At 43.7% G+C, this 144,179-nt stretch overlaps 1 protein-coding gene across 2 annotated transcripts; it reads right to left on the bottom strand.

The window, feature by feature from the left end:
• Nucleotides 1-26,862: 26,862 nt before the first annotated feature.
• Nucleotides 26,863-109,433, bottom strand: LOC126092314 (uncharacterized transmembrane protein DDB_G0289901-like). 2 transcript variants are annotated; one of them, XM_049907841.1, is made up of 3 exons: nt 109,310-109,433; nt 42,842-43,144; nt 26,863-27,293 (listed from the first exon to the last, which is right to left on the bottom strand). In XM_049907841.1, exons 2-3 carry the CDS (start codon nt 43,107-43,109, stop codon nt 27,178-27,180), a joined length of 384 nt encoding a protein of 127 aa, XP_049763798.1. In that variant the 5' UTR covers nt 43,110-43,144; nt 109,310-109,433; the 3' UTR covers nt 26,863-27,177. The 2 variants fall into 2 exon arrangements, with proteins under 2 accessions (XP_049763798.1, XP_049763800.1); XM_049907843.1 differs by lacking the exon at nt 109,310-109,433 and adding an exon at nt 53,776-53,900.
• Between the last annotated feature and the right edge of the window lie 34,746 nt (nt 109,434-144,179).

The raw sequence follows: 144,179 nt of genomic DNA, 5'->3' as shown, positions 1-144,179 counted from the left end.
TTCCTGTGCCTCTGGGATAGCTGCGGCAAAAAAGAAAGATTAGCTTAAGCGTCAATCGCTTGAACCAGGGTCTCACACTGTTATGCACGACGCACTTTCTGAAACCAAGAACATAATTCTCCTTCCTCTTCATATAAAACTATGCCTAATGAGAAACCTCGTTAAGACAATGGACACAACTGGGGAAACATTTCTCTACTTGCGCGAGAAATGTTCACGTGTTAGTGAGGCGAAAATAAACGAGGAGATTTTCGTCGATCCCCTGATACGCAAATTGTAAACAGATAAGCATTTCAACATCATCCTGACGGACGACGAAAAGTTAGTTGGGATGCCTTTGTTCAAGTGTCAACAAACTTTCTAGGAAAGAAGAGGGCAGAAAACTATAAGGATCTTGTGGCAAATCTTCTGCACTGCTACAATAACAGGGGTGCAACGTGTTCTAAAAGTTACATTACCTAGTTTGCAATTGGACTTCTTTCGTGACAACTGTGGTTCTGTAACCGACGAACTCGGAGAACGCTTCCACTATCAAATTTCGCACATTGAAATGAGATACCAAGGAAAGTGGCATGCATCATTGTTAGCTGATTACTGCTGGACTCTAGTTAGGAGATCACCAGCAGAAAACTACAAACACCACGCAAAGCGGTTGCGCTTTCAGAGACCTTCCTCGGAGGGATAACACCAAGATAGATACACGCGTAAGCCGATGTAGGCAATAACGTAAAGTTATCATAACTTCAAAACGAGAGCTAATCTTGCATTTTCATTAACATTTTAATTATCAGCACACCCGAAAACATATAGATTAGCTGCTTTCATGCCAGTTACAGGAAAAAAGTACTATTTTGCTGGCTTGTGTTAGTGACCAAAATTCTACAAGACGAGTGAGCAGTCTGTGGCAGAAAACGCCAATATGTTTAATCGTTGATGTCAATGATGACGAAGCAGTTTTCAGTAGAAGGCACAATTCTTTGTCCTTATGGGCACAACTCAAATTAAAGGTGCCAATCCTATTGGATTTTTTTTTCTGCTGGAGACAAGGCAGTGCGAAAGGTGAAAACGAGATTCTGCAGTAGGCCTTGTTTCGTAAGAACAGATAAACGTCTCGATTTATAAGGAAAGAGAGTTTCGCAATACTACGAGAAAATGTTACTCGTTTTCTGGCATTCACTTTGTGCTACAGAGCAGAATATTGCGAAACTCGAGTGGCAATTTTCTCCTTGACCGGAACGCCAAATTAAAATCCGCGGAATGTGATTTTGTCTGCATCCGCTAACGTCGATTTTTATTTAGAGCTTGTCTTTGATGTTACATTCAAGCGGAATTAAAAACATATTTTTTAAAAGAAACTGTTGTTGAAAAGAAGAAAATTTTGGGTTTGTTTACATCAATAAGGAATAATTGCACTTAGTAATTTAAAAAGAATTCTATCTAACGAAACATTGGAAACGCTGAAAGAAACAAAACATCTCAAATTCGTCTCTTTAGTCCGCGACAACCATCGACTTCTGTTATCTTAGACGTACTCTGCTACAATATCATAAACATATGTTGATAAAACTATACTACAATCTACCCAGCAACGTAGGAAGCCGGACAGATTAAGAAAACATTTGTGAGTTAAATGTACTTGTGAACGTTTTATCTGTATCACGACTGAAATCTACAGCATAGCGCATCACAATCGTTTTGCTATATTGTGACGGAATGGCGACTTTATTTACAACATATTACAAGGTGCATTCGAGTTCTAAGGCCTCCGGTTTTTTTTCTCCGGACTGGAAAGAGATAGAAACATGCGCATTGTTTTAAAATGAGGCCGCGTTCATTGTCAATACGTCCCAGAGATGGCAGCACCGTACGGCAGATGGAATTTTACCGCCAGCGGCGAGAATGAGAACTGTTTTAAATACTTAAAATGGCGACGTTTTCCTTACTTGAACAGCGTGCAATCATTCGTTTTCTGAATTTGTGTGGTGTGAAACCAATTGAAATTCATCGACAGTTGAAGGAGACATGTGGTGATGGAGTTATGGATGTGTCGAAAGTGCGTTCGTGGGTGCAACAGTTTAATGAAGGCAGAACATCGTGTGACAACAAACCGAAACAACCTCGGGCTCGCACAAGCCGGTCTGACGACATGATGGAGAAAGTGGAGAGAATTGTTTTGGGGGATCGCTGAATGACTGTTGAACACATCGCCTCCAGAGTTGGCATTTCTGTGGGTTCTGTGCACACAATCCTGCATGACGACCTGAAAATGCGAAAAGTGTCATCCAGGTGGGTGCAACGAATGCTGACGGACGACCACACGGCTGCCCGTGTGGCATGTTGCCAAGCAATGTTGACGTGCAATGACAGCATGAATGGGACTTTCTTTTCGTCGGTTGTGACAATGGATGAGACGTGGATGCCATTTTTCAATCCAGAAACAAAGCGCCAGTCAGCTCAATGGAAGCACACAGATTCACCGCCACCAAAAAAATTTCGGGTAACCGCCAGTGCTGAGAAAATGATGGTGTCCATGTTCTGGGACAGCGAGGGCGTAATCCTTACCCATTGCATTCCAAAGGGCACTACGGTAACAGGTGCATCTTACGAAAATGTTTTGAAGAACAAATTCCTTCCTGCACTGCAGCAAAAACGTCCGGGAAGGGCAGCGCGTGTGCTGTTTCACTAAGACAACGCACCCGCACATCGAGCTAACGTTACGCAACAGTTTCTTCGTGATAACAACTTTGAAGTGATTCCTCATGCTCCCTACTCACCTGACCTGGCTCCTAGTGACTTTTGGCTTTTTCCAACAATGAGAGACACTCTCCGTGGCCGCACATTCACCAGCCGTGCTGCTATTGCCTGAGCGATTTTCCAGTGGTCAAAACAGACTCCTAAAGAAGCCTTCGCCGCTGCCATGGAATCATGGAGTCAGCGTTGTGAAAAATGTGTACGTCTGCAGGGCGATTACGTCGAGAAGTAACGCCAGTTTCATCGATTTCGGGTGAGTAGTTAATTAGAAAAAAAATCGGAGGCCTTAGAACTTGAATGCACCTCGTACAACTAAGCGTCTGTTATCTGAAGCTTGTTTGATGTGGACACCGTTCGAAACAGGGAAACATCCGCCCGTAGTAGTGACCTTGTAGCTCGAATGAGTGTTGCCAGCTACGACAGGCCACCGCTGCAGGGCGCTAGCGTATGTTGGTATGTAGCGTCGAGTCATCTGATGTTTAGAGTAGTACACTAAACTCTCGCTAATCCCACCCTCAGCAGTCCGGCCTCTTAGTAATCCGGCCCACATCCAGCCTCTAGTCGTTCAAGCAGAAATGACGCACGCAATAACGAATCCTCACGTGGACCATTGTAGTTAACTATAATGTTAAACAATGCTATACATGTTTGAAATTGTGGATTTCTTTAGGTTCGGTATCATGGCTTCTAAAAGGAAACACCTTATGCTGGACTTCAAGCAGAAAGTCGAAAATAAAGATAAGCTGAACTAAGGTTCTTCACAGAAAGCCATTGCTGCTGAGCGCAATGATGGACGAGCATCAGTTTATGACCAAACTTTAACAGACGAAGGGATAATCGAAAGTATACAGGAAAGTTACGATAAAAGTGATGAAGAAGAGTACGTAGGAGGGGAGAACATGAAGGTATCTCACGTTGCTGGTGCTAAAGCTGCAGACATCTTCCTGGAGTACATTATGCAACAATCATAAGCATGCAGTACCAATACAAAGAACGTAAAGCCGTTGTGTGATGACGCAAACTGTCGTCGCCTACCGTCATTCCGACAACTAAAAATTTGGGAAGTCTTCCATACTGAGTGATACTACTGTATATGTACTCACTCAAGGACTAAGTTTGTCATGAAAATTAATGTTCTTGGGATTCAATGAAATGTAATCCTTACGTGTTTACACAAAATTTAAGACACTCTTCATAATCCGGCGCTTTCGCTAGTCCGGCACCCATATGCACAAGAAATGGACGGATTAGCAAGAATCTAGTGTATTAGTCGACCACAATCTACATCAACATCTACATCTACGGCGTGGTCCATTGTCGTGACCGGGCCAAATATCTCACGAAATATGCGTCAAACGAAAAAAACTACAAAGAAAGAAACTCCTCTAGCTTGAAGGGGAAAATCAGATGGCACTATGGTTGGCTTGCTAGGTGGCGCTGACATACGTCAAACGGATACCAACTGCGTTTCTTTAAATAGGAACCCCATTTTTAATTACATATTCGTTTAGTACGTAAAGAAATATGAATCTTTTAGTTGGACCACTTTTCGCTTTGTGATAGATGGCGCTGTAATAGTCACAAACATATTGTTGTTGTTGTGGTCTTCAGTCCTGAGACTGGTTTGATGCAGATCTCCATGCTACTCTATCCTGTGCAAGCTTCTTCATCTCCCAGTACTTACTGCAACCTACATCCTTCTGACTCTGCTTAATGTATTCATCTCTTGGTCTCCCTCTACGATTTTTACCCTCCACGATGCCCTCCAATGCTAAATTTGTGATCCCTTGATGCCTCAGAACATGTCCTACCAACCAGTCCCTTCTTCTTGTCAAGTTGTGCCACAAACTTCTCTTCTCCCCAATTCTATTCAATACCTCCTCATTAGTTATGTGATCTATCCATCTAATTTTCAGCATTCTTCTGTAGCACCTCATTTCGAAAGCTTCTATTCTTTTCTTGTCCAAACTGTTTATCGTCCATGTTTCACTTCCATACATGGCTACACTCCATACAAATACTTTCAGAAACGACTTCCTGACACTTAAATCTATACTCGATGTTAACAAATTTCTCTTCTTCAGAAACGCTTTCCTTGCCATTGCCAGTCGACATTTTATATCCTCTCTACTTCGAACATCATCAGTTATTTTGCTCCCCAAATAACAAAACTCCTTTACTACTTTAAGTGTCTCATTCCCTAATCTAATTCCCTCAGCATCACGTGACTTAATTCGACTACGTTATCCTTGTTTTGCTTTTGTTGATGTTCATCTTATATCCTCCTTTCAAGACTCTGTCCATTCCGTTCAACTGCTCTTCCAAGTCCTTTGCTGTCTCTCACAGAATTACAATGTCATCGGCGAACCTCAAAGTTTTTATTTCTTCTCCATGGATTTTAATACCTACTCCGAACTTTTCTTTTGTTTCGTTTATTGCTTGCTCAATATACAGATTGAATAACATCGGGGATACGCTACAACCCTGTCTCACTCCCTTCCCAACCACCGCTTCCCTTTCATGTCCCTCGACTCTTATAACTGCCATCTGGTTTCCGTACAAATTGCAAATAGCGTTTCGCTCTCTGTATTTTACCCCTGCCACCTTTAGAATTTGAAAGAGAGTATTCCAGTCAACATTGTCAAAAGCTTTCTCTAAGTCTACAAATGCTAGAAACGTAGGTTTGCCTTTCCTTAATCTTTCTTCTATTATAAGTCGTAGGGTTAGTATTGCCTCACGTGTTCCAATATTTCTACGGAATCCAAACTGATCTTCCCAAAGGTTGGCTTCTACTAGCTTTTCCATTCGTCTGTAAAGAATTCGCGTTAGTAGTTTGCAGCTGTGGCTTATTCAACTGATTGTTCGGTAACTTTGACATCTGTCAACACCTGCTTTCTTTGGGATTGGAATTATTATGTTTTTCTTGAAGTGTGAGGGTATTTCGCCTGTCTCATACATCTTGCTCACCAGATGGTAGAGTCTTGTCAGGACTGGCTCTCCCAAGGCCGTCAGTAGTTCTAAAGGAATGTTGTCTACTCCCGGGGCCTTGTTTCGACTCAGGTCTTTCAGTGCTCTGTCAAACTCTTCACGCAGTATTATATCTCCCATTTCGTCTTCATCTACATTCTCTTCCATTTCCAGAATATTGTCCTCAAGTACGTCGCCCTTGTATAGACCCTCTACATACTTCTTCCACCTTTCTGCTTTCCCTTCTTTGCTTAGAACTGGGTTTCCATCTGAGCTCTTGATATTCATACAAGTGGTTCTCTTTCCTCGAAAGGTCTCTTTAATTTTCCTGTAGGCAGTATCTATCTTACCCCTAGTGAGATAAGCCTCTACATCCTTACATTTGTCCTCTAGCCATCCATGCTTAGTCATTTTGCACTTCCTGTCGATCACATTTTTGAGACGTTTGTATTCCTTTTTGCCTGCTTCATTTACTGCATTTTTATATTTTCTCCTTTCATCAATTAAATTCAATATTTCTTCTGTTACCCAAGGATTTCTACTAGCCATCGTCTTTTTACCTACTTGATCCTCTGCTGCCTTCACTACTTCATCCCTCAGAGCTACCCATTCTTCTTCTACTGTATTTTTTCCCCCCATTTCTGTCAATTGTTCCCTTATGCTCTCCCTGAAACTCTGTAAAATCTCTGGTTCTGTCAGTTTATCCAGGTACCATCTCCTTAAATTCCCACCTTTTTGCAGTTTCTTCAGTTTTAATCTACAGCTCATAACCAATAGATTGTGGTCAGAGTCCACAACTGCCCTGGGAAAGGTCTTACAATTTAATACCTGGTTCCTAAATCTCTGTCTTGCCATTATAGAATCTATCTGAAACCTGCCAGTATCTCCAGGGTTCTTCCATGTATACAATCTTCTTTTATGATTCTTTAACCAAGTGTTATCTATGATTAGGTTGTGCTCTGTGCAAAATTCTATCAGGCGACTTCCTCTTTCGTTTCTTACCCCCAATCCATATTCACCTACTACGTTTCCTTCTCTCCCTTTTCCTACTCCCGAATTCCAGTCACCCATGACTATTAAATTTTCGTCTCCCTTCACTACCTGAATAATTTCTTTTATTTCATCATACATTTCATCAATTTATTCATCATCTGCAGAGCTAGTTGGCATATAAACTTGTACTACTGTAGTAGGTGTGGGCTTCGTATCTATCTTGGCCACAATAATGCGTTCACTATGCTGTTTGTAGTAGCTTACCCGCACTCCTATTTTTTTATTCATTATTAAACCTACTCCTGCATTACCCCTATTTGATTTTGTATTTATAACCCTGTATTCACCTGACCAAAAGTCTTGTTCCTGCTGCCACCGAACTTCACTAATTCCCACTATATCTAACTTTAACCTATCCATTTCCATTTTTAAGTTTTCTAACCTCCCTGCCCGATTAAGGGATCTGACATTCCACGCTCCGATTCGCAGAAAGCCAGTTTTCTTTCTCCTGATAACGCCGTCCTCTTGAGTAGTCCCCGGCCGGAGATCCGAATGGGGGACTATTTTAGCTCCTGAATATTTTACCCAAGAGGACGCCATCATCATTTAACCATACAGTAAAGCTGCATGCCCTCGGGAAAAATTACGGCTGTAGTGTCCCTTTGCTTTCAGCCGTTGTCACAAACATATGGCTTACAGTTTTAGTCGAACAGTTGGTAACAGGTAGGTTTTTTAAATTAAAATACAAAACATAGGTATTATTGAACATTTTATTTAGGTTGTTTCAAGGTGATACATGTACCTTTGTGAACTTATCATTTCTGATAACTCATGCTGTTAAAGCGTGATTACCTGTAAATACCATATTAATGCAATAAATTCTCAAAATGAAACCGAGCAGAATACATAGCACACGTCTGTTGGGCATTTTGATCACAATAGCCATACATCAACACGATATCGACCTTTTCCGAAATTGGTAAACTGTCCATTTTAACACGGGTAATGTATCATGAAGCAAATACCGTCCGCACTGGCGGAATGTTACGTGATACCACGTACTTATACGTTTGCGACTATTACAGCGCCATGCTAAAGTGTCCCCATTCTACATCCAGAAAGGTTTAGATGGTGTTAAGAGTGCTCTGAAGACAGTTAAATGGCTTCATAATGGTACATTTTTGATTGAAATGGCCACTTCAGGGCAAGTACAGAGTCTTCTTAAAGCAATGGGATTGGGTGAATACCCTGTTACTGTCGAATTGCATAAAATCTGAAATTCCAACTGTAGGGTGGTAACATGTGACGATCTCATGGATGAGGACATCAGTGTCTTGCAGTGGGAATAGGCAGAGGACGGTGTTACACAAGTTAAAAATGTGAAGAAGAGAGTGAATGGGCAGATTGAATCATCACCGACATTCATTGTAATTTTCAACATGCAAGACCTGCTGAGTCACATTAAGGCTTACGCATACCGGTTCGCCCTTTTTTCCGAATCCCTTGCGATGTTTCAAGTGTCAAAGATTTGGTCACACATTTGCGTGTAATGGTCGTGCTGCCTGCGTGAACTGTGGTAAAGCAGCTCATGAACCAGGTGTGGAACGTTCGTCTCCTTCAGTGAGTCTTAATTGCTCTAACTCACATCCAGTCTGGAGTAGAGTGTGTCCCATCTATAGGGACGAAAGGAAAATTCTAGAACTTAAAGCTAATCGTCACATGTCACATGCTGAAGCAAAGAATCTGTTTAAATCAGTGCATCCATCATTCACTATCTCATTTGTATCATCTATGAACACGCCCGGGTTCCCGGGTTCGATTCCCTGCGGGGTCAGGAATTTTCTCTGCCTCGTGATGACTGGGTGTTGTGTGATGTACTTAGGTTAGTTAGGTTTAAGTAGTTCTAAGTTCTAGGGGACTGATGACCATAGATGTTTAGTCCCATAGTGCTCAGAGCCATTTTGAACCATCATCTATGAAACAACCCATAGTTAAAGTTAGTGGGACGACACAAACGGAAGTGGTGACTGCCACTACCAACACGTGTTCCTGTTGCTGCGCACGCCAACTGCCAGGCTCTGGTAACACTGCACTTGCCACAGACTGAAATACACAAACATGTCAGAGGGACAACGCAGAATCATTGCCCCCACCAGCAACTGTTCCACTGATGCCGACTGGTACACTTATTCAGGGACATTCTGCTGTTTCAGTTCAACAAGGGAAAGCTGCCACAAAGACCATGTCAAAGTTCAGTGGAACAGTCCTTAAAGCACCAGCAGTGAAACTGGCTGCTGCTGCTGCTATTGACGTTATGGCAATGGATGTGTTTCCAATTAGCGACCAACTTAGTCCTACTAGTCCACCACCAATGACCTCTCATTCCTCTCCAAGGTGGAAAGAGAAAGTGAAGACAAACGTTCCCAGTAGATAATGGACATCCTGCAATTTAAATGGCTTCAGAGCTCACATGGATAAACTAAGTTCCTCACACAGTCCAGGCCAGTATGTGTGCGTGTGTGTGTGTGTGTGTGTGTGTGTGTGTGTGTGTGTGTGTGTGTGCGTGTGTGTCTTCAGCAAACACATTTTAAAGAATCAGTGATACCACTCTGTATAGGGGTTATCGTCTACACTCCTGGAAATTGAAATAAGAACACCGTGAATTCATTGTCCCAGGAAGGGGAAACTTTATTGACACATTCCTGGGGTCAGATACATCACATGATCACACTGACAGAACCACAGGCACATAGACACAGGCAACAGAGCATGCACAATGTCGGCACTAGTACAGTGTATATCCACCTTTCGCAGCAATGCAGGCTGCTATTCTCCCATGGAGACGATCGTAGAGATGCTGGATGTAGTACTGTGGAACGGCTTGCCATGCCACTTCCACCTGGCGCCTCAGTTGGACAAGCGTTCGTGCTGGACGTGCAGACCGCGTGAGACGACGCTTCATCCAGTCCCAAACATGCTCAATGGGGGACAGATCCGGAGATCTTGTTGGCCAGGGTAGTTGACTTTCACCTTCTAGAGCACGTTGGGTGGCACGGGATACATGCGGACGTGCATTGTCCTGTTGGAACAGCAAGTTCCCTTGCCGGTCTAGGAATGGTTGAACGATGGGTTCGATGACGGTTTGGATGTACCGTGCACTATTCAGTGTCCCCTCGACGATCACCAGTGGTGTACGGCCAGTGTAGGAGATCGCTCCCCACACCATGATGTCGGGTGTTGGCCCTGTGTGCCTCGGTCGTATGCAGTCCCGATTGTAGCGCTCACCTGCACGGCGCCAAACACGCATACGACCATCATTGGCACCAAGGCAGAAGCGACTCTCATCGCTGAAGACGACACGTCTCCGTTCGTCCCTCCATTCACGCCTGTCGCGACACCACTGGAGGCGGGCTGCACGATGTTGGGGCGTGAGCGGAAGACGGCCTAACGGTGTGCGGGACCGTAGCCCAGCTTCATGGAGACGGTTGCGAATGGTCCTCGCCGATACTCCAGGAGCAACAGTGTCCCTAATTTGCTGGGAAGTGGCGGTGCGGTCCCCTACGGCACTGCGTAGGATCCTACGGTCTTGGCGTGCATCCGTGCGTCGCTGCGGTCCGGTCCCAGGTCGACGGGCACGTGCACCTTCCGCCGACCACTGGCGACAACATCGATGTACTGTGGAGACCTCACGCCCAACGTGTTGAGCAATTCGGCGGTACGTCCACCCGGCCTCCCGCATGCCCACTATACGCCCTCGCTCAAAGTCCGTCAACTACACATACGGTTCACGTCCACGCTGTCGCGGCATGCTACCAGTGTTAACGACTGCGATGGAGCTCCATATGCCACGGCAAACTGGCTGACACTGACGGCGGCGGTGCACAAATGCTGCGCGGCTAGTGCTATTCGACGGCCAACACCGCGGTTCCTGGTGTGTCCGCTGTGCCGTGCGTGTGATCATTGCTTGTACAGCCCTCTCCCAGTGTCCGGAGCAAGTATGGTGGGTCTGACACACCGGTGTCAATGTGTTCTTTTTTCCATTTCCAGGAGTGTATATCGGAAAGATTATCTTCAAGGTGACAGAGCTCAGGGAGGAGTAGCAATGTTCCATCCATGACACAATTTACTCCTCCCCTGTAACCCTAATCACCACATTACAGACCGAGCGAGATGGCGCAGTGGTTAACACACTGGACTCGAATTCGGGAGGACGACGGTTCAATCCCGCGTACGGCCATCCCGATTTCGTTTTTCCGTGATTACCCTAAATCGCTCCAAGCAAATGCCGGGAAAGGGCAAGGCCGACTTCCTTCTCTAATCCGATGAGACTGATGACCTCGCTGTCTGGTCTCCTCCCTCAAAAACAACAACAACCACATTAAAGGCAGTTGCTATCACTGTGCATTTTGTGTCATTTCAGGTAACCTTCTGTTGCCTCTACCTTCCGCCACAGGCACCTCTTGATGGCGAGGCACTTTCCGAACTGATCGACCGGCTTCCACCTCCGTTTGTGCTCTTAGGGGGTTTTAATGCCCATAATATTCTGTGGCGTAATCTCTCCACCTGCCTGAGGGGACGAGTGGTTGAAAGTACGAGGGCAGTTCAATAAGTAATGCAACACATTTTTTTTCTCGGCCAATTTTGGTTGAAAAAACCGGAAATTTCTTGTGGAATATTTTCAAACATTCCCGCTTCGTCTCGTATAGTTTCATTGACTTCCGACAGGTGGCAACGCTGTACGGAGCTGTTAAAATAGCGTCTGTAACGGATGTGCGTTGCAAACAACGGGCAGTGATCGAGTTTCTTTTGGCGGAAAACCAGGGCATCTCAGATATTCATAGGCGCTTGCAGAATGTCTACGATGATCTGGCAGTGGACAAAAGCACGGTGAGTCGTTGGGAAAAGCGTGTGTCATCATCGCCGCAAGGTCAAGCAAGACTGTCTGATGTCCCGCGTGCGGGCCGGCCGTGCACAGCTGTGACTCCTGCAATGGCGGAGCGTGCGAACACTCTCGTTCGAGATGTGTTCTGAAGTGTATTGTGCTACTCTTCAGAAATCGAAGAAACGACTTCAGCGTGTTCGTAGGCACAAAAATCTGAACGAACTTCTCCTTCTTCATGACAACGCAAGACCTCACAGAAGTCTTCGCACCCGAGAGGAGCTCACAAAACTTCAGTGGACTGTTCTTCCTCATGCACCCTACAGCCCCGATCTCGCACCGTCGGATTTCCATATGTTTGGCCCAATGAAGGACGCAATCCGTGGGAGGCACTACGCGGATGATGAAGAAGTTATTGATGCAGTACGACGTTGGCTCCGACATCGACCAGTGGAATGGTTCCGTGCAGGCATACAGGCCCTCATTTCAAGGTGGCGTAAGGCCGTAGCATTGAATGGAGATTACGTTGAAAAATAGTGTTGTGTAGCTAAAAGATTGGGGAGTAACCTGGTGTATTTCAATGCTGAATAAAACAACCCCTGTATCAGAAAAAAAATGTGTTGCATTACTTATTGAACTGCCCTCGTATATTACGATCTGACACCGCATGTCTCCTGAATATGGGCTCCATGACACATTTGTGCGCAGCAACAGGGATATTCTCCGCCACTGATTTGACAATTTGCCCTCCTGCTCTCACAGACTCTGTCGACTGGGAAGTGCCAGACGACCTCCACTCCAATGACCACATTCCTGTTGCTGTCTGTCTTTTACAACGAATAGATTCTGAGGGAACACCACCCAAGTGACTGTTATCCATGGCGAACTGGACGCTTTATAGCCAGCTTTCTGTGATTGAGCACAGCGACAGAGTCCACGACTGGGTGGGTCACTGATGTAATCCACGCTGCCGCTGATGCATCTATACCTAAATCGTCAGTCCGTCACAAAAGGCAATCTGTTCCTTGGTAGAATGATCAGAGTCGTTGCGCTATACTCGACAGGCGGGCAGCACTGCTCAGGTTCCGGCATAGTCCAACTGCAGAGAACCTTCGAGCCTTTTGCTTAGTGAGAACCAAAGCCCGAGCGACACCGATGGAGAGCAAGAAGCAATCATGTCACGAGTTTCTGAAGTCCAGTAATCGGTCAACTTCTGCCACTGCAGATTGGAATCTGTAAGGAAGATATTTGGGAAAAGGATGTCCTGTCCATTGGTTGTCATAAAGGACAATGGAGTCATGAAAGAAATGCTCATGGATATCACTAACACTATGGCGTGGTACTTCTATGATGTAATATCGTCCATTAGTCCAGTTCTAGGTTTCCACGGCTGTCGCAAAGTTGGGGAGAAGAGACATCTTGCTTTCAACTGCAGGAATGATGAGGCCTATAACCTCCTGTTCTTCATGTGGGAATTGCGCACAGCATTAGCTGCAGCTCGCGAGACAGCTCCCAGGCCAGACTTTGTAAATTATGGTATGTTACGGCACCTTAACGCTGCATCTAAAGAAATCTTACTTGCTTTCTTTAATAAGTTGTGGAGAGATAGGGAATATCCTGTCCCTTGGCGGGAATCAGTAATGGTCCCCATTCTTAAACCACGGAAGGATCGCACACTCCCAGACAGCTACTGGAATGTCACTCTTGCCAGCTGTGTAGGAATGACACTAGAGTGGGTGATCAACTCCCGCCTAGTCTGGACCCTGGAATCTCGAAATCTCCTCAGTCGTTTCCAGTGTGAATTTAGAAGAAATCATTCCACTCTTGATAACCTCACCCTACTGGAGGCGGCTATACAGGAGGTGTTCCTACAGAAACAGCATTTAATGTCCATATTTTTGACATTGAAATGACATGCAACACTACATGGAGACACAGTATACTTTATCAGCAACATGAATGGGGCTTTCGTGGCGACCTTCCCATTCTCCTGCCCCCTGTGGGTTCAGGAGTTAGAATAGGCCTGAGGTACTCCTGCCTGTCGTAAGAGGCGACTAAAAGGAGTCTCACACGGTTCGGCCTTTATGTGATGGTCCCCTGCGAGCCAGTTTGAGAAGGGTGCCTTACATGGTGCATCATGTCCATCATGTGCAGAGACCTCTTGCATCCTTGGTCGACGTGGATCTGCACTTCCGCTCATTCTCCACCTGTTGGGCGAGGTCACCCTCCTGGGTACGTTTTCCTCCATCCTCTGTGCAGTATCGCTTTCTGCGCTGTCGACGATAATGGACTTCCTGGCTCATTTGCGCCTGATATCCAGCACGGTAGCCAGTCTGTTGTGATGGGGCCGCCATGTACCCTGTTGGCTGTAGCTCCCTGACTACACAGGGATCACTCTGCTGCTGCCTGCGCCGTTATCTCCCCATGTATTCCAAGGAGTAGATGCCCGTAACCCTGGGGCATCAGGACTCCTGGAAATGGCCATCCTGCCAGGTGGCCTTGGTTGCCGCTAGGTGGCGCCCTTGGGGAGGGCCCCTGGTCGGTGTTGGTGGCATCAAGGCGGATGACACGCCATGAAGCATCGTTCATCATCCATGTCAAGCACCAGCAGTCTCTAAGCGTTCAAAGGCTGAATTTAATGCATGGAAGTATGGCCCCAAATCGTTCTGCCCCTCCCCCCCCCCTGGCTACACCTTGGGAGGAACGCCAGGCTAAGCATGGCAGCGAATATTATTTGCCTCGGTACCTAGTATGTACGAGAGCTGATGTGCAATCCTTTGTGTTGATGAAGCCTCAGTTTTTCGTAGAGCATTTAGAGGAAAAGTTTGGGGAGAGGAGAGATTGTGCAAATTGCTCTCAGGGTCAGCCTTGATAAAAGCAGCATCCTCTGCCCAGTCATGGGCATTACTCGCTTGTGACAAGCTGGGGTGTGTTTCTGTTGTCATCAAGGCACATAAGAGCTTAAATATGGTCCAGGGTATTATATTCCACAGGGACCTTCTTTTGCAGTCTGACGATGAGCTGCACGACTGTTTAGAGTGGCAAGGTGTTCATTTCGTCCGGAGTATCCATCGGGGTCCAAGGGATAATCAGGTTGCCACCAGTGCCTTACCCAAGAAGGTCAAGGTGATGGTCTACCACTGTGATGCCAAGACATATATCCCTCCCCCACTGCATTGCTTTAAGTGCTATAAGTAGAAGTTCAGGAACATCTTCCTACTGTACTTCCAGCGATATATGTTGTGATTGTGGACATCCATCCAATACCAATACTTCATGTGCCTCGCCTCTCATCTGTGTCAACTGCGGAGAACACCATTCACCTTGCTCACTGGACTATAGGATTCTTCAGAAAGGAAGGAAAATCATGGAATGCAAGGCCTTGACCGACTGACCTACACTGAGGCTAAGACGAAATTTGAATGCCTACATCCTGTGCCTATGACATCTTCCTATGCCGCTACTATGAGAACAATCATCGCCCCAACAGTTCCGCCAATTCCAGTCGGCTCTCAGAACCATAAAACTACACCTGCTCCCTGTTGCTCCTGCACCACCTATTTTGGGAGTAACACCTGCCATACCATCGGTGACATTAGTCCCACCTTCTCAGCCAGAGAAGCATACGTCTTCTTCAGCTTCTCTCGTAGGAAGGGGCCCCTTGGGTCATCCCTTCCCAGGTTCCTCCCAGTGGCAAAGCAGACACCCGGCAGTGGCTGAAACACCCACAGGTAGCTGGTCGTAGGACTTCGCGGTCCAACTCAGTCCCTGACACTCAATCAGTGAAGCCCTCCCAGCTGGAAAACCCTAAGGAGTAGGGGGAGAAACCAAAAAAGAAAAAGACCCCCAAGAATCAAGGCATAGTGGTGGCACCCACACCACCGCTATGTATTTTCCTTCGACGGGCTATCCCCGTATTGTGGGTAACCAGTGAAGGTATCTAACTTCTCTAAAAGCATGGGTATGTTTTCCGTCATATGTTGTTTTGGAATGTCAGTAGTTTTAGCAACACTGCCTCGTAACCTTTCCTCCGCTTCCTTTAAACCCGAATCCATTTTAGATAGAAGATGGCTGTCTTTCTCTTTTAGAGCTTCTTCTACAGTATCTACATAAATTTTGCACTCTGACACTACCTTTTCAGCAAGGGCACTGTCCTTATCCAACATCCCATCTTCAGCTTTTTCTGTTATTTCCTTTACATCTGGTCATAACTTATTTCTTTGTTTTAACTGCTGTATTCTTAGACTCAACTTGTATTTCTGTAGTTAGGTTTTTGCGTACGTCTTGCAGCTCGCTGACGGCGTTCATCACATTTTTTACCGACGCATCCACTTGGGATTGCGTTTTCTGAATTTGAGAATATGCTTCACTAAGGTTTTGTAACTCACCTGTAAGTTGTTCCAGTTTATAGTCTCCGGATGTTACTTTTCCGTTATCGCATTTATACCGCGGGACATGTCGGTAATTATTTCAGATAATTCAGTGCGTATAGTTTTGCTCACCTCACTGAACCGTTGACTAATACTATTCCTGAAATCATTGAATGCCTGATTTTGCTGTGTTAACTGTTGTGTTATTAGTTGCATGAGTTGTGTCAAATTGTGTGTCTTGCTAGTATTTGCATTGCTCTAATGAACCGTTTCCTGTTCTTGCGTTCGCGACGTCGTGAGCAAATAATCAAAGGAACTTTCGCTGTCGCGCGCTTCAGTTTCACTATTTGAAAAAAAATGTTTCCCGGTGAGAACTGAGAAACTGTCTCATCGATCGTCATTAAAGTGATATCATGATTAGTTATATTACCAGTGTCACAATTTTTTAATACACTCCTGGAAATGGAAAAAAGAACACATTGACACCGGTGTGTCAGACCCACCATACTTGCTCCGGACACTGCGAGAGGGCTGTACAAGCAATGATCACACGCACGGCACAGCGGACACACCAGGAACCGCGGTGTTGGCCGTCGAATGGCGCTAGCTGCGCAGCATTTGTGCACCGCCGCCGTCAGTGTCAGCCAGTTTGCCGTGGCATACGGAGCTCCATCGCAGTCTTTAACACTGGTAGCATGCCGCGACAGCGTGGACGTGAACCGTATGTGCAGTTGACGGACTTTGAGCGAGGGCGTATAGTGGGCATGCGGGAGGCTGGGTGGACGTACCGCCGAATTGCTCAACACGTGGGGCGTGAGGTCTCCACAGTACATCGATGTTGTCGCCAGTGGTCGGCGGAAGGTGCACGTGCCCGTCGACCTGGGACCGGACCGCAGCGACGCACGGATGCACGCCAAGACCGTAGGATCCTACGCAGTGCCGTAGGGGACCGCACCGCCACTTCCCAGCAAATTAGGGACACTGTTGCTCCTGGGGTATCGGCGAGGACCATTCGCAACCGTCTCCATGAAGCTGGGCTACGGTCCCGCACACCGTTAGGCCGTCTTCCGCTCACGCCCCAACATCGTGCAGCCCGCCTCCAGTGGTGTCGCGACAGGCGTGAATGGAGGGACGAATGGAGACGTGTCGTCTTCAGCGATGAGAGTCGCTTCTGCCTTGGTGCCAATGATGGTCATATGCGTGTTTGGCGCCGTGCAGGTGAGCGCCACAATCATGACTGCATACGACCAAGGCACACAGGGCCAACACCCGGCATCATGGTGTGGGGAGCGATCTCCTACACTGGCCGTACACCACTGGTGATCGTGGAGGGGACACTGAATAGTGCACGGTACATCCAAACCGTCATCGAACCCATCGTTCTACCATTCCTAGACCGGCAAGGGAACTTGCTGTTCCAACAGGACAATGCACGTCCGCATGTATCCCGTGCCACCCAACGTGCTCTAGAAGGTGTAAGTCAACTACCCTGTCCAGCAAGATCTCCGGATCTGTCCCCCATTGAGCATGTTTGGGACTGGATGAAGCGTCGTCTCACGCGGTCTGCACGTCCAGCACGAACGCTGGTCCAACTGAGGCGCCAGGTGGAAATGGCATGGCAAGCCGTTCCACAGGACTACATCCAGCATCTCTACGATCGTCTCCATGGGAGAATAGCAGCCTGCATTGCTGCGAAAGGTGGATATACACTGTACTAGTGCCGACATTGTGCATGCTCTGTTGCCTGTGTCTATTTGCCTGTGGTTCTGTCAGTGTGATCATGTGATGTATCTGAGCCCAGGAATGTGTCAATAAAGTTTCCCCTTCCTGGGACAATGAATTCACGGTGTTCTTATTTCAATTTCCAAGAGTGTAGTTCGACGCCGACCTGGTTGTTTTGGTAGCCATCAGCCAGTTCACGAATTGGTGCGTTACTTTCAACTGTTGCCAGGTTAGGACATCCGAAATCTTGGCATATTGCGTTCTGTAATGAGTTTTCAACAATGGCCATTTCCTTTGACTCCTTTGTGAACAGTGTTTAACAGAACTATGAAAAAAAATTTCAAACACGAAATTTTGTTTGTATCGGTACTTTTCAATTAAAGCAGTTTTATGTGCATGTTCATTAATGAACCTGGTTATTCCCTGACATAGTCTTAGTGACACAGTCTTAGTGAATTTGAATGAATTATTTTGCACTTTAATGTTGACTTTATACAAATTTTCGTCTTTCCTAAAGAAATGCACTTTCCGTGAAGGATATTAATTGGAAGGAAGGAAAAGATATTATTTAATGCGAGAGAGACGGACCCAAGCTGGCCATATAAGCATACAGTGTAGCAGCTTCCTACCTTAACCGCTGAAATCAGCATTACCGGCGCGTCTCGCATATAGGCAGAATCTGATTTTAGTTTGCTCCTTCAAGATTTTATTGGACCCACTCTCACGGACATGTCACAAATGTCTCATTAATTTATTGTAACGATAAAATGGATCATTAATCTCAAAAAGAATTTTATCTCTACAATTGGAAGGTCAGTTTATATTCCGCTCGGCGAAGTCCTTTAAACGGTCGCCATTGAATAGTGGCAAGAATAGGGGGACGAGGATAAAAATATAGTATATAATGGAAACTGATTAATAATTGCTACTTGAATAATTAAAATAATCAGAAAGAAATTGGAAGGTACACATATCCTGAGTGAACTTTAATATCAACAGACCTTTGAAGTCAAAACGTTTCTAGATTAACAACCGTAAATTTACGTCCTTCTTTTTCCTGTTATCGCTACTGTGCATAGAGAGTGGTACGACAATACTGGTTCCAGATAGCCCCTCCTCTACTCTCACAAATTCCTCTTGTCCGCTTCGATCCTCTTGATGCGGGGATCCAGGCGCGGGCGAAATGATGACCAGATGTGTTTATTAATAAATTTCGTCTCCCTAATAACTTTTATAACACTTCTTTAATGTGCGGTTAAAATACACATTTTTTTTAACAATGTTAATGCGGCGGAACTCATCATACGTCCGCCCGCTACCACTTATAGAGACAAAGAGGTGAAGATTCACAAGTTAACCAGTTGAAGAGCAGATCTCTAATTGTTTTGTTTGTATGGCAAGATTATCGCTGGTACAAAATAACTTATTATATATATATATATATATATATATATATATATACTCCTGGAAATTGAAATAAGAACACCGTGAATTCATTGTCCCAGGAAGGGGAAACTTTATTGACACATTCCTGGGGTCAGATACATCACATGATCACACTGACAGAACCACAGGCACATAGACACAGGCAACAGAGCATGCACAATGTCGGCACTAGTACAGTGTATATCCACCTCTCGCAGCAATGCAGGCTGCTATTCTCCCATGGAGACGATCGTAGAGATGCTGGATGTAGTCCTGTGGAACGGCTTGCCATGCCATTTCCACCTGGCGCCTCAGTTGGACCAGCGTTCGTGCTGGACGTGCGGACCGCGTGAGACGACGCTTCATCCAGTCCCAAACATGCTCAATGGGGGACAGATCCGGAGATCTTGCTGGCCAGGGTAGTTGACTTACACCTTCTAGAGCACGTTGGGTGGCACGGGATACATGCGGACGTGCATTGTCCTGTTGGAACAGCAAGTTCCCTTGCCGGTCTAGGAATGGTAGAACGATGGGTTCGATGACGGTTTGGATGTACCGTGCACTATTCAGTGTCCCCTCCACGATCACCAGTGGTGTACGGCCAGTGTAGGAGATCGCTCCCCACACCATGATGCCGGGTGTTGGCCCTGTGTGCCTTGGTCGTATGCAGTCATGATTGTGGCGCTCACCTGCACGGCGCCAAACACGCATACGACCATCATTGGCACCAAAGCAGAAGCGACTCTCATCGCTGAAGACGACACGTCTCCATTCGTCCCTCCATTCACGCCTGTCGCGACACCACTGGAGGCGGGCTGCACGATGTTGGGGCGTGAGCGGAAGACGGCCTAACGGTGTGCGGGACCGTAGCCCAGCTTCATGGAGACGGTTGCGAATGGTCCTCGCCGATACCCCAGGAGCAACAGTGTCCCTAATTTGCTGGGAAGTGGCGGTGCGGTCCCCTACGGCACTGCGTAGGATCCTACGGTCTTGGCGTGCATCCGTGCGTCGCTGCGGTCCGGTCCCAGGTCGACGGGCACGTGCACCTTCCGCCGACCACTGGCGACAACATCGATGTACTGTGGAGACCTCACGCCCCACGTGTTGAGCAATTCGGCGGTACGTCCACCCGGCCTCCCGCATGCCCACTATACGCCCTCGCTCAAAGTCCGTCAACTGCACATACGGTTCACGTCCACGCTGTCGCGGCATGCTACCAGTGTTAAAGACTGCGATGGAGCTCCGTATGCCACGGCAAACTGGCTGACACTGACGGCGGCGGTGCACAAATGCTGCGCAGCTAGCGCCATTCGACGGCCAACACCGCGGTTCCTGGTGTGTCCGCTGTGCCGTGCGTGTGATCATTGCTTGTACAGCCCTCTCGCAGTGTCCGGAGCAAGTATGGTGGGTCTGACACACCGGTGTCAATGTGTTCTTTTTTCCATTTCCAGGAGTATATATATATATATGTATGTCGTATCGACCGCCGCAGAGCAGCCGTCAACTCGGCGCGGCGTGCTACAACACGCGGGGCACACAGCGAGTACCGCTGGCGCCGCAACGCGGCCCTTGCCACCAGAGTGAGCAACCGTATAAGGGCGCCATCTACCAACACTCTGATTGGCCGGACCTGCAGATTTAAGCGAGCTCCCTGAGTCCGTTTAACCAGTTCAATCGTCGCCGATGACTGTGTTACTACCCAGCTGCTGGATTCACGACGAACGAACCGTACTGTGGCCTCCCTGGCTGGAAACTTGCGACGCGTCGGTATCGACTGGTTGACAGTGGTTTGGACTTGTATTTCCTACTAGTGACTCTGATTTCTCCTTGGCGCTACAGCCAGCAAAGTGTTGTGTAGTCGAACTTAAGTTTTGTTTTGAGTGACAGAAGGTCAAATAAATTTGGTTATCACGGAATATTTGTTGTGTTATAGTGCGGACATAACAATATATATATCCGTGCGGGTTCAGCCGAGCGGTCCAAGGCGCTGCAGTCATGGACTGTGCTGCTGGTCCCGGCGTAGGTTCGACTCCTCCCTCGGGCATGGGTGTGTGTGTTTGTCCTTAGGATAATTTAGCTTAGGTAGTGTGTAAGCTTAGGGACTGATGACCTTAGCAGTTAAGTTCCATAAGATTTCACATACATTTGAACACACACACACACACACACACACACACACACACACATATATATATATATATATATATATATATATATATATATAATTATATATAATTATATTATATATATAAAAAATTATAATAATATGATCCAGTTCAGTGGTTTTTAAATATCTTATTTGATAGCTAATTCACTTGGCTGCTACATCTCAAGGAGCTCAAAACACCAGCCCTTAAAGTGCTGATGTCATGAATTGCTTGACTGGGAAGAGCTGTGGTGCAGATAGCTTCTGCTTTCTCCAGTTCTGTAAGTGTTTCGTGCAATCGCGTCTTGATTATCGTTGTATTATGGTTGTATCCCTTATCGAGCAGGTAGGTTAGAAAATTTAAAAAGGGAAATGGATAGGTTAAAGTTAGATATAGTGGGAATTAGTGAAGTTCGGTGGCAGCAGGAACAAGACTTTTGGTCAGGCGAATACAGGGTTATAAATACAAAATCAAATATGGGTAATGCAGGAGTCGGTTTAATAACGAATAAAAAAATAGGAATGCGGATAAGCTACTACAAACAGCATAGTGAACGCCTTATTGTGGCCAAGATAGACACGAAGCCCACGTCTACTACACTAGTACAAGTTGATATGCCAACTACCTCTGCAGATGATGAAGAAATCGAAGAAATGTATGATTAAATAAAAGAAACTATTCAGATAGTGAAAGGAGACGAAAATTTAATAGTCATGGGTGACTGGAATTCGGGAGTAGGAAAAGGAAGAGAAGGAAACGTAGTAGGTGAATATGGATTGGGGGTAAGAAACGAAAGAGGAAGTCGCCTGATAGAATTTTGCACAGAGCATAACTTAATCATAGCTAACACTTGGTTCAAGAATCATGAAAGAAGGTTGTATATATGGAAGAACCCTGGAGATACTAGAAGGTTTCAGATAGATTGTATAATGGTAAGACAGAGATTTAGGAACCAGGTATTAAATTGTAAGACATTTCCAGGTACAGATGTGGACTCTGACCACAATCTATTGGTTATGAAATGTAGATTAAAACTGAAGAAACTGCAAAAAGGTGGGAATTTAAGGAGATGGGACTTGGATAAACTGACTAAACCAGAGGTTGTACAGAGTTTCAGGGAGAGCATAAGGGAACAATTGACAGGAATGGGGGAAAGAAATACAGTAGAAGAAGAATGGGTAGCTCTGAGGGATGAAGTAGTGAAGGCAGCAGAGGATCAAGTAGGTAAAAAGACGAGGGCTAGTAGAAATCCTTGGGTAACTAAAGAAATATTGAATTTAATTGACGAAAGGCGAAAATATAAAAATGCAGTAAATGAAGCAGGCAAGAAGGAATACAAACGTCTCAAAAATGAGATCGACAGGAAGTGCAAAATGGCTAAGCAGACATGGCTAGAAGACAAATGTAGGGATGTAGAGGCTGATCTCACTGGGGGTAAGATAGATACTGCCTACAGGAAAATTAAAGAGACCTTTGGAGAAAAGAGAACCACTTGCATGAATATCAAGAGCTCATATGGAAACCTAGTTCTAAGCAAAGAAGGGAAAGCAGAAAGGTGGAAGAAGTATACAGAGGGTCTAACAAAGTGTGATGTACTTGAGGACAGTATTATGTACATGGAAGAGGATGTAGATGAAGATTAAATGGGAGATATGATACTGCGTGAAGAGTTTGACAGAGCACTGAAAGACCTGAGTCGAAACAAGGCCCCAGGAGTAGACAACATTCCATTAGAACTACTGACAGCCTTGGGAGAGCCAGCCCTGACAAACCTCTACCATCTGGTGAGCAAGATATATGAGACCGCGCGACTAACCGTCAGATTTCAGGAATAATATAATAATTGCAATCCCAAATGAAAGCAGGCGTTGTCAGATGTGAAAATTACCGAACTATCAGTTTAATAAGTCACAGCTACAAAGTACTAAAGCGGATTCTTTACAGACGAATGGAAGAACTGGTAGATGCCGACCACAGGGAAGATCAGTTTGGATGCCTTAGAAATGTTGGAACACGTGAGGCAATACTGACCATACGATTTACCTTAGAAGAAAGATTGTAGACTAAGAGAAAGCTTTTGACAATGTTGACTGGAATAGTCTCTTTCAAATTCTGAAGGTGACAGGGATAAAATACAGAGAGCGAAAGGCTATTTACAATTTGTACAGAAAGCAGATGGCAGGCATAATAGTTGAGGGGCATGAAAGGGAAGCAGTGGTTGGGAAGGGAGTGAGACAGGGTTGTAGCCTATCCCCAATGTTATTCAATCTGTATAATGAGCGGTCAGTAAAGGAAACAAAAGAAAAATTCGGAGTAGATATTAAAATCCATGGAGAAGAAATAAAAACTTTGAGGTTCGCCGATGACATTGTAATTCTGTCAGAGACAGCAAAGGACTTGGAAGAGAAGTTGAACGGAATGGACAGTGTCTTTAAAGGAGGAAATAGATGAACATCAACAAAAGCAAAACGAGGATAATGGAATGTAGTCGAATTAAGTCGGGTGATTCTGAGGGAATGAGATTAGGAAATGAGACACTTAAAGTAGTAAAGGAGTTTTGCTATTTGGGGAGCAAAATAACTGATGATGGTCGAAGTAGAGAGGATATAAAATGTAGACTGGCAATGGCAAGGAAAGCGTTTCTGAAGAAGAGAAATTTGTAAACTTCGAGTATTGATTTTAAATGTCAGGAAGTCGTTTCTGAAAGTATTTGTATGGAGTGTAGCCATGTATGGAAGTGAAACATGGACGATAAAGAGTTTAGACAAGAAGAGAATAGAAGATTTACAATGTGATGCTACAGAAGAATGCTGAAGATTAGATGGGTAGATCACATAACTAATGAGGAGGTATTGAATAGAATTGGGGAGAAGAGGAGTTTGTGGCACAACTTGACTAGAAGAAGGGATCGGTTGGTAGGACATGTTCTAAGGCATCAAGGGATCACCAATTTAGTAGTGGAGGGCAGCGTGGAGGGTAAAAATCGTAGAGGGTGACCAAGAGATGAATACACCAAGCAGATTCAGAAGGATGTAGGCTGCAGTACATACTGGGAGATGAAGAAGGTTGCACAGGATAGAGTAGCATGGAGAGCTGCATCAAACCAGTCTCAGGACTGAAGACCACAACAACAACATAGCTTCTTTGATCTGTCAGTTCCATGTTTACATTATATGATACTTATGTTACACGTGATCAGGAATTACCACTGTAAGATTTGACTGCATTAGCATACATGATAATCTGTGTACTGTGAGGTACGATGAAATTCATAACCTATCGAATTAACACTTGTATTCTTGTAACTGGGTTCTAGGTATAAATGTGGTCGTTAGGTTTCTAGATGCACATCAAGCTGAACATCCTAAAATTTATAACTGGCACGTATGCCACTGCTATACAGATACATGATGTAAGTAGACTTGCATTTCTGCTATTATGTGTACAGTTGTCACGTTGTAGAAATTAATGTACATAGAGTTGTCTGTCACTCTGTATCAGACTCCACTGATGATGGGTTACACCCAAATACTGATTTGGCATGTAAATATTTCAAATGCAGCTCATGCTGTTCAGTACAAATCGTTTAATAAACAGTAAGAGCCGCCTTTCATTATCTTTTGAAGTCTAATTCAGAGAACAATATTTCAGATGGTAGTTTGATAGTTGCATCAATTTATTTCGTTAAAGCACATAAAGTGTAAACCAGAGTATATGCTTTAAAATAATGCACATTCTGTGGTAGTATATTAACCAAAATAAGTGAAATGCAAGTAATAACAAGCATAGGCACTGACAGACGTTGGCTTATACTGGTTACCTCTTTTTCCAAACTCCCGACAGCAGGATGAAGGTAAATTCAGCAGGGTATAAAGACAGTGCAGAACCTAACTTTGATTCAGAATAAAAATCACTTGTATATTCTTTTATTTTGACATTGCCAATTAGAACACTTATAATAAATCATTGCAAATTCATACATTGAAGGTGCATTGGGTTGAACAATTCAGTCAAACACTGATACTGATATACATGTTCCAGCTACAAGCGAGTGACATACTGCGTACATTCGCTCAGCTGCTGATGCAAATTGACACATTACATGAATTTAGTGTATGAAAGATGAGCATTCACGAAGAATTCATGTAGTACATGTAAAAGAATATTGTTAGATACACAAAAATACATAAATACAAAGACCATAATACATGAAGAAACAATAACATATGGAAGAAGACTCGTAGCCAGCATTCCAAGAAAAAATTGCACTTTTTCTTGTCTTACATCATTACATTCACAGTGATTAGATCAAATATCTATCGCTAATCTATGACAATAAAAGCAAAAGTGTTTGCTGAGGTTATGAAAAGCGACAGGTACCACGACAACTAATGATAAACTTCCTGAAATAAGTGTACAGTCACCTGGAGCTTCCACAACATTATCATACTCACTTTCTTGTTCTGGTACTTCGGCAAGAATTACATGATTTCATACAAATCACATTATAGCTACATAGTAAAGTAAAAACAATCTAATTATGAGAAAAATATTGCCGGTGGCATGCTTCAGAAATATTGTGTCCTAATTAGTTCATATTGCTGTTGAGTGAAAGGGTCAAAATTTTCCTATACTGATGATCCCAGACAACTTTCTTGTTCAAAAGGAATGAAACACTTTGGTCGTTAAAATAATTGTATAACTACAGCTAATTTTCTCACAAAAATTAATATTTCAGAGTGGACCACAGCAGGATCAAAGCGCATTTTTTTAGTTTCATACAAGGAATTCAACTTCCAAATTTCGTAATTATCATGTCTGGTCTAGTTCCTTCGAAATGATAATATCTGACAAGCTACTAGGAAACTTGGAATAATTACATATGGTGATGACAGAAAGGATTGTTCTTTCTTTGAGACTGATCACAGTAGACAGTAGACACACATCTCTGTGCAAAGACGAAGCACAAAAACGCCAGACGAAAACTGAAACAGACTAATTGTTCTGTCTTGACGTTCCCAGCAGCAGATTTACCAGCATGTGAACAGTGCACAGACTGACGTACAGCATCGACTGTTAATACTGATGCTCTGCGCTTAAATCAACTTTTGTTTTGTTCTGAATGAATCAAAGAGCCAAACTACAGTTCTTTTTAAAGGATAAATCAACTGTTCGGATGTTTTGAGACAAAAGTGCAGAAAACTTTGACAGCGGAGATTACCACTAAAAGCTAGCAACACGACCACAACTACCGTTATTTGAGCATGAAATATGGCTTACTTTATAACTTCCACAAATCACTGTATATATTTTGGTTGGTTACAGCTTAATGAACACAGCACTTACCCTCACGAAGAAACAGAAGTATAGAGTAGGTTACTTGGTAGCCACTTAGCTAACTTTGCAACCACAGACACAAATCTTAATCAGCACAGGTACAGAGCAAGTCTTCACAGACTGAGGAAGTCAGTCTGAGCTGACCAAGCATGGTGATTAGTGCCTGGACTGCAGCAAGTTGAACTATTTGCTTGTAGAAAGTGACATTGATACTGATGAAATCTAATAGCAGAATGGAATGGATAAGTGATTCTGGATACAAAACAACTCATTTCAATTAATCTGGTGACCACCAGTTCTTTTTGTATTAAAATAATTTGGTCCTTCGTTTTTGCTGTAGTTAATTTGAATTCCCAAGCCTAGACAAATGCTACGCATGTTCTATGTTAATTCGACAGTCCACAGACGAAATATTTGTATAAAATTGTTCTGTCTCCGTAATCGGAGACGAAAGTTTATAAACGGTCCCAGCCACATATTCCATGTCTCGATGTCGCAAAATCAAAACTCCCAAGAACAGGAGTTAGTTAGCGCTGATGACATCCTTCGGCGCTGCTGACCAATGGGGTTGAGACTGCTGCTGGTGCTATAACAGGTTGCAGCAGTCACCGCCTCCCCCTCCCCTACGATTATCACGCTTGCGTTGGCTGCTGTCATCGTTGTAATTGGTGGTGCTCGACCAGTTCGCGTTGTCGGCAGTTCCTGACAACAGAAGAACATATGTTCAAGTGCTGCTACTTAGATATACACTCGAGCCACTCATTAGCACTGGAAACTTGTCAATACAACAAGCTTCAAGCGTCTAATAATGCACAGAATGGTCACACGGTGGTTATAATTAGACTGTCGCCACCTAAGAGGGCCGATGAGCCATGGCGCTTGAATCGATATATTGCTCGCGAGCTGGTTCGCAATCTTGGGTATAATTCAGCTGGCCATGAGTTGGGAGTAGTTCGAGAGAGGGCGCGAGGTAGTCCAGTCAACAAGAGTAAAAAAGGGCGGATACGACTCAAAATCGTGTACTCGTAAATTTTTTACAGCGGTAGGGGGAGTGTCACGAACAACATACTAAAAATCCCACTTGGGAGGGGGGGGGGGGGGCGTTTAAAGATCACTGCTTCATGTTTTTCTTAAATATTTCAAAACAGTGACTTCTATCGAAAATATTTCCTAGTACAAAATTAAACTACATTAAATTATCTACAAGAAAGGCCTTACTCAATTTTTTTCCTAGGACTAATAGTTTCTACATTGCAGGGAATGGAAAAATCGCATATTATTGAAATTTGTCATTTAATGGTACAAATTAATGTTTACAGTTAAATGAAGTGTTAAGACTAAATATTAACCATCCTGTAGTCAAGTGAATTTCTGCTAAATTATTGGTTGTGTGGGTGTCACCCACCACTGTCTACAACGTTACTTTAACAACTAAGAAAACAAAATTGAATATATAAATCCATAATTCAATTAATTACTCAACTCCACACATGAATGTGCTATATGTATCATAATATCCACAAATAACCTATTTTAATGAAAACAGGCAATAATGAACTTACATTGCAGTAAAAATGAATAAGAAGTGTAGTTACAGAACCTTTATACGAGCTCACTAATACAACAGTTTAATCAGTATTCCGAAAATTAGTTTTTGACACATATATTATACCAGTCCACAATGTCCAAACATTTGAAGCAAACACCCTTCAACTGATCAGGGCATGTCCATTTATCACACCTAACACACCACTTCCTGATTTATTTACCCCATGCCCGACCACACTCGTAACACCTTCCTCTTTTGCCCTTTCTTTCCTCTTGTGGCTTTTGTTTTTGGTTTTTCTTTTGCTTTAGGGCGCAAAAAACCACTGGAGTCATACACGGCCAAGTCAAGACTATAGAATATGAAGACAGCGAGTAGTTGAAAACCGACTATACTTCGGTCCCAACTGACATAAATAGAAGACAGCTAAAAATAGGCTCGTGGAAAAGGGCTAACAAAAGACACCATACAGGAACGGAGGTCCAAGACTAAAAATGAAATGGCCCTCACCATATTGCTGTGGCGGATAAAAAGTAAAACGTGGTTGACAGCCCGCGCGAAATTTGCTAAAACGGCTGATAACTCAGACGGCAAACCCAAGCGGGAACGTAAACGGTTAAAAAATGGGTAGTCCACCAGGAAGTGGCGGACGGTTAAAACTTGGGCGCAATGTGTACAAAGTTGCGCTGTAGCGCCACTTATCAAATGACAATGGCTAAAAAGGCAGCGCCCAATATGCAGCCTACTTAAAATGATTTCCTCATGGCGGGAGGGCCGAGAGGAGGTCGTAGTAGCCACTGGGAGAGGCTTAATAAGCCAGAGTTTATTCACGTGAAGCGAGGACCATTGGCAATGCCAAAGGGACACCACCTCCTGACAGATGGCAACACAAAGATCGTCAGAGGGAATATAGGAACTCGTGGGCTGAGGTAAGTGGACTACAGACTTGGCAGCAACGTCAGCAGCGTCGTTTCCTGGCAGACTGACATGACCACCCACAGAAAAATCACACAGGCTCCACCAAGAGTGAGCAAGTGCAATTTTCCTGGACCCGCTGCACTAAGGGATGGGCGATGTACAGCGCACATAGTCTATGAAGGGCACTGAATGAGTCTAAGCAGAGGACACAATGGAAAAGTCTGTGTCGCCAGATGTACTCCGTGGCCTGATACAGGGCGAAGAGCTCAGCGGTAGATACTGAGCAGCGTGCCGGGAGCCAATATAGAAAGACACGGGTGCCAATGACGAAGGCACACCCGAACCCATGTCAGTATGAGAGCCATCAGTGTATGCAAAGGTACTGTCGCGAAGTTCCATGTGAAGGTCATGAAACTGAAGGCGATAGACTGAGGCTGGAGTGGTGTCCTTGGGAAGCGAATGAAGGCCAAGGTTAACATGGGCCGCTTCACGAAGCCAAGGTGATGAAGGGTTCACACCCACCAGGAAAGGTGCAGGTAGTGTGAAGTTAAGCTGCTGTAACAAGTGTCGAAAACGGGCTCCAAGAGGTAACAGAGAAGCGGGACGCACCCGATACTGGCTATCAAAGGAATCATCAAAGGAGCCATAGGATGGGTGGCAATGCATGACAGACAAACAGCATGTATACCTGCTGAGAAGAAAGCCACAGCAGTAGGACAGTGGTTGTTCAGCAGCTTCAGCAAACAGACTCTCAACCAGGCTAGTGTAAAAGGTGCCCATGGCCAAACAGATGCCATGATGGTGGTAGTGTTGAGACAGTAAAAGATGGATGGACATGCAGACACATAAACAAAGTACTCATAGTCGAGTTTCGAATTGACAAGGGACCGGTACAAACGGAGGAGGGTGGTTCGATAGGCACCCAATTAAGTACCATTGAGGACACGTAGGACATTGAGGAACTGCGTACAGTGGGCTGCCAGGTAAGACACATGGGAGCACCAACAAAGTTTGCTGTCGAGTATGAACCCCAGGAATTTTTTAGTTTCAACGAGTGGAAGGGCAACGGCACAAGATGTAAAGATGGTGCGAGAAACCAATTACGTCGCCAGAAATTCATACAGACGGTTGTGTCAGTGGAAAAGCGAAAGCCATTGTCGGTGCTCCAGGAGTGAAGACGATCAATACATCGCTGAAGACGCCGCTCAGTGAGACAAGTCCGTGGAGAACTGCAATAGATGGCAAAATTGTCAACAAAAAGGGAGCTGGAGACGCCCAACGGGAGACAGGTTGTTATAGGGTTTATGGTGATAGCAAAGAGGACGACGCTCAGGACGGAACCCTGACGTTCACCGTTTTCCTGGATAAAGGTGTCCGACAAGGCAGAACCCACGCGCACCTTGAAAACTCGGTCTTTTAAAAATGCCTGAAGGAAACACGGCAGGCGCCCAGAGAAGCTCCATGTGTAGAGAGTATGGAGATACCAGTTCTCCAGCAGGTGTTGTAGGTTTTCTCCAAATCGAAAACATGGCTACAGTCTGGGATTTCCGCAGGAAACCATTCATGACATGGGTGGAAAAAGTAACGAGATGGTCAACTGCAGAACGCTGCACTCGACATCCACACTGTGCATTCGTCAGTAAATTGCGAGACTCGAGCCACCATACCAGCTGGGCATGAATCATACGTTCCATCACCTTGCAAACGCAGCTGGTAAGAGAGATGGGGCGATAGCTAGAAGGAACGTTTTTATCGTTACCGGGCTTAGCTATGGGTATGACGGTGGAGTGTCCGGGAAATGTGCCCTCTGTCCAGATGTGGTTGTATGTATTAAACACAAAGTGCTTGCCCACAAGAGAAAAATGCTGCAACATTTGAATGTGGATGGCATCTGGCCCTGGGGCGGAGGATTGGGATGGACTGAGAGCATGATATAGCTCCCTCATAGTAAAGGCGGCATTGTAGCACTCACGATTCAGAGAAGAGAAGGGTATTGCCTGAGCCTCGTCCGCTCGTTTCCGATGGAGGAAGACAGGGTGGTAGTGGGAAGAGCTCGAAACTTCCGCAAAATGTCGGCCCAATGTATTGGAGATAGTAATAGGGTACACGACGACATCACCACTACTGTCAGGCCGGAAATTGGCGAACGGATCTTGGTCCCAGAGAGCCGTCGGAGGTTGACCCATACGACAGAGGAAGGGGTGGAACTGTTAAAAAAACGAGTGAATGAAATCCAGCTAGCTTTTTTGCTGTCCCGTGGAACGTGATGACGCTTTGCACGCATCTGTTTATAATGAATGCAGTTCGCCATCATAGGAGGGCGGTTAAAAACGTGGATGGCATGTCTCCATGAGCGAACTGTGTCGTGGCATGCGTCAGTCCACAAAGGGACTGGGACACGACGTGGTAAAGAGGAAGTGTGAGGAATGGAACGTTCTGCAGCAGTAAGAACAAGGTTTGTGAGATATTCCACCTGGGCATCACAAGTGGGGAAATCTTGTTCGTCAAAGGTAGCCAGGGAGGAGCAAAGCTGCCAGTGCGCCTTAGTAAGCTGCCATTTGGGCGTGCCCACAGATGGGGTAGGAGTCAGCAAACGGTTAGCACATGGGAAATCGTGGCTTGAGTATGTGTCAGAAAGAACGGACCACTCAAGATGATGGGCAAGCTGGGCAGCCCAGAAGGATAAGTCCAAATGGGAATAGATGTGCAAGGAGTCGGAAAGGAAAGTAGGGGCCCCAGTGTTAAGGCAGAAGAGGTCAGGTTGGTTAAGAAGGTTAACCAAGAGGGCACCTCTCTGACAGGTCCTGGGAAACTGCAAAGGGGATGATGCATATTAAAGTCACCGAGCAGTAAAATTGGGGGGCGGGGCGGGGGGCAGATACCCAATAAGCTGAAAGAAGTCCGCCCTGGTGACATTGAATGATGGACATAGATGGTACACAGGGAAAAAGTCAGGTGAGGAAGAAACAGGCGAATTGCAACAGCTAGAAAACGGGTAGTCAGGGAGATGGATTGACTATGATTGTCATCCCGTATGAGCAGCATGATGCCCCCATGAGACGGAAAGCCGACCTCAGGGGGACGGTCAAAACTATTCAGTAGGAAATGTGAAAGTGCAAAGTGGTCGTGAGGGCGCAATTTCGTTTCCTGAAGGCAGAGTACAAGGGGATGGCAGTGCGGGGTAGACGTGCGGTCTCAGACATCTCCCATCAGAGATTCGAGTCCTCCCTCGAGCATGGGTGAGTGTGTTGTCCTTAGCATAAGTTAGTTTAAGTTAGATTAAGTAGTGCATAAGCCTACGGACCAACGACCTCAAATTTCCTGTTTACAAGGGGACGCTGCAATGCTAAAAGCAGCCATGAACCCCGTTTGTGGGACCGAAGGTCATGAACGTTCCATTGGAGGAGAGTCATGATGTGGAAGAGGTGTAGGGGTATCACATCAGCGGCTGCTGAGTGACAGCCGGTGAAGAGTCGCTACTACAGGGCACAGAAGCAGGAAGATCCTGCTCCATGGGGTGCACGGACACATTGGCTTGCTTGTGCTGTTGTTCTATAGAATCCAAAGCTGAAAAACGGTTGGTGGTACGAACAGACGACAGGGAGGCCGGCCGGGCTAAGGTATCATGTGGCTACACTGTCAAAGGGGATCTTCGAGTTGGCGAATGAGAAGACCGTTTGCCTTTGGTGGACTTCTTCGAGCCTTACCGGTTAGGGGATGACTCGGGTGTTGTTTGGCTGGAGGGACAAAGGAAGTCTTCAAGGGAGTACTACTCCTGTCCTTACCGGCCTACTGGTTGTGTAGCTGGTGGTTTCGGCCCTTGAGGCCAGAGTTTGACGGCTTGTTGCACAGCTGGACGGTGGATGAAGATGCTACCTTGCCACTGGGCGACTTCACAACCTCAGAGATGAATTTGAGGTGGCATGTCTGTGTGGCCATGTCCTTCATGGAGCGAGAGATAACAAGAAAAGAACTATATGTGCCAGATCGGAGAATGCATGGTTTGCAACTAGCCAGTAACTTACGAGCTACTGGGTAGGGCACTTTTTCCTTTACCCGGATTTCTTGTACAGCTCGCTCATAAAGATACAAGGGACAATCCCGTGAGGAGGTGGCACGGCCGCCATTTCAGTTGATACAGTGGGGAGAAGGAGGCGGACAATCGCCCTCGTGTGCATCCCTACCACAGGTGACACATTTGGCTGGGTGACGATGCTAGTAGCAGTGCATTGGGTTCAGAATACACAGCCGGACTGTGATAATTTCATATCCTGCTTTGATCTTGGACGGAAGCACTATTATATCAAACTCTTGTGTCATGTTTACAGTCTTCTCCGTTCCATGCAATGCAAGGCCATGCCTCCTGATCTCCTTAGGTACCTGTGGTGCTTGATATCTCCTTTATATCAGGGGCTTTGTAAGTTCCTATGCATTATTGGTTAGGAAAGTAGTTATTTTCATGGCTTTATCTCCATTTTTACTGAATAAAAATCTGAAAAATATATAACTTAGCTATTGACATAGAAGCGGAAGTGGTAACACCAATTGTTGTGTTAGTGATAATTGACAACAATAGCACACAATGTGGATAAACGTATTTTTACACTCCCTAACAACAGCCACGTTCAAACATCAATAGTGAAATACTGACCTTTAAAGTGGAACTCGAAGCTTTACAAATTCACATCTGTGGAAAACCCGTACAGGCAACAACATAACAGAAAGATAATCGCTGGGTGACACCCGCACGACTATTCAAGACTTAAGTGTATGTACAATATCCCTCCCACTGAGGTATAAATTGTGTTCTTGGGATGTGACTGCTAGTGTTGGAAAGGAGTGGCGGTGGAGGGTAGAAATGTGAGGGTGGGGAGATCACCAGAATGAGGTGACTAACTTCTCTTATTTGTGTCTGCAAAATGAAGAGTGAGAAACTATGTCCCTATTCTCTCTACTTCGCTATGTCATAGGAAACTACTACATGCTATTTCAAAATCATAACGACTCTTCCGTAGCACGCCTTACAAATCATTAGTGTTTCACTGTGCAGACACACCTCGAGAGTGTTTATTTTCCACAACATGCGTTGTACACAGACGCATCTAGGAAGTATTTATTTTCCACAAAATGTGTTAACCCTAATTGGAATACAGAAATTAGTTACTAATGAGATTACATATATGTATGAAGAGAGTCTACGTAAATCTCCGCACACTGCCTTGCTCTGCTAGTCATCCTGTATGACTGTTTTGACTTTCTCCTGGGTAAAGGTCGGTTACGCCACCTCCAGAACTGCTCGCTCGTCAGTTTACATACACAATAATCGGCGAATCTCTCCCCAGCACCTGGCCGCTGCGGCCGAGTGGTTCTAGGTGCTTCAGTCCGGAACCGCGCTGTTGCTCCTTAGGTTAGTTAGGTTTAAGTAGTTCTAAGTCTAGGGGACTGATGACCTCAGATGTTAAGTCCCATAGTGCTTAGAGTCATCTGAGCCAATGGGAACGCTAGACGGTAGAATTCGATTCTGTCCTGTCATGCTATTCTGCTCGTCGTCCGGTGCAGCACGCTGTAGCGAGTAGCTTCGCAGACATTTATCTAGAGAACAAATGAAGACTTTCGACCACCAAGGATCGGTATTAAGTGACGTAATAGTATTTTTCCACTCATTGCCAAGGTTCCACGCGCTTTGTGACATTATGTCTTTGGTAATCAGAGATGTTGTTAGAAAAGATGTTAACTATTCTTAGTCGATAATTATTCGTCGCCACCATGACGAAGTTGAATTATTGATATACTGGTATATTATAATGTTTATTTATTGCAATTAGATTTCACAAATTTATTAATTCATGCCTTTTCCTCGTATTACCAATTTCAGACCAATTTCAGCCACATATAGTTGGCTCCATGTTAGGATTCTCATATACTTTCAAGAGGTGGTGTGCTTTAGTTGGCTGTTAAGTTAGGATTCTCATGCACTTTGAAGGAGTGGTGTGCTTATTGCCTTTGCTTGGAGCTGAACTGAAGATTACAATGTACATGCGTTTCCCGTTAGAGTTTCTCGTTTTATAAAATTTTGTAAAGTTAAAGAGGATGCAGTTATTCAGAGATTTCTTGCTGCTAAGACAACGTGGACCATTGGGTTCACCACACAGACTAAATATTTATGGTTTATTAGGCAAATTATTTTACAGATGGCAAAGGCTTTTCTCTCTAGAGAAATCTGACTTATAAGGTGCGATTTATAACACTCGGAGCTCCGATTTATAGCACTTGGTGGTCGTGTTGTATATACACTCCTGGAAATGGAAAAAAGAACACATTGACACCGGTGTGTCAGACCCACCATACTTGCTCCGGACACTGCGAGAGGGCTGTACAAGCAATGATCACACGCACGGCACAGCGGGCACACCAGGAACCGCGGTGTTGGCCGTCGAATGGCGCTAGCTGCGCAGCATTTGTGCACCGCCGCCGTCAGTGTCAGCCAGTTTGCCGTGGCATACGGAGCTCCATCGCAGTCTTTAACACTGGTAGCATGCCGCGACAGCGTGGACGTGAACCGTATGTGCAGTTGACGGACTTTGAGCGAGGACGTATAGTGGGCATGCGGGAGGCCGGGTGGACGTGCCGCCGAATTGCTCAACACGTGGGGCGTGAGGTCTCCACAGTACATCGATGTTGTCGCCAGTGGTCGGCGGAAGGTGCACGTGCCCGTCGACCTGGGACCGGACCGCAGCGACGCACGGATGCACGCCAAGACCGTAGGATCCTACGCAGTGCCGTAGGGGACCGCACCGCCACTTTCCAGCAAATTAGGGACACTGTTGCTCCTGGGGTATCGGCGAGGACCATTCGCAACCGTCTCCATGAAGCTGGGCTACGGTCCCGCACACCGTTAGGCCGTCTTCCGCTCACGCCCCAACATCGTGCAGCCCGCCTCCAGTGGTGTCGCGACAGGCGTGAATGAAGGGACGAATGGAGACGTGTCGTCTTCAGCGATGAGAGTCGCTTCTGCCTTGGTGCCAATGATGGTCGTATGCGTGTTTGGCGCCGTGCAGGTGAGCGCCACAATCAGGACTGCATACGACCGAGGCACACAGGGCCAACACCCGGCATCATGGTGTGGGGAGCGATCTCCTACACTGGCCGTACACCACTGGTGATCGTCGAGGGGACACTGAATAGTGCACGGTACATCCAAACCGTCATCGAACCCATCGTTCTACCATTCCTAGACCGGCAAGGGAACTTGCTGTTCCAACAGGACAATGCACGTCCGCATGTATCCCGTGCCACCCAACGTGCTCAAGAAGGTGTAAGTCAACTACCCTGGCCAGCAAGATCTCCGGATCTGTCCCCCATTGAGCATGTTTGGGACTGGATGAAGCGTCGTCTCACGCGGTCTGCACGTCCAGCACGAACGCTGGTCCAACTGAGGCGCCAGGTGGAAATGGCATGGCAAGCCGTTCCACAGGACTACATCCAGCATCTCTACGATCGTCTCCATGGGAGAATAGCAGCCTGCATTGCTGCGAAAGGTGGATATACACTGTACTAGTGCTGACATTGTGCATGCTCTGTTGCCTGTGCCTATGTGCCTGTGGTTCTGTCAGTGTGATCATGTGATGTATCTGACCCCAGGAATGTGTCAACAAAGTTTCCCCTTCCTGGGACAATGAATTCACGGTGTTCTTATTTCAATTTCCAGGAGTGTAGTTAACTGTGTCACGAACGTGTGCAAATTTAATTGTGTCACTTTCAAGTAATTTTCCCCTTTTGTTGCGCCTTGAGTAAGTTTGCCATCTCCTATAGTTAGTGAAATCGTCAGTTTCTGGGCTCACATTCACTTTCTGGTGGCAAATTTCAGGGCATGAAGTGTATTCGTCACTTTATATGTACACTCATATTTAGTCACAATAGGATAGTGTGTGTAGTGTTACGTTGCGAAATAACTCATTTCATGTTATTATATGGGCTTGGATGTAGTCGTAACACCCTTTCTTACCATATTTTTTTAAGGGGATGTGAATGGTAATTCTTATTTGGAAATGCAAATGTGGTTAATGCCTTAGCTCAAAGACAAGGAAGTCACGGATCACATATGATTACAAGACTGAGCTTCAGTAAACTTCACAAAACATGTGCGTGAGTTCCTTAATGGACAATTTTTAGGCTGCGGGACGGAGCGTGTTCATAAGAGCCTCTACACCCACTGAGACGACCAACACAATGTTTAGACCTTACCTCACCAGACAGCTCAATCTGGGGAATGATTTAGTTCCATGTGACTTAACCTCGGTACAAGACTAATGAAGAATTGTACAAAAGATCTATAATTCTTCGCAACCAGGTGCTCAAAATAAGAGAGGACGCTTCACCTGCAACCTGTATGTGAAACTTAACAAATTTAAGTGTTCAGAAAAGGCTATCCAGTCTAAAGTCGGTTTGTAATTAGGTCGCTGCTTTCTTGACAACTGAGAAATCCTAACATCTGAAGATAATCCTAGCGGCGTACAATTCGCCAGGAAGCTGCAGACCACAGAGTATGAGGGGCGTTTGAAAAGTCCGTGCAAAAATAAAAACTACTTACGTGTTTGGGATAAACCATTTTTATTTTTCGACATAGTCTCCTTTTAGACTCTTACACTTCGTCCAACGCTGTTCTAATTTGTTGATCCCTTCCAAATAATAGGAATTGCCCAAGTCTGCAAAATAGCTATTAGTTGCCGCAATCACCTCCTTTTTTGAATAAAATCTTTGTCCCGCCAGCCATTTCTTCAAATTGGGGAACAAAGACTAGTCCTAGGGAGCCAAGTCTGGAGACTAGGGGGATATGAAACGAGTTGGAATCCTATTTCCATTAAGTTTGCGATCACAACTGCTGAGGAGTGTGCTGGTGCATTTTCTTGATGGAAAAGGACTTCTTGCGGTCCAATCACCGGCGTTTTTCTTGCAGCTCGGTTTTCAAGCCGTCCAATAACAATGAATAATTTGCACCCGTAACAGTTTTACCCTTTTCCAGATAGTAATGAAGATTATCGCTTGCGAATCCCAAAAGACAGTCGCCATAACCTTTCCGGGCGAAGGACTGGTCTTCGCCTTTTTTGGTGCAGATTCTCCCTTGGTAACCCATTATTTAGATTGTTGTTTGGTCTGAGGAGTATAGAAATGTATCCATGTTCCATCCACAGTGACGAAACGACGCTTAAAGTCCTGCGAATTCTTCCTGAACAGCTACGAACCATCCTTGCAACACTTCACACGATTCCGTTTTTGGTCAAGCGCGAGCAATCGCGGAACCCATCTTGCGGATAGCTTTCTCATGTCCAAATGTTTGTGCTAAATATTATGTACCCGTTGAATCGAGATGCCCACAGCACTAGCAACCTCATACACCTTAACTCTTTCGTCATCCATCACCATATCATGGATTTTATCAATGACTTCTGGAGTCGTATCCTCCACAGGGCGTCCAGAACGTTCAGCATCACTTGTGCCCATATGGCCACTCCGAAAATTTTGAAACCACTTATAAACTGTTCTAATCGAAGGTGCAGAGTCATCGTAATGTTTATCAAGCTTCTCTTTAGTCTCCTGAGGCGTTTTGCCTTTCATATAGTAATGTTTAATCACCACACAAAAATCTTCTTCGTCCATTTTTTGGCAATCACTCGACTTCCTTGATTCACACGAATGCCAAACACAAAGAAATAGACCAATATGGATGAAACTTGGTGTGCGTTCTTTCCAACGATGCTATACCAGGTAGTGAAGGGGGAGTTTCCAAGTTACACGTCAGCCGCTGCAAGTTCGTAAATTTTCGCCCTGTACGAAGACTTGGAAGCGAGATTACACAACGTGATTGGGTGGGGTAACAAATTGAGCTCGCTAATAGAAAGATGATATGACGGGAATTTCATCGCCCTGGAGGATAGTGTAAGGTACAGTTTAACTTCCATGTCGAATAGACCTTCCTCGCGGTCCGATGCTCGAATGTTTAAGCACCCTCTGCACTTCTCTTTCCGATCGCCAAATATTAAACAGACCGCACCTCTGCAAGACAATTAGCACAGGCAACAGGGAGCGTCAGGAAAATAGACTACATCAGGCACCGAGTCTGATGAGGATTAGGCTGAGAGCATAGAAGGAGAGCCTCATTTTCAGTCATTCGTATGTTTCAGATTCCTATATTTTGGGGCCAGTATGAGACGACACCATTTGCATATCAAATTTCTGAAGCATCGAAAAAGCCTTTGGAATCGTAAATCCTCAATGCTCCGCAAAATGTCATGGAGGACACGGAGATGAATAGGTCTGCAAGAAACGCACGTTGGTGAACACACAGGTATGCTGGATCTGTGATTTTCTCATGTAAATACTTCAATACACAATACACTGTTTTGAATTATGCATTGTTCATTATAAGAATCAACATAACATAAACAAACACAAACGTGATGATTGATCAGCAACCGTAGTACAGGTACACTGGTATTGTTACGCTGTTGTAAGTAGGTCCTACTTATGTATTAGACATCTTATTACTGAGTAAAGCTAAATGAAACTTAAGATATTATAATGTATTAACAGCCATTAAAGTTTTTCTCGATCATGCGTTAGCTACGTGGTTTTTATTTCAAGAATCGTTTACAGTCACAGTCTCTGTTCTGTTGTGTTCTGAGTGTCGCGCTGTGTGAAAATGGTTGCCGCTGCTTCGTGCTCCGTAGTGAAAAACATGCGTGGAAGTTCTCATTGTTTTTCTCAAGTTTACAGAAGATATCGGCTTTGAAGCTTCCAAAGCAACTGCATTTACTACAGTTAAGGATTCGTAGCTGAACCAGTAGCGTTATGATACATTCTGTGGATCGATGGTTCAAATCTCACTTCGATCGTTCTTTTTTTCGTTCCCTTTGGAACAGCTTCATCTTTTAACTGTAAAATTCATCAAATTTATGCTAACTGTCACATATATAAGCATTATTGTTATGAAAAATTCACGTGACCTTGTTTATAATTACGTGCTGCACGCAGAATTCCAGTATTCATTGCAAATATAAATTCTTAATAATCGACTGCAAGTAAAGGTTGTTTAAGTTAAGAAAACATAACGAATTAAATTATTAGGACAAAAATGAGTTTCAAACACCCTTTATTTGGAATATGGGGTATTTTATGCCAAAGATGTGGTCTCACACTAGCCAGAGTGATAAACGTCATAGAAACATGGAAACCAATCATTTTCATAGCATCCAGCACACCATATGAATGTTCCTTTTTTACACATTCCACGGCACCTCATCAATATGAACACGATTGATCTGGCCAAGTTAAAGGATTTGTCGCACCTTCATCTACATTTGCATCTGCCATGTAGTCTGCAAACCACCGTGAGGTGCATGGCAGAGGCCATTGTACGAGTTATTAGGGTTTCTTCCTGGTCCATTCATGTATGGACCGCGGGAAGAATGATTGTTTGAATACCTCTGTGCGTGCAATAATTATTCTACATCTACATCCATACTCCGCAAGCCACCTGACGGTGTGTGGCGGAGGGTACCTTCAGTACCTCTATCGGTTCTCCCTTCTATTCCAGTCTCGTATTGTTCGTGGAAAGAAGGATTGTCGGTATGCCTCTGTGTGGGCTCTAATCTCTCTGATTTTATCCTCATGGTCTCTTCGCGAGATATACGTAGGAGGGAGCAATATACTGCTTGACTCTTCGGTGAAGGTATGTTCTCGAAACTTTGGCAAAAGCCCGTACCGAGCTACTGAGCGTCTCTCCTGCAGTCTTCCACTGGAGTTTATCTATCATCTCCGTAACGCTTTCGCGATTACTAAATGATCGTGTAACGAAGCGCGCTGCTTTCCGTTGGATCTTCTCTATATCTTCTATCAACCCTATCTGGTACGGATCCCACACTGCTGAGCAGTATTCAAGCAGTGGGCGAACAAGTGTACTGTAACCCACTTCCTTTGTTTTCGGATCTTATCCTCATGATCCCTGTGTGAGCGACACATAGGGGGTTGTAGTATATCCCCTGAGCGTGGAGTGTACAGGAACTTTTAACTCTACAGGTAATACAGAGGGGTCCACAAAAATGTAGCCACTGTTTAAAAGTCCATAACTTGCAAACTAATTGACTCATTTTTGGTGAAAGTGTAGCTTAAAGTCCAACTTAAAGATATCACTGTAGGTGTTCCAAATGGTCACCATTAACATCCACACACAAACATTGTCGCTGAACTGCATAACGAACTACTGACTGCAACATGTTCAGTTGGATATTTGCACATGAATATACGATGGCTTCTCGAAATTCATCCAATGTGCGCGGCTTTTGTCGACAAACAACGTCCTTTAGTGGTCCCCACAGGTAAAAGTCCAGAGGAGTTAGGTCTGGGGAACGTGGTGGACACTCCACAGCACCTCTACAGCCTATCCATCTCCCTGGACGATTTTCGTCGAGATACGCCCTAACACGTTTTTGGTAGTGGGCTGGGGCACCATCTTGTGTAAAGTAAACACTTCCGTCTCCATACAAGTCTTGGATGGCAGGTAAAATGGATGTCTGAACCTTCGGAAGGTACACCTCACCGGTAACTGTGCCGTCAAAGAAGAATGGCCCAATCAAGCCCCGGTAAGATAACCCACACCACACATTTACTCCTGGCAAATTCATGGCTTTGTCTACATGGATGTTCGGATTTTCGGCGGCCCAGTTGATGCAATTGTGGCGGTTTACTGTACCACTGAGTTTGAACTGTGCCTCATCAGACCACACAATCATCTCTGCAAACTCTTCATCGTTGCGCACCATGTTAGTAAACCACTCGCAGTACTCCATTCTACGATCTGGGTCGTCCTCGTTGATTGCGTATAGCAATCGTGGGATGTAGCACTTCCACTTTGCTGTCTTCAAAATTCGCCGAACACTTGAGCGACTCACTCCAGTTTCACGGGCACACTGTCTCACAGACTTCCGTGGTGAGCGAGTGGATTGTTGTAACACACGACGGGAGTTAGCTGGACTTGTTACTGTTACGGGTCGTCCAGATCGTTGTTTGTGTACATCTTTAACACAGCCTTCGGCTTCAAATTTGTCTCAAATGCGACGAATCGTTAAACGTGTCGGTGACTCTGTTTGATACTCATTTCGCCATTGCCGTTGAACCTTATTAATGTTTCCGTACTTAAAATACCACTTCAAAACTGACTTCCTTTCATCGAATGTAAGCCTTGCGCCAGCGATGTTTACTCGAGTAACTAGGTGCAAAAAATGGTTCAAATGGCTCTGAGCACTATGGGAGTTAACATCTGAGGTCATCAGTCCCCTAGAACTTAGAACTACTGAAACCTAACTAACCTAAGGACAACACACACATCCATACCCGTGGCAGGATTCGAAGCTGCGACCGTAGCGGTCGCGCGTTTCCAGGCTGAAGCGCCTAGAACCGCTCGGCCGCACCGGGCGGCCGGTTAGGTGCAACTAAGAACAAAACACTGACTATCTGGCGTGTGTCATCTGACAAAACAAAACAACGCAATACAACGCTTGTGTGGTTATTACCGGAACTACAAACTATTACACTACCAAAGATGAGACAACTTCGTCAATTAGTTTGCCAGTTACGGACTTTTAAACAGTGAATACATTTTTTTGGGCTCCTCTGTATTTAGCAGCCGCAGTCTAGTGGAGCAGCGACCACAGGTCACGTGGGATGCGCTCGCTTTCCACGTGACTCCCGCCCCGCCCTGCCCGTGGTTCCATTAGACAGCTCAGTTCACCTGTGTCAGCTCCGGCCCCAGCCCCATACGACTTCCACCAGTCGTTGTTGTCAGTGCTGGACTCGGTCTTGTTGTCGCTGCCCCAGTGGCTGGACGTGTGGTTGCCACTGTCCCAGTGGCTGGATGAGTGGTGGTGGCTGTCGCTGCTGCCGTGGTCTCCACCGCCGCCCCCGCCGCTCCAGGAGGAGTCTCCGCCTCCGGAGAAGCCACCCCCACTGTCGCAACCTCCACCGGTGTCCCCACCGCCACTGTCACAACCGTCACTCATCGAGCTGCTGACTGCAAAGTGATCTCAGCAATAACCTGAAAAAGGCAGAAAACATAGTCTAAGAGACCAAGAGATGAATACACTAAGCAGCTTCTGAAGGATGTATGCTGCAGTAAGTACTGGGAGATGAAGAAGCTTGCACAGAATAGAATAGCATGGAGAGCTGCATCAAACCAGTCTCAGGACTGAAGACAACAACAACAACAACAACAACAAAGTGTTTTTCTTTTTTTTTGTGTGGAAAGGATGCACAACGCCATAAAATGATTCTACGACTACATTCAGAAGCAAAGAAAAGTGTGCTGTCGATGGCATTTCGTGTACGAGTACAATTTACCTTCCCATTCAAAATTCGCAAACAGAATGCAGAAAAAGCAAACTTTGTTTTTAAGTCTCTGATTCCCGATACATGAGAGCTGGCCGGGACGTTGTAGAACTTTGTTTCAATCAAGCCTGGAAGTGGGGTTCCCGAGTGGAGGTATTTCTGAGGGTATTTCCAGTTCCAGAGTCACCTGATAAACAGAAAACCCTCCTGAAGATCTTCGTCGAATCCGGAGAAATATACCTATTGGTTCAAATGGCTCTGAGCACTATGTCACTTAACATCTGAGGTCATCAGTCCGCTAGAACTTAGAACTACTTCAACCTAACTGACCTGAGGACACCACACATATCCATGTCTGAGTCAGAATTCGAACCTGCGACCGTAGCGGTCGCGCGGTTCCAGACTGAAGCGCCTACAACCGCACGGCCATAACGGCCGGCACTATACTTATTTTAATACATTTCTGCGGCAATGCTGTCCATTATCCCAGAAAAAATTAAACTTTCGTTTGTCTGTATGTACGTACATTGATGGAAAAAAGAACAACACCAAGGAGGAATTGTGCAACGCAAACGAAAATTGGTAGGCATGTTTCTACATCGGGAAGATGATGTCTGTTCAAATTTCTCACCAGTCGCATAAGAGTGGCGCTAGTAGCACCACCTTCAGTCTTCTGACTGTCGACCTTCATCGGTTATTTTACTCCCTAGATAGCAAACCTCCTTTACTACTTTAAGTGTCTCATTTCCTAATCTAATTCCCTCAGCATCACCCGACTTAATTTGACTACATTCCATTATCCTCGTTTTGCTTTTGTTGATGTTCATCGTATATCCTCCTTTCAAGACACTGTCCATTCCGTTCAACTGCTCTTCCAAGTCCTTTGCTGTCTCTGACAGAATTACAATGTCATCGGCGAACCTCAAAGTTTTTACTTCTTCTCCATGAATTTTAATACCTACTCCGAATTTTTCTTTTGTTTCCTTTACTGCTTGCTCAATATACAGATTGAATAACATCGGGGAGAGGCTACAACCCTGTCTTACTCCTTTCCCAACCACTGCTTCCCTTTCATGCCCCTCGACTCTTATAACTGCCATCTGGTTTCTGTACAAATTGTAAATAGCCTTTCGCTCCCTGTATTTTACCCCTGCCACCTTCAGAATTTGAAAGAGAGTATTCCAGTTAACATTGTCAAAAGCTTTCTCTAAGTCTACAAATGCTAGAAACGTAGGTTTGCCTTTTCTTAATCTTTCTTCTAAGATAAGTCGTAAGGTCAGTATTGCCTCACGTGTTCCAACATTTCTACGGAATCCAAACTGATCTTCCCCGAGGTCGGCTTCTACCAGTTTTTCCATTCGTCTGTAAAGAATTCGCGTTAGTATTTTGCAGCTGTGACTTATTAAACTGATAGTTCTGTAATTTTCACATCTGTCAACACCTGCTTTCTTTGGGATTGGGATTATTATATTCTTCTTGAAGTCTGAGGGTATTTCGCCTGTCTCATACATCGTGCTCACCAGATGGTAGAGTTTTTTCATGACTGGCTCTCCCGAGACCATCAGTAGTTCAAATGGAATGTTGTCTACTCCCGGGGCCTTGTTTCGACTCAGGTCTTTCAGTGCTCTATCAAACTCTTCACGCAGTATCTTATCTCCCATTTCGTCTTCATCTACATCCTCTTCCATTTCCATAACATTGTCCTCAAGTACATCGCCCTTGTATAAACCCTCTATATACTCCTTCCACCTTTCTGCCTTCCCTTCTTTGCTTAGAACTGGGTTGCCATCTGAGCTCTTGATATTCATACAAGTGGTTCTCTTCTCTCCAAAGGTCTCTTTAATTTCCCTGTAGGCAGTATCTATCTTACCCCTAGTGAGACAAGCCTCTACATCCTTACATTTGTCCTCTAGCCATCCCTGCTTAGCCATTTTGCACTTCCTGTCGATCTCATTTTTGAGACGTTTGTATTCCTTTTTCCTGCTTCATTTACTGCATTTTTATATTTTCTCCTTTCATCAATTAAATTCAATATTTACCCAAGGGTTTCTACTAGCCCTCATCTTTTTACCTATTTGATCCTCTGCTGTCTTCACTATTTCATCTCTCAAAGCTACCCATTCTTCTTCTACTGTATTTCTTTCCCCCATTCCTGTCAATTGTTCCCTTAAGCTCTCCCTGAAACTCTCTACAACCTCTGGTTCTTTCAGTTTATCCAGGTCCCATCTCCTTAAATTCCCACCTTTTTGCAGTTTCTTCAGTTTCAATCTGCAGTTCATAACCAATAGATTGTGGTCAGAATCCACATCTGCCCCAGGAAATGTCTTACAATTTAAAACCTGGTTCCTAAATCTCTGTCTTACCATTATATAATCTATCTGATACCTTTTAGTATCTCCAGGATTCTTCCAGGTATACAACCTTCTTTTATGATTCTTGAACCAAGTGTTGGCTATGATTAAGTTATGCTCTGTGCAAAATTCTACAAGGCGGCTTCCTCTTTCATTCCTTCACCTACTATGTTTCCTTCTCTCCCTTTTCCTACTGTCGAATTCCAGTCACCCATGACTATTAAATTTTCGTCTCCCTTCACTACCTGAATAATTTCTTTTATCTCGTCATACATTTCATCTATTTCTTCATCATCTGCAGAGGTAGTTGGCATATAAACTTGTACTACTGTAGTAGGCATGGGCTTTGTGTCTATCTTGGCCACAATAATGTGTTCACTATGCTGTTTGTAGTAGCTAACCCGCACTCCTATTTTTTTATTCATTATTAAACCTACTCCTGCATTACCCCTATTTGATTTTGTATTTATAACCCTGTATTCGCCTGACCAAAAGTCTTGTTCCTGCTGCCACCGAACTTCACTAATTCCCACTATATCTAACTTTAACCTATCCATTTCCCTTTTTAAATTTTCTAACCTACCTGCCCGATTAAGGGATCTGACATTCCACGCTCCGATCCGTAGAACGCCAGTTTTCTTTCTCCTGATAACGACGTCCTCCTGAGTAGTCCCCACCCGGAGATCCGAATGGGGGACTATTTTACCTCCGGAATATTTTACCCAAGAGGACGCCATCATCATTTAATCATACAGTAGAGCTGCATGTCCTCGGCAAAAAATTACGGCCGTAGTTTCCCCTTGCTTTCAGCCGTTCGCAGTACCAGCACAGCAAGGCCGTTTTGGTTAATGTTACAAGGCCAGATCAGTCAATCATCCAGACTGTTGCCCCTGCAACTACTGAAAAGGCTGCTGCTCCTCTTCAGGAACCACATGTTTGTCTGGCCTCTCAACAGATACCCCTCCGTTGTGGTTGCACCTACGGTACGGCCATCTGTATCGCTGAGGCACGCAAGCCTCCCCACCAACGGCAAGGTCCATGGTTCATGGGGGGGGGGGGGTCCTATGGTTAGTTAGGCTTAAGTAGTTCTAAGTCTAGGGGACTGATGACCTCAGATGTTAAGTTCCATAGTGCTTAGAGCCATTTGAACCATCAAGAGTAGCACTTGCAACATACGCCCTCAATGAGGACGCAAATCAGGTCTGCTTTAAATACCTTTGAGATTGGACATGATGAGTCGATGTTAGTCAAGAATGCCTTTAAGGCGACAAAGACGCAATTCTCAACATCTGAGTTTGAACCAGGTCGTGTAATAGGGCTGCGATATTGCACAAAGAATTGGCAAGAATGTAGAACTGTACATGATTGGTTGCAGCGGTGGTCCCGGAAATGTACGGTCGCAATATGACTGGACCAAAACGGTCACGTGGCACTACCGTGAGGGAAGATCATCGGGTTCGGCGTATGGCTCTAGCACAACGTACTGCATCCAAAACAGCAATCTGAGCAGCAGTTGACACTATAGTGACACAAAGAAATGTTAAAAATCGGTTACTTCAAGGACAGCTCCGAGCCATACGCCCTGTAGCGTGCATTCCACTGACCTCAATACGCCGCCATCTGTGGTTACAGTGGTGTCAAACAGGGGCTCACTGGAGGGCAGGGTGGAGGGCTCTTGTCTTTTATGATGAAGGCTAGTTCTGCCTCGGTGCCAGTGATGGCTGTGTGTTGGTTAGGAGAGGGCCTGCAACCAACCTGTCTGGTTGGTCTGGTGGGTCTACCCATGGAATTGGTGTGATTTTGTATGACAGCAGCAGCAGTCTCGTGGTTATCCCGCGCACCCTGACTTCGTACATCAATTTGGTGATTCGACCTGTTGTGCTGGCATTCCAGGGGGTATTTCCCAACAAGATTGACCTCGCCCACATAACGCTGTTGTGAGCCAACATGCCTTGGCCTGCTCGATCACCAGATATGTCTCCAGTCCAGCATGTGTGCGACATCAACGGAACACACACCCTGCGTCATTCACAAAAAGTATTAACCGTCTCTGTATTGACCAACCAAGAGCAACAGGCATCGAACTCAGTTCTACAAAGTGGCACACGCCGCCTGAAAACACAATGCTTGCACGTTTGCATGTCTTCAGTCAACGTTCTGGCGGCTACACTGGTTATTAATGTGCCAGAATTACACATTTACAATGGCTTGTCGCACGCGAACTTTAACTTGTAATCTTACATGACTTTAATATGTTACCCAGATAAGTACATTCCAGAAATTTCATACCTCTGAATTAATTTTTTTTGGCGTTGATATTTTTCCGTCGTTGAATAAACAGAGAGGTCCATTGATAGTGACTGGGCCAAATATCTCACGAAATAAGCATCAAACGAAAAACTACAAAGAACGAAACTCGTCTAGCTTGAAGGGGGAAACGAGATGGCGCTATGGTTGGCCCGCCAGATCGCTCTGCCATAGGTCAAACGGATATAAACTGCGTTTTTTAAAATAGGAACCCCCATTTTTATTACATATTCGTGTAGTACGTAAGGAAATATGAATGCTGTAGTTGGATCACTTGTTTCGCTTTGTAATAGATGGCGCTGAAATAGTCACAAACGTATAAGTACGTGGTATCGTGTAACATTCCGCCAGTGCGGACGGTATTTGTTTCGAGATACATTGCCCGTGTTAAAATGGACCGTTTACCAATTGTGGAAAAAGTAGATATCGTGTGGATGTATGGCTATTGTGATCAAAATGCCCAACAGGCGTGTGCTATGTATGCTGCTCGGTATCCTGGATGACATCATCCAAGTGTCCGGACTGTTCGCCGGATAGTTACGTTATTTCAGGAAACAGGAAGTGTTTAGCCACATGTGAAACGTCAACCACGACCTGCAACAAATCACGATGCACAAGTAGGTGTTTTAGCTGCTGTCGCGACTAATCCGCACATCAGTAGCAGACAAATTGCGCGAGAATCGGGAATCTCAAAAACGTCGGTGTTGAGAACGCTACATCAACATCGATTGCATCCGTGCCATATTTCTATGCACCAGGAATTGCATGGCAACGACTTTGAACGTCGTCTACAGCTCTTCCACTGGGCACAAGAAAATGAGGGGACGATGACAGAGTTTTTGCACGCGTTCTATTTAGCGACGAAGCGTCATTCACCAACAGCGGTAACGTAAACCGGCATAATATGCACTATTGGGCAACGGAAAATCCACGATGGTTGCGACAAGTGGAACATCAGCGACCTTGACGGGTTAATGTATGGTGCGGCATTATGGGAGGAATGATAATTGGCCCTCATTTTATCGATGACACTCTAAATGGTGCAATGTATGCTGATTTCCTACGTAAAGTTGTACCGATGTTACTACAAGATGTTTCACTGCATGACGGAATGGCGATGTACTTCCAACATGATGCATGTCCGGCACATAGCCCGCGTGCGGTTGAAGCGGTATTGAATAGCATATTTCATGACAGGTGGATTTGTCGTCGAAGCACCATACCACGGCCCGCACGTTCACCGGATCTGACGTCCGCGGATGTCTTTCTGTGGGGAAAGTTGAAGGATATTTGCTATCGTGATCCACCGACAACGCCTGACAACATGCGTCAGCGCATTGTCAATGCACGTGCGAACATTACGGAAGGCGAACTACTCGCTGTTGAGACGAATGTCGGTACACGTATTGCCAAATGCATTGAGGTTGAGGGACATCATTTTGAGCATTTATTGCATTAATGTGGTATTTAGAGGTAATCACGCTGTAACAGCATGCGTTCTCAGAAAAATTGTGACCCATATGTTTGTGACTATTACAGCGCCATCTATCACAAAGCTAACTACACGAATATGTAATTAAAAATGGGGGTTCCTATTTAAAAAAAGAAACGCAGTTAATATCCGTTTGACCCATGGCAGCGCCATCTAGCGGGCCAACCATAGCGCCATCTGGTTTCCCCCTTCAAGCTAGACAAGTTTCGTTCTTTGTAGTTTTTTCGTTTGACGCTTATTTCATGAGATATCTGGCGCGGTCGCGATCAATGGATTACCCTGTATGTATGTATGTATGTATGTGTGTATGAGTGTTGATGTGTCTATGTGTGTCACTGTATTTCGTGTGAACTTCTGTTAAGCATTCGAAGTAACTCAATTCATCTCATTTATCGTCATGATCATTCTGCAGGGCGTATGTTGGAGGACGTAATGTACTGTGTGACCTCGGAACTTATGCTGTTGGAATTTTAACAGCAGAACTTCTCGAAATATACAGTTCCTCTCTTCTTGTCTCTAAGAGCTGGATGGATATCTCCGTGATGCTCTGATGACGAACCAGATCCCAGAGTGACGACCAAGACTCAAGAATCCATCGAACGATGGTTTTATTTGCTACGTACTTCGTAGGTGAAATACATTACCTTAATAAGCTATTAATCAATCACGGACTGTAAACTACCTTTACTGCACCTCGATTTATGTTGTCGTACAACTTCAGGCCGTTCCTGCTGGAAGCTCCTAGATATTTAACGAATGTGATTGCCAGTGATTTATCACTAATCGAGTACTCAAACAGTAATCGACCTTTCTGCTATATATGCAAGACATGTTATATTCGTTTTTGTTGAGGACCAACTGCCAGTTCCTCCAAGCTTCGTTTCTCTGCAGGTATGCTAAGTTTCGCTACTATTTTTCGGCGTTACGATAGCATTTTATGCAACAGCATCATTCGCGAATACTATCAGAAAACGTCATAGGTCATGCAAATCAGCACCAACGATTCAGAACTAGAATTATAAATACTGAATGCTGTGAAGAAAGGAAGTAACTGTCGGAAATGAATATTTAGGTTTTTATCCACATAAACAATAAACAACTTAAATCTGCCACAAGAATTTATGTTTATAGCTGTTCAAAGTATCTGCCACCACCACAATGTCTGGGTGACATTACATGAAATTTATCCACAGCTACAAAGCCACTTTAAGCGATGCACAAATGAACACGAGTCTGCACAGGCAAATACGCGCTGCAGTAGTAAGTTTTGTAGAACTAGCTCATTCGATATTTTTTTCTCAATCGTCAGTGATCCATACTCCCTGTACTCATCACATTTTCTTCATACCGAGCTTCGTATCTACGAATGGGAGGTTTCGACAGTGTGGTCTTAACTGGCGTTGAGTTTTTGGATCACATATCGGATTACAGTTTGAAAGAAAAACATTCAGATGTTAATTTTGATCTGCCATCAAGTGCATGTAGTAGTGTTAATGAATTAAAAATAACAACAACTGAAGTCACAAGTGCCTATGAACAAAGCAACATCTCGGAGTCCTTTCAAACAGAAACTGCAGCGAAGACTTGGTAGGTCGTCCAAAAAGACAAGTGTAGAGCTCGTACTCAAAATGTTACTGGTGCAACACTCAGCAATTTTAATATTAAGTTACATGAGAATAAGTATTTGGTATTAAGACTGAAGACGATAACCCATTTTGTTGATATACGATTGAGATAACATTAGTAAAACCTTAGATTTTGTGAAATCCGATGGCATTTGTGAAGTAACAAATAATCCATTGTGTAAGTTTAATAATAACCATAATAACCTTAATAAGAATGTGAAAGAGTCTCATTTCTTATTTGAATCAGAATTCAGTAAGAAAAGGCTTAATGTGACGAATCCAAATAGGCCTACCCAACACTCCCAAATTAAATTTCGTAAAGTTAACTAGCCCATTAGACCCACCTACTGTAAATGGTTTTTAAAGTCCTAATTACAAAGTCGGTAGTTTCTGCTGTGCTAAACTGTTGATGGAGGAACTACTGTTACGCTTATTATACTTTCCTTGTAAAATGTCTTCAGTAGCCGGCCGGAGTGGCCGGCGGTTCTAGGCACTACAGTCTGGGAACGCGCGACCGCTACAGTCGCAGGTTCGAATCCTGCGTCGAGAATGGGTGTGTGTGATGTCCTTAGGTTAGTTAGGTTTAAGTAGTTCTAAGTTCTAGGGGACTGATTACCTCAGAAGTTAAGTCCCATAGTGCTCAGAGCCATTTGAACCATTTGTCTTCAGTATCTGACGAAGCACAGTCAAAATCAACTGCTAGTTAAAATAGAATTCCGACAATATACTGATATGTTTAGAAATTTAGGTAAACTATCAACTATTATGGAACATACGTAATTATGATTATGGCAAGAAGGCGAAGTGGGAAAGTTCTGTGATGAATTTAAAATTCAAATGGCTCTAAGCACTATGGGACTTAACATCTAAGGTCATCAGTCCCCTAGACTTAGCACTAACTAACACACATCCATGCCCGAGGCAGGATTCGAACCTGCGACGTAGCAGCAGCGCGGTTCCGGACTGAAGTGCCTAGAACCGCTCGGCCACCGCGGCCGGCGATGAATTTAAAGAGTAACTCTATGGGACTAGGGGCCACGGTTCTCAGCGTGTACTTTTTTTGGAGCTCCTATAAAGGCTATAAACGCAACGTACACTAGTGACCTCTTGAATGTGAGTTTCGTAACTGTCTCCACTGACTAAATATCATAAGGCCCCGTATTGTTTTGAACGGGCAGAACTTGATTTTCTCATCCGCGTATCTGGTTTTGATATTTTGTGTTCAGGTAAGTTATACAGTTCGCTGAATTGCCACACAACTCATTCTCATACAGGTTCTCTAGGGGGTCCTCCTCAACAAGTTCTCGAAGTACTGCAGACAAAGCTCCTGGTGAAATCTAAGACACACCTAGTCGTTAACGCAGCACCACCAATTTTTGGTTAATGTTTCCTGAAGCTCTTAAGGGGCTCCGGAAAGGCTCAAAATCATGAAAAGTTCAATTTTTACTTTTTTGCGTTTTATGAATCTGCAGACTATTACCTTTTAATAGATATATAATTTATTCAATTCCGAAGACTACAACTATTTTAAATTTTTTTTTTTGAAATGTGTTCTACATGGGCGTGACCCACTGTGGCGCTGTTAAACTGCTGTCAAATGGTGTTATTATTAACGTCCGTGTTCATCAGGTACATTTTAGTGATGTGAGATAAAGTATGTGTTGTAGCTAACCTGTGATGGTTCAATATATATCGCTGCTGTGATTGTCGATTGTTTCATGTTTATTTACTCTGTCGTTATCTCGAAAATATTCGTAATTAATTCTGTTTCTTGAGTCTCTGTTTTGTTGAAGTATAATAATGAGTAAAAGTAAAGTTGCTGTTGCGACTTTCAATGATGGCAACATTGTAAGGTGCAAGGTATTTAGAAATATGGGAATGAAGATAGGTTCTAACATGGTACGAGCGATGCTTGCTTTAGACAAGGAACGCCTTCGGGCTGCAGACAGGGCTGTAAAGAGTCTAGAAATACAAGCAAGAGTAAACAGGAGGAGGAACAAGAGGAAGCTGGAGGAGGAGTTTGCAGAGGATGAAGATAATCCATCCTATGGACCTGGAATGCACTAAAAAGTTAATCCAATCTTTGTCGCTCGATTCCCAAAACTTTTATTTTCTCATACTAATTACATGTTTTCTAAGGATCTTCCAAACATATTTGTTTCAAACTTTCAGTAAATGTTACACAGTACCTTCTGCATAATTTAACACAGCCTTTTTCCAAAAAACTGTATATTTTTGAATATATAAATAAAAAATGGCAAAAAAATGTTGTGAATTTTCATTACAATTGAAAAAAAGTCATCTTTAATAACTGAACTAAAATTTTGTAAAATCCCTGTGTTAAGTTGTAGCCCATATTCCAATAAATAATCTGTAAAAAGTTCAACTTCCTACCTCAAATACTTTGTGAGGAAAGATGTAATTTATAAGCGTTATTTTAACATTGCAAGTATAGGGCGTTCCGGAGCCCCTTAACCAATGTACAATTGCACTCACAGCCTCAGTAACAGATTCTTCATCAACCTCCTCCACGATCTCACACATCGTGGAACAATGTTGCACTCACCTCGTCCTCACACACACTAGCTACTGGCTGCCACTGGAACAATTTGACTGGAAGCCATACTGTCTTCGTGTGTAAGCCTACAGCCCCAGCCCCTGCAGTGGCTACAGGCACTGGCCGCCGCTACTGTTCCTGTGTGCAGGGAAATGATGCATGTGTTTCAACCCTACGTCTCCGTTCCAGTGCTGGCGCCTAACGGCAAGTAATAACATTAAAATTACTAACGACGCAAATCCTGCAGCGCACACTCTGAAAACCATCCGTATAAAGTTGGGTACCCACTGTATTACATTATCTTTTTTTTATTTTTCTTAGATATTTGCATTATGTAAATTATCATCAACTAGACAGCAACAAATTATATAGAACCACTTTAACAATTGTTGAGCATTCAATTCGCTGTAACCTTAGAGAAATATTTATATATTATGTTCTTTATACACTAATGGCCATAAAAATTGCTACACCAAATAGAATTGCAGATGATAAACGACTATTCATTGGACAAATATATTATACTAGAACTGACATGTGATTACACTTTCACGTAATTTGGGTGCATACATCCTGAGAATTCAGTACCCAGAACAACCACCTCTGGCCGTAATAACGGCCTTCATACGCCTGGGCATTGAGTCAAATAGAGCTTGGATGGCGTGTCAGGTACAGCTGCCCATGCAGCTTCAACACGATACCACAGTTCATCGAGAGTAGTGACTGGCGTATTGTGACGAGCCAGTTGCTCGGCCACCATTGACAAGACGTTTTCAGTTGGTGAGAGATCTGAGATCTGGAGAATGTGCTGGCCAGGGCAGCAGTCGACCACTTTTTGTATCCAGAAAGGCCAGTACAGTACTTGCAAAATGCGGTCGTGCATTATCCTGCAGAAATGTAGGGTTTCGCAGGGATCGAACGAAGAGTAGAGCCACGGGTCGTAACACATCTGAAATGTAACGTCCACTCTTCAAAGTGCCGTCAATGTGAACAAGAGGTGACGGAGACGTGTAACGAAAGGCACCCCATACCATCACGCCGGGTGATACGCCAGTATGGCGATGACGAATACACGCTTCCAATGTGCGTTCATCGCGATGTCGCCAAACACGCATGCAACCATCATGATGCTTTAAACAGAACCTGGATTCATCCGAAAAAATGACGTTTCGCCATTCGTGAACCCAGGTTCGTCGTTGAGTACACCATCGCAGGCGCTCCTGACTGTGATGCAGCGTCAAGGGGAACCGCAGCCACGGTCTCCGAGCTGATAGTCCATGCTGCTGCAAACGTCGTCGAACTGTTCGTGCAAATGGTTGTTGTCTTGCAAACGTCCCCATCTGTTGACTCAGGGTTCGAGACGTGGCTGCACGATCCGTTACAGCCAAGCGGATAAGATGCCTGTCATCTCGACTGCTAGTGATACGAGGCCGTTGGGATCCAGCACGGCGTTCCGTATTACCCTCCTGAACCCACCGATTCCATATCCTGCTAACAGTCATTGGATCTCGACCAAGGTGAGCAGGAATGTCGCGATACGATAAACAGCAATCGCGATAGGCTTCAACCTGACCTTTTTCAGAGTCGTAACGTAATGGTACGCATTTCTCCTCCTTACACGAGGCATCACAACAACGTTTCACCAGGCAACGTCGGTCAACTGCTGTTTGTGTATGAGAAATCGGTTGGAAACTTTCCTCATGTCAGCACGTTGTAGGTGTCGTCACCGGCGCCAACCTTGTGTGAATGCTCTGAAAAGCTAATCATTTGCATATCACAGCATCTTCTTCGTGTCGGTTAAATTTCGCGTCTGTAGCACGTCATCTTCGTGGTGTAGCAATTTTAATGGCCGGTAGCGTAAATTATATTCTCATCTACTACACAGAAACAAATTACATAGAACCTCTTTAACAATTGTTGAGCATTCACTTCGCTGTAACCTTAGAGAAATATTTATATATTATGTTCTTTATATTATTTTTTAAAAAAATGCATTAACAACTGCATACCAATAAGATTGTAACAATGAGAAGTCTTTGCTGTTAGATTTAGAAGCATCTGACACACCTTACATTTCAAGGCGGTGGGTTACTCTGTACTGGCCGGCCGGTGTGGCCTAGCGGTTCTGGGCGCTACAGTCTGGAACCGCGAGACCGCTACGGTCGCAGGTTCGAATCCTGCCTCTGGCATGGATGTGTGTAATGTCCTTAGGTTAGCTAGGTTTAAATATTTCTAAGTTCTAGGGGACTGATGACCTCAGATGTTAAGTCCCATAGTGTTCAGAGCCATTTGAACGATTTTTACTCTGTACTGTTAATGAAATAAATAAATATCCATGCGGTAAATAGTTCCCCGACTGCACTGGCTCAAGTGGCAACAGTTTAATTATAGCCACCTTGTTGTTTGCATTCGGAGAAATAAGTCTTGTAGCAGGTCAGACAAAAGAGAATCTCAGCGAAATATACCTTCATACTGATAAGAACTTCGCTGGATAGGGCGTGACTTCAAGAGTGTTAATCATTTATCACATTCGAGAAGTCCCATCCAAAGAGGGACTGATGTCTGCATCGATCAGTTGAAAATGCCTTCCTGTCACAGAACTGAATGGAATTTCGGAAAGCGATGAAAGTAATTCTAGATAGTACATCAGACATGTCAGCCGGAATTTTGTTATCCCAGCACCACGCGCGGGCCGTGGCAGTCGTGTGTGGCCACTTATCTGGAAACGGTTCGTGGTGCCGCGTGTGACGGCTGACGACAGTCAAGCAGCCGAGTGGGGTCGCGGGAGATGGAATTGGTGGCGATAGAGGAGGGGGGAAGTGGGGGGCATCACAGCAGCTCCTACGCGGGGTCCATACAGCAGACGGCACTGTGTTACAAGAGGTGAGGAGAGGTGTCGGAAACTGGCAGCTGCTGCGCTACACGGGAACCCACTCCCTAGTCCGCAGCCGATCCTGTCCTTCTCTCCACAGAGCTTATCGATCGCCTCTCGTCGCCTTTGAGGTCTGCCTCCAGACCCTTTACGTGTCTCAGACGCCCATCGGCTGGGCACAAAGGGCTCAGGGAGAGATCTGCAGCCGGGATTGCTTACCGTGCTGGAAGAAAAAAAATACTCTTCCGCTTTTGATGTTAACTCTGTCTTCTCTGATATGTTACCTGCCTTACTCTTCAGCTACTCTCTGTTACCCCATAAAAGAGCGATACCGTGGTAATTATTGACCAAGATAGTTCAGGACATCTATCCCTAAACTCTTAAGTGAAAACCAAAAGATACTAACACTCCGCTAGTATACCAAAGCTTCAGAAGTGTCTCAGTAATGCGCTGTAATCTGAAGTAATGTTCGGTAGACAGCAGACACAATAACCAATCATTTAATTTGCTACAATACAGAAAAAATTGCTCAACCATTCCGCAATTTCTTTAATTACTTTATGCAGATGAATCACAATGGCGGATAGATATCAATGAAAACATTGAGATTACGGAAAAAGTGACAGATGAGGGTATAAAACTACTATACGGACGAAGAAAATGCGCCTATAGATGAAGGGTGTCTCAGTACAAATAATTACTAGGGGCGTTCAATAAGTAATGCAACACATTTTTCCCCGGCCAGTGTCGGATGAAAAAATACTGAATTTGCTGTGGCACATCGTGGACATTTCCTGCTTCATTCTCTGTAGTTTCATAAATTTCCGACAGGTGCCGATGCAATACATAGTCTTCAAAATGCATCGGTAACGAAAGTGCATGCCAAACAGAGACGTGCCATTGTGTTTCTTTTGGTGGAAGACCAGAGCACGGCAGGCATTCATGGGAGCTTGCAGAACGTTTACGGAAACCTAGCAGGGAACAAAAGCACGTAGAGTCGTTGGGCGTGGCGTCTGTCATAATAGCAAGAAGGTCACGAAAACCTAACTGAAACCCCAAGTGCCGGATGGCCGCCCACAGCTGCGACTACTGCAATATTGGAACGGGTGCACGCTGTCGTTTGAGGTGATCGACGGATCACGATTAATACCTCTCTGCTCAACTGGACGTCTCTCTTGGTAGTGGTGACACTCTCGTAGCAAAGAAGGAATTGCTTGCGTGTTACGAGGCTGATTGAGACAATTTTTGGTCGAACATCGTCACAGGCGAAGAAACAAGGATTCATCACTTCATACTGGAAACAAAACCAACCATGCAGTGGCGCTACACCAACTCTCCTCCGAAGGAAAAGTTCAAAGCCGCACCTTCAGCCGGTGAAGTCATGGCGACAGTATCCTGGGACGCTGGAGGTGTTATCCTGTTTGATATGCTCCCATATGGTGGAATGATCAACTGTGGAGTGTACTGCACTACCCTCGGAAACTAAAGCCGTGGAGTGCAAACTCCTACTCCATGACAACGAAACGCCTCACAAAAATCTTCGCACCTGAGAGGGGCTCACGAAACTTCATTGGACTATCCTTCCTCATCCACTCTAAAGGCCTCGACCTCGCACTTTCCGATTCCACCTGTATGGCTCAAAGAACTCCGCGAGAAGCAGTAGGTCGATGATTGGGAGGTTGCTGAGGGCTCTGGCATCGACCAGTAGAGTTGTACCATAAGGGCATAAAGGCCCTCCCAGTAAGGTGGCGTTAGATCGTTGCAGTGAAAGGAGATTATGTTGAAAAATAGGGTTTTGTAACCAAAAGAGTGGGGCATAATAAGGTTATTGGAATTCTGAATAAAACCAACTTTCTTTCAGAAGAAAATATGCGTTGCATTACTTATTGAACACTCCTCTCCCCCTGCAGGTCCTGGGGTTAGAATAGACATGAGGTATTCCTGCCTGCCTGCCTGTCGTAAGAGGCGACTAAAAGGAGTCTCACACGTTTTGGACGGCCGCGGTGGCCGTGTGGTTCTGGCGCTGCAATCCGGAACCGCGGGACTGCTACGGTCGCAGGTTCGAATCCTGCCTCGGGCATGGGTGTGTGTGATGTCCTTAGGTTAGTTAGGTTTAAGTAGTTCTAAGTTCTAGGGGACTTATGACCTAAGATGTTGAGTCCCATAGTGCTCAGAGCCATTTGAACCATTTTGAACCACACGTTTTGGCCTTTATGTGATGGTCCCTTTAGGGTCTGACCTCCACACTTCCAAATTTTTCCAAAGAGCGAGCCAAATGGGGAAGGGCGCCTTACATGGTGCATCGTGTCCATCATGCACTGAGACCTCTCGCATCCTTCGTCGATGTGGATCTGCATTTTCGCTCATTCTCCAGCTGTTGAGTCAGGTCACCCTCCTGAGAGCGTTTTCTTCTTTCTAGTGAGCAGTATCACTTTCTGCGCTGACGACGATACTGGACTTCTTACCTCGTTTGCACCTGATATCCAGCGCAGTAGCCAGTCTGTTGTGGTGGGGCCGCCATGTACCCTGTTGATTCTAGCCCCCTGAACACACAAGGATTGCTCTGCTGATGACTGCACTATTAACTCCCTGACTATGTCAAGGAGTAGATTCCCCCCCCCCCCCTCCCTGCGGGTTCGGGGGTTAGAACTGACCTGCGGTATCCTTGCCTGTCATAAGAGGTGACTAAAAGGAGTCTCCAACATTTTGGATTTTCAGTGATGGTCCCCTCTCGGGTCTGACCTCCACCTTTTCCAAATTTCTGTTGATAGTTCGTGCCATTTGGGGAAGGACGCCTTACGTGGTGTTTTTGTTTGTCCATCGTGCACCAAGACCTTGCATGCTACTTATTGTTGTGTAGCGGGCTGTGCACCCAACGTCTTATGGGTTGCCATTTCTTGTGATCCACCGACAAACTTTAGGCACCAGTTTGGCACACACTTTTCGCATCATCAAATTCTCCGACACAATCCTCCACACCGTACTCTGACTGAGTCCCAGTTCATCGGCAATTAATCTAGTAGTAAGGCGACGGTCGTTGTTTAAAAGTTCCCGCACTGTCTCCACATTTTGATTCGTTCGGCTTGATGATGGCCTCCCAGAGTGGTCGTCGTCTTCAACATTCCCGCGGCCATGTTTGAAACGTTTGTGCCCCATGAAAATCATTGCACGGGACATGGCTTCTTCCTTAAAGGCCCCTTGAATCATACCGAGAGTCTCCGTGGCGGTTTTGTTCAGTCACAAGCAAAACTTAATCGCATAACGCTGCTCCAAGTGCTGGTCCATTTTCGCCTCTCCCACTTTTCGACCGAGGTCAATGACTCGCACTCAGGCTGCAAGCGATGCACACTCTCCAGGGTTCCGGAGGCAACTGGTGCAGCGTCAGTTCGTTCCCTGAGACCCCCCACTACTTCCCCCACCTGGCAGAACCGGTTCGCGCGCGCTCCCCTACTCAGAAATGAATCAGTCTTGAAACTTCTGAATCACACCTTGTATACAATTTGTACAGAAACGAAACGGTAATTAAGCTGAACATCAGATGGGTAGATTGCACAACTAATGAGAAAGTAGTGAATAGAAGTGGGTGAAACCAGATTTTTGCTATAGCTTGCCTAAAAGAAGAACTCAGTTAATAGTACACATTCTGAACTATTTTTCATCAACCTAATATTGGATGGAAGTGTGTATGGTAAAAACTGTAGTGGGAGCTGTGTAGCACTTGTCAGAAATTCAGTCGATCAACATTCATCCAGGGGAGCACTTTACTGTTTGTAGCTTGTAATTGGTATCTATTTGGAGAAGCTTGTCATGCGATGGAAACAAAAACATTAGAAAACTGGCGCAATTTCAAACTAAACCGACTATGAAATTATGGATAATCGGGAGTTAGTGGAAAGAGTAACTGATCACTGGTGAATATGTATGTCAAGTGTTTGTTTAATCTTGACATTGACGGTGCTGGGTTTGGACAAAATGTGGTACGGAAAGAAGTGTTGTTTCATCGAGGAGGGAGAGAGAAATTATGTTACGTGCCGGATTGCACGTACGTCCACAGCGAGAAAGCGGAGAAGGCGTATAAGTGGAAAAACAGACGAGTTTTCCACGTGAGTGGTTCCACGGGGACACAGCCGAGCACGTACGATTACATCTGTGACGTCACCGCCTCGCCTACTTCTGTGTAAGCCGGCAAAGGCCAACGAGGCTGGGGCCACACGGGCGTTGCGTTCTTGCAGACGGAGTTTCTGCAGCCACGCGGCTAGCTGCGGAATGGAATGCGGATGGCTAAACTTCGAGTCATCTGCTGTGCCTCTCAAAAAATTGTCTTATGTAAAATATCAACGCTGTATCAGACTGTGTAGTCAGTTGCTCATTAAAACCTTTATTTTACGCGTAAAAAATTATAAGGCAAGGTTCCTGGACTTGGGCGTGTTCTGCGTATGCAGTCTCCCTCGTTCCATTGTGAGGAAACTATGTTTCTATGAATCTTATAGTCTTACGTCGCAGCTTGATAATGAAATGGCTTTCTATTCGTTATTGCCCACACTTACTGTGATTCGTCGAAGAAAATAAGACACAGCGCTTACTTTGAAATTGTTGTCGCTGGCCAATTTACGTTTGGTGCTTTTTAGACTATATAATGCGGCGTACCAACGGTTTTTGGCCGCAACGGACTACGACGACGCACCACACTTGAGTCTACCGCCACTTACCGTGTGGTGTTGTGTCTCTTCTAAAACAAGTGCCAAGAACCCAGTTAGTAGCATACACCTACTTCAATCTTTTCACTGCTTCTGAAAAATATATCTTCACTTTCTTTGTGTATTTGCGCCAACAGTCCCTAATGTTTCGTCACTTTTGTTGAACCTCCTGGCCTACAGGATAAAAAAACGAAACGGAAAATCAACATCAACGTCAAAATCTGTAACATCATTAAATAATGATAAATGTTGACCACAAGTTTTACATATCTCTTTGGTTTATGGTTATTTGGCTACTTGTTGTTACTTTGTTGAACTGGACTGTACGTAAAGAATTGGCGAGTCAACAGCCAGTGATGGTTCAAATGGCTCTGAGAGGTATGGGACTTAACAGCTGAGGCCATCAGTCCCCTAGAACTTAGAACTTCTTAAACCCAGCTAACGTAATGACATCACACACATCCATGCCCGTGGCTGGATTCTAACCTGCGACTTTTAGCGGTCGCGCGGTTCCAGACTCAAGCGCCTAGAACCGCTCGGTCACACCGGGCGGCCACAGCCAGTGACATAGTGAGAAGCGAGTAATGTTCGATTTTGGGCTGCGTGAGTGAAAAGTGTCTGCCTCAGCCGACAGAGGATGACTGGAAGAGCATTGCAAACGGATTCCAAAACCTGTGGGTGTCCCGAACTGCATAGGGGCAATCGATGGTAAACACATACGACTGGTGAAACCAAATACGAGTGGGTTATTTTTTTACAATTAAAAGGTCTTCTTTTCCATTTTTTTCTAATAGTGACCAAGTTTACAGATTCGTTTTTGTCAACAATGGCTCGTTTGAAAAAGATTCAGACGGAACAGTGTTTAAAAAATGACTGTTTGTGGAAAACGTCTGAACGTAAATACACTTTACGTACTGAGACCTCTGACTTACGAAATACTAGTGAGATAATTACGCCGAATGTGTTTGTTGGTGAGGAAGGATTTTGGCTCTCAGAACACCTACTACTGTCACATGTAGGTAGAATGTTGCGCGTGACAAAAGAATTTTCACTACCGTTTGTCAGTGGCCAGTAGGTACGATGAATGTTCCTTCGGAATATTGTCAAATAAACGCGAAATTCCATTTTGCTGTTGGCATGAGAAAACCATGTCGTGTTCTGTATAACTGTGTATATTTAAGGGATGGTCATCAAATTCAGGACATTTACTGTTAAAGGATATGAGTCTGCCGGCCGCTGTTGCCGAGCGGTTCTAGGCGTCTCAGTCCGGAGCCGCGCTGTTGTTTCGGTCGCAGGTTCGAATCCTGCCTCGGTCTTCGATGTGTGTGATGTCCTTAGGTTAGTTAGGTTTAAGTAGTTCTAAGTCTAGGGGACTGATGACCTCAGATGCTAAGTCCCATAGTGCTTACAGCCATTTGAACCATTTTTGATGTGAGTCTGCCACAAACTTAGATGTAAGAACAACAAATGTGTCAACAATAATAAACAGAGATGTAATTGCTAATTTTTCAGTAAATGCTGGTAAAGTACTTGGCGAAACAGAAAAATTTGATGTTTTACGTGAAACTGAATAAGAGCATTCGTAATCATTTTCCTTTATACGTACAGTTTTATTAATTTGATTGCTATTGTCGGTAGCTGTACCTGTAAATTTACCTGAGAGATAATAAAAAACTAAGCTGTTACTGTTGGCTCTTTATCACTCTTTCCAGAAATCCGTTTTGGAGCATTGTTTACTAAAAGTTGAATGTTTCATGTTCTATTTTTAGTCATGTATCACTCTGTCCATTAACGTAATTTTCCAAGACAGTCATGTGACTTAATTCATAAGAGGCAAAGGAATCGATACCATTACTGCTGACCGAACCAAGAGTGGGAACAGTAGTCTTTGCCACACCTTCTAAGAAATTGTAATGCATACTGCCATCCATGCTTGATTATTAACGGTCATTCATTGCATTTATTGTGCATTTTTACTATAAAATAATTAACAAATTAGACTTGTATCTTCACGCTAACAATATGTATATTAGTCATGTTTCTCAGTATCCAGCCACCGATCAGTGCGTCAGAAATAACATTAATGTGAACTTTCTTGAATATTTTATCTGCATTGCCCTTAGTTTCATTTCTTTGCTTTTAAATCTCGTTACAGGATTCCATCATAACTGGTGCTGATTAGTATTTTTGCTAGATGGTGTCGGAAGCAGCAAGATGTAACATGCTAACATCAAGAAAAATTTAGTTTCTCAAAACCTGTCACTTTAACGAATTTCTAAATGAAAATGGGTAACACTTTTCGGGATACTATAACGCTAATTCTTTTGTGATTCCGGCTGATATTATAACCCAGAGTAACAATCAATAACCTCACTGCGCGATAACAACGGTGGCAGTGCCACTTCTTCACCAAAGAAGACGAAGTAAATATTCCTGAATTCTAAACAAGAACAACTGCGAAGATGAGAAACATAGAAGTAGATATCCTCGGTGTAACAAAGCAGCTTAAATCACTTAATAAAGGCAAGGCCTCCGGTCCAGATTGTATACCAGTCAGGTTCCTCTCAGAGTATGTTGATAAAATAGCTCCATATTTAGCAATTATATACGCCCAAAAAGGGAATTAGGAGTAATCCGCTGAATTACAGGCCTATATCACTAACGTCGATTTGCAGTAGGGTTTTGGAACATATACAGTATTCGAACATTATGAAGTACCTCGAAGAAAACGATTTATTGATACATAGTCAGCACGGATTCAGAAAATGTCGTTTGTGTGAAATACAACTAGCTCTTTATACTCATGAAGTAATAAGTGCTATCGACAGGGGATGTCAAATTGATGCCATATTTCTAGATTTCTAGACGGCTTTGGACACCGTTGCTCACAAGTGTCTTCTAACCAAACTGCCTGCCTACGGAGTGTCGCTTCAGTTGTGCGACTGGATTCGTGATTTCCTGTCAGAAAGGTCACAGTTCGTAGTAATAGTCGGAAAGTCATCGAGTAAAATAGAAGTAATATCCGGCGTTCCCCAAGGAAGTGTCATAGGCCCTTTATTGTTCATTATCTATATTAACGACATAGGAGACAATCTGAGTAGCCGTTTTAGATTGTTCGCAGATGATGCTGTCATTTACCTCTTGTAAAGTCATCAGATGATCAAAGCGACATGCAAAATGATGTGGATGAAAAGTCTGTATGGTGCTAATAGTGGCAATTGACCCTGAATAAAGAAAATTGTGATGTTATTCACAGGAGTACTAAAAGAAATCAGCTAAATTTCGATTACGCGATAAGTCACACAAATCTGAAGGTTGTAAATTCTGCTAAATACTTAGGGATTACAATTACAAATAACCTAAATTGGAACGATCACATAGATAATATTGCGGGTAGAGCAAACCAAAGACTGCGATTCATTGGCAGAACACTTAGAAGGTGCAACAGGTTTACTAATGAGACTGCTTACACCACGCTTGTCCCCCCTATTCTGGAGTATTGCTGTGCGGTATGGGATCCGCATCAAGTGGGACCGACGGATGACATCGAAAAAGTACAAGGAAGGGCAGCTCGTTTTGTATTATCGCGAAATAAAGGAGATAGTCTCACAGACATGATACGTGAATTGGAGTGGCAATCATTAAAATAAAGGCGTTTTTCTTTGCGACGGGACCTTGTCATGAAATTTCAGTCACCAGTTTTCTCCTCCGATTGCGAGAACATTCTGTTGGCACCCACCCACATAGGGAGAAATTATCATCACGATAAAATAAGAGAAATCAGGGCTCGCACAGAAAAATTTAAGTGCTCGTTTTTCCCGCGTGCCGTTCGAGAGTGGAACGGTAGAGAGACAGCTTGAAGGTGGTTCATTGAACCCTCTGCCAGGCACTTTATTGTGGATAGCAGAGTAGTCACGTAGATGTAGATGAACAGGACACGTTGTGGAAAACGCTTTGTAGCCCCCCCCCCCCGCCCCCCCCCCACACACACACATACAGAAGCCACGGAGAACACAGCACTGCCCTTTGTCTGTCAGCTGGCCACTCCGATCCGGTCCCAGCATTGACTGCCTGTTGTTCGCTGGCCACTCTTCGCACACTTGCCCCACCACCTGTTTGAACTGGTCAACTGATTCTCGTGGTCCACTGCACTGCGGCTGCCGCTGTGTGATTTCTGCCTCGCAACGGGCTATGGCGCTGACAAACGGCGGAATTCCGCAGCCGCAGACGTTCGGCCCTGTGTGGACTACCGCATCCTCCCCTTGCGCCATAGGAGTGCGTTCTAGAGATGGGCAAACTGAAACACGTAACTGTTTCGAAACAAATGAAACAGTACAATGTAATGTTTCGATACGCTGTTTCGAAACAGTGAAACAGTTTGTGTTTTGTAATCTAATAAACCTACACATTTTATCATCTTGAATGTCTACTGTATAAGTATGTCCACATAAACACAAATGAGTTGCGAGAGCGCTAATCATATCGCAGAAAGTATGAAATTATCACTTAGGCGTCTTGGCAGTTTCGTATTTCTGCAGAAAATGCGCTGCTTTCGTGTCGTGTGGCTTTCATACTTTTCAATTGGCAGAGGACAGCCATAGCTGAAGACAGAAAGGCCACCACGATCGGAACTGGAGGTGGGAGCAAACTGCAGAAACAACGGATATGCTACTGGAATTCCCACATTCCGTTAGTATGGGTAATATACCCATGCTGCTAATTGCCATGCACACAAAGGGAATCATTGAGGATAATAGGCACAGTGACTATAGACTCACAAATAACGCCAAATAATTCGAATAAATAACAAAATATAACAGAAAAAAAATTTGTCTTTCAAGCTGTTTCGATACCGAGCGAGGTGGCGCAGTGGTCAGCACACTGGACTCGCATTCGGGAGGACGACGGTTCAATCCCGTCTCCGGCCATCCTGATTTAGGTTTTCCGTGATTTCCCTAAATCGTTTCAGGCAAATGCCGGAATGGTTCCTTTGAAAGGGCACGGCCGATTTCCTTCCCAATCCTTCCCTAACCTGAGCTTGCGCTCCGTCTCTAATGACCTCGTTGTCGACGGGACGTTACACACTAACCACCACCACCACCACCACCACCACCACCAAGGTGTTTCGAACCGTTACTATAAATTCACCATGCTTCCTAGTCCTTCCCGTTCACCATTACACTGTCAGTGATATGTCAAACAGATTGCTTGCAATTATACCTACATCAGATTTATGTATATGTCTAATAACTGTCACTCTACGCCTTTTTTTATTCAAAATGTTGTAGGCTTACTTACGCTTCTTAATAAGATTACTGTACATGAACAGAGAAGCGTATGTTATCAAAAAGTGTAATTTAACTGAATGATTTTCACATATTTATTATTTTGAATGTGAATGGTATGCGTTGTTTTATTGCTTGGTTAGTGTTTATAAAGCAGATGTTACGCCATTTCGGAATATGACAGTCAGCTAGAAACGAAGCTTTATTTTCGGATATCTTAAGCTTCATGCTATTGCTTGTCAAAAAGATTTTGACACTCTTGAAAGTGTTTCATGAAGTGGTATGTTAAATGTGTTTCAGTACCTGTGCCGAGCCCGAATCTCGTCCGACACAGAGGGGAATGAAACATCACTGTTTCGATACAATTAGTCCGTTCCAAGCACTGATGGACTGAAACAGCCTTATTTTGAAACAACGATACAGTTTCTGTGTCTGGCTCGAGACCGAATCTGGCCCAGTTATCCGAGACAGGGGTGGAATGAAACACCACTGTTTCGAAACAGTGAACCGTAGCCGTTCCGAAACACTGAAACAGTTCCACGTATCGATACACTGTATCGAAACATAGAAACAGTGGCCAAGTCTAGTGCGTTCATTTACAGCGCAGCTCACGTTCTGAATGTATGCCACTCGCTTCACCCCAGCTGACGGTAGCTCTCCGCGTGAGCTCTACGATCAAGACAGAATTTGAAGTTGAAACGGATACACACACAGACCGTGCGCAGTGTAGATAAATGCTGACACAAGTTAAAAAAAATTAAGAACGGAATCGGCACGTGAGAGACTATAGGATTTAAATTTGACAGTGACAAAACCGAAACAGAAAGGAATCGAAGCATTTGAAATATGATGCTACCGAAAAACGTTGAAAACAAGGTAGTCTGATAAGATCGGGAATGAGGAGGTTCTCTGCAGGGTCAGTGAAAACATACGGAAAACACTGACAAGAATAAGGGACAAGATGATAGGACATTTGTTACGACATCAGTGAATAACGTTCTTGTTACGAGAGGGAGCTGTGGAAGGTAAAACTAGTAGTGAAAGACAGAAATTGAGGACGTAAGGTGTAAATGCTACTCTGAGCTGAATTTCATGGCGGACCGCATCAGATCATTCACAAGACTGATGACCAGAAACAAAAAAAAAGAAGAATAAAAGAAATATTATAAAACAGCACGAACATCGATACGAATGCGTTTCACACGGGAAAGAAAATATGGAAGGAGCGATTAAGGGGGAAGGGGCAAATGACACCACACACAGTTTTTCTTTTCCTGAAATTAAGATTAATCTTAATTTGACCACGCGAGGATATTGAAAGTAAAATGCACCTAATTTTTACTTGCATGTGCCTAATTCCAAAATAAAATTTTTATCCATCGAAGTAGCTTAGCACTCGCCATAGTACCATTTGATTAAATACACCAAAAAGATTGACTGTTACATCGTTTCCTTAGACGGATTTTTATGGACAAGTGCATTGTCACTCATACGGAAAGGGCCTGAAATAGTGTTGAAATTGTTGCATCATTTTTCAGCAAGACGGGATCAAATATCTGGAAGAACACAGTTAAATCGGAAGTGAAAATATGGTCACAGAAGCATCATATTAGTCGAAAACTTGATGGTTAATGAGACATAACTGAACTGATGTTTTAACCTTGTGAGGCGTAGGCCTGGTGTTGGCCTTTTACTCAATTTTTTTAATCAACAGAGAAGGACACCACGTGCAAATACTTCAATCTTGCAATCCAGTTTTAATGAGGACGTGAAACATGAGTGGTTATGAGATTCGGTAGGTGCTATACTTAGCTTTATCTTGCTTACATCCTTCTTTAACATGTTTTCAGTACTACATTCTTTCCTCTATCTAACATTTCTCCTTATGGAAACAGTTTTTGGTGCTCCGGGTGGGGACGTCTGAACTTGGAGTTCTGGTGTGTTCTGACATAGGTGGACCTTCATAACATCCTTTCGGCAGGTGATCTCCGGGGCAGACACAAGAGTCTGGCGCTCACCGGACAAAGGCCAAGCCGCTTAAAAGCGGAAACAAAGTGGACCTTTGATCGCAGTTTCGGTGAAATGCGGTCCGCGCAATAGTGAGGCAGGTCGAAACGAGCGATCCCCATTAATAAGAGCAAAAGTGGAGTAAGAGACAGCTGGCCTGAAGAGCAGACAGACATTCTGCTGGAAGGCAGCGATACAACACTCTCTAGTCAAAAGAATGTAGCCTCAACAATACTCCGCCATATTCCGACTGATAGTGTTCCTTGGAAACGAAGACCCTTAAAATTTTCCGTTCCTCTTTCCCGAAATCGTACGAGCAGGGCGAACCACCGTCACACCGTGGGAGCCGGATCAGAACTCGCTGATTGGTTGGTCCATTGGTTGGTCCTCTGGTGAGAGGCAAAAGTTCATTGTAATTCGCTGTAATTGGAAGAGCGTTTCGGAGCTGCCCTACGACTGACCGCGGTGGAAGAACGTGAGCACAGCCCCAAGTTGAGATGGGAAGCCAGAGAGGCGAATACTAACAGTCTTAATCCAAGACGGCAAGTGATTTGGCCATTCGTGTTGTGAGTCTAGAAGTTTTTCTTTTTGAACAGCTCCTTTCACGATGGAGCGCGGAGCTTGCAAGCACCGCCGCTATACAGGCAGTCCTGCGCACACCTAAGGCTGCGATCCCAGTGGCTCCGATGTCGGTGGATTCCGCCGACGACCGACATCGGCCGGAGACGGCCGATCTTTTCAAACCACTACGCCGCTACGTGCGCGGCCACACTAAAGCCGATCCTATCTCCAGAATGTGCAGACTTCGGACGACAATCTGTGAAATTCAAATCAGTTTCCTGTGGCATCCTGAGGACGAAAGTATCACAATCGGGATATAGTTCAGAATCTATGGACTGAAATCTCAAATAGACAAAATCTTTAATGGAAATTTTAGGCATAGGTTACAACCTCAAACAATAATTTGTTCAAGTGAATATTTTATATGCTTATAAATACTGTAATTGATCTTTTTTGTGGTAGGTTGCTATTGGTTGTCTACAAATTATTATTACTGCTTAGTGGCGTTTTTTGCCAGTAGAGTAGTGATTCACTTAATATGAAGTGGTTTCCAAATGTGGTGTTCTATATGTATTCTCACTTTTGAGTGTTGCAGGTTATCAGTATATCTAAAGGTTAATTAATATATTCATTCAAAGCATAGTGCACGCAGATGAATTCATTCTTTCTTACTCTTCACCTGCTTGTTCTGAGTAAATTCAATTCTTATGATATTAAAAATGTTCCCCAAAGACCAAATAAATTGCAGTCTTAAGTTGTTTCCTTATCAGAAAGTCGAAAGTCGGTTTGGAGAAAATATAAAACAAATACTATTGTTGAAGTCCAAACCTCATTGCTCTGCACGTATTTAAATCTCTCCCGCAGTGTCGATTCATGGTCACGTCACTATGAGTGATAGCTACACTGGGTATAAAATCAGAACCAATACATCAGTCGCAGCACTCATTGCTTTGTCCATCTGAAACTGAAGCTGCTTCTTGTGACAGGCGAACTTTCCACACAAAAACTGGTCTCTGACACGGCGCGCCGTGTGTCTGTAGTTTACACTGGACGTCACACAAGTAATGGGATAGCTTCCGTAACAGTGTGCAAAAATTTAACAGGACATAAAGGATGTTCCACTGAACAGATTAAGGTAGGGGATCTAGGGTCGGAGAAACCATCTCAAGGAGATGATGTGAATAAAATCACATTACTGTGTACTTCTTTATTTACATCATTTACAGTTAACTGAAAATACCATCTTTGACACAATGATCGAGAGAAATAAACATACGTCGTGACGGATGATGTCCGTTAGGAAATCTTTCCCTGTATAGCCTTCCAGCAGCGAGACCATTGCAACGTACTTCCTCATACACAAGGTGCACCGTGGTTCGCGCGGCAGGGAGAAATAAGTTTCTTGTCGTTCTCACGAGAGTGAAATAATCTGAAGTGTACACTTTTAAAGAATATTTTGTTTCACTTAATCGAGTGGCACTATCGACCCGCGCACGTCAGCACGTCGCTTCCGGGATTCGGGAGGTATACTGGCCGGATCGAATCCGTCCAGCGCATTAACGACGAGGGCCAGCTTTCTGGTTTTTAGGTGGTTTCCCACGTCGCGCTAGGCGAGTAAAGTGCTATTATCCACGTCCCGCCTCAGTTACACTATTCGCAAACATTTCAATAATGTTTCACACGTCTACGTGGGATGAGGACGCAGGCAGACGGGGTACACAAATTCCGTCCCTGAGAGGAAAGGTTGGTAACAAGATGGGAATCCGGCTACTCTCTGCTACAAACATGAACAACAGATTAACATGCTGACTCCTTGAAGATGCGTGATAAGGCCAGGAAAAAAAGAAAAATAAATGATTGAGTGCCGCTTTCGTACTCCTTGCTTTGCTAGCGAAACTTGTTCTAGACAAGCTAGTGTTCCTGGAGGGGTATTTCAGCAGTAGTGCTAGCACAGTGCCTTAACTACTGTACTATAGTACTTCATTTGGTAGTAACCTGCAGCGTAAAATTTATACAATTGTCGAAATATCCGCACAAGTCCGTAAAAAAATGGTTCAAATGGCTCTGCGCACTATGGACTCAACATCTGAGGTCATCAGTCCCCTAGAACTTAGAACTTCCTGAACCTAACTAATCTAAGGACGTCACACACAACCATGCCCGAGACAGCATTCGAACCTGCGACCGTAGCGGTCCCGCGGTTCCAGACTGAAGCGTCTAGAACCGCTCGACCACACTGGCCGGCTGCAAGTCCGTAACCCATAAATAACAGCTAACAGCTAATACCTACAGGCAGATTTTAATTGTGATTGTTGTGACTGTACTTCAGACCTCAAGTGGAATTATTGTCGGAAAGGGCCGAGCGAGGTTGAGAGAGATGCAGCTGACCTTGTATTCAGGACGACGACGAACCAATTAACTCTCTGGCCTGTGAGAGGGAACACCTATTAGGTCATTGAACTAGCCGTAATTAAAGTGCATGGGGAGCAGACGAAGAGGTAGAGTGGAGAGGATAAGTTGCAAAACGCTCCCTCGGTGTACTAGAGGCACGAGGGTTATGAGTGACCAAATTATTTAATAACTGCACCGCAGGAGCAAGGTTCCGCACTACTGTACGAACAGGTGCAAAGCTTTGGAACACAATGAGCTGGCCGGAAATGGCCATTCCGCATTCGGTGCCCAAAGCAACTCCCTCTACACACGCTGCGTTAACAGGATTGGTGTGAGGCACTACGGTATCGACCTTGCAGCACGATGTTCAATCCCCCTCCCCCATCCCACCCCCACGATGACACCATCCCTGATGTGTTAAGTAGCACATACGCAGTGATACCGCAGTGCCACGCACTGTTACCTCCGATCTATTACGAAGTGTCAAGTGTGCGTCTGTATTGTGTGAATGACTGCATGACTGTGACATGGGTGCTTGTACACTACTGGCCATTAAAATTGCTACACTAAGAAGAAATGCAGATGATAAACAGGTATTAATCGGACAAATATATTATATTACAACTGACATGTGATTACATTTTCACGCAATTTGGGTGCATAGATCCTGAGAAATCAGTACCCAGAACAACCACCTCTGGCTGTAATAACGACCTTGCTACGCCTGGGCATTGAGTCAAACAGAGCTTGGATGGTGTGTACAGGTACAGCTGCCCATGTAGCTTCAACACGATACCACAGTTCATCAAGAGTAGTGACTGGCGTATTGCGACGAGCCAGTTGCTCGGCCATCATTGACCAGACGTTTTCAGCTGGTGAGAGATCTGGAGAATTTGCTATCCAGGGCAGCAATCGATCATTTTCTGTATCCAGAAAGGCCCGTAGAGGACCTGCAACATGCGGTCGTGCATTATCCTGCTGAAATGTAGGGTTTCGCAGGGATCGAATGAAAGGTAGAGCCACGGGTCGTAGCACATCTGGAATGTAACGTCCACTGTTCAAAGTGCCTTCAATGCGAACAAGAGGTGACCGAGACGTGTAACCAATGGCACCCCATACCATCACGACGGATGATACGCCAGTATGGCGATGACGAATACACGCTTCCAACGTGCGTTCACCGCGATGTCGCCAAACACGGATGCGACCATCATGATGCTGTAAACAGAACCTGGATTCATCCGAAAAAATGACGTTTTGCCATTCGTGCACCCACGTTCGTCGTCGAGTACACCATCGCATGCGCTCCTGTCTGTGATGCAGCGTCAAGGGTAACCGCAGCCACGGTCTCCGAGCTGATAGTCCACGCTGCTGCAAACGTCGTCGAACTGTTCGTGCAGATGGTTGTTGTCTTGCAAACGTCCCCACCTGTTGACTCAGGGATCGAGACGTGGCTTCACGATCCGTTACAGCCATGCCGATAAGATGCCTGTCATCTCGACTGCTAGTGATACGAGGCCGTTGGGATCCAGCACGGCGTTACGTATTACACTCCTGAACCCACCGATTCCATATTCTGCTAACAGTCATTGGATCTCAACCAACGTGAGCAGCAATGTCGAGATACGATAAAGCGCAATCGTGATAGGCTACAATCCGACCTTTATCAAAGTCGGAAACGTGATGGTACGCATTCCTCCTCCTTACACGAGGCATCACAACAACGTTTCACCAGGCAACGTCGGTCAACTGCTGTTTGTGTATGAGAAATGGGTTGGAAACTTTCCTCATGTCAGCACGGTGTAGATGTCGCCACCGGCGCCAACCTTGTGTGAATGCTCTGAAAAGCTAATCATTTGCATATCACAGCATCTTCTTCCTGTCGGGTAAATTTTTCGTCTGTAGCACGTCGTCTTCATGGTGTAGCAATTTTAATGGCCAATAGTGTAGAATGTAGCGTCAGGTCTGCAGCACAACAGGCATACTCGCGGGCGCGAGGTACTGACCAAGCAGCACGGCCCACCTTCAGCCCTACTCTGCTCTTTAACGATTAGAGCACGCGAATTCTGAGCCAATCGCAAATTTCCTGACTTTAACTGTGATCGAACCATGGTACTCTATGTAGCAGTGGGAAACGAATCCTGCGCAAAATGCTGGGCATGCTGCGCCCACAGTTTCCTCACAGCGGCGACAGCGCCAACGGGCACACGACCTGCCGGCCTCGAGGACGCTCGCCCTACTTCCGTCGTGCTTACGTCATCCACCCAGCATTAGTCGCAGTGCTCTCGCGTTCGGATAGGGCCGAGGTCGGCAACCTGCGACTCGCGAGCCACACGCGGCTCTTCGGATGTGAAGCTGCGGCTCTTTAGTTCCATACGCATATTTTACAAGAAAAAAATTAAACCGTTCTGAATCCATTAACGAGGATTAGGCACCATTTCTGTCCCTCACAATCAGCCCATTGTTCTCGCTTTTCACCGCACCCCTCCCCCGAGACACTCGTGACTGTCGCACCGCGATAAGCACGTTATGAGTTCTGACAAGTCCGTTCATGCCGGTCGGCGATCACCGCAGACGGGAGGCGACCACAGAGTGAGACTAACAGTGTTTCGTGTCTGAATTATTCACTTTAAAAATTCAGTTATTGGAGAATTATTTATTCTATCGAGGTAAGTATTTTTAATTGGGAAGTATCGATCTAAAATGTTTTTTGATACATTACATTTTAAAGTCAAACTTTTCGTATGCATTTACATAGGTATACGTTGACATAGTAAGTAATTGCAAAACTTCTCATCTGCTGTTTTGGATACGTGAATAATGATTTTAAAAATTCCTTATCGCAGGTTCACCGCAAGCATGGCACCTAAAAAAAATAAAAAAAAGGAGGGAGAGAGAGAGAGAGAGAGAGAGAGAGAGAGAGAGAGAGAACTGAAGAAGAGCATCGAGAATTCAAACGGGATTGGAAGGAGTCTTTCGCTTTCATATGCAACTCAGATGGCCTTCCGACTTGTCTCATTTTCCACGAAAAACTCGCACACAATAAGAAATCAGATTTAGAGAGACACTTCATTGCATAACATACACAGTTTGCTAATAAGTACCCATCCGGCGAAGAACGAAAAAAAGCTGTCGACGAGCTCCAGAAACAAGTACAGCAATCAAATTCCATGTTAAGTAACTGGGCGCAATCTACAAGTAATGTTAATCTGGCAAGGTTCGTGGTATCACTAGACATTGCAAAAAAAAGGCAAACCATTCACAGATGGCGGGTATGTCAAAGATTGCTTCATACGTGCATCTGAAGCACTATTTCGTGATTTCAAAAACAAACCAGAAATCTTGAAAAAATCAAAGATCTGCCACTATCCGCTAAAACAGTACACGATAGAATAAGTAAAATGTCTTCAATAGTGTCACATTTGCATGTGGAAGACATTCAACTGGCTTCTGCCTTATCGCTTGCTATCGATGAGTCTTGCGATATAAAAGACACGGCACAAGTTGCTCTTTTTGTGAGGTATATGCCTTCCCAAGGTCCGAAAGAAGAACTTCTAGAACTGCTACCGCTCTTGGGACAAACAAGAGGGGAAGACATAGTGAGCGCCGTGCAGAAATGCCTCGACGATAATAAGATTGATTCAAATAAAATCATTTCAATAGCAACTGATGGAGCCAGAAGTAAGACAGAAAAAAATAAAGGTACAACAACGATTATTCAGTGCAAAATAAACCACCAAATTCTTACATTTCACTGCACAGTACACCAAGAAGCGCTTTGTGCGCAAACATTTCCGGCCGAAATAGTTGTCATGAATTTTGTAATCAAGATTCTTAACAGCATCTTATCAAAAGCACTCTACCATCGTCAGTTTAAAGAATTCGTAAACGAAATGGAGACTCAGTATTCCGACCTCCTCCTTCACAATAAAGTGCGTTGGCTTTCCAAGGGTAAGGTGTTGAAACGTTTTGCTTTGTGCTTGAATGAAGTAAATACATTCCTCAATGAAAAAGACATTAATCACTCTGAATTAGAGAACAGTGAATGGCTGCAAAAATTTTACTTTATGGTGGATATGACGGCGAAATTAAATGAGCTGAATCTAAAACTGAAAGGAAAGGGAAACCGAGTCTATATTTATGTAGAAGAACTGGTTTGTTTCGAAGAAAAATTAATTATTTTTGCAGACGATATTCAGAGCGGTAAATTACTTAATTTTCATTTTCTAAAGCAATATCGCGATAAAACCAGCGCAGCTGTTGACTCGAGTTACTTCAGCACAGTTATTAAAAAAATGAAAGATGAATTTGCTGTCAGATTTCAACAATTCAAAGCCAACAGATCCACTCTAGCAATCATAGTAAATCCTCTCAACAGAAATAGTAACGAAATCCACATTGAGCCATTTGGAGTTGATAGTGGATTTCTAGAAATGCAATTGATCGATTTAAAAAGTAATGCTTTGTGGAGTGGAAAATTCACAGAGTTGAAAAGCAAATAGGAAGAGTTAAAGTCCAGAAATGTATGTACGTAACGCAACAAAAGTGGACAGCTTCAAAATAAATGCCGCGAGTTGAGGCAGTTTTATTCGACGCGTGGAATAGTCTTCCAGATTGCTACAGTGAGCTGAAGAAGTTGGCATTTGGAGTGCTGACTATCTTCGGATCGACATATTCGTGCGAGCAAGCGTTCTCTTGCATGAATACGAGTTAAAAGTAAAGTAAGGGACCAACTAACGAATGAAAATTTAGAGTCGTGTTTGATACTTAAAACAAGTTATGAGCCAAATTTATCCAAACATTCTAAAACCATGCAAAGCCAACGCTCCCATTGAACCATTGAATTTGTTCGCTCGAATGTATGTTATCTTTTTTTTCATTTTTAAGTACATGTTACAGTGTTTAGTAAAGTTCAAATTTTCTACTAAAATAACCATGCAAAGCCATCGCTCCCACTGAATTTGTTTGATCAATTGTTTCTTATTGAAGTACAAGTTAGTGTTGTAAGTGAATGTTTAATTGGTTTAATACTTACTTGAATAATAAGTGATTATGTAATAATACCATATATATACACTCCTGGAAATTGAAATAAGAACACCGTGAATTCATTGTCCCAGGAAGGGGAAACTTTATTGACACATTCCTGGGGTCAGATACATCACATGATCACACTGACAGAACCACAGGCACATAGACACAGGCAACAGAGCATGCACAATGTCGGCACTAGTACAGTGTATATCCACCTTTCGCAGCAATGCAGGCTGCTATTCTCCCATGGAGACGATCGTAGAGATGCTGGATGTAGTCCTGTGGAACGGCTTGCCATGCCATTTCCACCTGGCGCCTCAGTTGGACCAGCGTTCGTGCTGGACGTGCAGACCGCGTGAGACGACGCTTCATCCAGTCCCAAACATGCTCAATGGGGGACAGATCCGGAGATCTTGCTGGCCAGGGTAGTTGACTTACACCTTCTAGAGCACGTTGGGTGGCACGGGATACATGCGGACGTGCATTGTCCTGTTGGAACAGCAAGTTCCCTTGCCGGTCTAGGAATGGTAGAACGATGGGTTCGATGACGGTTTGGATGTACCGTGCACTATTCAGTGTCCCCTCGACGATCACCAGTGGTGTACGGCCAGTGTAGGAGATCGCTCCCCACACCATGATGCCGGGTGTTGGCCCTGTGTGCCTCGGTCGTATGCAGTCCTGATTGTGGCGCTCACCTGCACGGCGCCAAACACGCATACGACCATCATTGGCACCAAGGCAGAAGCGACTCTCATCGCTGAAGACGACACGTCTCCATTCGTCCCTCCATTCACGCCTGTCGCGACACCACTGGAGGCGGGCTGCACGATGTTGGGGCGTGAGCGGAAGACGGCCTAACCGTGTGCGGGACCGTAGCCCAGCTTCATGGAGACGGTTGCGAATGGTCCTCGCCGATACCCCAGGAGCAACAGTGTCCCTAATTTGCTGGGAAGTGGCGGTGCGGTCCCCTACGGCACTGCGTAGGATCCTACGGTCTTGGCGTGCATCCGTGCGTCGCTGCGGTCCGGTCCCAGGTCGACGGGCACGTGCACCTTCCGCCGACCACTGGCGACAACATCGATGTACTATGGAGACCTCACGCTCCACGTGTTGAGCAATTCGGCGGTACGTCCACCCGGCCTCCCGCATGCCCACTATACGCCCTCGCTCAAAGTCCGTCAACTGCACATACGGTTCACGTCCACGCTGTCGCGGCATGCTACCAGTGTTAAAGACTGCGATGGAGCTCCGTATGCCACGGCAAACTGGCTGACACTGACGGCGGCGGTGCACAAATGCTGCGCAGCTAGCGCCATTCGACGGCCAACACCGCGGTTCCTGGTGTGTCCGCTGTGCCGTGCGTGTGATCATTGCTTGTACAGCCCTCTCGCAGTGTCCGGAGCAAGTATGGTGGGTCTGACACACCGGTGTCATTGTGTTCTTTTTTTCATTTCCAGGAGTGTATATATAATTTGTTGTGAAAAAACACTACTTATAGTGTATGAATAAATATATATTTTTCTTATGAATGAATAGTTCGTTTTTTTCGTCAAAAAACTTAATTAATGCAAGTACTATTTATTGTTGGCAAGGAAACTTTTTGTGGCTCTTGAAAAACTTTGAAATTTTATAAATTGTAGTTTCTGACTCTTCCGACTCAAAAGGTTGCCGACCCTGGGAAAGGGGAAGCGTCGCCAGTGACGAGAGCAGCCAGTCAGGAGGAGAATCGTAGTCCACCCAAGAGAAGTCATGAACAATGGATCGTCACATAACGCACCCGTTTAGTGAACAGTACGGCTACAAGATACTGAAGTTTAACAATATCAATATTATAACGTACATGCAATCCCATAGTCAGAGAATGACTATAGGGTAGCAGCTGCAGGAATCTTACATCAACATTCTGGTCGTGGTTCTAGTAGAAGTGGTTTGGCATTGCTTACCTCTGACCTGTTACAAAGTATGAAGTGTGCATCTGTATTTTGTGAATGACTGTGATGGGTGCTTGTAGACTGTAGTCAGGTCTGTATTGTTATGAACGAAGGTAAGGGAGAGGGTGAAACGCGATACCAGCACACTGAGTTCTCCTTCCAAATAGCACCAAGGGAGCCGCCGAGCTTAACGTACCCATTCGCGACAGACGATCATCATCAAACGTGTCTCTTGATCTCACTTCTTGCAAAGATGTTTGGAATTTAATCCAGGACGTCGGCGCAAAGACTGGTGGGCCGGAACTTCAGGCCACCACATCTTTCCCGTTTGCTGGTCGAACACTGGCAGCGAGAAGATCGTACACCTCCAGGATTCGAACCTGCGTGCGTCCGAGTCGAGCGCCACAGTACAGGCGTGCGTAAGCGATTTCGGCTACGGAGGCGGGTTATTGATATGATACGCCATGCAATACACGTGTGTGTGTGTGGGGGGGGGGGGGGGGTTGGGAACTTATGGGTGCAGTACGTGAAACAACGTGTCAACGTTAGACACCACGCTAGCTAGAGTTTGCGATAATCGATAGCGGTCGAGCACTTGCAACCTCTCTGGACTCGCTGACGCTTGCAGCGCGGCCGTATGGCACGGACAGGGACTAGCACATAGCACCGGCCGAATCAGCTACAGGTCGTGAGCGAAGTCCGACTAGAATAGCCTTCGGCTCGCTAGGTCCGCAGCCTCTATTTCGCGCATGTATTACGCACTTAATACCAGAATTGTGTTATCTTGCTTGCTGTATAGGCCAGTTAATGTCTGTTAATGAGTCATTTGTATTCAAGAAAGGCCGCGCGGGATTAGCCGAGCGGTCTTGGGCGCTGGAGTCATGGACTGTGCGGCTGATCCCGGTGGAGGTTCGAGTCCTCCCTCGGGCATGGGTGTGTGTGTTTGTCCTTAGGATAATAATAATAATAATAATAATAATAATAATAATAATTATTATTATTATTATTATTTACTTATTGTTCCATGAGACCACATTAAGGAGAAGTCTCCATGGTCATGGAACGAATCAATACATGAAATTATAACACGACTGTAGAAACAGATAAAATGAAATATAAGAAACATATTCAGGCGACAAGTCGTAAGTTTAAATAAAGAAAATCAACAATGTAACACTGGAATTTGCTTAATTTTTTAGCTCTTCCAGGAGCTCCTCGACAGAATAGAAGGAACGAGCCATGAGGAAACTCTTCAGTTTAGATTTAAAAGTGTTTGGGCTACTGCTAAGATTTTTGAGTTCTTGTGGTAGCTTATTGAAAATGGATGCAGCAGAATACTGCACTCCTTTCTGCACAAGAGTCAAGGAAGTGCATTCCACATGCAGATTTGATTTCTGCCTAGTATAAACTGAGTGAAAGCTGATAACTCTTGGGAATAAGCTAATATTGCTAACAACAAACGACATTAAAGAAAATATATACTGTGAGGGCAATGTCAAAATTCCCAAACTATTGAATAGGGGTCGACAAGAGGTTCTCGAACTTACACCACACATAGCTCGAACAGCCCGTTTTTGAGCCAAAAATACCCTTTTTGAATCAGAAGAATTACCCCAAAAAATAATACCATACGACATAATCGTATGAAAATATGCGAAGTAGACTACTTTTCATGTTGAAATGTCGCTTGTTTCAGATACTGTTCTAATAGTAAATAAAGCAGCATTTAGTTTCTGAACAAGATCCTGAACATGGGCTTTCCACAACAGCTTACTATCTATCCGAACGCCTAGGAACTTGAACTGTTCCGTCTCGCTTATAATATGCCCATTCTGTCTGATCAAAATATCGGTTCTTGTTGAATTGTGAGTAATAAAATGTAAAAACTGAGTCTTACTGTGATTTAGCATCAAATTATTTTCCACAAGCCACGGACTTATGTCATGAACTACATTATTTGATAATGTTTCAATATTACACACAAGATCCTTCACTACCAAGCTGGTGTCATCAGCAAACAGAAATATTTTTGAATCACCTGTAATACTAGGAGGCATATCATTTATATAAATAAGAAACAGCAGTGGCTCCAGTACCGACCCTTAGGGAACGCCCCACTTAACAGTGCCCCATTGGGACTGAACATCACTAGCACTCGCAATATTGCGGAGAATTACCTTCTGTTTTCTGTTCTTAAAGTAAGAGGCGAACCAATTGTAAGCTACTCCCCTTACTCCATGATAGTCCAACTTCTGCAGCAATATTTTGTGGTCAACACAGTCAAAAGCCTTTGTTAATTCAAAGAAAACAACTAACGTTCGCAACCTTTTATTTAATCCGTCCAAAACCTCACAGAGAAAAGAAAATATAGCATTTTCAGTTGTTAAGCCATTTCTAAAACCAAACTGTACATTTGACAGCAAATTATGTGAATTTAAATGTTCCAGTAACCTTGTATATACAACCCTCTCGATAACTTTAGCAAACACCGATGGCATAGAAATAGGTCTATAATTGTCAACATTATCCCTGTCTCCCTTTTTATAAAGTGGCTTCACTACCGACTACTTTAATCGGTCAGGAAACCGACCACTCCTAAAGGAAAAGTTACAGATATGGCTAAGTACTGGGCTAACATACATAGAACAATACTTTAGTATTCTGCTAGATACCCCATCATATCCATGAGAGTTCTTGGTCTTTAGTGATTTAATTATTAAATTTAATTAGATTTATTAAATTATTAAATTTATTAAATTATTAATTTATTAATTATTAAATTAATTAAATTATTAAATTTAATTATTAAATTTAGGTTAAGTAGTGTGTAAGCTTAGGGACTGATGACCTTAGCAGTTAAGTCCCATAAGATTTCACACACATTTGAACATTTTTGTATTCAAGAAAGATAGTTGTTATTAATTATGTACCTGGAGCGCAGTAGCTGGACAAAGTTAAGTAAAAGTAATTTACTAAAGTATTTCAGTACTAATTGTTATAGAATGTTCTACATTCCTACAACCACCCCACTCGTGCTAGCCTCTATCATCCCAATGCAAATCCCAGGGGCACTTGCATTTGTGTGAGGTCATGACATGCTGTCATCGACCTTCACATCACAAATGCCGCGAGAAACCTGTCGTGTAAGTATTAGTACGAATCCTCATATAACTTCTGATAGTCTCATTGACTATCTTGCAGTCTCTCTAATACAACACGCGGACACAGCTACCAAATACTGGGTCGATGCGAAAGTTTGTAGCGTTTCTCTATAATTTTAATAAACACGACAGATACACATAACAGAGACTTTAGTCATCAATAATATGTTCTCCGTCACTGTTTAGAACAGTCTGCCAACCTGGAGTAGCTTTTCGATTCTGCGACTGTAGAAATCATTTGGTGTAAGTTCGACTGTGTAGGTGAAAAAACTCGTCGAGCCATGTTCGAAGCGCATTTTCATCAGGAATGGAAGTTCTTGAAGGTTTTTCGATAGAGAGCGGAAAAGATGGAAATGTGAGGGCGCAAGATTAGGTGAATGAAGTGGATGCGGAATGACTTACGAACCCAATTCCTGTACAGCGTTTTCTGTCAGTGTAGCAGAACGTGGGCTATCGTTATCGTAGAGTAGCATCACTTCACGCTGTCTTCCTGGTCGTTGTTCTCGGATAGCTCGCATACTTTGCCTACTTTCATTCCATAATGTCATATGGTATAATATTTTGGGGTAACTCTTCGAGTCAAACAAAAGTTTTCAGAGTCCAAAAGCGTGTGGAGTAAATTCACGGACGTCCTGTAGAAACCTCTTCAAAGAACTGGGTATACTAACTACTGCCTATCCATGTATTTACTCCTTAATGAAATTTGTCCTAAATAATATATCTCTTTTTCCAACAAATAGCTCAGTTCATACATACAATACCAGGAACAAAAATGATCTGCACAAGGACTTAAAAGCACTTACTTTAGTTCAAAAAGGGGTCCACTTCTCAGGAACACTCATCTTCAAAAATTTGCCAGCAAACGTAAAAAATTTAGTTACAAATAAAGATCAGTTTAAAAGGAGCCTGAAAGACTTACTAGTGGCCAACTCCTTCTACTCCATTGCTGATTTTTTTTAAAAGAAACAAATGATGTATATACTCATACTATTAGTATAGTTATTTCAGCTTAGAAAAAAAAATTTGACATGTTCCATATCCACGAGGATCTCCTCAGCACGGATCTATGCAACGAAAAACTAATTTAATCTAATCTAATCTCAAAGCGTCTGCAAGACATCTCTGTTGTTGACAATACAAGTCAGCAGTGGTGGTTACACCTCGCGAAAGCAATTCGTTTTGCTCTACAGCGTCGCTGTTCCACCAGAGGCAAAATGTTATCTTTTGTGGACGTGCGTAGGTCTTTGTACGGAGAGTTGCTGCTTTGTTTGTGCTCGACCATTCATTTGTTTTCCTTGTGTTGGCATAAAGACACCATCTCTAGTCATCAGTAACGATACAGGATAGGAATGGTCGAAGTTGTTCACGAGCCAATTGGCAACTGATGACAAGCTAGCAGAGATCCACATATGTCCACCCAATGATTTTTGTGATTTTTGCTTAGAGCATCCCGTGGCCAAACACCCGACTTTTGAACCTTTCCCATTGCATGCAAATGTCGCACAATGATGCGGTAATCACAGTTAATCAAATTTGGCAGTCTTGAGTACACTGACGTGGATCATTTGTATTTTAATGCGTTTCAACGATCATTACCAAACTCCGAAGGCTTCCACTGACATGAAGACTCACAAATGTCAAAAATGATACTCCTTAAAACGAAAAAACCATTTTCTTGTTGTGTCCTGTCCATGGTGTTATCCCCACACACTGTGCAAACGGTTCTGGCTGCCTCAGCTGCTGCCACCCCTCTACTGAACTCAAATGAAAGAATATGTCGGAAATTCTCCGATTCCTGCAATTGGTACTCCATTTTCTTGCTGCCATCGCTCTACTTACTCGAATATCTCTAAATGACAATATGTAGTTCAAATAGCAGCACAGAAACACAAATAAAAAATCACAATCGGTAAATAAACCCACGTGTCGTTGTTGTGGTCTTCAGTCCAGAGACTGGTTTGACGCAGCTCTCTATGCTACTCTATCCTGTGCAAGCTTCTTCATCTCCCAGTACCTACTGCAACCAACATCCTTCTGAATCTGTTTACTGTATTCATCTCTTGGTCTCCCTCTACGATTTTTACCCTCTACGCTGCTCTCCAATACTAAATTGGTGATCCCTTGATGTCTCAGAACATGTCCTACCAACCGATCCCTTCTTCTAGCCAAGTTGTGCCACAAATTTCTCTTCTCTCCAATTCTATTCACTACCTCCTCATTAGTTATGTGTTCTACCCACCTAATCTTCAGCATTCTTCTGTAGTACTACATTTCGAAAGCTTCTATTCTCTTCTTGTGTAAACGATTTATCGTCCACATTTCACTTCCATACATGGCTACACTCCACACAAATACTTTCAGAAACGACTTCCTGACACTTAAATCTATACTCTGCTCTCCAATTCTGTTCAATACCTCCTCATTTGTTATGTGATCTACCCATCTAACCTTCAGCATTCTTCTGTAGCATCACATTTCGAAAGCTTCTATTCTCATATTGTCTAAACTATTTATCGTTGACGTTTCACTTCTATACATGGCTACACTCGATACAAATACTTTCAGAAACGACTTCCTGACACTTAAATCTAAACTTGATGTTAACAGACTTCTCTTCTTCAGAAGCGCTTTCTTTGCCATTGCCAGTCTACATTTTACATCCTCTCTACTTCGACCATCATCAGTTATTTTGTTCCCCAAATAGCAAAACTCATTTACTACTTTAAGCGTCTCATTTCCTAATCTAATTCCCACAGCATCACTCGATATAATTCGACTACGTTCCATTATCATCGTTTCCAAGACACTGTCCATTCCGTTCAGCTGCTCTTCTAGGTCCTTTGCTGTCTCTGACAGAATTACAATGTCATCGGCGAACCTCAAAGCTTTTATTTGTTCACCATGGATTTTAATTCTTACTCCGAATTTTTCTTTTGTTTCCTTTACCGCTTGCTCAATATACAGATTGAATAACATGGGGGATAGGCTACAACCCTGTCTCACTCCCTTCCAAACCACTGCTTCCGTTTCATGCCCCTCGACTCTTATAACTGCTATCAGGTTTCTGTACAAATTGTAAATAGCCTTTCGCTTTCTGTATTTGACCCTTTTCACCTGCAGAACTTGAAAGAGAGTATTCCAGTCAACATTGTCAAAAGGTTTCTCTAAGTCTACAAATGCTAGAAATGTAAGTTTGCCTTTCCTTAATCTATTTTCCAAGTTAAGTCGTAGGGTCAGTATTGCCTCACGTGTTCCAACATTTCTATGGAATCCAAACTGATCTTCCCCGAGGTCGGCTTCTACCAGTTTTTCCATTCGTCTGTAAAGAATTCGTGTTAGTATTTTGCAGCCGTGGCTTATTAAACTGATAGCTCGGTAATTTTCACATCTGTCAACACCTGCTTTCTTTGGGATTGGTGTTAATATATTCTTAATAAACCCACAGCAGACGTATATTACCAACACGCAAAACAAAAACGCTACGAACTTATATAAATGAGCACAAGTTTCTCAGTTAAAATAATCCTTTACTCTACACTTTTGCTCTGATACAAACTTTCGGCGATTGGAGCATCCGTCGTTGTGTTGAAACTCGGGTTATCACCATATAATACCAGATTCCCAAGTCCACGTGTAACTGTACGAGCAACATACTTCGCTACCTCGTCAGAAGATTTTGGAATCCTTGTGGCTAACTCTCCGCTCACCGGGCACACACACTTTTATCCCTGTCCGCCGTTCACTCAACGGCCCTTCGTCATACATGCGGGCACCTGAGCAACCACCTCCTCCCTCACCATGAAAGCCATCCTTCCAACCGCCAACAGCATTCCACACATTTTCGAGACAAATATTAGACCCTGTCGTCTCACATTGCCTTAAGGAGTAATTAAAATCACAATTGCAAGCGAGGTTGCGCAGAATTTAGACTTCTGACTGATATTGAAGATGGAGGATACCTAAAACTACTTTCCACACGAAATCATTTGTGTTGTGCTCGGAATATCTCGATTGTTCCTTCAGAAATACAATGGCAAACTGTCCTGATGCAGAACACTTCTTCTAATGACTTTGGCGTCAACAGGGAGTTAAACACTAAGGAAAACACTATAATGCTGTAGCCTAGCCTTGTTTTAACATGACTGACAAAATTCATGTCAGCGTCAGCCACACTGCTGTCTTCATTCCTGTTTGAAATACATCACAATCGCTGCGCACAACGGTTCCATTGTAATACAACCTTATAGATAACACACTGGCAAGCAACTGGCTTTGCATGCCAAATGCAGCCGTAAATGGTCGAACTTGTTTGTCAAATCGGCTGTCAACCAACATTTCTCTCGAACACGTCAAACAGAGTCTGCGGTTGAAAAGTACATCACTACCAAATAATTTGTCAGACATGTGGTTTGACAAATTGTTTCATCGTCTACAGGGACCTTAAGAAGCTAGACTGTTTTAAACCTCGAGACTGTCACGTTCTATCACGAAATCTGTGTCTTGATTACTATTGATCTGAGTCAAAAAGTATACTTCTTAACTTTCGCTCAACAGTGCCGAAAACTCCACTGAAATCCATATACTGATAATCGAGTTACTGTACGAGGTGCGACAATGAAGTAATGAGACTGATGTGAAAAAAAAAGTTGCTTACCGTTTTAGTCAAGTTTAGTGTTGTCTCCTTCAAAGTAGTTCCCTTCTGATTGCACTCACTTTTTCCAGCTCTTCTGCCATTGATGGTAACATTTCTGGAACTCATCTTCTGTAATATCCTCCAAGACCCTCGTCACAGGTTTTTGGGCATCTTGTGTTGTTTGAAAAGGGTGTTCCTTGACCGCCGTTTTGACTCTTGGAAATAGAAAAAAGTCACACGGAGCGATATATGGTGAATAAGGTGGCTGTGGTGGTACTGAAATTTGTTTTGAGGTTAAAAATTGCTGTACTGACAGAGCAGTATGGGATGGCGCATTATCGCGATGCAGAATCCAATTATCAATGTTGGCACGGACACGAAGAACTTTTTTACGAAGTCCTTCTAAAATTTCTTTGGAGTAATATTGGTTAATTGTTTGTCCAGGAGGCACTCACTCTTTATGAACAATTCCCTTGGAATCAAAGAAGCATTCGAGCATGCATTACACTTTTGACTTTGACATGCGAGCTTCATTTGGTCTGGGTGATCCCTTTGAGCACCATTGCGAACTTTGGCATTTAGTCTCTGGATCGTACTGAAAAAAAAACAACTTTCATCACCAGTGACAACACGACTCAACAATTATGAATTGATTTCCATTTGCTCAAACTGATCGGCTGCCACATTTTTCCGTGTTTCTCGCTGTTGTGGTGTGAGATTTTTGGGGACCATTTTTGCACAAATCTTTCTCATTCCAAGATTTTCAGTTATTATTAGACGAACCGTTTCTCGATTGATATTCAGTTCTTCTACAATCGTTTGCACGGATAATCTTCAATCAGATCGTATGAGTTCACGCACCCTGGCCAAGTTGACATCTGTCCGTGAGGTTGATGGTCGTCCAATGCGGTCTTCATCCTCCACATTCGTTCTGCCTTCACTAAACATTTTATGCCAACGAAAAACTTGAGCTCTTGACATTATCTCCTCTCCAAAAGCCTTCTGAACCTTACTGTGAGTTGTCGTCGCGTTTTCACCCAATTTAATGCGAAAAGAAATGGCATACTGTTGCGCAATATTACGTGGTCCCATTTCCGTGAGAAGAGACACAAACATGTGCTGACTTATTACAGCACAATTCACGACTCAGCAGTTGCATGGATGTGCTGCTTGGACTAGAAGCAGCTTATAGACCAAGGTCAAAGAAATTGTGCCTATACAAGCCTGCAGGGTTGCCACATCTTGCAAAGACAATCAATCTCATTACTTTATTGTCGCACCTCGTATATACAAAAGAATCTGAGACGTGTTACATCTCTCCTGTTACACCTCTCACTGTCAACGAATATTTTTGAAAATGTAGACCAGTCTCAAATTCTTTGAATTAATAGCATTATATGCTTCTCAAAACGAAATAAAACTCTTCGTTAGGTGAGAGACAATGGAAGATTAAAAGTTCATGTGGCCATGCATTGCGTTCAATGTATTTATTAAACAACGAATCTTACGTAAAAAATTGTCAGTCTCATGACTTTAGTTTCAATGAATTTTCTCTACAATGTTAATACTTGAAAGTAAACTACATCAGTCTGCATTCTGTGTCGTGTTAATGCATTGACACTGAAGAGCCAAAGAAACTGGTACACCTGCCTAATATCGCGTACGGCTCCCGAGAGTAAGCAGAAGTGCCGCTACATGACGTGGCATGGACTCAAGTAATGTCTGAAGTAGTGCTGGAGGGAATTCACACCATGAAACCTGCAGGGCCTCCATGAATCCGTAAGGGTACGAGGGGGTGGAGATCTCTTCTGAATAGCACTTGCAAGGCACTCCAGATATACTTAATAATGTTCATGTCTGGGGAGTTAGGTGGTCAGTGGAAGTGTTTAAACTCAGAAGAGTGTTCCTGGAGCCACTCTGTAGCAATTCTCGACATGTGGGGTGTCGCATTGTCCTGCTGGAATTGTCCAACTCGGTTGGAATGCACAATGGACATGAATGAATGCAGGTCATCAGACAGGATGCTTACGTATGTTTCACCTGTCAAAGTCGTATCTAGGCGTATCAGGGATCCCATATCGCCCCAACAGCACACGCCCCACACCATTACAGAGCTCCACCAGCTTGAACAGTCCCCTGAAGATATGCAGCGTCCATGGATTCATGAGGTTGTCTCCATACCCGTACACGTCTATCCGCCCGATACAATTTGAAACGAGACTCGTCCGACCAACAAGACGTTTCCAATCATCAACAGTGCAATGTCCGTGTTGACGGGCCCAGGCGAGGCGTAAAGCCCTGTGTCATGTAATCATCAAGGGTACAAGAATAGGCTTCGGCTCTGAAAGCCCATATCGATGATGTTTCGTTGAACGGTTCACACGCTGACACTTGTTGATGGCCCAGAACTGAAATCTGCGGCAATTTGCGGAAGGATTGCACTTCTGTCACGTTGGAGGTTTCTCTTCAGTCGTCGTTGGTCCCGTTCTTGCAGGATCTTTTTCCGGCCGCAGCGGTGTCGGAGATTTGATCTTTTACCGGATTCCTGATATTCACGGTACACTCGTGAAGTGGTCAACGGGAAGATCCCCACTTTAGCGCTACATGAGATGCCATGTCCCATCGCTCCTGCGCCGACTATAATACCACGTTCAAACTCATTTAGATCTTGATAACCTGCCATTGTACCAGCAGTAACCGATCTAACAATTGCGCCAGACACTTGTTGTCTTATATAGGGGTGCCGACCGCAGCGCCGTATTCTGCCTGTTTACATATCTCTGTATTTGAATAAGGATGCCTATACCAGTTTCTTTGGCGCTTCAGTGTAGCTGAAAATAAACACTTCTTCGATGTGTCTGCGATCAGTGAGCCCCTGATTCTTGCAAAGTTCGATGTAACATTGTGAAACAGAGTGGTAAGTGTTCTTTGTGATGTAGCTGGGTAACGAGACTTGGGACTCAACACGTTTCCAGTCTACCGCTAAGTGTCACGCATAAAAAAAAAAAAAAACTCTGTTAACGCTTTACCGCATGGAGAACGATATGGAAGGGTATAACTTAGCAATGCAAAAAATTCAGTGAGACTGGAGGCTTTAACTTTGAATAGTTGCTCTCTCTGATCTTACGTTCTTCTCACAAGATCAGTTAAAAAACTAAACATTGACTTCCATCATTAGTTCCACACCTCAAAGTAGTCATCTTACGATACTACATTACCGATATAATTCTGTGACACCCCGTGTATAACAACGCTTTTAAGCATGCACTATCTTATATCTATTGTGCCGAAACTCGGAAATTTTCTCAGAGGTAAATAAACATTACAATTCGGCTTTCACAAGCTTGGTATAAATGACAAGAAAGAATCGACATAGTGATCCCGATGGTCGTTCTACTAGCCCAACACGGCCTTGAAAGGCACCACCCAAAAATGGACTAGTGGCACACGAAACTACATTACAACACACTCGCCAGTTCTGAATTTGTGTGCTGTGCCATTGTCATGTGCAGACAACACGTATCACGACTGCAAATCAAATCGATGGCGTATTACGCGGATTATTCCGTCTCAGACTAACGCAGCAGGTAACAAACATCAAACTGTACACGTAGGCACCCTGTTCCAAATAAAATTATATTCTAGCTCCATAAACTCTTGTAATCTTCTTAAAAACATTCTCATTATGCAAGTCAGTCTATGTCATAACTGTTCAAGGGGCTGTTATTTCGAGATAACATGATTTTTTCACATAGATTTTTCTCTGCTCTTAGTCCCCCGGCACCTCCCATGAAATTTATGCTACTATGTGTCAAACACAATATCTTTCCCGACTTCTTTGATAGTATGCCAACGCACGGAAAAGCTGCTACGACTGTTTTCGAGTGTCTTTTCTGCCGCCGCCTGCCCTTGTGGGCGTGACCTCATTGCCCTTCGTTTACCACATCTCACGTGACGTCGTCTCGGGTCAGAGTTCCGCCAGCAGGAACTAAGCTCCCACGAATAAAAGAATTCCAGTTTCCTGCTATTGCCAACAGCAACAATCACATTCAGTCCACCATAAAATACTCCACGATCTAATAACCAGATATATATTAATAGCAGTAATAGCACCTGGCTTAAGAGTATCCATGACCTTATTTCTTAATGTAACATTTCATCTGCTTCTGCAGAGCTACGTAACATCTTCGATGCAGATGTGTCTTCTCATGACCTGATTAAAAACTTTGGTTTAACAGTTAGTCGTGTACACAGAATCTGTAGATGGTTCTGTGACTTATTGCACTCGCAAGCTCTGTATTGGTCGGTAGTTGTAGATAAATCTGCCATTCACTAGCGGATTGTAAGTTTATTGCTACGAGGTCCATCCATAATATTCGGATATTTAAGCATCGCTAAGGGATAGTCTGTGAAGCCAGAAAAAATTATCTGGAAGAAACAATCCTGGCACCAGCGACAGTTAAAATATCAAATCAAGAAGCGCCGTTTCACTTTCGCGTCTGCCTTGGTTAGGATTTTACACAGGCCTCCTGCAAAAAATTGAAGGAAGCAACGTAACTTGTATGTACTATTGGAACTCAAACATGTTACCCCCTGCGGGTCTGGGGGTTAGAATAGGCCCGAGGTATTCCTGCCTGTCGTAACTTCAATGCAATAAAATACAGCCCAAAATCGTTCCCCTCCCTGGCCACACCATGGGAGGAACGCATGGCTAAGGATGGCAGCAAAGATTATTCACCCCAGTATCTTGTCTGTACGAGAGTTGATGGGGAATCCGTCATGTAAACGAAGCCTCAGTTTTTTGTGAAGGATTTAGAGGACAAGTTTGGGGAGGTGGAGGGCTTGTCCAAAATGTGCTCTGGGTCAGTCTTAATAAAAACAGCATCCTCTGCCCAGTCACGTGCATTACTCGCCTGTGACAAGCTAGGGGATGTTTCTGTTTCCATCACGCCCCATAAGAGTTTAAATATGGTCCAGGGTATTATTTCTATAGCGACCTTCTTTTACAGTCTGATGACGAGCTGCTCTCCAATTTAGAGCGGCTAGGTGTTCACTTAGTCCGATGCATCCATCGGGGTCCAAGGGATAATCAGATTGCCACCAGTACCTTCATCCTGGTTTTCGAGGGTGACACATTACCCGAGAAGGTCAAGGTCTACCGCTGTGATGTGAAGCCATATATCCCTCCCACAATGAGGTGCTTTAAGTGCTGGAAATTCGGTCATATGTCTTCCCCCTGTACTTCCAGCACTGCCTGTCGAGATTGTGGGCATCCTTCCCATCCCAATACTTCATGTGCCCCACCTCCCGTCTGTGTCAGCTACGGGGAGCATCATTCCCCTTGCTCGCCGGACTGTAAAAGTGAAAACACGTGGGTATGAAATCAACCTATGCCGCTGCTACGACAGTGGTTCTACATTCTCCCGTTTTGCCACATACAGTTGGCCCTCAGAGCTGTCAGACTCAACCTGCCCCCTTGATAGTGGGGGGGGGGGGGGGCACTTCCCTCCCTCCTGTTTCTCCTGCACGACCTACTTCAGGAGCAACACCCCCCCCCCTCCCCACCAACCATCAGCTGCAGAAGTGTAAGTCTTCTTCTGCTCCTCTCGCCAGGAAGGGGTCACATGGCTCACTCCCTTCCCAGGTTCTGACCAGTGGAAAACGGGACACCCACCAGTGGCTGAAGCAACCACAGGTATCTGGTTGTAGGGCTTCACGGTCCTCCTCAGTCCCTGAAACTGACCTAGCTTTTAATTAAGCACAACATCGAAGCTAGATAAATGAAATTCTCTTTTGGAATACTTAACCAGGTTTGCGACTGAGCCAAAAATTGCGAGATCAGCAGGACGGAACACGTCATGGAGTGACAGACATCTACAGACACTCAAGTAATATCTGGTGTGTCTAAGAGGTTGCTGTGTTTGTAAATTTTCATAAGCTTTTAATTAAGCACAACATCGAGGCTTTCTAAATGAAATTCTCTTTCCGAATACTCCAGTTTTGCGACTGAGCCAAAAATTGCGAGATCGCTAGGACGGAACACGTTGCCATGGAGTGACAGACATTACAGACACTCAAGTAATACACTCCTGGAAATTGAAATAAGAACACCGTGAATTCATTGTCCCAGGAAGGGGAAACTTTATTGACTCATTCCTGGGGTCAGATACATCACATGATCACACTGACAGAACCACAGGCACATAGACACAGACAACAGAGCATGCACAATGTCGGCACTAGTACAGTGTATATCCACCTTTCGCAGCAATGCAGGCTGCTATTCTCCCATGGAGACGATCGTAGAGATGCTGGATGTAGTCCTGTGGAACGGCTTGCCATGCCATTTCCACCTGGAGCCTCAGTTGGACCAGCGTTCGTGCTGGACGTGCAGACCGCGTGAGACGACGCTTCATCCAGTCCCAAACATGCTCAATGGGGGACAGATCCGGAGATCTTGCTGGCCAGGGTAGTTGACTTACACCTTCTAGAGCACGTTGGGTGGCACGGGATACATGCGGACGTGCATTGTCCTGTTGGAACAGCAAGTTCCCTTGCCGGTCTAGGAATGGTAGAATGATGGGTTCGATGACGGTTTGGATGTACCGTGCACTATTCAGTGTCCCCTCGGCGATCACCAGTGGTGTACGGCCAGTGTAGGAGATCGCTCCCGACACCATGATGCCGGGTGTTGGCCCTGTGTGCCTCGGTCGTATGCAGTCCTGATTGTGGCGCTCACCTGCACGGCGCCAAACAAGCATACGACCATCATTGGCACCAAGGCAGAAGCGACTCTCATCGCTGAAGACGACACGTCTCCATTCATCCCTCCATTCACGCCTGTCGCGACACCACTGGAGGCGGGCTGCACGATGTTGGGGCGTGAGCGGAAGACAACCTAACGGTGTGCGGGACCGTAGCCCAGCTTCATGGAGACGGTTGCGAATGGTCCTCGCCGATACCCCAGGAGCAACAGTGTCCCAATTTGCTGGGAAGTGGCGGTGCGGTCCCCTACGGCACTGCGTAGGATCCTACGGTCTTGGCGTGCATCCGTGCGTCGCTGCGGTCCGGTCCCAGGTCGACGGGCACGTGCACCTTCCGCCGACCACTGGCGACAACATCGATGTACTGTGGAGACCTCACGCCCCACGTGTTGAGCAATTCGGCGGTACGTCCACCCGGCCTCCCGCATGCCCACTATACGCCCTCGCTCAAAGTCCGTCAACTGCACATACGGTTCACGTCCACGCTGTCGCGGCATGCTACCAGTGTTAAAGACTGCGATGGAGCTCCGTATGCCACGGCAAACTGGCTGACAGTGACGGCGGCGGTGCACAAATGCTGCGCAGCTAGCGCCATTCGACGGCCAACACCGCGGTTCCTGGTGTGTCCGCTGTGCCGTGCGTGTGATCATTGCTTGTACAGCCCTCTCGCAGTGTCCGGAGCAAGTATGGTGGGTCTGACACACCGGTGTCAATGTGTTCTTTTTTCCATTTCCAGGAGTGTATGTGGTGTGTCTGAGGGGTTATAGTGTTACACATCGCCAGCCAACCGCTCAGGTAGCAAAAGAATTCCAATGAAGACGGTGCCATACCGGATGGCGTTGGAAGTATCTAACTCCGTCTTACCTGCCGGTGTGAAGCAGGTAGTCACTTTGAACATTGCTTAATCGGAACTGAACACGGGGCTGTAGGTCAACAGGAAGGCAGTACCACTGTCGTAACAGTCGGATTCGTTAATTGCTACATATTGTGCATTCAAGTTACACAAAGCAGCAGAAAACGAATTTTAAGAAATGAAATCGGGATAAAAGAGTACACTAGTAATTAATATCAACTTCACAAGTTATGAAAGAGCAGTTAAAATCAAAGTTACAAAAATGTAATCAATGAATCCCTTACGAGGTTAGTGGATCTAGAGCGAGAAATGCTAGAAATGAGGAAGCGCAGTAGTGGAGTCATACACTATGTGCGAGTAAAAATGAGTCGAAATATCAAGTGGAACTATCCCTTGGGCTCTGCTGCAGATAAGGCAAATCGAGAACTACGATTCGAGAGTACTGCTTATACTACTGCTGAAATGAACAGGTCAATCGTTGTTCAACAAATTATATTTGACGCGTTTTGGGCGAAGTCTGTCTTCAGAATTTCATGTAAAATGTCTTTATACAAAGTACAGTTTTACATACGAATGTCCACACCATCGGTGGTTAACAGTTAGTGGAAAAACTTCCCACAAGTACTTTTTCATCGCGGTATTTTGGGTTCACTGCATTGTTGCCAGCATTCACTCTCTGTTTCTGTTGTTCTCTTTATTTATCTTTTAAAATAATCATAGCTGTTGCCCCTCCAGTTAGATTGTTGTACCTCTCTCTGATTACTGATACTGACGACGCAGCTTTAAGCTGTAGTATGATCGTTGTGCATCGCAGCGCACCTAACTCCAGCAGCGGCATCACGTGGCCGTACTGGTCGTGACAATGGAGGCAGGAAGCACGTGACGATCCAACACTGCGCAACAGGTTGTGAGTTATCGGCATAGCGGCGAGTTCCTCGTTTCCAGTGACCGCTCAAAGAAGAGGCGGTTTCGGAATTTCCTACTTTCTCTGTAGTTAGCCACGCACCAGACTGTTACGCTCGCCTGAGTTTCGCGGAAGCTGGGACCCCCCACTTCCTATCCTTCTCGTTTCTTTCCTCGTCACTCTAACAGAAAATATCGGCATCTAATCGACACAGATTACTACATAATTTCATTCATTTCACATGATTACAGGTATGAATAGCAGTTCAGTCCCTGAAGTTAAAAACAGTAGATGGAGAAAATATAATCTTCGTAGTACACACAGCAAATTGAATCTTTCATATTAAGTGAAGAATCTTATTACGAGTTTGCATCTGTAACGAAGCTGTCCCTCTAGAAATGTCAGTCGCTACGGAAAATGTGATATACAGGGTGGTCCATTGATCGTGACCGGGCCAAATATCTCACGAAATAAGCGTCAAACGAAAACACTACAAAGAATGAAACTTGTCTAGCTTGAAGGGGGAAACCAGATGGCGCTATGGTTGGCCCGCTAGATGGCGCTGCCATAGGTTCAAAAAATGGTTCAAATGGCTCTGAGCACTATGGGACTTACCTTCTGAGGCCATCAGTCCCCTAGAACTTAAAACTACTTAAACCTAACTAACCTAAGGACATCACACACAGCGATGCCCGAGGCAGGATTCCAACCTGCGACCGTAGCGGTCGCGCGGTTCCAGACTGTAGTGCCTAGAACCGCTCGGCCACTCCGGCCGGCACTGCCATAGGTCAACCGGATATCAACTGCGTCTTTTTAAAAATAGGAACCCCCATTATTTATTAACATTCGTGTAGTACGTAAAGAAATATAAATCTTTTAGCTGGACCAGTTTTTTTCGCTTTGTGATAGATGGTGCTGTAATAGTCACAAACATATGGCTCACAATTTTAGACGAACAGTTGGTAAGAGGTAGGTTTTTCAAATTAAAATACAGAACGAAGGTACGTTTGAACATTTTATTTCGGTTGTTCAATGTGATACATGTACCTTTGTGAACTTTACATTTCTGAGAACGCATGCTGTTACAGCGTGATTACCTGTAAATACCACAGTAATCCAGTAAATGCTCAAAATGATGTCCTTCAAACTCATTGCATTTGGCTATACGTGTAACGACATTCCTCTCAATAGCGAATAGTTCGCCTTCCGTAATGTTCGCACATGCATTGACAATGCGCTGACGCATGTTGTCAGGCGTTGTCGGTGGATCACGATAGCAAATACCCTTCAACTTTCCCCACAGAAAGAAATCCGGGGACGTCAGTTCCGGTGAACTTGCGGGCCATGGTATGGTGCTTCGACGACCAATCCACCTGTCATGAAATATGCTATTCAATACCGCTTCAACCGCACGCGACCTATGTGCCGGACATCCATCATGTTGGAAGTACATCGCCATTCTGTCATGCAGTGAAACGAAACCTCTTGTAGTAACATCGGTACAACTTTACGTATGAAATCAGCATACATTGCACCAATTAGATTGTCATCAATAAAATGGGGGCCAATTATCATTCCTCCCATAATGCCGCACCATACATTAACCCGTCAAGGTCGCTGATGTTCCAATTGTCGCAGCCATCGTGGATTTTCCGTTGCCCAATAGTGCATATTATGCCGGTTTACGTTACCGCTGTTGGTGAATGACGCTTCGTCGCTAAATAGAACACGTGCAAAAACTCTGTCATCGTCCCCTAATTTCTCTTGTGCGCAGTGGCAGAATTGTACAAGACGTTCAAAGTCATCGCCATGCAATTCCTGGTGCATAGAAATATGGTACGAGTGCAACCGATGTTGATGTAGCATTCTCAACATCGACGTTTTTGAGATTCCCGATTCTCGCGCAATTTGTCTGCTACTGATGTGCGGATTAGCAGCAACAGCAGCTAAAACACCTACTTGGGCATCATCATTTGTTGAAGGCTGTGGTTGACGTTTCACATGTGGCTGAACACTTACTGTTTCCTTAAATAACGCAACTATCCGGCGAACGGTCCGGACACTTGGATGAGGTCGTCCGGGATACCGAGCAGCACACATAGCACACGCCCGTTGGGCATTTTGATCACAACAGCCATTCATCAACACGATATCGACCTTTTCCGCAATTGGTAAACGGTCCATTTTAACACAGGTAATGTATCAGGAAGCAAATACCGTCCGCACTGGCGGAATGTTACGTGATACCGCGTACATATACATTTGTGAGTATTACAGCGCCATCTATCACAAAGCGAAAAAAAATGGTTCAACTAAAACATTGATATTTCTTTACGTACTACACGGATATGTAATAACAATTGGGGTTCTCATATAAAAAACGCAGTTGAAATCCGTTTGACCTATGGCAGCGCCATCTAGCGGACCAACCATAGCGCCATCTGGTTTCCCCCTTCAAGGTAGACGAGTTTCGTTCTTTGTAGTTTTTTCGTTTGATGCTTATTTCGAGAGATATTTGGCCTTGTCACTATGAATGGACCACCCTGTATTTTCTGAAATTAAGCATCTTACAAGAGACCGGGAAGAATTAAACCATTTGGTAAGCACGTACGCATTCAGACCAAAGAGGTGGAGCTGCAGTGAAGCACAGCCTCTTTTTTGCGAGAAGAATGGTTCAAATCGACATCTTGAGTCTCCTACCTTGTTGCGAACTTAGCACTTTATTTTTAATGCGAGTCATTGTGACTTTTCCTCCAGTGAGCCTCGCCACTGTCCTTGGTGAATGTCTGTCTCATTTCATAAAACGTCCAGACAGCGACAGAGATCGGACTCGTACCTTGCGACAGTAACACCCCACTGAGCTGCAGGCTGACACAACCGGTCTGCAGCGACTGAAAGAATATACACTCCTGGAAATGGAAAAAAGAACACATTGACACCAGTGTGTCAGACCCACCATACTTGCTCCGGACACTGCGAGAGGGCTGTACAAGCAATGATCACACGCACGGCACAGCGGACACACCAGGAACCGCGGTGTTGGCCGTCGAATGGCGCTAGCTGCGCAGCATTTGTGCACCGCCGCCGTCAGTGTCAGCCAGTTTGCCGTGGCATACGGAGCTCCATCGCAGTCTTTAACACTGGTAGTATGCCGCGACGGCGTGGACGTGAACCGTATGTGCAGTTGACGGACTTTGAGCGAGGGCGTATAGTGGGCATGCGGGAGGCCGGGTGGACGTACCGCCGAATTGCTCAACACGTGGGGCGTGAGGTCTCCACAGTACATCGATGTTGTCGCCAGTGGTCGGCGGAAGGTGCACGTGCCCGTCGACCTGGGACCGGACCGCAGCGACGCACGGATGCACGCCAAGACCGTAGGATCCTACGCAGTGCCGTAGGGGACCGCACCGCCACTTCCCAGCAAATTAGGGACACTGTTGCTCCAGGGGTATCGGCGAGGACCATTCGCAACCGTCTCCATGAAGCTGGGCTACGGTCCCGCACACCGTTAGGCCGTCTTCCGCTCACGCCCCAACATCGTGCAGCCCGCCTCCAGTGGTGTCGCGACAGGCGTGAATGGAGCGACGAATGGAGACGTGTCGTCTTCAGCGATGAGAGTCGCTTCTGCCTTGGTGCCAATGATGGTCGTATGCGTGTTTGGCGCCGTGCAGGTGAGCGCCACAATCAGGACTGCATACGACCGAGGCACACAGGGCCAACACCCGGCATCATGGTGTGGGGAGCGATCTCCTACACTGGCCGTACACCACTGGTGATCGTCGAGGGGACACTGAATAGTGCACGGTACATCCAAACCGTCATCGAACCCATCGTTCTACCATTCCTAGACCGGCAAGGGAACTTGCTGTTCCAACAGGACAATGCACGTCCGCATGTATCCCGTGCCACCCAACGTGCTCTAGAAGGTGTAAGTCAACTACCCTGGCCAGCAAGATCTCCGGATCTGTCCCCCATTGAGCATGTTTGAGACTGGATGAAGCGTCGTCTCACGCGGTCTGCACGTTCGGCACGAACGCTGGTCCAACTGAGGCGCCAGGTGGAAATGGCATGGCAAGCCGTTCCACAGGACTACATCCAGCATCTCTACGATCGTCTCCGTGGGAGAATAGCAGCCTGCATTGCTGCGAAAGGTGGATATACACTGTACTAGTGCCGACATTGTGCATGCTCTGTTGCCTGTGTCTATGTGCCTGTGGTTCTGTTAGTGTGATCATGTGATGTATCTGACCCCAGGAATGTGTCAATAAAGTTTCCCCTTCCTGGGACAATGAATTCACGGTGTTCTTATTTCAATTTCCAGGAGTGTATTTTTGTTTTCCTCTCGTTGCTGCGCCGACTACACAGCTGCACGGTTGACCGGATTGCGCAAGATTTGTCCGGCCGGGCAGGGATTTCGTCACTCTGGACGTGATGTGAGTCACTGTGTTAGAAAACATCCGGACTCACATAGTCGTCCATTCATATCGTCCTACACTTTGTTACCTTCGATTAACGATGGCAACTTAACGACGGTGCCTAAGAGAAACGTTTCCACTCGTATCTCTTTGATGTAAGCTATCCAGGCACTGCCGTCGTTAAAGTAAATAATAAAGCGTATAATAACTGTAGTAATTCCAGTAGTGTCAGTACAAATTTCCAACCTCGTGCAAAGAGAGGCAATTCGTACTTTATTTACGGAAATGTGAAATTGTGTGTTTCACAATCATAAACATCCTGACTATTGAGTCACAAATTAGGTTAGTCATATGACACGCACTGCCAGGACTGAACAGTTTCCAGTGATATCAAGTAAAATGGAGGCCGGACGGTGTGACCGAGCGGTTCTGGGCGCTTCAGTCTGGAAACGTGCGACAGCTACGGTCGCAGGTCCGAATCCTGCCTCGGGCATGGATATGTGTGATGTCCTTAGGTTAGTTAGGTTTAAGTAGTTCTAAATTCTAGGGGACTAATGACCTCAGGTGTTAAGTCCCATAGTGCTCAGAGCCATTTGAACCAAAGTAAAATGGAGAGACTTGGGGGAGGGTGGGGGGAGAACTAGCGACCGACTTCGATATTAGCTAGTATTTGCCTTATATACGAAACTAATCATACTGCACTCATTATAAAGTAGTTACTTGTTGTGACCTATTAGTGTGTAATAGTTTTTCCGATCACGAAATGTATCCCTCCGCTGTGACGTATCATTATAACCCACGAGCTCACTGGCAGTGGATACACGGTTTACCGGAAACTCATACTTGTCCTCCTCTGTAAGACGGAAACGACGGTGTTCCTGCACAACGTGACAGAAAACGAGATGCGAAAATATTTTAAACAGCGAAGGAAACAATTGTAGACGAGTATGCAGTTTAAGGATACCGTTTGTAATAAACTTCTCTTGCGCCGCCATTGTGTTGGCCGATTCAACGTCTACATCTAAATACACACTCCGCTAACCGGTGCGAAATGCATGATACATGGTACTTACGTCAACACAATACTACATGTTAGGGCTCCTAGCCGTTCCAATCGCGTATGGAGCGGGGAAAGAATCAATGCTCAAATGCCTCTGGCTGTGCTGTACTTATTTTTGTCTTCACGATAAATACGGTAGTGACAGAAAGGGGGTTGAAGCAAATTTCTAGGTTTTTCACTTACTACTGATCGTTGAAACTTTGTGACTAGGCTCTTACGCGTGGTATATTGCATCTGTCTTTTGAAGCATTTGCCAAGTCAGTTCCCTCAACCACAGTCGTGACACTCACCCCTGGGTCACATAAACCTGTGATCATCAGTGCCGTGCTACTTTTTATGCTTTCACTATCTGCTGTTAATCCTATCTGGTACAAGTCCTACACATTGAGCACTATTCTAAAATGACATACACAAATAATATGCAACCAGTCTCCTTTGTAAGACTGCCAATGAACCGAAGACTGAGACCTACTTTACATACGGCCAAGCCTATGTTATCATTGTATTTGATATCCCTACCCCACTCTATGGAATTTATAATAGTCGAAAAACTCCATCTATGACTCAAGGGATGCTACTGACTGGAGTTGACTTGATATTCGTACAGCTTCTTTCAGCTATTTCTGCATTATAAATAACCGTAACATCTGAAAAAAGTCGGAGGTTACTGATAAGGGGACTAGTAAGTGAATAAGTGCCGAAAAATCGATTTTTAATTTTTGTCTTAAAATATTATCTGTAGTTTTCTGAACAAGAAAATGTTTACTTCGAGAAAATTGTACCGAAGAAATACCCAAAATTACAGGAATTTAAAATTATCTGCGCCCATGACGATGCCCCCATGTCCAACAGACAACACTGTTCAAAAACAGAATTTTGTTCTCATATTTTTATGAATTTTTAGTCTATAATGTCTTAGCGACACGTGATTATTAGAGAAGCAATTACACAGGACTCAAAACCCAAATAACAGTTTTTAACAACTGTATGTGGAAATTGATTCCAAAAACTGTTATGGTAGTATTAAATACTTTGAAAATAGGTGTGCCAGATGTTCTGCCATGTATCAATCATGGTGTGGTGTCAGGGTTTAAGGTTATGGAATTAATGGGAGTGCCTGGTTGACTAAATACGCAAAGAACTATAATTATCATGACCCCAATCGACTCTTCGAAGCAGGGAAATCAGTGTTAGAAGCCATCGAAGAAGCGAGAATAAAAAGTAGTCTGATAAACAAAAGGGAGGGAGAACAACACCACAAACAAGATGAATATTGCCCTTGGATGCATTAGTGTTATGCAGGGCATGCAGAGAAACAAGCTTTAACTTGAATTTCCCAGAAGTTCACGTTTTTAATATTTTGGTTACTTCAATTGAAAACTATCAAAGATAGAGGACTGGAAGTTTTGTATAATGTCTTAAAACATACTTAGCTAAAACATGGGCTATTCTTGTGACTTAAATTTGAAAATTAAAGAGCTTTTAAAGAAAAACTATGAATTAATTACTGATATTTTTGATAATCATTACTAAAAAATTTTTTAACTGTAATTTATAGCAGCTACGACTTTTTAACATACTAGAGTAAAGAACTTCCAGAAAAAATGAAGCTTCTACTTTGATTTTATTTCGAGATGTGTGTACCTACGCCGTGCATAATAATTAACATGCTGCACTTCACTTGCAGCACAAAATACAATACAGAAAAAAGTGTGAGAGCAAACGCTGTGGTTCATACTTCAAATTGTTCCCAAAAGATCTGCTGAAAAACGGTAAGCATTACATGGGCTTACAACTCCTATTCTTTGAGCTACACCATTTAGAAAACTGACAAATTTTTCGGAATTTCTCGTTGTGTTAATGGACCAACAGCCTTATTATACAACATGGACAACAAGGCTCCCAACCCACTTCTCTAGGGCAAGTCTGAAGTTACTTCCACTTTTTTCGACGACTCATCATCCGAGATAACGTGCTGCATCCTCCCTACCACGAAATCTTTTCAATCCAGTTACAAATTTTTCCTGAAACCCCATATGATCGTACCTTTGTTAATAATCTTCTGCGCTTTTCGGAAATCAAGTAATACTGTTTCCACACAGTTACTTTGATCTGTGCCCTTCAAGATATATGTAAGAAAAGCGCAAGTCTCGTTTCATATAAATAATGTTCTCAGTATCCAGTGCTGGTTGGCATGGAGGAGGTCATTCTCAGGCCCCTCTTTCCCACTGGGCACTCTGTACACGTGCCCAGGGCCCCACGATCGATAGGGGGGGCTCTGTAGTTCTTGCCAGATCACCAAACGATAACCGATATTTATTACCGAAAAACAAATTTATTTCGACAAAAATCGCTGAATAATGACTAACTACAATACCTACTTGCTTATTAGCGTTGCACAGTGCAGAGTTCTGCACGGAGGGAATAGCGACGTAAAATTAAACGTGACAAACCGATTTAAAACGGACTCGACGATCGGGAGTTCTCCTGCATTTGTCTGCGGTGTTGTGGCGTTTGTTTTGTTACTGACTGTGCTCTGAGGTATTCTTTGATTAAATCGTCGTTTGCCTGTTTTGTTTTGTGTTAGCGACTATTTTCGGTGTAAAAATAAATACTGAATTATAATACTAAATGTCGAAACGGTCAGATCCTAGTGGATCCGCAAAAAGAAACAAGCTGTATCTCAGAAGGAAGTAACCGAAAAGTTACCAAAATTAACAGCATATTTTACTGCCACTACTGGAGCAACTTTTGTAAGTAGCAATCAAATAATAAATCTTCCACAAGATGAGTCGTGTCGATCACAAATCGCGGGAATTTCTGAATGTTCATGTTCTACACCAATTTCAGATTTCTACCAATTTAGGGAAAGAAATTGAATCAGAAAGCGACCGCCCATATGACGAAAGTGCAACAACTTCGGTGATGGTGCAACATCGACAACTGTGTCAGTTGAACAACAGTTTTCCAACCCAGAAGATGAATCACACAATCTCGCTGAATATTTACATGAAAATGTTACAGAAAGAAACCGTGAAATTTTGATTCCTACGAGACCTATATATTTTCAAAATAAAGATTCTAACTTTTCAGAGGCATCCAGAACCTACAAAGATGGTAATAAATCAGTAACTAGGTATTTCAACCAAGAATTATTTATTCGCAAATTAAAGAACAACGAAAGCGTCGAAAGAAAGTGATTGATGTAGTCGCCTTTCAAAAACTCTGTCTTTTGTTTTTCATGCTGCTTATTGAACCCTTCTGATGTAAATCTATGCTCTCCGAGTGGATGCAATCATTGGAAAGCACATTAATCACCTAATTTTAACACATGAAAATAGCCCAGCACATAGGCAATCTATGATGACATATGTGGCACGAATTAAAGCGGTTGGGAGAATAGATGTAGACTTTTAATCTCAACAGCAAAAAGAAGTGGCTTACTGGAGAAATGTACACAAACGGATTGTAACAATTGTAAAATTTTTGGCGTAGGGAGGGCTTTCATTATGCGGTGAAAATAAAATCCTAGGATCTTCTAACAATGGAAATTATTAGGGATGTGTGGAATTATTGAGTGAATTCGATCCATTTCCTGCAGATCAGTTACAAAAATTTGGGAATCCTGGAAAAGGTAACACTTATTATTTATCAGAAAATATCTGTAATGAATTTCTTGATGTAATGGGAAAACTGGTCCTAAAAAAATTATAAATGAAGTTAAATTAGCAAAAATTTTTCCATTGGCTTTGACAGTACACCCGATATGTCTGAACAGCTAACTTTTATAATTCGATATGTAGAAGACAGTGTTTCTGTTGAAAGGTTCCTGAAATTTATATCTATTAAAGACCACAAGTATGATTATTTGGCAGAAACGATCTTGAATTTTTTTAGAGAACCATGATATTCCCATAAAAGATTGCAGAGGACAGAGCTACGACAATGCTTCAAATATGTCGGGGAAGTATACTGGCCTACAAGCAACAATCAAAGAGAAACGTGAATTCCACATTTGCACCATGTGCGGGACATTCACTGTACTTGGTAGGTGTCCAAGATGCTAGGTGCGTATCAGAGGCAACAAAGTTTTTTGAAGTGATTCAGAAAGTGTGTAACTTTCTGTCGAGCTCTACCCACCGATGGAATACGTTGACAGAACATTTAGGTTCAAAAAGTGTTGTTAAACGTCTTTCACAAACCAGATGGTTAGTTCAAGCTGAAGCACTAACTGCCTTGCATGGTCATAAACAACTTTGATGTCCATCGCAGGAGATACAGAACAGGCAAGAGAAACTAGAGGCGAAGTTCTTAGACTGCACAGAAAAATGTGAATGCTAGAATTTACTATACTAACGGAAATTTGGAGCTCTATATTGGAAAGAATAGACAAAAAAGTAATTACCTTCAGAAAGAAACAGTAACACTGCACATCGCAACTAATTTGTTCGCTTTAATTGATGACTTTATCGTTAACCTCAGGGATAAATTTCATTGCTTCGAATTGTCTGCCAAAGAAGAAACCTGGAATCTGATTACAAGGACCTGTCGCAAAGAACAGAACGTAGAAGCTCACGCCAGATTTTTTTTGGTGGCTCTGCATAGTCAGTACAACTGAATGGAAAAGAGAAATTCAAAGTAGAAATCTTTCTTCCCTTAATGGATACCCTGAGCATTCATCTAAAACAGCGATTAAGTTCGTATGAGAATATTAGTCAACGTTTTGGTGTATTTTTTCGTTTGAAAATTCTGAATTCCGAAGAGCTGAGACAAAGTTGCAAAGAATTTGCTGAAATTTATTATGAAGACTTTAACGAGCAAGAGTTGGAAACAGAATGTCTGCATTTAACAAAATAATTGAAAATTGTTCCTAGTAAAAATGGGGGAAATAACGGTATACTGGAAATATATCGCCTTATGAAAGAAAACATAATTGAAGACACATTTCCGAACTTAGAAATAGCATTGAAAATCTTTTCAAGCATGATGGTAACCAACTGCCGTGAGGAAAGCTGCTTCTCCAAACTGAAAAGAATAAAAATGAATCACGAAGTACAGTTCTTCAAGAGAGATTAATTAATCGCTGATGTCCACAGAATTTGATATGCTCAAAACCATTAGATTTTGAAGAAGTGATTACCGATTTTGCTCATCTCAAATCCAGAAGAGTACCTCTTCAATCAACATAGATTTTTAACCACTAACCTGTGAATGCTAAAAGAGTTACTTTTGTGGATTATTTTATATTATCTTTTCATTTAATTTGACTATAAAGACATAAAAATATGTCAAGAACCTCGCTTATCTACCTTCTTTGCCTATTCTAACACAATAGTGCTCTGTCACGTCACAGGGGCTCCATTATCCTAATGTGCCCAGGGCCTCTCATAGGTTAAAGACGGCCCAGGTCATTCTTCTCGAGATACGTGATGTCTGAGGCCAGAATACCTACTTCAGTTCTACAGCAGATGAACTTGCAGTGCAAGAATACTGCTCGAGAACGGAAGTAGTTGCGATCTACTAGGCCACAACAAATAATGTCTTTTACTGTGTGTCGAAATGGCATACTGAAAAAATGAGATTCCTTTGGGGAACACAGGTTGTACATGATTATTGGTCTGCATCTACATCTACATCTACATCTATACTCCGCGAGCCACCTTACGGTGTGTGGCGGAGGGTACTTATTGTACCACTATCTGATCCCCCCTTCCCTGTTCCATTCACGAATTGTGCGTGGGAAGAACGACTGCTTGTAAGTCTCCGTATTTGCTCTAATTTCTCGGATCTTTTCGTTGTGATCATTACGCGAGATATATGTGGGCGGTAGTAATATGTTGCCCATCTCTTCCCGGAATGTGCTCTCTCGTAATTTCGATAATAAACCTCTCCGTATTGCGTAACGCCTTTCTTGAAGTGTCCGCCACTGGAGCTTGTTCAGCATCTCCGTAACGCTCTCGCGCTGACTAAATGTCCCCATGACGAATCGCGCTGCTTTTCGCTGGATCATGTCTATCTCTTCTATTAATCCAACCTGGTAAGGGTCTCATACTGATGAGCAATACTCAAGAATCGGACGAACAAGCGTTTTGTAAGCTACTTCTTTCGTCGATGAGTCACATTTTCTTAGAATTCTTCCTATGAATCTCAACCTGGCGCCTGCTTTTCCCACTATTTGTTTTATGTGATCATTCCACTTCAGATCGCTCCGGATAGTAACTCCTAAGTATTTTACGGTCGTTACCGCTTCCAATGATTTACCACCTATGGCATAATCGTACTGGAATGGATTTCTGCCCCTATGTATGCGCATTATATTACATTTATCTACGTTTAGGGAAAGCTGCCAGCTGTCGCACCATGCATTAATCCTCTGCAGGTCTTCCTGGAGTACGTACGAGTCTTCTGATGTTGCTACTTTCTTGTAGACAACCGTGTCATCGGCAAATAGCCTCACGGAGCTACCGATGTTGTCAACTAAGTCATTTATGTATATTGTAAACAATAAAGGTCCTATCACGCTTCCTTGCGGTACTCCCGAAATTACCTCTACATCTGCAGATTTTGAACCGTTAAGAATGACATGTTGTGTTCTTTCTTCTAGGAAATCCTGAATCCAATCACAAACCTGGTCCGATATTCCGTAAGCTCGTATTTTTTTCACTAAACGTAAGTGCGGAACCGTATCAAATGCCTTCCTGAAGTCCAGGAATACGGCATCAATCTGCTCGCCAGTGTCTACGGCACTGTGAATTTCTTGGGCAAATAGGGCGAGCTGAGTTTCACATGATCTCTGTTTGCGGAATCCATGTTGGTTATGATGAAGGAGATTTGTATTATCTAAGAACGTCATAATACGAGAACACAAAACATGTTCCATTATTCTACAACAGATTGACGTAAGCGAAATATGCCTATAATTATTCGCATCTGATTTATGACCCTTCTTGAAAATGGGAACGACCTGCGCTTTCTTCCAGTCGCTAGGTACTTTACGTTCTTCCAGCGATCTACGATAAAATGCTGTCGATTCAACATCATGTCGGACATACAGACGGCATGGAGTGTTTACAATGGAGGGCAGTGCAGAAATTCACGGATGTGTCTGTTCGACGGAAGAGTGCAATATAATTGCGTAGGCTTCCGCTGCCCGAGTGAGTTGACATTAAAAGTTTTCTTAGTATCGTACCGCGTTACGATGTAAAAAAGAACTGTACTGGAGAAACCAACGTTTCGGCCACGGTTAAAACGGCCTTCTTCTGGATTTACTGATGACACTGTAATCGTGGCCGAAACGTTGGTTTCTCCAGTGCAGTTTTTTACATTATGACGCAGTACGATACTCTGAAGAACTTTACGTCAACGGAAGGGTGCGATGTATATAAGGGGCAAAATTTCCGTTGGATGACACTTTATGAAAGACATTCCGCACGAAAAATTAATTCTCGCAACTGGTTTTCACGAGGGAGCGTAGCTCAGTTTCACACAAACCTCTACGTGTCACTCTCATAACGAGCGTGAAGATAACAGGAATGACATTTTCGACAGAGGCAAATAAGCAGTTATATAAATTTCGCATGGTCTTTTCCGTGAATGGAACAGGGAAGAAGTCTCAGTATATGCTACCAAAAAAGTACGCTTTCCCATTGCCATATATCAGTTGACGTAGACGTAGGCGACCCGAGGTCTGTAGGTTAAATACAGTCATTAAATATTTAATGATGGAGCTTGAGAATAAAAAAGTAGAATATAGCACCATGTCTCATTTGACAGTAGCACTGTCCATCCGACACTCGTTCTCGTATGAGACAATACTGATGTGTATATCAAGTTTTTGTACGTCCATCCTTCTGAATGAACGTTTTAGGGACTATGGCTGTTCACTTTTGTAATAAGATGGAACAATCACAGCCGTCCTTTTGATGTAATTTATTATATGGCTACCAGTTTCAGTGATTGAATACACCATTCAACAGTTGGTAGTTGATGGTTGGAGATAACATCAAAATGGTTCAAATGGCTCTGAGAACAATGGGACCTAACATCTGAGGTCATCAGTCCCCTAGAACTTAGAACTACGTAAACCTAACTAAGGACATCACACACATCCATGCCCGAGGCACTATTCAAACCTGCGACCGTAGCGGTCGCGCGGTTCCAGACTGAAGCGGCTAGAAGCGCTCGGCCACAGCGGCCGGCTGAGACAACATCCTCGGTGCAGTCTAAGGAACCAGTTCACAGATGTTGGCCACTGATGGAATCGTGTATACGTTTGCAGTCAACCCCTTCAGCGTCAGCTAAGGCCTGAAAATGGTGTTCTGAATCACTGAAACTTGTAGCCATACAATAAACAACATGGGAAGGATGGCTACATGTGTAACATTTTGTTATATCATACGTACGTGGTTGATCAATATATTTACAAAATAATTAAGAAACACAGTCACTTTTAATAACATATATTTACACTAATACTGGTTTCGAGCAACGCAGATCATCTTCAGAAGGCGTACTTCCTGTTAAAAGCAATGAATTTGCGTGTTGCAGGACGTCAGCACTGAACCTGAGTTAACAAGTAAGCCTGGTTATGAAATGAAATGATTTCATTAACTATCCACGCAAAATGCAATAACAAATATGTATGCTTATACCGGTTCCAAACGACAAAATCAAACGATATTACTGAAAGTGACTGATCAATCAGTTTACTTCTGACAATTACAGAGTTTCACCATCGATAATGGATGAAACACAATACATTTGCATTATACGACCGCACAGGTTACACACAGTTTTAAGAGCTGTTTTCGGAGTATCAGAACGAGCACGAGTTCCTGGCGCGACAACACACCATGAACTCTGATCGTGGCGCTTCGAGTCTCTTTCCTCACCGCAGAACACAACAATCTTCAGTGAGACGCGACACAAAGAGGTAGCAGGCAACTTATAAGACAGAAGACAATTTATACACTTGCCTCGCTTGCACCCAAACACGGCGGCTCTCACGTTGCAGCACCACCCAGCAGCGCTGCAGTCCTGGTAGCTACTGCGTTGTGCCGTGCTGCTGCGCCAGCTGGCGTCGGCGTAGCGGAATGTCACAGATAGCGACGTCACGCATCAAGGTCGGGCCGTGCCGAGTTCGCCTGACGCGTCACGTCGCCTCCCTCAGGCGGGGTTTAGGAACCAGTGTGAGGTAACCGTCGCATGCAGATCGCATCACAACACCCACCTCATAACAACAACAACAACAACAACAACACTACCTCATACTGGTTCCTAAACCACGCCTGAGGGAGGCGACGTGACGCGTCGGATGAACTCAGCACGGCCCGGCCTTCGATGACACGCGTAAAGCTGAAATTCTAAACACCTTTTTCCAAAGCTGTTTCACAGAGGAAGACCGCACTGCAGTTCCTTCTCTAAATCCTCGCACGAACGAAGATATGGCTGACATCGAAATAAGTGTCCAAAGAATAGAAAAGCAACTGAAATCACTCAACAGAGGAAAGTCCACTGGACCTGATGGGATACCAATTCGATTCTACATAGAGTACGCGAAAGAACTAGCCCCCCTACAAACAGCCGTGCACCGCAAGTCTCTAGAGGAACGGAAGGTTCCAAATGATTGGAAAAGAGCACAGGTAGTTCCAGTTTTCAAGAAGGGTCGTCGAGCAGATGTGCAAAACTATAGACCTATATCTCTGACATCGATCTGTTGTAGAATTTTAGAACATATTTTTTGCTCGCGTATCATGTCACTTCTGGAAACCCAGAATCTACTCTGTAGGAATCAACAGCGACCGTGTGAGACCCAACTCGCTTTATTTGTTCATGAGACCCAGAAAATATTAGATACAGGCTCCCAGGTAGATGCCATTTTCCTTGACTTCCGGAAGGCGTTTGATACAGTTCCGCACTGTCGCCTGATAAACAAAGTAAGAGCCTACGGAATACCAGACCAGCTGTGTGGCTGGATTGAAGAGTTTTTAGCAAACAGAACACAGCATGTTGTTCTCAATGGAGAGACGTCTACAGACGTTAAAGTAACCTCTGGCGTGCCACAGGGGAGTGCTATGAGACCATTGCTTTTCACAGTATATATAAATGACCTAGTAGATAGTGTTCCATGCGGCTTTTCGCGGATGATGCTGTAGTATACAGAGAAGTTGCAGCATTAGAAAATTGCAGGGAATTGCAGGGAGATATGCAGCGGATAGGCACTTGGTGCAGGGTGTGGCAACTGACCCCTAACAGAGACAAATGTAATGTATTGCGAATACACAGAAAGAAGGATCCTTTATTGTATGATTATATGATAGCGCAACAAAACACTGGTAGCAGTTACTTCTGTAAAATATCTGGGAGTAAGCGTACGGAACGATTTGAAGTGGAATGATCATATAAAATTAATTGTTGGTAAAGCGGGTGCCAGGTTGAGATTCATTGGGAGAGTCCTTAGAAAATGTAGTCCATCAACAAAGGAGGTGGCTTACAATACGCTCGTTCGACCTATACTTGGGTATTGCTCATCAGTGTGAGATCCGTACCAGGTCGGATTGACAGAGGAGATAGAGAAGATTAAAAGAAGAGCGGCGCTTTTCGTCACAGGGTTATTTGGTAAGCGTGATAGCGTTACGGAGATGTTTAGCAAACTCAAGTGACAGACTCTGCAAGAGAGGCGCTCTGCATCGCGGTGTAGCTTGCTGTTCGGGTTTCGAAAGGGTGCATTTCTGGATGAGGTATCGAACGTATTGCTTTCCCCTACTTATAATTCCCGAGGAGATCACGAATGTAAAAATAGAGAGATTCGAGCGCGCACGGAGGCTTTCCGGCAGTCGTTCTTCCCGCGAATTATACGCGACTGGAACAGGAAAGGGAGGTAATGACAGTGGCACGTAAAGTGCCCTCCGCCACACACTGTTAGGTGGCTTGCGGAGTATAAATGTAGATGTAGAACAGCTGCGACCCTTATTGCTTAGTTGCTAGCTCTTAACATAGTTCAGGAGACTGTGTGACAAGCACGAGCGCTGATAACCTTCTTGGAATCGAAAGCTCCGCACTGGCAACAACCCTGGCCCCAAGTCCCTTGTCAGCACGTTCTCGGAATCCTCTCTTTCCGCTTTAGCCGTGGATTACCCAGTGACGACTACAGCGGACGGCACGAAGATTGGCAAATGGAGGACGGACATCGCACCGTCTTACAGCATTGCCTATTAGTGATAACTTCAAACGTTATTAAAACTTCCGAAGAAATATCATATATCTCATTTTTAGTCTAGAATATGATGCAGTACTTTCAAAAAGAGAATTGTTGCCAGTTATTACGAAAAAAAGACAAACGTTACAAGAAATTTTGGCCTCGCGGGGTTGGCGCGCGGTCTAGGGCGCCTTGTCACGGTGGATGCGGCTCCCCCCGTGGGAGGTCCAAGTCCTCCCTTGGGCATGGGTGTGTGTCTTGTCTATAGCTTAAGCAGCTTTAAGTCAGATTAAGTAGTGTGTGGGCTTAGGGACCGAATTCCTCAACAGTTTGGTCCCATAAAACCTTACCACGAATTTCCAAATTACAAGAAATTTTCAAGAAAAATAATTTTGCTACTTCAACTTGTGTAAAAACAGAACCTCTAAACTATTGAACAAAAAAATGAACATAGATGCATGCGACACGTATTTTATCGTGAAAACATAAAAGTATTCCGACAAAAAAAAAAAAAAAAAAACATACCGTAAGAAGTGTGAAACTGTTTTGCTTGTGTAACGAAAACTGTCCTCGCTGATGAATTTACGTTGGGCGCCGTGGAAATTTCCAGCTATAAACCTGTTTAGAAAGAAATTAAATTAATTTTGGTAACATCTGCAACATCATTATTGTACCGTGTCACTTATGAACGTATTTTATTTATGCGTATGTGCAGTGCGCAAGTGTTTGTATGTCTCCGCCAGAATTTTTGTTTCGCCGGCTCGTCTTAATACGACGAAGAACATTCCATACCTCCGGATAATTTTTTTTATTTGCAGCTGCTACAGATCCTTCGTTATTGCACCCATCTCACAAATCGTCGATACTCGCTATACAAAAGTAACTATAGTTGCGTTCAGCCCACTATTTCTGTTGAAGTCGAGCAAAAAATATTTGCTCGGATGGTTTTGTGACCCAAACGTTTATCTAAGTATGCTATAAGCGTCCTCAGAACGCAGTAAGTGCGTTGTAGACAAAAGCTTCGCTCTTGCTGCTGCATTGGGTCTGCATTAAATAAAAAATTTTCGTTCATCGTTACACTTTCTAAACCGAAAACTAATTGAGAGGGAAGACGAAGAACGGAGGTCACTGACACACACACACACACACACACACACACACACATATATATATATATATATATATATATATATATATATATATATATATATATATATATATGGTGGTCCATTGATCGTGACCGGGCCAAATATCAATAAGCGTCAAACGAAAAAACTACAAACAACGAAACTTGTCTAGCTTGAAGGGGGAAACCAGATGGCGCTATGGTTGGCCCGCTAGATGGTGCTGCCATAGGTCAAACGGATATCAACTGCGTTTCTTTTTTTAAATAGGAACCCCCATTGTATATTCGTGTAGTAGGTAAAGAAATATGAATGTTTTAGTTGCACCACGTTTCTCGCTATATGATAGACGGCGGTGAAATAGTCACAACATATGACTCACAATTTAGACGAACAGTTGGTAACAGGTGGGTATTTTAAATTAAAATGCAGAACGTAGGTACGTTTGAACATTTTATTTCGGTTGTTCCAATGTGATACATGTACCTTTGTGAACTTATTGTGGTGTCACCGCCAGACACCACACTTGCTAGGTGGTAGCCTTTAAATCGGCCGCGGTCCGCTAGTATACGTCGGACCCGCGTGTCGCCACTGTCAGTGATTGCCGACCGAGCGCCGCCACACGGCAGGTCTAGAGACACTTACTAGCACTCGCCCAGTTGTACAGCCGACTTAGCCAGAGATGGATCACTGACAACTACGCTCTCATTTGCCGAGACGATAGTTAGCATAGCCTTCAGCTACGTCATTTGCTACGACCTAGCAAGGCGCCATAGCATTTGATATTGAGATTACAACATGTACCGTCAAGAGCGATGTACACCAATTGTGGATTAAAGTTAAGTATTATATCAACTACGTACTTTATTTGCTACTATTAATTCCCTTAACTGTTCCAGACCTCACGCCAGTCAGCGTGTAATTAAACGCGTGCATTTCGGCCTCCTCTAGCAACACAGTGTTGGCTCTTCTGCCAACACTTCACTTATCATTTCTGAGAACGCATGCTGTTACAGCGTGATTACCTGTAAATACCACATTAATGCGATAAATGCTCAAAATGATGTCCGTCAACCTCAATGCATTTGGCAATACATATAACGACATTTCTCTGAACAGCGAGTAGTTCGCCTACCGTAATGTTCGCACGTGCTTTGACAATGCACTGACGCATGTTGTCAGGCGTTGTCGGTGGATCACGATAGCAAATAGCCTTCAGATTTCCCCACAGAAAGAAATCCGGTATGGTACTTCGACGACCAATCCATCTGTCTTGAAATATGCTATTCAATACCGCTTCAACCGCACGCGAGCTATGTGCCGGACATCCATCATTTTGGAAGTACATCGCCATTCTGTTATGTAGTGAAACATCTTGTAGTAACATCGGTAGAACATTATGTAGGAAATCAGCATACATTGCACCATTTAGATTGTCATCGATAAAATGGGGGCCAATTATCCTTCCTCCCATAATGCCGCACGATACATTAACCCGCCAAGGTCGCTGATGTTCCAATTGTCGCAGCCATCGTGGATTTTCCGTTGCTCAATAGTGTATATTATGCCGGTTTACATTACCGCTGTTGTTGAATGACGCTTCGTCGCTAAATAGAACGCGCGCAAAAAATCTGTCATCGTCCCGTAATTTCTGTTGTGCCCCGTGGCAGAACTGTACACGACGTTCAAAGTCGTCGCCATGCAATTCCTGGTGCATAGAAATATGGTACGGGTGCAATCGATGTTGATGTAGCATTCTCAACACCGACGTTTTTGAGATTCCAGATTCTCGCGTAATTTGTCTGCTACTGACGTGCGGATTAGCCGCGACAGCAGCTAAAACACCTACTTGGGCATCATGATTTGTTGCAGGTCGTGGTTGACGTTTCACATGTGGCTGAACACTTCCTGTTTCCTTAAGTAACGTAACTGTCCGGCGAACGGTCCGGACACTTGGATAATGTCGTCCAGGATACCGAGCAGCATACATATATGTAATTAAAAATGGGGGTTCCTATTTTTAAAAAAACGCAGCTATTATCCGTTTGACGTATGACAGCGCTATCTAGCAGGCCAACCATAGCGCCATCTGGTTTCCTCCTTCAAGCTAGACAAGTTTCGTTCTTTGTAGTTTTTTTCGTTTGATGCTTATTTCGTGATATTTGGCCTGGTCACGATCAATGGACCACGGAGATCACCGTGTATTTTTCTAGGCGTCGGACACCCTCCACTGTCGTAGCAACCAAGTACACTTCTAGTTACTAACTATTTAACTTCTTGTTAACACTACCAAATTCCTTGGAAATAACACAAGTTTTTGCTATAAGTTTATGCAGTTGTGTAATATTTACATTATACCTGCCTTCTTCACTGTAGGCCAGATCAGTGAAGAGTGTTCAGTATGTTTAATACGACTATTTTAGTTTGTTTTCGAATGTCTCGACGCCCTTTACGCACGTCCGCTGATGTAGCACTACATGTAGTCCCTTGCTCCTGTATTACGGTCACTACAAAACACAAGTCAGTGCAGCTTTCCATGGAAGACTGAAGCCACACGTGAACCCATGATATAGGACGGAATCACTGAACCAGACGCCGACATATTTCGCTACTACAGTGTTTGTGTGTGTGTGGCAACAAAGCTGCTTCGAGTCTGAGCACATCGGATCGTCACCTGCTTATTTTCATGACAGCCACTGTAGTGACTGATACAGCTGGGCATTCAGATGCTAATTCAAAAACTTTCATGCGTATGAAAATTAGCACAAAGTTAATACGAAACACCCAGTTCACTACAAAATACATGGCGTACAAAGACTGTGTCAGAAACTTTGGTTTATTCTTCACATCAAAACATCACAAAAAGTTCATTTGTACAAGGTTCCAAAAATCCTTCGGTAGGGAGGTGTGAAAGGTGTTCCAAATAGTAACTCCTGGTTGCGTAACGTACCTCAAATGTGCATTTTTACGCACTTCTTGTTCACAATTGGTCACAGAATTTTTTTCTTTTTTTGAGTGACAGTTATATGCAAGAATACCTTCCACCACAACATAACATACCTAGGTATATCGTGTCGCAAAAGACGGATATGCGCTACATGTACGACCTAACAGGCGGGAAAGCGGACGCAGCACAACTTTATGCTGGACATTACCCTGGGAGGCAGTCACCTTATGCAAGAACGTTTGTACGACTCCATCAACACGTGTGAGGGACATGCTCATTTGAGAAGAGAGTGGCAGATGATGGGAGAACAGATGATGTACGAACGCCTGAGCTTGAACGATGGATTCTTACATCAATTGAGAATCAAGGAGAATTGCGAGAAGGGAAGATGTTAATCACTTGGCGATCTGGAACATTCTGCATGAAAATCTTCTTTTTCCGTATCCTTCAATGGGTGCAAGGATTAAATGTTCTTAATGTCTAATTCCATCAGGAACCGTGTGCTCCACGGCCGTATTATTGTCAGCATATTTTGGATAAATGGCAGCATAGGTCGTGAATACTGAAATCCTTCATCTACAGATCGATGTACTTTGGACTGTACTCTGGATCGGCAACTTCCACTGTTAATTGCTAAGGTTACAAAATAGGCTCTTCTGCAAATTTAAAAATTATTGTAAGCAGTAAAAGTGAAGATACCCTTCGTAAGTAATCATCAAAGTACTTGTTACACCTTTTAATGGTTCTTTATTTACGAAACCATTACCACTCGTCAACCCTATTTTTCGATACCGTAGATTAATGAATATTTTTCTACGTAATGTCTCATATTTTTCACTCTATTCAAATTTGGTTTCATTTTTATATGTATGTACGTCGATATTTTGAGATGTTGAAGTCGATATAATATCTAGTGTGAATATCTTTGTACTTATCGTTATCTTTGAGCTTGGCTTGTGACTTTTGGCGCCAAAGCGTACAGAGTAGTGAAGTTTTTGTGTTGAATATGAACAGTCTTGACTTTGTGTTGGAAATGAAAAGATGAGTCGGAGCTGTGGACAACGAAAAATGTTGTGAGTTTTATTAAGAGCAGTAACGGCTGCGAAATTGTATGATGAAGTAATGTTTTGAACATGCGAAAGTATAAAAAGTTTAATAAATGTGAATTTTTGTGAAAAGTGAGCGTCAAGAATAATTTTCAAGTGACCATTGTTTAAAAAAGTATGAAGCACATTGCAATGAAGAACATAAATCATCAAATTAATTCTGAAAGATTGTCTTCGGAAGTCGGCGTAATTAACACCCGAGTGCCTTTCGTACCAACAGCGATAGTCATGCTACGTAGACAACATTTTTAATTACGAGCCAAAGCCAGAGCGAGATCGTCATTGGATTGAAAATACAAGAAAAGTGATATTATTGTTACTTTTTTTCAGTGACTGTAATCAATTGATGTAGCAATACCTGCCACATTAAAGACCTTTTAGTTGAGCAATAAAAAGATCATACTTTGAGTGCGCGACATGATAACTGTTTGTGAGGTACTGTTATAGCCTCATAGAAAGTGTTGTGCTATTATCATATGGGCCTACGATGTTCGAATAATTTGCACTGAAGATGGTCACACAGTGAACAAAATCGTTCTGTAAATAAAGGATTTCAATAATTACGACCGATGCTGCCATTTATCCAAAATAAGATTAAATACGGCGTACTTTCCTCCAAGAACAGCATTCGATCAACGCTGTGTGATGTGCTGCTGCAGTTCTCAGCATCTACTTTATCCGCTGATAAGGCTCGGTTTTCACGTGATGAAATCTTCAGTTGTCATAACAAGCACGTCTGTACTTATGAAAACCCTCTTGCAGTGTGATAACATGGACATCAATAGAAGTTCAGCCCCAGCGTATGGGGCGTAATCTCTTCCCTCAGCGTGGGCAAACGTATATGCAGTTTCTCAGACATGAGTTGCTTCATTTACTTGACGATGTACCTTTGGACGTTATCCAAACGAATGTGTCTTACACAAGATGCTGCTCCGCTTCACTTTACAGGTATAGTTCATCAGTATTTCGATATCCAGTTTCCGAGTGAGTGGATTGCTGCAGGCCTACCCGATCGCTATATTTGAATTCAACTGATTTTTTTTTTCCTTTGGGCACATTTAAAATCCTTGGTGTATTCAACTCCCGCACCCAGTGTCATTGTTCTGAGGGAACGTGTCCCAAATATGGAACACACCAGGGGTTTTCCACACGTGCAGCAAAGTATGGACGTAGGCTCGGGAGATGGCTAGAAGCAGGTCACTTCGAGCATATATTTTATTTTTACTTTCCGTACTTCTTTTGCTACGACAGCCGAGCTGGAGAAACATTGAATACACCTGCAGTCATTATATACACCGTTCTGAAAGGTAAGGTGTGTCTGAAAAGTTCGGTGCATTGTCTTAGAAAAGAAACAAGAGATAGATACAAAATACCTTTACTGGCCTTCAAAGTAATCACCATTAGCTACAACGAACTTCTGACATCATTTGTGAAGCTGTTGGAAACTGTCAAAGTTCACGCATTGTCGTATAACCGCATCGTTACAGGAGATCAGACGTGGTGCTACCAAGTGACGGTTTAAGCCATGGGCTTCATACTCTTCCCCGGCTCCCAAATCAAAGTAAACTCACAGAATTTAAGATTAAGGCGGTACTAATGGCCTGTTTCGACAGTGAGAGCTGTCTGTAGGTAACTGCTTCAGTTTTTAGACATTCCCTGCCCGTAAGAAATGGGTGTGACCTAATTGCCTGTTGGTCACTTGAACAGTAAGTTGTTTGTCATAGTTCGAATAGCTATCAGGGCACTCAAGAGCTGGAATTTATTAACCAAAAAAAAAATTTACTTTATATTGCTATTACTTTCAATAGCTCTTTTGCTACGACAGCAAAGCTGGAAAACCTTTTAATGTACTTTTCTGTTCTTCAAAGCAATCACTGTTTCCTACAACGCACTTTTGACATCGGTTATGTAGTTGTTGGAAACTGTCAGCAAACGTTTTTTTGTGGAATCGCTCAAAACACCCTGGTGACGCTTTGTCGGATGTCCGCATCATTACAGGAGATAAAACCAACCCGAGAACGCCAGGGGAGACCATGAACATCATGCCATTGACTGTCACTTCGTCTTCGGATCACATCTCCTGTAATAATTGGATATCCAACAACACGTCATAAAGGGTACTTCGAACGTTTCGAAGAGCTTTACAACCGATGTCAGAAGTGTGTTGTAGCTAAAGGTGTTCACTTCGAAAGTCAGTACAGTTGTCTTGCTTGCAATTCCTGTTTCCTTTATTTTCTGCGAGCATTCATCGAACTTTTCAATCGCACCTTGTATACGATTTGATAAAATATATCACACACTTTAACTCCAGGCAGCGTCTACTCTTGTAAGGCAGCTAACTTTCTCCGCATCTGGAGCACAGCTGAGGTTTGTGTGCGCCTGTCTTTTAAGAGTGAGGTTCACCCACCACTACTCTCGCCGACTAGCACCACGGAAATTAAACTCTCCAGGTCGCACTTGCAGAGATAGACCTGAAACAAGATATAAGTAGATTACCAAATGCGTTGTAGAATAGAGTACGTTTCAGTTGTGAACGACGACGTGCTTGGATATTAAAGTCATTTTATAAGAATTATATCATGCAACAATATGATGCTATGTGTGAATGGGCTCCAAAGGCGATACCCGCCACTGTCCGAGGCTGAGGGATCATCTGTGCTGCATTCTTCTAGCAGTCGAAGAGCAACAGCAGAAGCGAGAAGTTGCGCAACGTGTCGTCATCAGGATTCCAGTGAAAAAGATTTCAGGTGAAATGAAGGAGCAAGGCACTAAGAGTCGTATTAAATCCAAGGCGAGTATTTCTTAGAAGCACAAGGAAGGTTCTGAAGTACGAGTAACAAGTTGTCTCCCTCTCGTATCTATACCGGACTGATGCAGTGAGTCACCGAAGTGTGGGACTGGGCTTCTGGTTGAAACACATCTTTTGGTCTGAGTCACCCGTGGAAAGTACGCACATGGGCATTACAAGTGAGTTGCAGTTCACTGAAATTTCACGTCATGTCTTCCTGGACTTCCTACCAGGAATCATATGAATGTGCGGCTAGCAGTATCTCAGAGAAATTTGAAAGCACTTCCTCGTTACGAAGTAGTGGCTGCAGCTTATATTCGTTGCAGACAGTCTACGTCGAGACTCAAGTTTATCATTAAATATCGGAAGCAAAAAAAAAAAAAAAAATAAAAAACCATTTGTGATTCGTGACTGAAACTACCGATAACATTAAGGCACCACTCTATGTAACAATGATTTTGTAACATTTTTGTCAGGATTGTCTTGAGTTAGCAGCCTCTAGTCACATGTACAGTACAATATTTATGTTTGCAACTCATGAGAATTTCCTCTCATTTTCTTATACTTATCGTTCAAACGTTGTAATAATATGAAATATTTCTTGCACGTTCGATTCGAGTACGTCGGTGAATCGCTCTCTTCCAACTTCTAGTACCTGTGTTACGAAAGTATAGCCGTCGCAGACAAGCCAAAATGTTTCTACCCACGGTGAGTTAAAGAAATACACACACATCTGAGTGGCTGTTGCCGTCCCAAGAAAATCCTGATTACAGTGGAGTAAGTATATTTAAAGTATTACTATATGACGTTAAAGGAAAAACAACAGTGATTGTTTACTATTTTTGCATAATGGACTTAGGTTTTTTGCTCTGATTGTAAAAAAAAAAGGATTAGCATCTCCAAAACGAAAGTAATGTCAATGGGAAAGAAATATAAACGGATTGAATGCCAAATAGGAGGAACAAAGTTAGAACAGGTGGACGGTTTCAAGTACTTAGGATGCATATTCTCACAGGATGGCAACATAGTGAAAGAACTGAAAGCGAGGTGTAGCAAAGTGAGCGCTCAGCTACGATCTACTCTCTTCTGCAAGAAGGAAGTCAGTACCAAGACTAAGTTATCTGTGCACCGTTCAATCTTTCGACCAACTTTGTTATATGGGAGCGAAAACTGGGTGGATTCAGGTTACGTTATCAACAAGGTTGAGGTTACGGATGATTGCAGGTACTAGTAGATGGGAACAATGGCAGGAGGGTGTCCACAATGAGGAAATCAAAGAAAAACTGGGAATGAACTCTATAGATGTAGCAGTCAGGGTGAACAGGCTTAGATGGTGGGGTCATGTTACACGCATGGGAGAAGCAAGGTTACCCAAGAGACTCGTGGGTTCAGCAGTAGAGGGTAGGAGGAGTCGGGGCAGACCAAGGAGAAGGTACCTGGATTCGGTTAAGAATGATTTTGAAGTAATAGGTTTAACATCAGAAGAGGCACCAATGTTAGCACTGAATAGGGGATCATGGAGGAATTTTATAAGGGGGGCTATGCTCCAGACTGAACGCTGAAAGGCAAAATCAGTCTTAAATGATGATGATGATGATGACGAGGACTTAGGTTTCCATCTGTTAACCCAAAAGCTAACGTGTATACTGAAGACGCAATGACAGAAATAAAACAAAAGTTCATGTGTTGGATTGAAATTCAAGGTGAAAGGATGTCAATGATAAGATTCGCTGATGACATCGCTATCCTCAGTTAAAGTGAAGTACAATTATAGAGCCTATGAATGGGCTTAAGAGTCCAATAAGCACGCAATATGGACTGAGGATAAACCGAAGGAGGTCGAAAGTAATGGGGAATAGCAGAAATTAGACTATCGAAAAACATAAAAATTGGTGACCACGAAGTAGATAAAGTGAAGGAACTGTACTACTTTGGAAGCAAAATAACCCGTAACAGATGAAGCAAGGATTACACAAAAAGCAGTCTAGCACGGCAAAGAGGACATTCTAGGTCAAAAGAAGACTTCTATTAACAAACATCGGCCTCCGTTTGATTTTATTTTCATTTTTGAACGACTTTGGTAATATTTTAGTAATAAGAACACAGCTATCACCAAAACTGATGAAGTTCAAAACGACCGGGTACGGAATATAAAACTCTTTGGAGGACTGTATAAGCCTATGTTGCTACCGTTATTACTGTTACTGTTTCACTACAGTTACTATCGCGGTTACTGGTACGATTGCTAGCATTGCTCCTTGTCAAATGTACGTCCTCGTGTGAGCCATTTACGTCTAGTGAAAATATACAGCAGAAAAGTATTTCGTGACGTTTTTGTGTTCTGAGTAGTTGGAAAACTTAATCCTTAAAGGCGAGACTTTAAATACAAAGTGACTTATTGCAGAACCGTTACTTTAACTAACTAGTTAGCGGAAAAACGCATTCTCTACCAATATCAACTTTATTAACATACATGTCCGCCCGGATAGCTGAGTGGTCAGCGTGACGGATTGCGTCCTAAGGGTCCGGGTTCGATTCCCGGCTGGGTCGGAGATTTCCTCCGCTCGGGGTCTGGGTATTGTGTTGTCTTCATCATCATTTCATCTCCATCCGGCGCGCAGGTCGCCCAATGTGGCGTCGAATGTAATAAGACCTGCACCAAGGCGGCCGGACCTGCACCGCAAGGGGCCTCTCGGCCAATGACGCCTAACGCCCATTTCCATTACCATTAACATACATAATTGTGTGCAGTGAACAGCAACACAGCACTCATACTATAAACTGACGCCCCATACAGAACAAAGCATTAGTCCTTTAAGAAACTGAGCCACTTCCTGCGTAAATTTCTGGCTTTACAGCCATCGTATTCAGCTACTAGAAGCTCTTTTTTAGAGCAGTTGTGAAGGCAGCAGCGGTAAGGTGACGTAATGTGGTGTGAAGTACCGATGACAGACGGTTTGTTCGATACGGGGTATCGTGAGAAAGACAGCCTGAATTGTGATCCTTCTCCGCGACTGGCTGCTGCATTCGGAAGTTGCGGGTCAAAATGATAGTCATCTGTCATTAATATTAGAAAAATTAAGCAGCGTATTTACCTGTATTTCATATTAATGCATCTCTCAGTAGTGTGCTATCATTTCATTATTTCACAAGTATTAATAACCAGCAGAATAATAAACAACTACTAAACGAAAAGGCAGACGAAGCACTTCGAAAATCTTCGGATCGCGCCTGTCTTGGATTGGCGGTCGAAGTGGTCGGCTGTAAGAAGAGACCTGGTTCGGGCAGTCTCGGAGGACGGAAATGTTGTCCGCCGCGGTTATCAGTCAAGACTTAATGAGCAATGACTGGTTTGTAAAAGAGAACTGGTTCGCCAGTCTCGGAAGACAGACATGTTGTCTGCCGTGGTCGGTGTCAGTTAAGAGTTTATCAGCAATTTCTGGTTATTTGAACATGTAGTTGAGAACAGTGCGATAGTAATTATGGAAGTACGCAGTTCGCTATTTTGTTGAAGAAAGGAAATTATTTGTGACTCTAAGATGGAATGTAATTGAGCAGGTTCTCATGTTCTGCCAATAAAAAGCGAGTGGCACCCCCATATAAACAAACTAATGGGAAATTTCGTTATTCACAGAATATATATCCCTCGCTAAGAGTTTCTTACGGCCTCAAGATAACGGATTCACGACCGACGTGGTGTTTTCTGCGCAGGCGACAACTGTAGAAGACTACAGCTTCGAGAACATGAATTAGAACTTATGCATTCCACTCAGGGCGATGGAAGCATAAAGGCATCTCACGTGTACTGCAATCTTAGTACAAATGAGGTCAGTGACACGTCATCTGTGGTAACACAGAGGAGGTATGAAGGAGAGAAATTTTCGAGAGAAGGAGTTTGTCATACGCACCCCCCCCCCCATATATATATATATATATATATATATATATATATATATATATATATATATATATATATATATATATGAGAAGCGGAAGAGAGAAACATATATATTATTATTATTATAACGATTGTTCCCCTTTAGGAGAGCGATTGAACTTGAATTCATAATTTCATCTTCGGATGTTTTTCTTCCTTGCTTCCAAAAACCTCCTCATCCGCTCAGAATGCTCCTTCTTCCGTTCCTCTGTCCATTTTTTACCAGGCTGACGCGATGTTCTTTCCCCAAACTTCAAACTTGTGATTTTATGCCGGCACTCGGTGCGATCTTCGAGATTTTTTATGTTGATCTGCTGTAGATCCCCCTGGACTTCTTTCAGCCATTCTGTGCCACATTTACTCCTTGTTATAATATTGAATAATTTCTTTGCTGTTCTGGAGACTTCCATCCTGTAGATGTGTGTATAAAATTTGGCTCGGCGCTTTTTGATTTCATCTGTTACTATGTTGATCTTTCTATAGAGTTCGTTTTGTGGTCTCTTCATCCAAATGCCATTTTTGTTGATTGGATCGTAAATCTTCCTGAGAATTTTTCTTTCCTGCCTTTCTATTTCCTTAATTTTTGAATGACCATCAATCACCATTGTTTCAGCTGCATAGATTGCTTCTGGAAGAATCACTGTTGTATTGTGCCTTAATTTTGCGTCTGTCGAAATGCACTTCTTGTTGTAATGCGTCCATGTTAGCTTGTTGGCCTTCTGGAGCTTGGTGATTCTTTGTTCATTGGCAATTCGGTTTAATCCTGAGGACTGTATAGTTTCACCGAGGTATTTAAAATGGCAGACTTGTGCAATTTTACCATATTTTGTTGTTAAAGGTGATTTATTTTCTGGCTGCCTTTCCATATATTGGGTTTTTTCATAAGATATCTGTAGCTCCGTTTTTTGTGAAATTTCATGTAGTTTTTCCACTGCGTGAATCGCTTCTGTTCTGTTATTGGTGATAATTGCAATATCGTCAGCGAAAGCAAGGCACTTGACTTTAATTCGGTTCTCTTTCTTGATACCAATTTGGATACCCTTTACGTGAGGTTCCCATTCCCTGATTATCTTTTCTAGAACAATATTGAAAAGGATTGGGGATAGTCCGTCCCCCTGTCGGACTCCAGATTTGATTTCGAAGGGTTCTGATACTCCGCCCATGAATTTCACTTTGGGCGTTGTTCCTGTAAGTGTCTGTTCTGTGATTTTTCGTGTCTTTCGGTCGATCCCAAATTCTTCCATGATTTTAAACAGGGTTCCACGGTCCACTGAATCATATGCTTTCCTGAAGTCGATGAATGTAACTACTGTGTTTCTGCATTTCCTCATTTGTAATATTGTCTTTAAGCACCAGATCTGTTCCGCACATGAGCGTCCTTTTCTGAATCCGGCCTGGTATTCGCCAATTAGTGTATCTGCTTGGGATTCTATCCTGTTTAAAAGCGCTTTGGAAAGGATTTTGTAAGCGACTGGGAGCAGGGAAATTCCTCTGTAATTGTTCATGTCTGTCTTGTCGCCCTTTTTGCGTAGCGGGTGAATTAGAGCGCATTTCCAGTTCTCTGGTATCTGCTCCGTTATCCATATGTCTGACATTATATGGTGTAATTTCTGCATAAGTATAGGATCGTTTAGTTTCCAGAACTCAGCAATGATCCCATCTTCTCCTGGTGATTTGTTATTTTTCAACTGCTTGACTATCTCCACAATTTCTTCAAGATGCGGGGCATGTGAGTCTGGGTGTGTGAATACTGGAGAAGAGAAGACAAGTTTTTCTTGGGGTGGTGCGCAGTTGAGGAGGGGAACTGAAATATTGGGCTAAGATTTTGCAGATATTTTTCGTGTTGGTTTCCAAAGAGCCATCGGGTTTCTTGAAGCACAAGCTAGGCGCTTGGTATCCCTGTAAGTTTTCTCTGAAAGTCTTATAAAAATTTCTTGTATTATTTTTGATGAAATCCTGCTGGATTTCAGAGAGTCTGTTGTTGTCATATCCCCGTTTTTCTTTTCTAATTATTTTTGAGGTCTGTTTTTGAGTTTTAAGAAAGTTCTCCCAGTTTTCTTCAGTTTTGTGACTGCTAAATTTTTTCCATGCAGTTATGCGGTTGTCGACTGCTTCATTACAGGTTGCATTCCACCAGCGATGTTTCCTGTTGCGAGGGGGTTGTCCTAATTTGAGGGCTTCCTGAATTTTCTCTGTTAGTTTCTTCCAGTCTGTTGATTTTTCCTGATTAATTTGCATGATGATTTTTTCTTTGTTGAATTGCAGATATTCCGGATCTGGTTTGGTACTTTTGGGTGGCCTTTTTAGCATTCTGTTGGGTTGGAATTTTATTTTTATTTGGAGAAGATGATGATCTGATTCAAAGACACCTTTGCGGGTTCTGACGTTTTGAATTTCTTTTATGTTTTCTTTGGAAATTGCGACATGGTCTATTTGGTATTCACCCTGTCTAAGACTGGGTGATCTCCGTGTGGTTAATTTATGTGCAGGTTTTTGAAACTGGGTATTCATTATTTTTCTTTCCTGCCTTTCTATTTCCTTAATTTTTGAATGACCATCAATCACCATTGTTTCAGCTGCATAGATTGCTTCTGGAAGAATCACTGTTGTATAGTGCAGAAGTCGATTAGTTTTTCACCATTCTTGTTGGTACTTTTGTGTTTGGTGTGGGGTCCAGTGGTATCTCTGAATTTTTTTTCCTTCCCTAATTGTGCGTTAAAATCGCCTACTAAGATTTTCACATGGTGCCTAGGTACTTTATTTGTTGTTTCTTCTAGTGTTTCCCATAAATTGTCCACTGTTTCAGGGTAGATTTTATTGTGGTGATTTGTGGGGGCGTGCACATTGATCAGAGTGTATGCTTTATTAGCTGATTTTACTCATAACGGGGAGACTCTTTCATTGGGAGACGTGAAGTCAATAACTGAGTCGAGTACGGAAGTGTGTACGGCGAATCCTGTTCCGAAAAGTGGTAGTTTGTCTCTTACTTTTATGGCAGGTTTGCCCTTGTAAACATTTCTGTCTTCCGCTTCTCATATAAGAAGCGGAAGAGAGAAACAGATATATCTCTCTCTTCCGCTTCTCTTTTTGAACTTGCCGTAAATGGCATCCCTTGCGGGGATGATCTTTGAATTCGAAGTGCTTTGGAATTACGAGGCTAAATTTTATTAGCGAGAACTGTGAACTATAACAGACCAGCGAAATGTGTAAGAACTGTGATGTCGTGTGACTAGGGCCTCCCGTCGGGTAGACCGTTCGCCGGGTGCAGGTCTTTCGATTTGTCGCCACTTCGGCGACTTGCGCGTCGATGGGGATGAAATGATGATGATTAGGACAACACAACACCCAGTCTCTGAGCGGAGAAAATCTCCGACCCATCCGGTAATCGAACCTGGGTCCTTAGGTTTGAAATTCTGTCGCGCTTACCACTTTTTTTTATTTTTTTAAACTTAATTTTGTTCGCTATGGGTCGTTCCGTGTGGTCTGGGCGGACGTCACATGACAGCCGTTCAAATCGATTGTTGATTCCTTTACTCCGATTTTTTATTACAGGCGGCCACTGGCTATCTTACCGAACACGCTGAGCTACCGTGCCGGCACGACACAGCTACCGAAGGCGGACACAACTGTGATACATGTGAACTGTAAAGGGCCAGAGAGCTGCATAACAACTGTAATACTTAGGCTTGGAAATGTGTTTGTCCTGGTTTTCAACATCTGTTGAACTGTAATAGCTGATGCCGTGAAATCAAGTTTTTTGTGACCATGAAAGTAGCATCGGTATACCGTAGGAATGGGAAGTGCGGAAGTGCAACGAGAATAAAGTTTACGTTGCTTGTGCGGTCCATGGGATCACTTTATTAATCATCACTTCAAGATTCTTAAGCCTAATTTACGCGACGACACTAGGTTGCAGGCAACTGCGCTACCGGCCACTGCGCATGCGCTCCGCGCGTTTGCGCAACTCGTCGGTGAAACTAAGCACTTTCGGCGTGTTCCAACTTTCGCGATACTAGTTGCATGAGTTTTGATGTTATGTGTGGTCGTAGAGTGTAGACAAACTGAAATATGCAGCGAGGAACGGAGAATAATGTTCGCATTTTGGATATCTCTGCTTTGCGTAGGTGTGGGATTTCAATGATGCTGATTACAAAAATAAGCAATATATAGCTGTTCCTGAGACCTTCACGTGCGATCAGAACACAGATAGTGTGACAATATCTGAGCTGCAGGGCAAAATTTATTGAATTAGAAGCACATACACAACTGAATTAAGAAAAATACAAACAAATTTAATTGTAGTTGTGGAAATGCTCTTGTCTACAAGACTAAAATCCCATCGTTCGAGTAGGCCGACTCATTTTTTTTTTTTTTTTAAGGAATATTGTTAACAGGCGGCAAGGCTAGACAAATCAAGAAGCTGAGTCTTTATTCAGTGTCCATCTATTTAAAACGTAGCAGCAGTGCTCCCCATTCACATATGTTTGAATTGTGAAATATTGCCACTGTACAGATCTAACTTCAAGAGAGCAGTTTGCAAACTATTGTCTTCTTAATGCGGCCTGTTTCGAATAATTACTGCTGTTACTGTTAATAATTATTACTGTTAATGTGGTGTCACCGCCAGACACCACACTTGCTGGGTGGTAGCCTTTAAATCGGCCGCGGTCCGCTAGTATACGACGGACCCGCGTGTCGCCACTGTCAGTGATGGCAGACCGAGCGCCGCCACACGGCAGGTCTAGAGAGACGTCCTAGCACTCGCCCCAGTTGTACAGCCGACTTTGCTAGCGAAGCTACACTGACAAATACGCTCTCATTTGCCGAGACGATAGTTAGCATAGTCTTCAGCTACGTCATTTGCTACGACCTAGCAAGGCGCCATTTATCTTTTGATGGTTATCTTAATAAGCCTGTACCGTCAGACCGATGTTCACCAATTATGGAATAAAGTTAAGTATTACATGAACTACGTACTTTACTTGCTATATTCATTACATTGTAATGTTCCAGACCTCACGCCAGTATGCGTGAGCTTAACGCGTGCATTTTGGCCTCCTCTAGCAACACGGTGTTGGCTCTTCTGCCAACTCATCAGTTAATGTTAATAATAATTGGTGTTAATGGAAAAGCGTCATCACCAGCTAAATCTGCATCTTATAGCATGCCGAGTGTTCGCGATTGTAATGCACGCAATGCGATATGTAATTTCAGTTTTGGCGAACAGTGCTTCATGCATTACAGTACCTATAATTAACTCTATTTAGAAGAAACTTGAATAGTTCTGGTGACATTCTAAGATAATTAAAAGAACTTCTTCGGTCTTCCTTTACAAATTATTTGAGAAAGGATGCTGAGCAACCGAGCTGACGTCTTTTTTTTCATACAGTCACGAATCGAAACACGTTTCTAATTTTTTTTTCTTATGCAGCGATTCCACGCAACAAGCTTTAACTCCATCACGACGTGCAGCTGCCAAAACTTTCATTTCAGACACGACTCAGGGGCCCACAAAACGACGAAACTGAAGTGTGTACTGGTGTCGCCGTGTCTACAGTCAAATATGGAGCCATATGCGTGCAACTCATTCGATGCAACGAGTGGCGCAACCCAATGTCGTCGAGTAAACTAGGCTTTAATGCTACGAGACGGCGCAGCGTGCAGAGCAGGGTGAGTTAGCGAAAGACAGCAGGTGCGGCGGCGGTCGGTGCAGTTAGCAGCCTTCACGGCTTGTTTGAAGTGCCAGACCAGCTTCAGCACACAACAAAAGCGGAGCTGCAGCCGGCGGTGCAGCCCACGGCTACGAGAATCAGCAGCTGTTCAAAATGGTTCAAATGGCTCTGAGCACTATGGGACTTAACATCTGAGGTCATCAGTCCCCTAGAACTTAGAACCTAACTAACCTAAGGACATCACACACATCCATGTCCGAGGCAGGATTCCAACCTGCGACCGTAGCGGTCGCGCGATTCCAGACTGAACCGCCTAGAACTACTTAAACCTAACTAACCTAAGGACATCACACACATCCATGCCCGAGGCAGGATTCGAACCTGCGACCGTAGAGGTCGCGCGACTCCAGACTGAAGCGCCTAGAACCGCTCGGCCACGAATTAGCAGCTGTACGTCGAGGAAAACAAATAGTCTAAGTGTTGCGCTTGCCTATAGAAGTCTAAGATTTGTAAGTGGAACGTTAGTTTTGGTAATATGTCTGGGTAAAGGAAGTGAGATACGGTCTTAGAGGTAGAGAAGGAGTTCAATCTCACAGTTGTAGGGACGATCCGGTGGGTCAAATACTAGTAAAATGGCAAGTAAGCTAGATATGGGTTCAGTGATATGTCAAATGCAGTAACAAATAACCCAAACGAAATTGCAAACTCAAACTTTGGTGATGAATACCGAGTAGCAAATTTAATAATCAATAATCATATTGAAAATTCTGAAGTGTCCATGAATCATTTGTCTGGAAATGTAGAGTTAACTAATAATGAGGATAGTGAAAATGCCCCCCTATGAACCATGGACCTTGCCGTTGGTGGGGAGGTTTGCGTGCCTCTGCGATACAAATAGCCGTATCGTAGGTCCAACCACAACGGAGGCCAGAAAAACGCGTGGTTCCTGAAGAGGGGCAGCAGTCTATTCAGTAGTTGCAGGGGCAACAGTCTGGATGACTGACTGATCTGGCCTTGTAACACTAACCAAAACGGCCTTGCTGTGCTGGTACTGCGAACGGCTGAAAGCAAGGGGAAACTACAGCCGTAATTTTTCCAGACGGCATACATCTTTACTGTATGGTTTAATGATGATGGCGTCCTCTTGGGTAAAATATTACGGAGGTAAAATAGTCCCCCATTCGGATCTCCGGGCGGGACTACTCAGGAGGATGTTGTTATTAGGGGAAAAAGAAAACTGGCGTTCTACGGATCGGAGCGTGGAATGTCAGATCCCTTAATCGTGCAGGTAGGTTAGAAAATTTAAAAAGGGAAATGGATAGGTTAAAGTTAGATATAGTAGGAATTAGTGAAGTTCGGTGGAAAGAGGAACAGGACTTCTGGTCAGGTGAATACAGGGTTATAAATACAAAATCAAATAGGGGTAATGCAGGAGTAGCTTTAATAATGAACAAAAAAATAGGAGTGGTGGTAAGCTACTACAAACAGCAAAGTCAACGCATTATTGTGGCCAAGATAGATACGAAGCCCACGTCTTGTCTTTTTCCAAAGTTGTTTCACAGAGGAAGATTGCACTGTAGTTCCTTCTCTAGATTGTCGCACAGATGACAAAATGGTAGATATCGAAATAGACGACAGAGGGATAGAGAAACATTAAAATCGCTCAAAAGAGGAAAGGCCTCTGGACCTGATGGGATACCAGTTCAATTTTACACAGAGTACGCGAAGGAACTTGCCCCCCTTCTTGCAGCGGTGTACCGTAGGTCTCTAGAAGAACGTAGCGTTCCAAAGGATTGGAAAAGGGCACAGGTCATCCCCGTTTTCAAGAAGGGACGTCGAACAGATGTGCAGAACTATAGACCTATATCTCTAACGTCGATCAGTTGTAGAATTTTGGAACACGTATTGTGTTCGAGTATAATGACTTTTCTGGAGACTAGAAATCTACTCTGTAGGAATCAGCATGGGTTTCGAAAAAGACGGTCATGTGAAACCCAGCTCGCGCTATTCGTCCACGAGACTCAGAGGGCCATAGATACGGGTTCACAGGTAGATGCCGTGTTTCTTGACTTCCGCAAGGCGTTCGATACAGTTCCCCACAGTCGTTTATTGAACAAAGTAAGAGCATATGGACTATCAGACCAATTGTGTGATTGGATTGAGGAGTTCCTAGATAACAGGACGCAGCATGTCATTCTCAATGGAGAGAAGTCTTCCGAAGTAAGAGTGATTTCAGGTGTGCCGCAGGGGAGTGTCATAGGACCGTTGCTATTCACAATATACATAAATGACCTGGTGGATGACATCGGAAGTTCACTGAGGCTTTTTGCAGATGATGCTGTGGTGTATCGAGAGGTTGTAACAATGGAAAATTGTACTGAAATGCAGGAGGATCTGCAGCGAATTGACGCATGGTGCAGGGAATGGCAACTGAATCTCAATGTAGACAAGTGTAATGTGCTGCGAATACACAGAAAGATAGATCCTTTATCATTTAGCTACAAAATAGCAGGTCAGCAACTGGAAGCAGTTAATACCATAAATTATCTGGGAGTACGCATTAGCAGTGATTTAAAATGGAATGATCATATAATGTTGATTGTCGGTAAAGCAGATGCCAGACTGAGATTCATTGGAAGAATCCTAAGGAAATGCAATCCGAAAACAAAGGAAGTAGGTTACAGTACGCTTGTTCGCCCACTGCTTGAATACTGCTCAGCAGTGTGGGATCCGCACCAGATAGGGTTGATACAAGACATAGATAAGATCCAACGGAGAGCAGCGCGCTTCGTTACAGGATCATTTAGTAATCGCGAAAGCGTTACGGAGATGATAGATAAACTCCAGTGGAAGACTATGCAGGAGAGACGCTCAGTAGCTCGGTACGGGCTTTTATTAAAGTTTCGAGAACATACCTTCACCGAAGAGTCAAGCAGTATATTGCTCCCTCCTACGTATGTCTCGCGAAGAGACCATGAGGATAAAATCAGAGAGATTAGAGCCCACACAGAGGCATACCGACAATCCTTCTTTCCACGAACAATACGAGACTGGAATAGAAGGGAGAACCGATAGAGGTACTGAAGGTACCCTCCGCCACACACCGTCAGGTGGCTTGCGGAGTATGGATGTAGATGTAGATGTCTACCACAGTAGTACAAATGGTTCAAATGGCTCTGAGCACTATGCGACTTAACTTCTAAGGTCATCAGTCGCCTAGAATTTAGAACTAATTAAACCTAACTAACCTAAGGACATCACACATCCATGCCCGAGGAAGGATTCGAACCTGCGACCGTAGCGGTCGCGCGGTTCCAGACTGTAGCGCCTTTAACTGCTTGGCCACCACGGCCGGCACAGTAGTACAAGTTTATATGCCAACTAGCTCTGCAGATGACGAAGAGATTAATGAAATGTATGATGAGATAAAAGAAATTATTCAGATAGTGAAGGGAGACGACATTTTAATAGTCATGGGTGACTGGAACTCGATAATAGGAAAAGGAAGAGAAGGGAGCATACTAGGTGAATATGGAATTGGGCTAAGGAATGAAAGAGGAAGCCGCTTGATAGAATTTTACACAGAGCGTAACTTAATCATAGCTAACACTTGGTTCAAGAATCATAAACGAAGGTTGTATACATGGAAGAAGCCTGGAGATACTGGAAGGTCTCAGATAGATTATATAGTGGTAAGACGGAGATTTAGGAACCAGGTTTTAAATTGTAAGACATTTCCAGGGGCAGATGTGGACTCTGACATCAATCTATTGGTTATGAACTGTAGATTAAAACTGAAGAAACTGCAAAATTTAGGAATTTGAGGAGATGGGACCTGGACAAATTGAAAGAACCAGAGGTTGTACAGAGTTTCAGGGAGAGCATTAGGGAACGATTGACAAGAATGGGGGAAAGAAATACAGTAGAAGAAGAATGGGTAGCTTTGAGAGATGAAATAGTGAAGGTAGCAGAGGATCAAGTAGGTAAAAAGGCGAGGGCTCTTAGAAATCCTTGGGTAACAGGAGAGAGACTGAATTTAATTGATGAAAGGAGAAAATATAAAAATGCAGTAAATGAAGCAGGAAATAAGGAATACAAACGTCTCAAAAATGAGATCGACAGGAAGTGCAAAATGACTAAGCAGGGATGGCTAGAGGACAAATGTAAGGATGTAGAGGCTTATCTCACTAGGGGTAAGATAGATACTGCCTACAGGAAAATTAAAGAGACCTTTGGAGAAATGAGAACCACTTGCATGAATATCAAGAGCTTTGATGGAAACCCAGTTCTAAGCAAAGAAGGGAATGCAGAAAGGTGGAAGGAGTATATAGTGGGTCTATACAAGGACGATGTACTTGAGGACAACATTACAGAAATGGAAGAAAATGTAGATGAAGATGAAATGGGAGATATGATACTGCGTGAAGAGTTTGATAGAGCACTGAAAGACCTGAGTCGACAACATTCCATTAGAACTACTGACGGCCTTGGGAGAGCCAGACCTAACAAAATTCTACCATCTGGTGAGCAAGATGTATGAGACAGGCGAAATACCCTCAGACTTCAAGAAGAACATAATAATTCCAATCCCAAAGAAAGCAGGTGTTGACAGATGTGAAAATTACCGAACTATCAGTTTAATAAGCCATGGCTGCAAAATACTAACACGAATTCTTTACAGACAAGTGGAAAAACTGGTAGGAGCTGACCTCGGGAAAGATCAGTTTGGAGTCCGTAGAAATATTGGAACACGTGAGGCAATACTGAATCTACGACTTATCTTAGAAGAAAGATTAAGGAAAGGCAAACCTACATTTCTAGCATTTGTAGACTTAGAGAAAGCTTTTGACAATGTTGACTGGAATACTCTCTTTCAAATTCTGAAGGTGGCAGTGATAAAATACAGGGAGCGAATGGCTGTTTACAATTTGTACAGAAGCCAGATGGCAGTTATAAGAGGCGAGGGGCATGAAAGGGAAACAGTGGCTGGGAAGGGAGTGAGACACGGTTGTAACCTCTCCACGATGTTATGCAACCTGTATATTGAGCAAGCAGTAAAGGAAACAAAAGAAAAATTCTTAGTTGGAATTAAAATCGATGGAGAAGAAATAAAAACTTTGAGGTTGGCCGCTGACATTGTAATTCTGTCAGAGACAGCAAAGGCCTTGGAAGAGCAGTTGAACGGAATGGACAGTGTCTTGAAAGGAGGATATAAGATGAACATCAACAAAAGCAAAACAAGGATAATGGAATGTAGTCTAATTAAGTCGGGGGATGCTGAGGGAATTAGATTGGGAAATGAGACACTTAAAGTAGTAAATGAGTTTTGCTATTTGGAGAGCAAAATAACTGATGATGGTCGAAGTAGAGAGGATATAAAATGTAGACTGGCAATGGCAAGGAAAGCGTTTCCGAAGAAGAGAAATTTGTTAACATCGAGTGTAGATTTAAGTGTCGGGAAGTCGATTCTGAAAGTATTTGTATGGAGTGTAGCCATGTATGGAAGTGAAACGTGGACGATAAATAGTTTAGGCAAGAAGAGAATAGAAGCTTTCGAAATGTGGTGCTACAGAAGAATGCTGAAGATTAGATGGGTAGATCACATAACTAAGGAGGAGGTATTGAATAGAGTTGGAGAGAAGAGAAATTTGTGACACAACTTGACTAGAAGAAGGGATTGGTTGATAGGACGTATTCTGAGGCATCAAGGGATCACCAATTTAGTATTCGAGGGCAGCGTGGAGGGTAAAAATCGTAGAATGAATACACTAAACAGATTCAGAAGGATGTAGGTTGCAGTAGGTACTGGGAGATGGAGAAGCTTGCACAGGATAGAGTAGCATGGAGAGCTGCATCAAACCAATCTCTGGACTGATGACCACACACACAGTGAAAATGCAGAATGGGTGGCAAACAATGATAATGTACACCCAGGATTCGTAGTACTAAGTCAAAATGAAAGGTTCATTGGACTGACGGGAGCAGAGATAATGACTCTAACGTTGACATTACAATGAGCCAATAGATGAGCTACGTATATTAAGTCATGGTACAGCATCAGCAGACATTTACCAACTCAATATGATGACCAGGATCTGAGGTCAATGCTAAAATTAATTTTGCAAAAACGAAAAGTAGCATAAAAGGGAAATAAGGAGGCACCACAAGAATATAAGGAGGAATTAAGAAAAACTCAAAATAAAATGGAGGCAGTAGACAAGGGGTCAAAAGAAGTCAAGGTAGGAATAGCTCAGATTAACGGTAAGTTCACTGCTTTGAAACAAAAGGTTACAAATCTGGAAGGTAAAACAGAGGGATGTTGCAGGAAAATACATTTGAAAACAAAAGAACGGGGTAAAAAATTAGAAGTCTGTAAGTCAGAAACAAATCAAAAGATTGACCATGAAATGAGAAATTTAAATAGGAGTTTTCAGGGTAAAAATGGGATGATAGAAACAACTGTTAACGAAATTAGTAACGTAAGATAAGAGCAAAGCAAAGTTATCAAAGCATGTCAGTATAAGCACACAATGTTATGGAATAACTTACACGGTATCAAAAACGACCATGAAATACGTAATCGTAATATTTCATTTGTAGAATCCTCTTGTGAAGGCAACACAATTGCGATTCAGTGCAGATTGAGTGAAATAGAGCACAAAGTACTTCCCGAGATGCAAGACAAAATAGAAAATGAAGTTAAACAAAAAGTATAAATTTGACGTGAACAAGAAATGAAGAAAGATGTTGTCGGTGTAAGTGATGTAGCAAATTACGCTAATGCTTATAAATTCCAGCATTTCTCTAGTAAAAGAACTATACACCCAGCAGCCTTCATTAGGCAGTTTGATGGCGTCATTTCTGAAAACTTGACTGAACAACAAAAAATCGAAATCGTAGCTACTATGTTAAAGGAGAAGCAAAATCATGGAGGTCAGTAACACGTGTAAAACGTATCAAGAATTTGTTGAAGCATTCTTGAATCAAGACTGGTCTTGCAGCATACAAAACAAAACGAGAGGTGAACTGGTTTTCAACAGAAGGTTTGACGGATAAAATGTCATTATACCAAAGGTAGCAGGGGTTGTGTGGCGTGGACTGGGCGGTTTTTTTTAGGTTAGATGGCCTCGGGAAAGTACAGAAAGGGCAACAGCCTCAAAGTGTGCGGGGCAAAGTCAGGAAATGCGATGACCAAGCAGCAATCGGTATTGTAATTGTAAACCGTCGAAGCTGCATTGGTGAAGTACTGGAACTTCAAGCGCTAATAGAAAGCACCTAAGCTGAAATCGTTATAGGTACGGAAAGCTGGCTGAAGCCAGAGATAAATTCTGCCGAAATCTTTACAAAGGCACAGACGGTCTTTAGAAAGGATAGATAGCATGCAACCGGTGGTGGCGTGTTTGTCGCTGTTAGTAGTAGTTTATCCTGTAGTGAAATAGAAGTGGATAGTTCCTGTGAATTATTATGGGTGGTGGTTATACTCAACAACCGAGCTAGGTTAATAATTGGCTGCTTTTACCGACCTGCCGACTCAGCAGCATTAGTGGCAGAACAACTGAGAGAAAATCTGGAATACATTTCACATAAATTTCCTCAGTATGTTATACTTAGGTGGAGATTTCAGTTTATCAGATATAGTTTGGAACACTCAGATGTTTAGGACGGGTGGTAGGAACAGAGCATCGAGTTACATTATACTAAGTGCACTATCCAAAAATTACCTCGAGCAATTAAACAGAGAACCGACTCATGGAGATAACATCTTGGACCTACTGATAACAAGCAGACCCGAACTTTTCGACTCTTTAAGCGCAGAACAGGGAATCAGTTATCATAAGGCCGTTGCAGCATCCCTGAATATGGAAGTAAATAGGAATATAAAAAAAGGGAGGAAGGTTTATCTGTCTAGCAAGAGTAATAGGAGGCAGATTTCAGACTACCTAACAGATCAAAATGAAATTTTCTGTTCCGACACACAATGTTGAGTGTTTATGGAAAAAGTTCAAGGCAATCGTAAAATGCTTTTTAGACAGGTACGTGCCGAGTAAAACTGTGAGGGACGGGAAGAACCCACCGTGGTTCATCAACAAAATTAGGAATCTACTGCGAAAGCAAAGAGAGCTTCACTGCAAATGTAAACGCAGCCGAAGCCTCTCAGACAAACAGAAGCTAAATGATGTCAAAGTAAGCTTAAGGAGGACCATGCGTGAAGCGTTCAGTGAATTCGAAAGTAAAATTCTATGTACCGACTTGACAGAAAATCTTAGGAAGTTCTGGTCATATGTTAAATCAGTAAGTGGATCGAAACAGCATATCCAGACACTCTGGGATGATAATGGCATTGAAACAGAGGATGACACGCGTAAAGCTGAAATACTAAACACCTTTTTCCAGTGCTGTTTCACAGAGGAAGACCGCACTGCAGTTCCTTCTCCAAATCCTCGCACGAACGAAAAAATGGCTGACATGGGAATAAGTGTCCAAGGTATTGAAAAGCAACTGAAATCACTCAACAGAGGAAAGTCCACTGGACCTCACGGGATGCCAATTCGATTCTACACAGAGTACGCGAAGGAACTTGCCCCCTCCCCCCCCCCCCCCCCCCCTTCTAACAGCCATGTACCGCAAGTCTCTAGAGGAACGGAAGGTTCCAAATGATTGGAAAAGAGCACAGGTAGTTCCAGTTTTCAAGAAGGGTCGTCGAACAGATGCACAAAACTATAGGCCTATATATCTGACATCGATCTGTTGTAGAATTTTAGAACATGTTTTCTGCTCGCGTATCATGTCATTTCTGGAAACCCAGAATTTACTTTGTAGGAATCAACATGGATTACGGAAACAGCGATCGTGTGAGACCCAATTCGCTTTATTAGTTCATGAGATCCAGAAAATATTAGATACAGGCTCCCAGGTAGATGCCATTTTCCTTGACTTCCGGAAGGCGTTCGATACAGTTCCGCACTGTCGCCTGATAAACAAAGTAAGAGCCTACGGAATATCAGACCAGCTGTGTGGCTGGATTGAAAAGTTTTTAGCAAACAGAACACAGCATGTTGTTATCAACGGAGAGACGTCTACGGACGTTAAAGTAACCTCTGGTGTGCCACAGGGGAGTGTTATGGGACCATTGCTTTTCACAATATATATAAATGACCTAGTAGATAGTGTCGGAAGTTCCATGCGGCTTTTCGCGGATGATGCTGTAGTATACAGAGAAGTTGCAGCATTAGAAAATTGTAGCGAAATGCAGGAAGATCTGCAGCGGATAGGCACTTGGTGCAGGGAGTGGCAACTGACCTTTAACATAGACAAATGTAATGTATTGCGAATACAAAAAAAAGAAGGATCCTTTATTGTATGATTATATGATAGCGGAACAAACACTGGTAGCAGTTACTTCTGTAAAATATCTGGGAGTTTGCGTACGGAACGATTTGAAGTGGAATGATCATATAAAATTAATTGTTGGTAAGGCGGGTGCCAGGTTGAGATTCATTAGATTCCTTAGAAAATGTAGTCCTTCAACAAAGGTGGTGGCTTACAAAACACTCGTTCGACCTATACTTGAGTATTGCTCATCAGTGTGGGATCCGTACCGGGTCGGGTTGACAGAGGAGATAGAGAAGATCCAAAGAAGAGCGGCGCTTTCCGTCACAGGGTTATTTGGTAAGCGTAATAGCGTTACGGAGATGTTTAGCAAACTCAAGTGGTAGACTTTGCAAGAGAGGCGCTCTGCATCGCGGTGTAGCTTGCTGTCCAGGTTTCGAGAGGGTGCGTTTCTGGATGAGGTATCAAATATATTGCTTCCCCATACGTATACCTCCCGAGAAGATCACGAATGTAAAATTAGAGAGATTCGAGAGCGCACGGAGGCTTTCCGGCAGTCGTTCTTCCCGCAAACCATACGCGACTGGAACAGGAATAGGAGGTAATGACAGGGGCACGTAAAGTGCCCTCCGCCACACACCGTGGGTGGCTTGCGGAGTATTAATGTAGATGTAGATGTAGATGAAGGTCCAGTACCGAAGTTCAATGGCATCAAGATATCAATATACATGGGCTTGACAGCCAAGTTCTGTCAGAGGACGTTAGCAGGAAATAGATGTATATTGCAGTCGATTACGGGACAAAGCTATCAGTTCAGTTATAAGAAGCGTCATATGCGGTATAGATTACGTGACTGAATTTGAGAAAGTTGTGAATGAAGTGTCTCATTCTACCACGGAAATACCGCCACGACAATTATTACACGACATGTCAGTCAGTGACATGAAAACACGTTATGAATCCTAACCTCAGGGGGCAATAACGCTCTTTGTACTACTAGGTAACTGACGGTTAACAGGCGCTCAAGTTAACTGACAGAATACTTAATCTTCTTTTCCTGCTGTCAGTTCTTCCCCTTCTTTCATTCAGAACTTCATCTGTCTTCTTTAGTTTGCTTCACTATTAAGGTTAAGATGAGCAAATTTTCGTATACAGAATGCGACAAAAAAACCTTATGACAAAAAAAAGTAACCTAGCAGAGTACACATCTGTATAGCACGGGTGAAAAACAGGATTTCACGGGATGTTACAGGCCAGAATATACGAAAGGTAGGACTGCAGATACACCAACAAGAGGACTGTATATATTTCCAATAATACGTCAGTACCATATTTATGCACGTAACAAAAACATATTACGAAGTATGTAGTGGAACAATTTTTAAATATTTACAACAACGATAAACAAACGTTTATGTCTGAAAACATTTTAAGAATAGGAAAGCAGGACGAGGGCTATTATTCAGTTAATACAGATGAAATAACACATAAATAAGCTAAAGGCTGATGAAGAGGAGGACGACACTAAACCAGTGAATATGACATAAAGCACTTCTGGTGGAAAAAAGTAGTGGGAAAAATTAAATGTTGTCTTGAGATTATGTACAGGTTGTGTGAAAATAGACATATCATTCCTCTTGACTATGAACTGAAACGGCAAAGTTGTTTCCACTGTATTTAATTAGGACCCATTGATAGGCTGGGAGCGGTCCTGCCTAAGAGGTTTATAGTAAATGGAGAGTTATGATTATTAGGCGACAGAAAAGGCGGCCAATTACGTACATAGAGAGAGAAAGGAGAAGTATTGTTCTTAGGTGACAGGAAAGTCGGCCAGTCATTTATGAATAGTGAGGACGAAAAGGCAAAAGGTGAGGTGTAAGTCAGCTGTTGAGTTGTATTTATGGGTGAAGTGGTTTCCACCAAGTATTTTATTAAACACAAGGGAGTAGGTTTATTGTCGACATAGGACACAAGACTGACATGGAAATCTCATAAAAGATATAAGCGTAAGAAGTAAGGTTTAAATAGAAGGCCACGTAAAATGAAGTGCACAGAGCCAAACTCAAACTGGTTTCAAATATGAAAGGAATGTGGAATAATGGTCTAGCTAAGAATACGTTTGTTAGCCACTACATATTACAAAATCACACAATGGTCGTATATGTAAGTCAGTAGAAAACAGTCATTACATGAATACAGTTCCACTAGTGTGGTTTGTAGTAACAACACACAAATGTAGAAAGGATGATATCTCATTGAGTGGAACAAATCAACGTTTTGGTAAATGAGTGTTTGTGCATTATGTTTGAAGCAAGATCCTGAAATATTCTCTTGATGTATCTGTGAATCGCAGTTGTGAGCCTCTGTGGATAAGATTTAAAGGGCATAGTAGACGACAGTGTCTAGCGGCGTGACTCATTAGCGAAGCAGGCCGGCAGTAACATATGGTGCGAGCAAGCATGGAGCTCTTAAAAGAGTGTGAAGGGCAATGACCCAACTGTTTGTAGCTACAGTTGAGACCGAACCAAAAACATTGGTGATTCACTGTCGTAGTACGACATTAACATTGGCTTTCTTTATAAACACCCCAAATCAAAACAAAACACTACACATTATGTATTTATTTTGTAATAGTGTATGAAAACATGTTTATTTAAAATTTGTTTAAAATTATTAGTTAATTAATTTAAGGCACTTTTTAATTGTTTCATGGAATTGTACTGGAGCTGTATGCTGAGGTTGGAGATGGGAGTATGGACTGACAGCGGTCGAACTCAGTACCACTTTGGAAAGTCTGGAGTTTCACAACGGAAGACCACATCATGGACAACAATCAACAGTATGGGTTGCTGTTGCGGGTTGCTTGCGTATGTTCTGGTAAAAGGTGTCAGTGCAATGTTCTTTTGCCTCCATGTATTTGTGAAATGTATAGGTGCTGTGTTTATTTTATTTATAACCCTACGTAATGGATGCCTTTATGACGCATTCATGTAAATAAGTGAAGAACGGCATGGTGTCGACAAGATACTGAAAAAATGTAAGGTGTAAAGAATGTTTCATCGAATTGAAAGCATGGCAATACCCCCATAGTAACTGTGTAGCAATGTAACTTATCGAAACATATTTCGTTGAATTTAATGGACGGCAATGCGCCATAGTAGTGGCTTAGCACTTGGTCAGTTTAAAGAATGGCAATGTGCTAAAAACGAGTAACAATGTAAATTGTTCTCATTAAGTATATTTTTGTTGAATTTAATCCGACCACCACCTCTTCCTTAGAATTGGCAGGAAATTTGTATTTTGGCGGTAAAGAAAGGCAGCTTGGGCTATCTCTGCTAACCTAAGAAAATGGCGGGAAAGAAGTACACTTGGGCTACCTCCACTAACATAGGTCATCCGACTGCCACCTCTTCCAAGGGATTGGTGGGAAGTTAGAATTTCGGAGGGAAGACAGGTCAATTAGGTTATCTCTACTAACCTAAGAAAATGAGAGGAGAGAAAAGGCAGCTGGGCTACCTCCACTAACCCAAGTCATCCGACCGCCACCTCATTCTAGGAAATGGCGGGAAAAGGATGAAGCCTGTGCTGGACATGTGTCTTTATTTAAACAATTTGAGGCAGTAATTCTATCAAGTGTAGTCGCTATGGGGTCCAGAGTCCAACTGACCTAGCACACAGTATTGCCACCAGAGGGCTCTGTCGTCCATTTGGTGATGCCAAGATGGTGGTCTAGGGTGCGGGGAAATGGTGGAAAACAGTGTGGGCGCCATGGGATCCAAGTCCAACTGACCTAGTATACAGTACTGCCACCAGAGGGAACTGTCATCTGTTCCGTGACGTAATCCCAGATGGTGGGAGAAAATGGCGGGAAACAGTGTGTTTGCCACGGGGTCCTGGCCTAGTACACAGTACCGCCACCAGAGAGATCCATGACGAGATCCAAGAGGACGGTCTGGTGGTGGAGAGGAAGGGTCTCATAACAGGAAATTCAAAGGTATATTGCTTATATATAAAAAACAGTTAGTGGGGTTGGATTTGTCTTGCTCATCATTCTCTGCTGTTTGGAAACATGTAGGTGTTGTAAGAAGTAATAACATGGAGCAAACATGTTGCATAACCTAATGTTCAGCACTGTACTCTGGGTGTTTTAACCTAATGTTTGGCCCTTTATCGGTACTTAACCTATTGTTCTGTTAAGTGGTTTTCCATGTTACCCCCATTTCCCTAAACTATTGTACCGCCATTGATACCAAATTGAGTATTAGTTATGTACTCCCACGATTTTCTGCTACACTTTTCGAATTTCACATGCTTATGAATGACATTTTTGGCGCATTCTTCTATGTCACACCCTCCCCCCCCCCCCCTTAAACTATTGTACTGAGTTTTACATAAAAAATATTCAAATTAACCTAGTGTTCTGCACTTAACCTGCTGTTCTGCTCCATGCTACCCACTCATGCACACCCTCCCCTTAACTATTGTACCGCTAACACCATGCTGATATCAAAAATTTATGCAAATTAATTAAATCGATATTTTTCACATGTATGGGCTAGTTTTTTTTTTTTTAATTTGCAACATCCTGTTGGTCAGTGAAATCGATAGAATACAGAATGAGATTTTCACTCCGCAGCGGAGTGTGCATTGATATGAAACTTCTTGGCAGATTAAAACTGTGTGCCAGACCGAGACTCAAATTCGGGACCTTTGCCTTTCACAGGCAAGTGCTCTACCAACTGAGCTACCCAAGCACGACTCATGCCCCGTCCTCACAGCTTTACTTCAGCCAGTACCTTGTCTCTTACCTTCCAAACTTAACAGAAGCTCTCCTGCGAACCGTGCATAACTAGCACTCCTGAAAGAAAGTATATTGCCGAGACATGGCTTAGCCACAGCCTGGGGGATGTTTCCAGAATGAGATTTTCACTCTGCACCCGAGTGTGCGCTGATATGAAACTTCCTGGCTGATTAAAACTGTGTGCCGGACCGAGACTCGAACTCGGGACCTTTGCCTTTCGCGGGCAAGTGCTCTACCAACTGAGCTACCGAAGCACGACTCACGCCACGTCCTCACAGCTTTACTTCTGCCAGTACCTCGTCTCCTATCAGCCTGGAAGTTTTAAGTGAAGACAATATCGGCCGTGGAAGCTTACATTGTATAATCTTGATGTTAGGTTTCTCGCTGTTCTCATTTCTGCTGCTTCTAATTACTTTCGTCTTTCTTCGATTTACTCTGAATCCACATTCTGTACTCATTAGACTGCTCCTTCAATTCAGCAGATCCTGTAATTATTCTTCACTTTCACTCAGGATAGCAATGTCATCAGAGAATTGTATCATTTATATAATTTCTCTTTGAATTTTAATTCCACTCCTAAACCTTTCTTTTATTACCATCACTGCTTGTTCGATGTACAGATTCAACAATAGGGGCGAAAGACTACATGCACGTCTTACACCCTTTTCTTCCCAAGCACTTCGTTCTTGGTGGCCCACTCTTATTATTCCCTCTTGGCTATTGTGCATACCGTATATTACCCATCTCTCCCTATAGCTTACTGCTATTTTTCTCAGAATTTCGAACCTCTTGCACCATTTTACACAGTCGAAAGCTATTTCCAGGTCGACAAATCCTATGAACGTCTCTTGGTTTTTTCTTAGTCTTGCTTCCATTATCAACTACAATGTCAGATTTGACTCTCAGGTGCCTTTACTTTTCCTAAACCCAAACTGATCGCATC

Source organism: Schistocerca cancellata, chromosome 7, assembly GCF_023864275.1.
Source record: "Schistocerca cancellata isolate TAMUIC-IGC-003103 chromosome 7, iqSchCanc2.1, whole genome shotgun sequence".
NCBI lineage: Eukaryota > Metazoa > Arthropoda > Insecta > Orthoptera > Acrididae > Schistocerca > Schistocerca cancellata.
The sequence above is the reverse complement of the archived record's forward strand: the minus strand, read 5'-3'. Positions and strand labels throughout refer to the sequence as shown.

Coding starts and splice junctions, on each gene's coding strand:
- LOC126092314 (XM_049907841.1), bottom strand. CDS start 43,109: ATGAGTGACGGTTGTGACAGTGGCGGTGGGGACACCGGTGGAGGTTGC. Junction 27,294..42,841: donor TGGGGCCGGAGCTGACACAG/GTGAACTGAGCT, acceptor TTCTGTTGTCAG/GAACTGCCGACAACGCGAAC.